The following is a 112,746-nucleotide window of genomic DNA, read 5'->3' as shown; positions in this document are numbered from 1 at the left end:
TACAAAGCTTTTGTTTTACTGTTTATAGAAAGATAGAGAGAAAAAGAAAAATCTCTTTGTAAGACTATGTTGAGCAGAATTCAGTAAAATCTTGCAGCAAACCACTGTTGAATGCATGTACTTCCTTCATCCCCCACTGTGCTCAGCCTGTTTCTGATGTTTTTATCAATAAGTTTGATTAACTGCTCCTCCGTTGCATGTTGCTCACCATGACGCCTTGCATTCCGCTCCAGCCAAATGGAGTGTATGGTGTTTTGGAAAACATAGCCGATGATTAGCTTTGTGGTCTTGTCAAGAACATCGTCACCAAGTAGAACCATAATCGCTTGCCAGTCGGTGTGATAATTCTCCAGAAGCATCTTCTTCACTAGTGAATCCCAGACATGTAACGAGTAGGGACACTGGAAAAAAAGGTGTGCAGTGGTTTCCAACGGATGATTACAAAAGACACAGCTTGAGTTAGCACCTATATTCTATCTCTGAAGTTTGTCGCCTGTTGTAAGTCTGTCCTTAGCTAGTAGCCAAGTAAGGAAAGCAAACCTTGGGGTAGCATATTTGAACCAGATCACTTTGTAAACCTCCATAGGGGGATGGGGAACTCGGATGAGAGACCATGTATCCTTAGTGCTGAATTTTTTGTGATATGAGTCGTTTTTTCCTTTCCAGAGAGCGACATCCTGCACCTCTGCAACACGTTCAAGTTTGTGTGTTCTGATCACCTCCTCTATTTGGCTTAACAGTGGCTGTCGATGTCTTCTCTGTCTGTTCATTTCCATCACCTCAGCTACCGTACTTGTGAGTGGTATGCCAAGTGATATCGTGCCTCTGTTTCCCAGCTTATCGTAAAGACACCCCAAATCCGACCAGTTATCGAACCAAAAAGAGGTGGTTTCACCGTTATATACATCCACTTTATACATCTGTGTTGCGATGGTTCTATACTTTAAAAGCTTTCTCCATATCCATGATCCCGGGGTTAATGGTTCTTGCTCAGCCCACAAAGAGCCACTTCGAACGAGATGTCTTTTTACCCAATTTTCCCATAGTGAATCTTTAGCAGAGAGAATACGCCATATCAACTTGAGAACACAGACTTTGTTTGCCTCCTCAATTGACCGTAAGCCCAAACCACCCTCGTGTTTTGGTAAACAAACATCAGACCATGGGACTTTTGCTTTCTTGGGGTTTAAGGAAGGGCCAGCCCATAAGAAAGCGGAACATAGTTTATCAATCTCTTTCACACAAGCTTTTTGGAGACGAAAAGCAGCAATCCAGAAATTAATAAGGCTGAAAGTTACGGATTGGAAGAGTTGTAATCGCCCTGCAAACGAGAGAGTTCTCGCAGTCCAAGAGGACAATTGTGATCTTACTTTTTCCAATAGAGGAAGGTAGTCTGCTGCTGACATACGTTTGGTAAGCAGAGGTAGACCAAGATATCTAACAGGGAGTGTGCCGTATTCGAAGGGAAACCGATGGAGAATCTCATTCCGTCGAAGAAACTCCAGCCATATAAAGCGTTGACTTCTCAAGACTGATGTTCAAACCCGAATGTTTTGCAAAATCTGAGAAAACATCCAAAGCACCTTCAATCGACTGCTTTCTTCCCTCCACAAACACCATCAAATCGTCCGCAAAACAGAGATGTGTCAGGTTCATTGATCGACAATGGGGGTGAAGACCAAACTGTTTGTTCTGAGCAGCTATATCCAATTTGCGAGAGAGGACATTCATGCAGATCACAAACAGGTAAGGACTCAAAGAACATCCTTGCCGGAGACCCCATTTGCTACCAAAATAGCCTGCGAGTTCCCCATTCACCTGAACAGAGAAAGAGGCTGAGGTGATGCAAGTTTGTATCCAATGAATATACGTATCCGGGAAATCAAGAGCTCGCAATGTATTAATGAGAAAACTCCACTGCACTGAGTCGAATGCCTTTGATATATCGATCTTCATAGCACACCGAGGGGACACTGAATCCTTATGATAATCTTTGACAAGTTCTGTTGCGAGGAGTAGATTTTCCATCAACAATCTATCCTTAACGAAAGCTGACTGATTAGGAGATATAAATTTTGGTAAAATGAGCTTTAGCCTGTTAGCAAGAATCTTAGAAATGATCTTGTAGAGGACATTGCAGCAGGAAATGGGTCTGTAATCCTTCATGGTCTGTGCATCCTTCTTCTTTGGAATTAAGGCCAATATAGTGGAGTTAACCCCCTTTGGTAAAAATCCATTCTGGAAAAAAGATTGGACTGCCACAACACAATCATCACCAACAATAGACCAAGACTCTTTAAAAAATTCCACATTGAAACCATCAGGTCCTGGAGACTTATTTACTGGCATTGCAAACAACACCCTCTTGATTTCCTCCCTAGTAACCTCTCGGGTAAGTAAGCTTTTATCATTCTCATCACACTTGTAATTCAGAATCTGTGCCAGCTCCTGAGTAGACCAATCAACATAATCTGCAGGAGTGAAATTGAGGAAGTTTGTAAAGTATTGTTCCGCTTCAAGTTTAATGTGTTCCTGTGTGTGGACAGATCTCACATCTTCACATTGAATTTCCTTGATATTATTCCTCACCTCCCTTAGTTTCGCCGCCGCATGAAAAGCTTTGTTATTCTGGTCGCCAATCCAAAGCCAGTGTAACTTAGCCTTTTGTTGCAGGAAACGCTCCTCAATGTTTGCTAATGTCCTCCATTGATCATATTTTGTAGCTTCCTCATGGACTGCCTGGCTTGACGGTGTGACCATTGTCCTCCTTTGTGCCTCACATAAAGCTTCATAAGCAGCTTTTGTCCTTGCAGTGATATTGCTTACCATTTGTTTTCCTAGGCGTCGAATGTGAGGCTTGAGCCCTTTAAGTGATTTTGTAAACCGATGCATTGCAGAGGTGGAATGGAACAAGGGAGGGGACCGTTTCCAAATATCTGCTAGCGTAGTCTGGTAATCCGGATGAGTTGCAACTGTGTTGACAAACTTAAACGGTTTCTGCACTTTCCTCTGCTCACCAGTTAGATAAAACCTACACCTTAATTGGTCTGAGCATCCTCCAGACTCGAAAACAGAATAAGATTGACAAAATTGTTGGAGCCAGTGCGGATTTACTAACACACGGTCCAACTTTTTGCAGATCACTCCGTCGTGGCGTTTGTTACCCCATGTGAAACGCGGTCCTTGATAGCTCATATCAACCAGTTCACAGTCCCGCGCAAGGTTTTGAAAGTCACGCATACCCAATGTAACAGAAGGCGATGAATCAGATAGAGAGTGATCATCAACATCTAAAGTTTCATTAAAATCTCCACAAATAAGCCAAGCCTTGTTTCGAAACAGAGGCGAGTGATGATGGTGTTGTAAATCACTCCAGAGTGACTTGCGTTCTGCGTAAAGATTTGAAGCATAGACAAACGACACAAAAAATTCATGGCGATCGTCAATGCAAACCGAAACTGTGATCAGCTGTGAAGTTTTGTAGATAGGTGTGACCCGTACATTGTTTCTCCAAACCAACCATAACCTACCCAACCGATGCTCCTCATAGTTTGTGAGAAGGGACCAGTCTGCAAAAACTGAGTTAAACACTCGCTCTGCTCGTCTTTCCTTTATCTTTGTTTCAATCAAACAACCGAAATCAAACCTTCCTCGAGACAACCACTCTCGAACCACTCGTTGCTTTTCCTTGTTATTAAAACCACGAATATTCCAAAAGAAACCCGACATCAGAGGTTCTTTTGAGCTTTACGTGTCTGCAGAGTACTAGGGGTTGAATCTTTGTACTCTGCTGTCCAGTTACTGAAACATACTTGTGTCCCTCCTTAGAGGCACGCGGAAGTGAAGGACGCAGCAAAACTCCTTGCTGGTCCAATATTGTATCTGTATCTTTCCGTGCTTGTTTCTCCTGGTCGGGTTCATCAGCAGTGGACTCTTTCATACGTTCCGCACCAGCTTCTGTAAGAGACGGCTCTGAAGAAATATCCTCGCCTTTCTCTCCCTTGTCACTAAGACATGAGAAAGAATTTGACAAGTTAGAAATCTCATTGTTACTTGGTGTAGTGATTTTCCCCGGACTACGAATGCCTTTGATAGGTGTACACCATTCTGCATCCGTACTCTGGTCAGAGTTAACAGCCCCATCAGCTACATTGTCCCCCACCCTCACAATCTCTGCAACATTCTCCTACGAGATCTCCTTTGCAACCATCGCCAAAGCAACTGTGCTAACAGGATTGGACTCCTACACTCCTACCGAGTTAGACTGCAAATCAGCAGCTATGGCAGGTGAAGCATCGTCTACCAGGCCTTGTGGGACCAAAGCCGGGGTAACGAGGTTCTTTTTTGATAAACAGTCAACACGAAGATGTCCCCATTTTGAACAATCAACACACCTTGGTGGCAACCAAGGATAAACAAACTTCACAACTGTGTCCCCCCCTTTTCCTGATTTAAATGACATATGCTTTGGTAAACTCTTTGTCAAATCCACCTCAACAAACACTTTTGCCTCCACAAACAATTTACACGCTTCTGTTTCCGGGTGCAAACGCTTAGGTGTTCCTAAAGGACTAGTGATCGCACTTAGTACCTTCCAAGAGAAATACCTGGGAGGAACATTCTTAACCACAACCCACATAGGAACCGTTGTAAGACCCTCCTGTGTAGTATCAATGATAGGTGTCCACTTTGTGAGAACCACCGCAACACCACAAAGATTCCACATACCTCTTCTTAATACTCGCTGTCTAGTGCGCTCATCTTTGATACGGAATCGCACAGTGGTGTTATCCACCGCATAAACATCTATTTTCATTGTTTTGTCACCCAATGTCCAAATCTTATTCACCAAAGCATGAATCCCACCCACAAACGGGGCCTTTGCTAAAAATTTACCAATCAGAAAGTCTTCCCAAAGCGGCTGAGCCTCGTCAAAAACTGCATCAGGGATCCTAACAGTAGGCATACCATCAATATCCTCAACATCCAACTCCACTTTTTCCATCACATCCGATTCTTTTACCATCGAAACCCATGTGCGTTGTTTGGATTGGCCACCCAACTTCACTGGATTCACTGTAACCTTGTGCTGATCGACAACACCGGGGACTACCTCCACTGACAGACCCTTCTCGACAGTCGCCTCTACAGTTTGCGGCGGAGAGACCACAGACTGTACAGCCAACCCCTCCCCCACTTGACAAATCTCACCCTCTTCCATCTCAACCCTGTCCTTCTCAGTAACTGGACGCGAAGAACCGACATCCCCCGGCGGCAGAGCCTCCGGTGGCATCAAACCGTGCAGGAAAAGCAAAAAACCCTAATCGTTTTTTTTTCACCCTCAGAGCTAACTCAAATTTGTATTTATAGTATTGTATAAGTTACAGTTTGACTGTCTTTAAAACATATGTACTAAAAAAATAGTATCATAACATAATTGTTTTTTTTTTGTCAACCATAACATAATTGTTTTATCTCCCCCAAGAAGTAATAGAAAACAATAGTTTCAAAATTAATTTATTGTTAATTATACTTTTTATTTTAAAATGATTAGAAATAGAGACAATTTATAGAAGAAAAAAATATGTATATTAAATATGACACACTTTTATTTTCATGAATTATTATAAAACATTAGTTAGACTTAGAGTATAAGATATATATTTTGTGATATCGTTTTAATAAATTATTTTAAAATTGACTTATCATATTATAAAATTATATGTTGTTAACTATTACTTTTAGATATGAAAATAAATTAATATATAGGACAATATAATTTATCTATCAAAGTAAGGTATTACACTTTTTTTTCTTAGAATACTTATCAGTTCTTTTTTTTCCAAAAAATTATAAATAAATTAATTTATCATAATTATTTAACGAACATACAAAAATTAATTAACTTTGCTGTAACTAATTTTCCTATTACTATAAAATGGTTTCATACATTTCAAAGTAAAAACTGAAACCAAACTAATTTATGATAGACTAATTTAATATAAAAGATTTTCTAATATATAAAAACCTCACATTATATTCAATAATCATATATATTGTATTAAAGACACAACTCAAATTTGTATTTAATAGTAATTTATAAGTTATATTTTGATCGTGTTTAAATTATATGTACTAAAAAAACATAATTGTATCATAACAGAATTGCTTTATCACCCTATGATATAACAGAATAAAATAATTTGAAAATTTAATTTATTGTTAATCATACTATTTATATTAAAATGATTAGAAGTAAAGACAATATATAGAAAATACAAAATATATTAAATTTTACACACTTTTATTTTCATGAATTTTTATAATAACTGGTTAAACTTATAGTATAAGATATTTGTTTTCTGATAATGTTTTAATAAATTATTTTAAAATTGACTTATCATATATAAAACTATTTTTTGTTAACTATTACTTTTAGATGATAACAATAAAATTAATATATAGGACAACACAAAATTATCTATCAAAAAAATTAGGTAAAATCTTACACTTTTCTTTCTAGATTACATATCAGTTTTTTATTTTCCAAAACAAAGAAAAAAATATATTTTATCTTAACTATTTAACGAAATATCATATATAGTTGACTTTGTTATAAGTAATGGTCTTATAACTATAGTACAACATACTGTTTAAATAATTTCAACAATACATTGTAATCAAAAATATTTAATAATATTTACTTTAATTTCTTCTTTTTCATGACCCTTCTATTAAATACTATATAACATATATACAGTCAATTATAAATTGTAGTTGCACCGTAGTATTATGAATATTATTTTTTAAGACATATATTAACAATTACATTTGTACATTTCATATATAATCGAATGGAAACTTCATTTTATATTCCAAATTAATAATAAATACATATACTACGGATCACGTGTGCTATTTTCTAGTTATATATATTTTAATGTTTAGAAAGACATGTAATAATTTCTTTTTTGGTATCGGAAAAATTATGCAAGCTAATTAAAGTGGTGATCGAACTCCACTACTAGATACTTTTTATGACAAGTAGTGATTTTCGAATATGGTGCGGCGACATCACATTATCATTCTCTAGTCCAGACTTAAAAGAAAAATACTACACCTTAAACAAAATACATAGACGGTTTGTCAAAAAAAAAAAAAAAAAAAAAACCAACAAAATACATAGACGACACCTAAAACAGAACCATGTATGTATATGAAAAGTTAAATCGAATAAGGAAACCTTTGAAAAATGGGATACTGAGTGCAAGTTGTGTGGTCCGTAACTCTAAGTAGGTCAACGTATTGAAGTTGACAAAGTAATTGCAAGATAGATGATAGAAACCTATAGGTTCCCCGAAAATTAATACTGTGCTGTTATATATAGTAAATTTTTCCTTCTGATTTAATTGCATTAACAAATAGGGTTAAGTTTGGTTTGCTCAGAAAATTCAACCTATATTCTGGTTTAATTATATTTTATATGCTAGTATTAATTAACATCAAACTATGTAAATCTTGAGTCTTAATATTTAGAGTTTTGTGGTCCCTCTTGATCATAATTGAAAAAAAAAAACCGAGGAAAAAAATTATACTATCGGCTAGTCATGCCGACAATCTGCTCACTATGATAGCTGTATTAGACTATCAACAAAATAGATTTTTGATAATTGATGGAATGATGGTTATATGTAAAATCACCAAATTCGGGTTTTGTTAAAATAAAGTTAATCCGAAGCAAATCGGACAACTCATCATGTGAATGTGGTATATTTAATAGATCGAATGTTAATGCACTGTGTCTTGTGAAACCCACGAATGTCTTTAATTAGCTGTATCGTTTTAATTCAAGGATAAGAGCAGAACAGACCAGACATAACATTTTCTTTAATTTATTAGGACATGTTTTCAACAAGAAAAACTTTAGCTAGGTACTTTCGTCTACCGGAAAGGAATTAATGGTTAAGTAAACATTCACCAATTAATGTCTAACAATTAGCTACGTACATACATACACTACTTATTTTTTTTTTTATTTTTTTTTTGTTAAAGTACACTACTTATTTTTATCACTGGGTAGAGACTTGGATGCATGAATACATCATGCTCAATTGTTCATGCATACATGCTACACCCGCACATATATATTCGATATACATGCACGTTTTTTTTTGTTTGTTATGTTTACAAATCAAAAGCATTTTATCTATATGATATATAATTATTTTTACGTCCTTATATTACAAACAGTACGTAACAAATTTTCGTTTTCTCCAAAGAATTCCGTTTTGGTTTTCTATTTTGTCTGTATAAGTTAAAGTTTAATTATAAGAGATTAGAAATATATTTTATCTTATTTATTTATAATCATCAAATGACTACTAATAAAAGAGACAATTTGAGGCTTCTCCTTGTGTCCATCTCAGCTTTTCAATATTTTCTCTGGAGTTGCCATGTCAGTTTCTCTAGAATCATTTGAAAACAACACAGACTAAGTTTAAGCCTAAGCGGCTAAGCCAACGACGTTTAAGCTTCTATAATTTGAGTTCCCTTTAATAATTAAGATCAGACCTCTTACTCTTCCCAAGGTTTTTCGTTATAAATTCATCTTCTCTAAATGGCTTTCAACAACCATCTATCCATTGCAACCACGATTACTCTCCCCTTGATCGTTTACCTCATGTGGTGGCGTACACAGTTTCAGTATCAATAAAACGATGTCGTCGAGATCCCTTTTTGGGTTTAAGCAAGGAGAAGGAGAGAGATAGAGTCATAGAGTACAAACAGTATCTTTAAAAAATCGTTTTTATAGAGGTTCATGTTTTGCCGTAGAAATTGCTTTGACATTTCTCATGGTTGCTTAGAAGGAGAGAGGTAGAGTCATAGAGTACAAACGGTAAATCATTACTAAAATCGTTTTTAGTTGTTATGTCCCTCGATATTCAATTACAGAAATAAATTTTCACCCAGTTACAAATATATTTGTAAATACTACTTATAACAATATATAGAGTAAAGGCAGGGGGAACTCCCCTATTGAATAAGATTATCGCTGTATGAGCAAAGTCAGCATGAACTCTTTCTTAAAAATCATTTGCTCTGTTTCTCTTCTTTAAAAAACCATTTTCTCTGTTTACATTCTTAAAACCATTTGCTCTGTTTTCTCTTTTAAGTTATCTTTTTCTTCTTTGTTAATTTTTTTTTACCTTTCTTAGTTTATTTTGACCTCACTGTTTTTTCATAATAAAAGATGGAAAGTAAAATAAATAAATAAATAAAAAGAACAGAAGTAAGAAAGAAAGGGGGAAAAATTTAGAATTAGGTTTTTTACCGTCAAGAGCTAACACTACAAGAAAACAGGCCAATGGCCACTGTGTTAATAGTCGCTAAATAGTCGTTAAATGAACATATACGACTATTTAGCGACTAATTACTGTTGTAGATAAAATTTTGTCGCTAATTCGTATAGTCGTTAAATAGTCGTTATTTAGCGACTATTTAACGACGATATAGTGTTGTCGTTATTTTGTCGTTGCATTGTCGTCACTTATTAACCAAATATGGCGACAATTTACCGACAATTTAATGATTATATTAGCATTAGTCGTGTATTAGTCGCTAAACTTAGCGACTAATCTGTGACAAAGTTACGACGTTTTTATATGAATAAAACTTGCAATACTTTAGTCTGAAATTAGTCATTTTATTATGCGACTATTTACCCTCTATTTAACGACAATTTGCCAGCTTAATGACGACTGTTTTAGAAAATAATGAAATTAACTGGTTTTTATTGTTTTGTAATCCTGATTTTAATACTGATTTATTAAATGAAAAATCTAATGAAAACACATTATAAACATAACCATCCCCTATATATTAATAGAGAAACACTTTCTTGAAAAAGCTAATGTGTCGCCGCCGGAGAGCTCGAGATACATTTAGAAAAAACCTTAAATTTTCTACTTAATTACATTAACGTGCCACTATATATATTTTTTTAAAAACAATTATCTGAATAATAATTAGATATGTCATCAATTCTCACACAAATTTAAATATCATATATTAAAACTAATAAAATAATTACATACTATTTTAAATCAAAATTTCACTAAAATTTAATTACAAATATACAAGTCAAAGTTATATTATTTTTAAGAAATCAATATAAAGTAAAATATTCTAAGAAGGCTATAAAAACATAGAAAGTTAATAAAAATAAAGAACATATAACTTATTAAACATATATCTTATTAACAAAATCATATAAAAATGTTATTTTTATATTAGTATTATTACCATAATAATTTAAATAACAAGCTTTCAATAGTTACTATAATTGATTATAAAAAGAAATATATTACCCCTGAATTATCTCCAACTCATTAAAGGAAACTTAATTCCCAATAAATATAGATTTATATATATTCATAAATAAATATAAAAATGACAACAAATTAGGGGATATCATGATATGTGATTATTTATAAATATCTAAGTATGTAAACTAATTAATCTCAACATTTAATGTGATTATTCATTAAAAAATAGAAATATTGATAACCAAATAAGAATATACGTTTTAATTGTACATTAATCAATGTGCTATTAAAAAGGAATAAGACAATAACCCTTATCATTATAAATAAACTTAGTACCCAAAAAAATCATAATATATTTAAAATAAGTGATTATTAGATTATGAAAAATTGTTATAGTTACTCGATTAGCCATAAATATAAAAATTTGATTTTTAAAGCACACAAAATATATATATATATATATATATATATATATTTCCATAAATTGTAACATTTTATAAATATTTTCTTTACCACGTTCACATAATTCACGGGTGAAATGTATTCTTACACGAATACATTGATTTTGAAATTTCATTAATTTTTTCAAAATAGTTTTTTTGGTAATAATCCGTTATTTATAGAAAATATTAAAAAACCGACTAACTCAAAATATTCAAATAGCCTAATCACAAATATTAAATTAATAAATTAGATTTATTCAGAAAATTTAGTTTAGAATCCATTTTTTACTAACATATAATAAAATTAATTAATTAAACTACCGAGTAATTTAGTATATATTGTTATGGTTACATAAGAAACATGCAAAATTGTTATGATTACAAAATAAAACATAAAAGATATGAATTTGATTTTTAAACCATACAAAAGACATGTTGCAATAAATAGTAACATTTTATCAATATTTTATCTTCCACATTTAAAGATTTCACGGGTGAAACATATTTTTTACATGAAAAACGCATGTTTGAATAAATAAATAAAAAACTTTAGTTACATATTTATGTTTGACACAAACAAATATTGATTCTAGAATAATAATTTTACATATAATAATTTTCTTTAAATTGATTTATCCAGCACATAGTGCGGATTGTTACCTAGTAATTGTATTAAAACCAGAACATACACAAGTCCAAAATAGAAATCAAACCAAAAGCATAGAAAGAAAAAGTTTATAACGCATACAAACTGAATAAAAGAACTTAGAGCAAGATTATCGGTAGGTTCATATTAGGAGGCTCTTAAACACTGTTTGTTTTTTTTTTATGAATTAATTGTGTACTGTTTAAATTCTAAGAACTCTTGATCTCTTAATTAAAATTGTATCCTCCAATGGTAGTATATAATTATGGGTCACTTATTTTGAAAATATAGTTTTTTGAAATTTTAAAAGTTTAAATAGATTAGAAGTACAGTAGAACCTCTATAAATTAATACTCGATAAATTAATAATCTCTATAAATTAATAATTTTCTCTGGTCCCAAGTTGGGACGAGTGTAATTTTGGACACTATTCGATAATATAATAAAATAATAATTTTTTTGAAACTCCTTTGTAAATATATGGTCCCATCAATAATATAAATTAATAATTATATAATATTATCTAAATATATGTATATATCTACACATTAATTTTTCTTAGAGTTAATTTTTTATATTTTTACTATATAAAAATCTTTGAGTGCTATCTTCAAAATCATGATAATTGTTATTTTCATTGTAATTGGTTTTATAAAAATATTACTTATAAAGATTAAATCTTATTTTTAATATTTTTTAACCAAATTAGGAAAGTCTCTGTACAAATTAATAATTATTAATTTATCGATAAATTAAAACCTCTATAAATTAATAAAATTTTATGGTCCCGACTTTATTAATTTATAGAGGTTTTACTGTAGTATAAATGATTAAACTGTATTTACAAAAAGCTTGCATCCTGAAGAAAAAAGACACAAAAATCTGAGTAAATCTACAATTACAGAACTAAACTGGTAAGACAAGTGTTTGAAACTGTAACGTGAACTATAATGTCAAACAAAGCAGCAGACACAATTTTTTTTTTTTTTTTTTTTTTTTTTTTTTTTTTTTTAAAGGATATCGGTATATTATATAATAAGAGAAGATAACGGTTACAAGAGTTTGGAGTCATGACTACGGATCGAGTAAATGACAGCAACACCATACAAGAAGTTTATAGATGCTGAAAGTTTTGAAACCATAAGTAAAGAAACTGATCCTGAGGAAGGGTTGTCGAGGGATCCATGTTGTCAAGCGCGATCAACTTCCTCCGAAGTGTGAGCTGGACTTCTTTCTTGAGTCTTTCTGTCGAGCGGAAATCTGTCGAGTGTATCCTTGCATTTCTCTCGGTCCAGATGAAGTAAATAAGAGCTTGAAAGAGAAGTTTGCATATCACATTAATCTTCCTATTTGTGGTAGGCTGCTTGATCCAGCATAGAAAGCCATCGAAAGAGGTTGGAAGTTGTGGCAAAAGGTGAGCGAAGAAATCATACCAAAGGACCTTAGAGTAAGAGCATTGGAAATAGAGGTGATCTCTTGATTCTGTCCCAGTTAGACAGAGGAGGCAAGAATCAGGCACCTGAATATTCCAGCATCTCATTCTATCTCTGGTAGTGAGTCTATTCAAGGTTGTTAGCCAAGTCAAAAACGCCATTTTTGGAATTCTTTCCTTGAACCAAACCTGTGAGTGCCAGGACACACTGTTAACAACAGGATGCAGATGCCGCCACGTACGCATGGAGGAGAAGACCCCGCTTGAATGATCCGGTGATAGCTTCCAGGCAAAGACATCTGCTCCTTGAGTTGAGGTAGGAGGCATAATGCCCTGGAGACAACTTCGAAGGAGTTGGGCTTGATGATTCCTTCCCCGAGGAAGGATCCACGCCCCATTTGAGGATGCTTGAGCCATAGTGCTTAGAATACCAATACCAGAGATACGAGGCCCTGTGTGACCAACGATGTCAATTAAGGGACCTAGTCCCGTCCAGTTATCCTTCCAAAAGAGGGTATTAGCACCGGAGACGATTTGAGAATGTATAAACGGTCTTGCTAGATCCCTTAGCTTAACCAGTCTCCTCCAAATCCAGCTTCCGTTTGATCTGAAATCAGCTGTCCAGAAGCAACGACCCCTTGTACACAAACCATTCACTTTCACAATCTTTCTTTCTTCTCTTCTAACCCTCACACACATTAATCTCGATGGTCTGCATCAAAGAAACAGAGATATGTAATGTCACTTATATAGAAAGAAAAAAACAAAATCGATTAAGAGAAAGAAGACTACCTGAAGATGTAGCTCAGAGAAGACAACGATCCATCAGAACCATCACCCACAGAGCAAAGCATAATTATAAGCTCAAACACTAGAAATATGTGCAGCATGAAAGATTAAGAGAAAAAGGGGAAGAGACATGGCGTTGTGTATCAGGTTACTAAAAGGGAAAGCATCAGATTACTAAAGGGGAAAGCATCAGATTACTAAAGACATGGCGTAGCTCCATCAAGTGCACCCTGATTGCAACAAATTATAATATCCATCATCAGCTTACGCTCGGACTCTGTTAAGGCGTCAGTTTGATAGAAATGTTTGTTTACTTACCTCTCTCTGAATCTGACGTTAGGTACTTGTGGAATTAGCTTCGTCTTGAGAGCATCACCTGATTTCTCTGTCACAACCCATTCTTGTACTCTTCCTGTTTCTAACAGCCCCATGACCAGAGCCTTTGTTCGAACAAGGGACATTGAATTCTCGAACAGAACCCAAAATGCCAATAGGTGGATTGATCTGTTAACATAATAAAGGATTATTAATGTGACAAGAGAGAGGAAAGACAATAAGTTACATAGAAAGAGTAAAAGAGGACACCTTAGTCTACCGACTACAATAAAGAGAGTGATCAAAGAAGGAAGATGAAACGCAGCCCATTTCGGAACTATGACTTCTGGGAACAAAACAGTTGCTGGCAAGATAACACAATAAAATATAACACGAGATTTTAAAAGCAGCTGCAATTGATTGCTCACAAACCTACCAAATACAGCAACATCCCACCAAATGAATTCAACTACACACCAAGCACTGAAAAAATAGTTGCTGCTTAGATTTGTTACCTCTTTTTCATTTTACATAGGCATTTGCACAAGAGCCACATGGTAGCTAGCACTGCCACACTCAACATCATCCTCCATAGCTTCCCATTTGTAAACCTTCTCAGGTTTTCTCTTGAAAAACTTGACATACAGAACAACAATGTCAAGTTGAAGACATGATCAAACATATAGCCATCAGGAACTTGAAGACAGGTACAACAACAACAACTCTTATTTGCTCCCACCATAGTCCAATTCGAGCAATGATAGACGGTGAGGAGAACCTCTCGAACCTCTCTTTCACATCCTTACACACCAAAACAAAAGAAATCTGATGAAGTTGACAAATTGTGGTTGGCACAACATGAACAACAACAATTCATCGAGATTCATCAATAAGTACACCATTGGAAATCAATTCAAAATCATAGAACCCTAATCATAAAACAATTTGCGATTCATACAATTCCAATTCATAAACTTACCTTGTGATTCCAATTGGTTCAATCTCTCAATGATTGAGGACAGCTCATACAATTTAAACCTATGACCAAAACAAAAAGCAAAAGCAAAAGTACTAGAAGACAAAAATTGCTTTATGGTCAAGAACAAAAACGCGGAAACAAAATGCAATCCTAACTTTATCGATCTAAAAGCAACCTTACAAGAACACGGATGAACGCGAGGATGAACAAGATGAACAGAACAAACACTAAACAACCTAGACAAACGATTAACAACACCAAACATGCACCAAATTAAACCAAATAACAAAACGGAACACGCGAAACAAGATGATGCATACTAGACTATCAAACAACCTAAACATCGAAGCTTTAGACAAAAGGGAAGAGTTTAGAATGAAACAACCTAGTAGGAGCTTTTGAAGCTCTGATACCAAGCTGATGTGACCGAGGGTCGCATATACGGAACAGACGGATGAATCGTCTTCGGACAGAACTCGGCATGAAAGACTTTCCTCGGACAAGGTTTAAGGATTCGAATCTAGGGAAGATTCAAACTAGTGAAACGAGAAATGACGAGATTCCAGCGAGCCGTTTGTGAATACAGTCGTGTAGCCTCTATCGGATCGAACGGACGGACGGATGCGGAAAACGACTAAGTGTGACTTTGGTAATATGAGAAGGTGGAAGCGATAAGAGATGGAACGATGGAAAAGAGGGTGGATCGAAAGACGACACAAGAGGTTTGGCACTCCTCTTGATACGGTCACTAACAAGGTCGAACCCGGTTTAAGGCTTGTTAGGGTTTTCTCGATGTTCAATCCCGGATTGAAGAAAGAGAAGAGTGAGACAAGATCAAGATTCGCTCTTGAGAAAGGTTTAATTTCATTCAAGTCTAAGGAGAAACAAAGAGCTAAGAGGAGTTTAAATAGCTAGGGTAAGGAAAGGGCTTAAGGACATTGCAGACTCATCTTGGTCCGCACATCGTCCTTTGACGTGTTCTGTTTGCAATGAGAACACGTCGCCTCCTTTGACTAACAAACTTAGCCACAAAACACTCTTAACGGTCCAAAAGGAATATTCCAATGTTCAATTTAAACCAAAATATAAGAGGGAAGAGAGATAACCGCCTTTGGTCTTGACGCGGGAAGCGACTTGGCCTTAGACGTTTTGCACCAAGCTCAATGCCTCGTTAAAACCTTCTCCGGTAAACCCAATGGGAAAAACCCGGAGTAAGGAAAAAGAGTACAAATCCTTGCTTAGGCGACTTTGTTGTCTTCACTCTTGGGTAAGAGTGAAGACCAATCGAACTGAGTCTTCAAGGACTTCATGGGTCGGTGGGCGTTGAATGACTGGACGAACAAGTTGAGCCGTTGCTTGGCCGCCTTTGCTGAGCTTCTTGATCGAGTGGTGGCTCCCGGGAGGATCGTTGGTCCTTGGCCGCGTCCGAAGTAGGCATCTTGGCCGCGTCCGATGCGTCTTGGTCAGGCGTCTCGGTCGTGTGCAGCGTGACTTGGTCGTCTTGGCCGAACTCCCGTCCTGCGATCATATCAATGTTCCACCGCACCTGCTCAAACTCATGAGCGAGCAAGACCCTAATAACTCGGTGGCTCTGGTCAATGTTTCTAGAGGAGAGATCCTTAATGTAACGACCAAGATCCTGAAAAAACATCCACAACTCTGGCAGCTGCATGGTGCTAGTCTCAGTCCTAGCGTAAATGGTTTTACTCACAAACTTTGCAGCAATACGAAAAACTGGATTGCGGATGCGAGACTGTCTGGCTCCGCGTGATATATAGTTCCATGCTCCCTTCAATTTCAAGACTTCAGCTCTTCTCTCAAGCTTATCAATTGTGCTTTGTGTGTTTCTAGAGAACCCAAAGATGTCACAAAGATCGAACATAGAGATGGTGTAATGCCTCTTGCTAAGGAAAAAGTAACTGAACAGTTTTCAACTAAAGGATCAAGGCCTTTTGATAATTCCACCTTTACAATAGCTAGAAACTCACGCGCAGGCTACTCATACAGATCCCATGCTTTCTCAGCAAATGTACGAAACCCCATATTTTGTATAAGCTCATCAAAATCAGCTAAAATTGTCATCCGCTCTAGCAATCCTTAAGTTGAATCTAGATTGTCATAAGGATAATGTCAAGCAAATAGCATCATAGATTCGTTCCTTCAGCATACCTAGAACTATTCTAGCCATCAATTCACAACCCAAATTCAGTGCAAAAGGGAAGGAAATTGAGAATCGAATTTTACCCTTTGAGAATCCAAAAATTGGGTCTATAAGTGGAGATTTGATGAACTTATCGTGCTCAATTGGTGCTAAGATGATGGGGGTTTGATAGATAAGGAAAAATCGAGTGGTGTACACACAAATTCAGTCACAACCATGAAGAATTGAGAGAGATAGGAGAATTTTAAGTTTGCAACAATGGGGCAGAAGGAGAGAAGGAGAAGGGGAGAATCGATTTTAAAAGTGGGAGATGGGCACGAAACCAGCGTAACCCGGTCCAATTTTAAGTCCAAAACCGAGATAAACTAAGTTTGCCTTTTGTTTTCTTCTTCCCCCCTTCCTTTTTTTTTTACTTACCTGGTACGGAGATCGATCGATCTCATATCCGGATTGGCCAACCCTGCTTGATCATGGAAGATTAAAATGTTTGCATCTTCTAGTTTGGAACCTGTTCCTGAAATACTCAATAACAAACGTGATTCTCTAGCCTAGTATTTCCTAAAGAAAACAAAAACAACAAAAGCCCTAAAAAGAAAAATAGAGAAAGGGTAAGCAAGTACAAACCCCATGGGTTGCCTCCCATGAGCGCTTATGTAAAGTCTCAAGCCTGACTATTGTAACGCTTAAGCGAGTGGAAGGTCCATAAGAAGGAGCGGAGACTCCCTTTCTAGAATGCAATCAGCAAGATATGGCTTGAGGCGTTGATAACTCTCTAATTTACATGTTTTAGGCATCCTTTTTTGTCCATATTTTGCATTATATATACCCTAACCTTAGCAATTTTAGTTTATTAACTGTAGGAATTTGCATTTAGGCCATTTAGGGTGTCGCATTCTTGCATTTGTGCATTTTGGATGAAAACATGTGCTTTAAAGCCTAAAATGGAGAGAAAGAAGGTCAAATCCGAGCATGTACCCGAAGGAGCTATTGAGCAGGAAGAACAGTCTGAACCTCAACCCGATCGAGGAGGATCCAAGAGCAGGAAGAACAACCCGAAGAACAACCTGACCTTATCCTTGTGCACCCCATCGAGCAGACCCTCGGGCAGGACTGAGCAGCTAGGTTAGAAGGGTTTCCATATATAAACCCCCCTCTTCTTCCTCTCGCCCTAGCACGCTGCAGATACTCAGAACAGAGAGCGAGAGCTTCTGAGAGAGAGACTGAGCGATTCAAACACCTTTTCCACTTTGTTAGGATTTGTTTTCATTTATTTGGCTATTCTTTTTAGTTTTCGATTCTGTACTCTTCCACTTTTATCTTATTTTCAATACAATGCAATTTTCGTTTATTTGTGTTTTTGTGTTTTCTGCAATGAGATCTGAGTAGTGAAACAAAGTTTCTAGGGATGGGATAGACAAATATGTGTTCTTGATCGGTTAGGATGTCTTACATTAAAAGAAATTAGAGTATTAATAGCATTATAATATAATGATTAATGTCTTTTTGCTATATTTGATATATCCTCTAATTTTTTATAGTGTTTGCTTGTAAACGCTATGTTTGATTAGTCAGATTTCAATTTTGGGTATACTTATTTTAACTATAGTATACATAGCATTGATAAATTTTGAAACGCTATGCATAGTTGATGCGGGAAAATTAATTCATTTGTCCGCTAAATATTTGGTGAAAAAATGAAGCGGCTTACCAAGTAACGCTGAAGCAGGTGTTGGGGAAGGCATAGATTCTAAACCCGTGGTGCTAATTACATCTAAAACAACAAGAAAAGGGTGGATTTTGGATACAGGGTGCTCTTACCATCTAACCTATAGAAAGGACCTGATGTTCGATGTGGAAGAAGTGAATGGAGGAAAGATCCTAACGGGAAATGATTCGTCCTGCAACATTACAGCTCTAGGGAAGATCAAGATCGTCAATCATGACAACACCACTGTCATATTGACAAAAGTCAGGTACTCGCCCACCGAAAAGAGAAACTTGATCTCTATGGGACAGCTAGAATCAAAAGGCTGTTGATTCCAGTCTAAAAACTTCAGACTGCAAGTGTTCCATAAGGATAAATAAGCCTTGGCTGGCAATTACAAAGACACCCTGTATATCCTTGATGGAAAGCCGGTGGTGGAGCAAGCAAACACATCAATTAAAGACGGAGATAGGACCATGCTATGGCACAGTAGGTTGGGGCATATGAGCGAGAAGGGTTTACATCTACTGGCAAAGAAAGAAATGGTAAAAACAGAAGAAATCTCAGAGCTGAAAGACTGTGAATTTTGTGTTCTTGGAAAATTTCACAAGTCATCGTTCAAAGGTGGAAACTGGAAAGCATACTTCTAAGGACCGTTTGGAGTATGTTCACTCCGACCTATGGGGATCTCCTAACGTCACCCCGAGTCTGTCAAAATGCCAATATTACATCTCATTCGTGGACGACTTCTCCAGAAAAGTTTGGGTATATTTTCTAAAAACAAAAGACAAAGCATTCAGCAAGTTTGTGGAATGGAAAACCTTGGTGGAGAATCAAAGCGGTAAGAAGCTGAAGACACTAAGGACAGATAATGGTCTTGAGTATTGCAACAAAATCTTCGATGATCATTGCAAGTCTCATGGCATAATGAGACACAAGACTTGCCCCTACACTCCACAAAAAAATGGACTGGCAGAAAGGCTCAACAAAACTATTATGGAAAAGGTGAGAAGTTTGTTGAGTGAAACAGGACTAAGAGAAGTCTTTTGGGCTGAGGCAACCTCCACAGTGGTATACATGATAAACATGTCGCCATCAACACCTCTAAATTTTGAAGTTCCAGAGGAGGTCTGGACAGGTTCGAAACCTGAGTATGGGCACATGAAGAGGTTTGGTTGTCTTGTGTATTATCATGTTGATCAAGGAAAACTGAAACCACGAGCAAAGAAGGGAGTATTCATGGGGTATCCACAAGGAGTGAAAGGATACATAATTTGGAGTTATGAAGAGAAAAATGTGTCATCAATCGGGATGTAACATTTTGGGAAGAAACTCTCTACAAAGACATTGGAAAGCTGTCGAGTGAGGCTGAAGAACAAGTCTCGGATAAAAGAAAAGTTGGTGTCACTCTCACATACAGTAATCAGGAAGGTCTGGTGATTAGAGAGCAAGGAGAAAGTTCAGTTGGAGGTGGAGCTACCTCAGAAAGAAACACTGAAGAAGGATCAGAGTTAAACTCTGAAGGAATATTTTCGCCAACGGGTCTTGATTCGTATCCTCTAGCAAGAGATAGAGAAAGGAGAACCATTAAACCGCCTAGCAGGTTTGATGACGGTGATGTAGCAGCTTATGCTTTGACCATCTCAGAGCTCTTTGAGGTTGAAGAACCGAGAACATTTCAAGAGGCAATGAACAATGAGGATAAAATGAAATGGGGTGGAGCTGTAGATGAGGAAATGGCATCACACGATAAGAATCAAACCTGGATATTAATAGAGAGACCATAAGGGCATAAGGTTATTGGCTGTAAGTGGGTATTTAAGCTTAAACCAGGGTTATCCGAAGATGAAGAACCAAGGTTTAAAGCCAGGTTAGTAGCAAAAGGCTATGCTCAGGTTGAGGGTATTGACTACAATGAAGTGTTTGCACCAGTTGTGAAACATACTACAATAAGGTTGATGTTGTCAATGGTAGTCGACCAAGAATTTGAGCTGGAACAGTTAGACATGAAGACCGCCTTTCTCCATGGTGATTTGGAAGAGAGAATACTTATGGAACAGCCAGAAGGATACATTAAAGGAAATCAAGTTTGCCTACTTCAGAAATCTCTATACGGTTTAAAACAGTCTCCAAGGCAATGGAATTTGAGATTCGACAAGTTCATGAAGTCACAAAAGTTTTCAAGAAGTCAGTTTGACACTTGTGTGTATTTCAGAGATTATGGTGAAGGAAAGAAAGTTTATCTCTACTTCTCTATGTGGACGACATGCTAATAGCAGCTAAAGATTTGCATGAGATCAGTAAGGTAAAGGCGTTACTAAGCAAGGAGTTTGAAATGAAGAATCTAGGACCAGCCAAGAGGATCCTAGGAATGGTGAGTCGGTTCATGAGCTCTCCTAACAAGACACATTGGGAAGCAGCTATCTGGATGCTCAGATATTTAAAGGGAAGCTCAAACTGCTGTCTGACATTCAGGAAATCAGACATTCGATATTGTAGGTTACTGTGATAGTGACTATGCTACTGACCTGGATCGGAGAAGATCCATTACTGGATATGTCTTTCAAGTCGGAGGAAACACCGTTAGCTGGTGTTATGGCCTGCAACAGATTGTTGCACTATCATCAACAGAGGCAGAATACATGGCCTTATCCAAAGCAATAAAGGAAGCTCTGTGGTTAAAAAGAATTACCTGTGAGCTCGAATTCAAGCAGGAGAGTGTTGAGATCTGCAGCGAATCTCAGAGTGCCATCTGCCTAGCAAAGAACAGTGTCTTCCATGAGAGGACAAAACATATCCAGATGCGATACCATTTCATCCAAGATATGATTGCAGACGGAGATGTGATCGTGTCAAAGATCGACACAGAGATCAATCCAGCAGACCTTCTTACCAAACCTCTACGGGTGAAGAAATCTGAGGATGGGAGAAGGGATCTACGTGTTTACATGCACTAGATCTAGCTCGTGAGTGAGCTAGGGTTTCGATCGAGATGATCGGGACAAAGAAGAGGATCAGACAGGGTTCTCTTGGTTGTCCGAAGAATCGAGGTGGAGAATTGTGAGTTGATTCGGTTCAACAAATTGGTTTGGGCATGGAATGAGACAAATGGGCCTTTGGGTAGGCAAAGGCCCGGTAAGCTTCTTATCTCATTCAGTGGCCAGTTACAAGTTTGGGAATACTCTATTGTTGTGTCGAGTTGTGCACGTGTCATTGTACACAAAACTCTGCTCCAAGGTTTGTTGCTCCTAAGGTTGAATGTGAGCTGTAAGGAGAGACATTCAACGTTTATAAAAGGAGAGCACAGGGTGAAGACAAAAGAGTAAGAGGAGCGTGAGTATCAATCAGAAAGATCTAGAGAGAAAGATAGAGGTTTAGAGCTTGTCTTCTTCCTTCTCATCTTGGTGTAAATCTCTCTAGGGGTTGTTCATCTTTCTGGTTTCTTGTACTCTGTTTAACGCTTGATACATAAACCTTGAGATCTGGTTTTAGCTCTCCAAGATGTACCTTGTTCACCTTGACCTTGGGAATTAATCCTCGTGTCCTCTCTCTCTCGTTCGATCTTGTTTCTACACACACAAACAAACAAGTGACTAAACGTTCTCCAACTAAATCGGTTCAAAACACAACAAAAACTTTAATGTAATGGGATCATAAGAAGCATCTCGTGCTGCTTTCAATTATAGAAAAGTTCCAAATTTTAAACCAATGAACTATTTATAGTTCAAATGGGTTCAAGGGATCACCAAATTAACAGAGTTTGCAAAATCCTGAATTCGATAGAATACCGCTATAGAAACAGCTTATAGACACACCGTTGAAAGTCAAAAAGATTCAAATAAGGCCTAGAGCCAAAAGTCGTTTACAAATGATTAGCCAAAGGTCATTTACAATATAATCGTAACCGTTTTTTAACATCAACCATATGAGTCATTCCATTCATTAGTTTGATCTCCATCATTATCGCGAATCACCGGTAAAGAAGTACCTTTCATTTGGAGTGAAGAAGTGGAAGAAGTCTTTGAGAAGTTGAAGGAAGCATTGACAACGGCACCAGTATTAGCCCTGCCAGAGCCAAATCAGCCCTATGCCGTGTACACCGACGCATCAAGAGTTGGAGTTGGATGTATTTTGATGCAAGGAGACAAGGTAATTGCCTACACCTCAAGGCAATTAAGGAAGCACAAAGAGAGTTACCCCACGCATGACCTAGAAATGGCAGCCGTGGTGTTTGCGTTAAGGATATGGAGATCATACCTGTATGGAGAAGCGGTGCAGGTATTTACGGATCATCAAACTCTTAAATACTTGTTCACGCAACCAGACCTCAATTTGCGCTAGAGAAGATGGATGGAGTTCATTGCCGATTACGACTTGAAGATCTAGTACCATCCAAGCAAGGCAAATGTGGTGGCAGATGCACTAAGCCGCCAGAAGGTAGAGGTCGATGTCGAGAGGGATGTAGAGTCTATAGCCGACGAATTGAAGAAGATAAGACTTTTAGCCTTAGAAGGAGAATCTAGTGAGCCGTTGGGTTTACAAGCCGTAACGCAAGCAAGTCTAGTTCAACGAATCCGAGAAGAGCAGCCCAAGGATGAGAACCTGAAGAAGATTGTTGAAGAATTGAGGAGTTTGGACGGACCGAACGCTAGTGGTTATTACTTAGCAGATGACGGCACCTTACTTCTTAATCAAAGAATCACCGTACCTGACCGGATGGGACTGCGACAGGAGATCCTAAGAGCAGCCCACAGCTCAGCATTGGTACTACCAGGGTGAATGCTCGAGGGTCTGCTCGATGGGGTGCACAAGGATAAGGTCGGGTTGTTCCTCGGGTAGGTCTTCGGGTTGTTCATCCTGCTCTTGGATCCTCCTCGATCGGGTTGAGGTTCAGACTGTTCTTCCTGCTCAATAGCTCCTTCGGGTACATGCTCGGATTTGACCTTGTTTCTCCCAATTTTAGGCTCTAAAGCACCTGTTTTCATCCAAAATGCACAAATGCAACACCTTAAATGGCCTAAATGCAAATTCCTACAGTTAATGACCTAAAAATGCTAAGGTTAGGGTATATATAATGCAAAATATGGACAAAAAAGGATGCCTAAAACATGTAAATTAGAGAGTTATCAACACTTCAAGCCATATCTTGCTGATTGCATTCTAGAAAGGGAGTCTCCGCTCCTGCTTATGGACCTTCCACTCGCTTAAGCGTTACAATAGTCAGGCTCGAGACTTTAAATAAAAGCTCATGGGAGGCAACCCATGGGGTTTGTACTTGCTTACCCCTTTCTCTATTTTTATTTTTAGGACTTTTGTTGTTTTTGTTTTCTTTAGGAAATACTAGGCTCGAGAATCACGTTTGGTATTGAGTATTTCAGGAACAGGTTTCAAACTAGAAGATGCAATTTTTTTAATCTTCCATGATCAAGCAGGGTCGGCCGATCCGGATATGAGATCGATCGATCTCCGTATCAGGTAAGTAAAAAAAGAGGGAGGGGGGAAAAAGAAAACAAAAGGCAAATTTAGTTTACCTCGGTTTTGGATTTAAATTGGACCGGGTTACGCTGGTTTCGTGCCCATCTCCCACTTTTAAAATCGATTCTCCCCTTCTCTTTCTCTCCTTCTGCCCCATTGTAGCAAACTTCAAATTCTCCTATCTCTCTCAATTCTTCATGGTTGTGACTGAATTTTGGGTGTACACCACTCGATTTTTCCTTATCTATCAAACCCCCATCATCTTAGCACCAATCGAGCACGATAAGTTCATCAAGTCTCCACTTATAGACCCAATTTTTGGATTCTCAAAGGGTAAAATTCAATTCTAAATTTCCTTCCCTTTTGCACTGACTTTGGGTTGTAAATTGATGGCTAGAATAGTTCTAGGTATACTGGAGGAACGAATCTATGATGCTATTTGCTTGACATTAGCTTAAGTTGAATCTCTTGATAAGTATTTAAGTAATTTCGGGTTTGTGTAGAATTAGGTTTGAGATTGCTAAATTTTATGCCAGGATGAGATTGAGAAGTGTTTGTAATGGTTTTCTTGTTGCCAATATCTCCTATGGGCTCCTCATTGGTTCACTCATTTGATTTTTGCAGACAATGCCTTAGCGAAGTCACAACGGGAAGGAACCCATGGCAGATAACAAGAGCTTGGGATGCTGAGGATACGAGATAGATGAAGGTGCTAGCCGAATGTAAGCTGGAGCCAACACGGTTTCCTGATTGAGGATTGCTAGAGCGGATGGCAATTTTAGCTGATTTTGATGAGCTTGTACAAAATATGGGGTTTCGTACATTCGTTGAGAAAGCATGGGATCTGTATGAGTAGCATGCGCGTGAGTTTCTAGCTATTGTAAAGGTGGAATTATCAAAAGGCCTTGATCCTTTAGTTGAAAACTGTTCAGTTACTTTTTCCATAGCAAGAGGCATTACACCATCTCTATGTTCGATATTTTTTACATCTTTGGGTTCTCTAGAAACACACAGAGCACAATTGATAAGCTTGAGAGCAGAGCTGAAGTCTGGAAATTGAAGGGAGCAGGGAACTATATATCACGTGGAGCCAGACAGTCTCGCATATTCACAATCCAATTTTTCGTATTGCTGCAAAGTTTGTGAGTAAAACCATTTGCGCTAGGGATGAGACTAGCACCATGCAGCTGCCAGATTTGTGAATGTTTTTTCAGGATCTTGGTCGTTTCATTAACGATCCCTCCTCCAGAAACTTTGACCAGAGCCACCGAGTTATTAGGGTCTTGCTCGCTCAGGAGTTTGAGCAGGTGCAAAGGAACATGGTCAAATCCAAAAAGAAGTTGATTCTTATTGGCAGTTTGGTGACTCCTGTTATTGAGTATTGTGGCATTACATTACCAACACCAGTTTCAAAAGGAAAAAGAAGTGATATGTCTATATTTTGTCTCTCCTTAGCATGTGTTTATCATGCGTTTAGGTAGGATAACTGATTGGTTTGAATCAGTTTCTAGTCTTTTTTATACACTTTGCATGATTAGGTAGTTCTTGCATCATCTTTGCATACATCTTGCATATTGGAGAATTTCATGTGTTTAGAAGATATCCAGACTGTAAGAACCAAATGGACTCAAGCGACGCAACCCTAGGATTAAAGTCATGCAACTCCAGACATGCAACTCGACTGACATGCGACTTGGACGCGCTCCCAGGAAGAAGCAACAACATCCTACTCGATCCACCACGCCTGGAAGAAATGTCATTCCTCTCGACCAACCACGCTAGACATCTGACTTCTTCAACCTCTTTGATCGAGTCGAGTAAAGATTTTACTTTCGGATTAAGCTTTCGACGTCTTCATCATGATTGTAGGGAATTGAGTCATCTTTCCAATGCCGTTTATTTCAAGTCAATCGGAGGCGTGGTTCAATAGTTATCACCGTTTTAGTGGATACACATACACCCAGCTCGAGTCGCATCACCTCCACTCGACCCAGCTCGAGTCGCATCATCTCCACTCGACCCAGCTCGAGTCGTATCACCTCCACTCGACCCACCTCGAGTCGTATGACCTCGACTCGATCAGTTCCACTCGACCGCACTCCAGGGAGAGACGACACGCGACTCGACCTCACATGTTTGGTTTCACACGCTTCAGGAGATTCCCGAACCGACGCTCTATCTTGTCGTTTTAAGTTTTAAGGATTCACATGTTTTTACTATATATACATTTTGTTAAGTCTTGGTTTGGGACATCTTATCTTTTATCTCGTTTTGTTCTTAAGGTTTTACCTAGCCTCCAAAAACGTTCTCAGACTTTGTATCCAGATATCTTTTAATTCATTGAGTTTTTACATTTTATTTCTTCTACAAACTTGTTCATCTCATTTTTATCTATCTTATTATGATTGATTCAATGTTTTCTGAGTTTGTAACGTTGAAGATGATTTCCAGATCTGAGTAGTGTTAAAGTTCTTGAGGATGGGATAGACTAGGTGGAGTTTCTTAGGATGTAGGGTGTTTAAGCTTTGATCTTTATGATTCCATTCTGGACTAGTGTTAGAATCACTAGTTTCTCTCTGATCAATTGGAACTAGGTTCGAGACATTTCCACACCCAAAAGATGTTTGATGAAATGTCTGACCAACTAGTGCCAGAGACTTACGTTCTTAGCCTAAGAGATTAGTTGTCTAGGATATTTGTTGACGTGAATGAACTTGTTTGTCATGCCTGCTCGACCGTGTTTCTCTAGCGAGAGCTACGTATGGAAGTGGTTGAGTCTGAGTAACTTTTTCCAAGAGATTGGATTAGCTAAGTTGTGATGTTCATTGTTTAGGGATAGTTTGCTTGTGGTATGTTAAACACTCTATAGACTAGGATACTCCACCGACATCAATTACTCCCATCCTTAGGACTTTTATCTTTTTGATTGATATTACATTCCTAAGACTGTTTCGTTTGTTCATGCTTAGAATCGTTTTCGGTCTCACTTGTTCTTTTTCGCTCCTTGTCATACATTTTCGTTTCTAGTTCTGTGTCTCATTTCCGTTTGTATTTTGACCATTCTAGGATTGTTAGAAAAACACTCTTTTTGATTTGACTTAACTTATGACTTCTTGATTGCATCTTGAGTGATAGTAAAGATTCCCAACTGGATTGACACCTTAAGTATTACAATTGCATAAGGTTAGTTGAACCTGCTAGGAGACACAAAAATCCTAGTATCAATTTGGCGCCGTTGCCATTTGGGATTCGTTTTGCTACATTTAGGATTTCAAATTTTGCAAGATTAAGTTCTATTACACTTATCATTCTGAGTACTGACTTGTTTTTGTTGTCTGCTTGTTTGTTTTGCATCTCAGGGACATGTTGATTGCAACATTGCATGCACACCAAATCAAGAGGACATCAAAACTTCCTTCCTGCTATCGACGACATTAATCGGTTACAAAGACCACGACAGGCTTGTCAACTCACTGATCATCCCGCACCAGTCACTATGGAACAACCTAACGGACCAAATCCACGACCGCGAAACATTGGTTTTTGGGATGCACCGAAGACTCATACTTAGCATGCTGGAATCGTCCCTCCCGCCGTGCAGAACAACAATTTCGAAATCAAAGGCAGTCTGATCTCCATGATCCAGGGAAACAAGTTTCACGGGTTGCCTATGGAGGATCCACTCGACCACTTGGATGATTTTGACCGTCTGTGCAGTCTCACCAAGATAAACAGAGTGAGTGAGGATGGTTACAAGTTGCGCCTTTTCCCATTCTCCCTGGGAGATAAAGCTCATCAGAGGGAGAAAAACATTCCCAAGGATCACCACTTGGGACGACTGCAAGAAAGCATTTTTGGCCAAGTTCTTCTCCAACGCCAGAACATCACGTCTCAGGAATGACATATCTGGTTTTACTCAGAAGAGCTCAGAATCATTCTGTAAAGCCTGGGAGCGTTTCAAGGGTTACCAGAGCTAGTGTCCACACCATGGTTTTAGCAACGAGTCACTGCTGAGCACTCTATACCGTGGTGTACTTCAAAAAATCCGCATGCTGCTTGACACTGCTTCTAACGGTAATTTCTTGAACAAAGACGTTGATGAAGGTTGGCAATTGGTTGAGAATCTCGCCCAGTCCGACGGGAACTACAATGAAGACTTTGACCGCATAGTTAGAGGCGACGCTGAGTCTGAGGAGTAGTACAAGAAGGACCTCAAGAATGTCAATGAAAAACTTGACCGTGTCTTGCTAAGCCAGCAGAGGAGCGTCCACTTCGTATATGAGGATGGCCCTTTCCAAGTTCCAGATGGGGAGGGTGAGCAGACTGAGGAGATCAGCTATGTCCAGAATCAGGGTGATTACAACAAGGGCTACAACTCCTATAAGATGAACCCCAATTTGTCTTATCGAGGCACCAACGTTGCAAATCCACAGGATCAGGTGTACCCTCCTCAGCAGCACCAACAAGGTCAACAAAAACCTTTTGTGCCTTACAATCAAGGATTCATACCAAAACAACAATTCCAGCAAGGTTACCAAGCTACCTCATGACCACCGCCAGGATTCCGCTCTCAACCAGTTCAGTCTACTCCAGCCCCATATCAAAAATGAAGCAAATAATGCAACAACTTCTTCAGGGTCAAGCTATACTGCTAAGAAGTTTGCTGACCTTAGTCAGAGGATGGAATGTTCCTGCAATGATCTGAACATAAAATTTGAAGCTCTGAATTCAAAGATAAGGTATATGGAAGGCCAATCTGCTTCTACTTCTACACCAAAGCCTGGCCAATTTCCAAGGAAGGATGTCTAGAACCCCAAGGACTATGCTACTATCCAGGCTATCACCAACCAAGCTGTAGATGTACGACTCACTGAAGACAATAAGAGTTTAGATGAGGAGGATTTTCTTTAAGATGAAGTTCAGATAAAGGATCCCGTCAAGGTGCTCAAGGATCCAATTGAGTCAGCCAAGCAATCTGATCTTCAAGCTACTAAAGAACCCGCTGCTCCCAAGGATAAACCTGTGAGATTCATTCCTCCACCATACAAGCCACCTTTACCATTTCTAGTGAGGTTTAAGAAACAGCTTACTGAGAAGTATAAAGTTCTGTTCGAAAAACAAGTCAAGGAGATTGAATTGAGGATGCCATTGCTGGATGCATTCACACTTGTTCTTCACTACCAGAAATTCCTCAACGACTTAGTGATGGAGAGATCAAAAGAAGTTCAAGGCATGTCGGTACTAAGTCTTGAGTGCAGTGCAATCATTCAGAAGAAGATTGTACCCAAGAAGCCCAAAGATCCTGGATCATTCACTCTACCTTGCTCCCTTGGACCTATGTCTTTTGATAGGTGTCTATGTGATCTTGGCGCTTCAGTTAATCTTATGTCACTCTCTGTGGCTAAGAGGTTGGGTTTTACAAGGTTTAAAGGTTGCGACATCTCCCTCATCCTTGCAGATAGAACAATGAGACTTCCACATGGTATTTTAGAAGATTTACCTGTCAGGATTAGAGACGTGGAAGTACCAACCGACTTTTTGGTTCTGGAAATGGATGAAGAACCAAAAGATCCTATGATATTAGGAAGACCATTCCTAGCGACTGCTGGAGCCATCATTGATGTTAGAAATGGCAAGATTGATCTTAATCTGGGGGATGACTTCACTATGAAGTTTGACATCAAGGATACCTTGAAGAAACCAACAATAGGAGGACAAGTCTTCTATATTGAAGAGATGGATCAGTTGGCTGATGAGTTGTTGGAGGAATTAGCTGAGGAGGACCATCTCAAGACCGCTTAAAAAAAGGATGGGGAAGAAGGGTTCTTGCATGAGGAGAGCAATTGTTACAAGAACCTGCTAGACTCCCATAGAGAAACGGATCGACAAGAGGAGTTTGAACAGCTATCTGACGCAGATGAAGTATGTGCAATTGAGGCAGAAACTTCAGAACGTGAGATCTCCCACTTGAACGACGTCAAGACCCGACTCGAGACACCAACGTCCCACTTGATCGAGCCGCATCTATTCCACTACCGTCACTGTCGAAGCTACTCCGGTCTCGTCACCTCACCTACCTCCGTCCACTAGACCGACACCATAGGCTCACCTCGAGTCGACACTTCCATCACCCCGTTCACGCTCCACGACTCGACTGAAACCATCTGAACATGTGCGACTCGACCAACACAGAGTTACAGATCCTCGACCGAAGCTTCAATGGTCTCCCTCTGCACCATCTCCTCACCGCGACTCGAGCAGCGACTCACATCCACTCGATCCACCATGTTGTCTCACTCTTTCAGTCCAACGTCACGACCAACAGAGTCTCTACCTCCCTTGAGCCAACACACTATGACTCGATCCTTGCTGCTTCAATACTCGAGCCGTTATTGTCCGCCCAAGGAACACGTTGTTTGATCTGACACCCCTCCGCTCAAACCGCCCTGATCGAGCCAACCTACCCCCACTCGAACCAGCGTGCCAAAACAGTTCCCGGAACCACCGTTCTTCCCCGTCGAACCCACACCTGATCCGGAGGGTTCACTCACTGCCATCCCATTCCACTCGATCGTTTTATCCTCTCTTCGCCCTTTCGAGTTTAAAATTTTGTAATTGCTCATGTTACTTGTTTACTAACATATTAACGTTTAACTTTGAGTTCATCATGTCTCAGCGAAAAAGAAAAAATTACTAAGCTCATACATGGGATGAGAGAGGTGTATGCGTGTGTGGGTGGAGAACGCTCATCACCTGAGTCCATGGCAAAGCGTTTCCTGAAAATGAAGAACATGGTTGACGAAGTTGTTGGGGGTTTAGAACAGACAACAGAGTCAAGCAGACCTGTCAAACCGCTCACCAAGAGCAAGAGTCGCGAGAAGAAACCAGTACCAGCTTCTAACTCAAGGGAGGAGGATAGTGATTACGAACAGGAGGAACCTGAGTTGCGTTTAGGACAAGCGCCCAGGAAATCTGTAAGAAGGAAGGTAAGAGACAGGCATTGAGCAGTTTCACGAAGACGTTCACGAATTTCATGCGTAAGTTCAGCTGTTCGACATCCACTACCATCGTCCCAATGTATATCCATGAGAACACCAAACCAATGCCGGGACGCGCCTTCGCGACTCTCTAGCCAACTCGTCGAAGAACACTCTCTCCGGTTCCCTCCCTAGCACGTCAATCTTCATATGTGTCACGTGAGCGTCAGCCTTCACCCGCTCCTTCGAGACACTCGTCTCATGAGTCTAGGGAGAGAAGGAGACAAGGTTTGCGTGGTTCCAGAACCTCCTCAAGTCGTCGGTCAGCGCGACGTTCTACAGCTCGAGATGAGCATGAAGTTGAGATCGAGGTTGAGCAGTGAGATGAAGCTCAGGGTGATTATCAGGACATGCACAGGGTTGAGCAGCAGGTCAAACATCAAGGTGATTATCAGCCTACCAAGGTGGTTGTGCTAGTATCGGACCATGGTTAGTCTAGAGTCGATGACATGCAGTGTGTCGAGCAGCCAAACGTGTATCTGAACACGCAAGCGGTTGAGCAGCAAGTCGACCAACCAGCTAAGGTCACTCATGCGGATCCAGAACAAGGTGAGAGACAAAGTCAATATAACGCTCCTCCTTGGGCAAGCACCGACTCCTTCTTCTACTACTGAGGTACTCCCACCTTCCCTTTGTATATACCATTTCATCCATGCATTGTTTTTGTTGTGATTCTCAAATCCTTCTGCAAATTTTTTCTTACCCAGGAGACTGTGTAATGAATCTGATGTTGTGTCTTGTAATTCTTATTTCAAATTTTTGCATCATATCATGTTTGAGTTTGCACCCATCTATTTGCATAGAAAAACCAATAAAATTTTTCTTTTTTGAAAAAAATCGACAATTTCCACAAAACCAGAGTGTTAATGTAGTTTGCACTTGCATATGAGGATTGAGTCTAGTGTTATTCATATAGGGTTGTTGCATTTAGCATAGGGGTTGATGATGATTGTAACCATGTTAGCATGCTGGATTCAATAGGATAGGATCAAGGCCCTTGTTATTAGTTCTTTGATGCTTGTTGATTGAACTTGAAATGTAAGACTGAACCAGGTTTTGAATTCTCGAAATTGCATTCTAGTCTTGATCGAAGCATGTTTTGAATTGACTTCATTCCCTATCTATCTGAACCTAATCCTGACTTGTAATTATCTTGTTATGCATTCAAGTTGAACTCATGGATACCATATACATACTTGAGTTGTCTTTCACATTTTTACCACCCTTGTCAATCCAAGTAGCTGATTCTCATTTTTGGAACAGTTCCCCCGCACCCTTAATCAACCGTTCTTTCAAGCCAATTGTATTCTTGAGTGTCAGACCTTTTCTGAGTTGAGCTTGTTAGAAAGTGTTAGGTTCTAACCGACAAGAGTAGGATCCTGTGTAGTTCTAGTTCGCGTTATCCGGACTAGTAGGACTAGGTGAGAACTTGATTTTGGGTATTGGGTATGGATTTGTGCAGAAAAGTAAAGGGTAGAAAGTCTTAAGGAGGGGGATGTGTTTTCAAAGTTTACAAGTCTAGTGAAGGATTTTGGTTGAGCAAAGTAAAAAGAGTTATTGGTTCTGGGCATAAAATGAAAAGATTAGACAAAGAAAAGAAAGTAAAAATGCTTAAGATGTCTAGAGTCCTTAGAAGAAAAGAAAAAGAACAAGGGTGATAATAAAGATTTCCCAATCCGCTAGAATGAAAATAAGTGAACTCCTCCTAAGACTAAGTGTAAAAAGTTTGAGATGATGTTTGAAACGAAGGGTAGAGATAGGACCAACTTCTGGGTTAGAATGTTATAGGTGAGTTTCCTTGGGGACCTTTGGGTAGACAGAGCACTGCTCTTGTATGTATTAGTTAGTTTCAACCTTTAGCCTTCTTTTGAGCTCAACTCCTTTTCGTGAGAGAACCTTATTATGTATTGACAAAACCACTTGAGAAGGAGACCATATTTGTCTTTGACCTTTCGCCCTAGCCAAATGAGTTCAACGACATTGCATAGCTTGATTCACGGTTCTCTATTAATAAATGTTAAAGGGAGTGATTGATAGGATTGCATGTGTAGATTAAATAAATAAAGTTCCTTCACCATGCATCACAGAACTAAAAACAAGGACCTTGATTCTAACTACTCTATTCAACATCTTTTAGGTTCTGAGACCCCATCTTCACACTTCTTCTCCATACGTTGTTCTTGATCGTTTGCTTGAGGGCAAGCAAAGAATAAGTTTGCGGGAGTTGATATGTCTATATTTTGTCTCTCCTTAGCATGTATATATCATGCGTTTAGCTACGATAACTCATTGTTTTGAATCATTTTCTAGTCTCTTTAATACACTTTACATGATTAGGTAGTTCTTGCATCATCTTTGCATACATCTTGCATATTGGAGAATTTCATGTGTTTAGAAGATATCCAGACTGTAAGAACCGAATGGACTCAAGCGACGCAACCCTAGGATTCAAGTCATGCGACTCCAGACATGCAACTCGACCGATATGCGACTTGGACGCGCTCCCAGGAAGAAGCACCAACATCCTACTCGATCCACCACGCCTGGAAGAAATGTCATTCCTCTCGACCAACCACGCTAGACATCCGACTTCTTCAACCTATTTGATCGAGTCGAGTGAAGATTTTATTTTGGGATTAAGCTTTCAACGTCTTCATCATGATTGTAGGGAATTGAGTCATCTTTCCAATGCCGTTTATTTCAAGTCAATCGGAGGCATGGTTCAAGAGTTATCACCGTTTTAGTGGATACATATACACCCAGCTCGAGTCGCATCACCTCCACGCGACCCAGCTCGAGTCGCATACTCGATCCAGCTCGAGTTGCATCACCGCCACTCGACCCAGCTCGAGTCGTATCACCTCCACTCGACCCACCTCGAGTAGTATGACCTCGACTCGATCTGTTCCACTTGACCACACTCCAGGGAGAGGCGACACGCGACTCGACCGCACATGTTTGGTTTCACATGCTTCAGGAGATTCCCAAACCGACGCTCTATCTTGTCGTTTTAAGTTTTAGGGATTCACATGTTTTTACTATATATACATTTTGTTAAGTCTTGGATTGGGACATCTTATCTTTTATCTTGTTTTGTTATTAAGGTGTTACCTAGCCTCCAAAAACGTTCTCAGACTTTGTATCCAGATATCTTTTAATTCATTGAGTTTTTGCATTTGATTTCTTCTACAAACTTGTTCATCTCATTTTTTTCTATCTTATTATGCTTGATTCAATGTTTTCTGAGTTTGTATCGTTGAAGATGATTTTCGGATCTGAGTAGTGTTAAAGTTCTTGGTGATGGGATAGACTAGGTGGAAGATCTTAGGATGTAGGGTGTTTAATCTTTGATCTGTATGATTCCCTTCTGGACTAGTGTTAGAATCACTAATTTCTCTCTGATCAATTGGAACTAGGTTTGAGACATTTCCACACCCAAAAGGTGTTTGATGAAATGTCTGACCAACTAGTGCTAGTGACTTACGTTCCTAGCCTAAGAGATTAGTTGTCTAGGATGTTTGTTGACGTGAATGAACTTGTTTGTCATGCCTGCTCGACCATGTTTCTCTAGCGAGAGCTAGGTATGGAAGTGGTTGAGTCTGAGTAGCTTTTTCCAAGAGATTGGATTAGCTAAGTTGTGAAGTTAATTGTTTAGGGATAGTTTGCTTGTGGTATGTTAAACACTCTGTAGACTAGGATACTCCACCGACATCAACTACTCCCATCCATAGTACTTTTATCTTTTTGATTGATATTACATTCCTGAGACTGTTTCATTTGTTCATGCTTAGAATCTTTTTCGGTCTCACTTATTCTTTTTCGCTCCTTGTCATAGATTTTTGTTTCTAGTTCTGTGTCTCATTTCCGTTTTGTATTTTGACCATTCTAGGATTGTTAGAAAAACACTCTTTTTGATTTGGGTTAACTTGTGACTTCTTGATTGCAACTTGAGTGATAGTAAAGATTCTCAATTGGATTGACACCTTAAGTATTACAACTGCATAAGGTTAATTGAACCTGCTAGGAGACACAAAAATCCTAGTATCAAGAAGGCGTCTTGACCTTAAGTATATGGTCTCCAATGAGATCCTTGTACGTCATAGTCTTGTCTACAGGTTTCAGGACAAAGAGGGCCACTTTTGTTACATGCTGCTCCCCCTTCTTGTATGCACTATATTACACAAGGCTGAGAACATCACATTTCAGCCTCTTGCAGAAGCATTAATTGACTGCCCAGACCACAACGCGATTACGCAACCGGCAGACCTTCACGCTCTACACAGCCAGCTGATGCTACAAGGCCGTCGCGCCCACCTTCCTCATTCTCACTATTTCCACCTTTTGACATGAGTTAATTTGTTGCTCAAGAACCTCTAGACGAGCCTTAAACAGAATTTCAAAAATGGGTTTACAAAAACTGCAAAGAAGAAAAACATGATACTCACGCGGATTGCGAGTGGCTTCAAGGAGTCACACCATCTTGTTTTGCTCCACCATAAGCCCCAAAGGATCCTGCTAATGCAAGTGTCGCAGATGACACAGCTACTGCGAGTCTTGACACTAGCGTGTCTGCGACCAGCTCCCCCTCCAACCAACCTGTAGATTAGACACTTCCACGAGCTTCTACATACCAAACGTTTGATTGTGGGTTTTTCTTATTCTATTTTTAGGGTTTTCACTTTTATTTCAATATTTTTATTGTAGGATTCATTCTTTTCTTGGCTTTTCCTTCACAACAAGACGGTATGAAGTAAGTCTGGGGGAGGGATGTCTCCAAGTTACTGATGTCATTTTCCTTGGTTGTATTCTTTTGATTTTTCTTTTCTGAGAGTCTTTTGATCAAGTTAAAAATGTTGGGAAACTATGACCATTTCTAGGAATCGTTGCTTTGAACTAACACTCTTGTGGTCACTTTAGTACTTTTCATTTTTAGAACGAAGTTTGGAACGAACATGAGCAGTATCAACATGCCCCAAAGACCCTCACCAAAAGAGAATATTAAGTTGATCCAGTGTTGTCCCCAGCTTTGACAGGACTTAACCGGATTTAATTTTCTGCCTTGGGACTTGGTATACATCGAACAAGGCTCCTCCCTTAAGCCTTACAAGACATGCATTTCCTCACAAAATTATGCTTCTCCTCTCTCTTCCCTTCAGTACTCATACAAAAAAAAAACAGAAAAAGAGAGAAGAAGAAGAGGATATAGGTAGCAAAGAAGTGAGCTGAGGGTTGTGCGCAAACCCATGCATCCTTCAAAATTCATGGAAATCTGGCCAAAGGAAAGAGCAAGAGATTGATAAAAAATATATATACAATGATACCCTAGAAAAGTAAAGAAAAATCGATCTCTTGGAAGTGAGAATAGAGAGAGGAAAGGAAGCATATGAAGGGAGTCTTGGGCATTAAAAGGTTGAAGGAGTCAATATGTTCAGTGATCGTTATTCCCTTGGCAATATCACATACTTTCATTTAACTTATGCAGAGAGACAACAATGGGGAGACTAAAAGTTCTTTAAGGTTGTGGGTTTCAGAGTAAGGAATGTTGATCCGAATCATGCGCAAAGTACATAAAGTAGTTCTTAGTTCGATGTGATGAATAGTGCAAAGAAGCGGTTCCCAAGACTATGTGAGTTTCCACTTTCAAATATTTTCTCCATTACTGAGTTTTGACTGTTCTTTCTTGAGGACAAGCAAAGATTTAAGTTTGGGAGAATTGATCTGTCTGTATTTTATAGGGTTTTAACCATAGTTTTTACATTTGTTTTGAGTGTTTTATTAAGCCAAAGTATGATTTTGGAGTCTTTTTAGTCTTTTGTTAGTCTGTAAAGGTTTTAGGTTACTTTGAAAGGAAACTGAATGTTTTGGGATGAAAACATGCGTCTAGAGCTACTTTGGTGAAGACTGATCAGTCAAGTGGGCAGATGGAGCAAACGCAGAAGAAGCACCAGGGATCAACCAGTCCTCAGTCAGGATCGACCGATCACTTAGCTTCAGCAACTTTTCTTTTTTTTGTTTTAAACCGACTCTTAGGATTTTATATTAGTATTTAAGCTAGAGGCTCAGTCTCGAGAGACAAAACGATTATTCTACACAGCCTTTGAGCACTTGTAAGCTTTGGGGGAAGATCTCTAATCCTTTTAAACACTTTCGAGAAGAATTATGAACCCTTATAATCTTTTCTTTTGCAATTCAATTATTTCTTCTTCATCACTGATATGTTGTTTCTGTTTCTCCATGTCAGAGTAGTTTCTAAATTGGGTTTCGAGTTTCAAAAGGGGTTTATGATTAACTAATGTAGGTGTGTTAGATTTGAGATTGATCTATTGTTGTTCTTAATGCTTAAACTAGACTAGCTACCTAGTTCCTGATCTTAGTTTTAAGTCATCAGGGCACCAAAAGTGTTGTTGAGTTGCGTGAAAAAAACATAGGTGAGCAAGGTGACCCTTAGCCAACAAGAGTTGAAGTTAAGTGATAACATCATTATTTTATTCATTTTAGCTATAATTTTAGTATGCATTTAGGAAGAGTTTAGTATGATTTCCATGCTTTAATGTCTATTATCAAGTATTTTAGGTTTCAAGAAGGTTTTACAGGTTTTATAGCAAAAAAGACCAAAAGGCAAGGAAAATCCGGTCCGCAAGCCCACTCGCTGCACGGTTCACGCCTTGGTCACTCTCGACCAACCATTGTACCATCACTTAGGCGACCTTGTCGCAGTTCTTTCACTTGACCACCTCAAGGCCGAGCACCACTTGGACCAGCTTACTGCCGAGCTTCCCACTCTTACACGCCGTACCACACGGACGTACCATGCTTTTCCATGGACCAGTACCTTGATCTGCAAGAAGTCATGCAAGTCGATGTCAATTAAAACTTTTTCTATGACAATCAAAAACCAATCACTTCAAGGAGCTCTTACACTGAAGACAAGCTCATGAAGATGATGGATGAACTTATATCAAGTCAAGAGGAGGCTGATAAAGTTCTAATGCTAAGTTGGATAAGATGAGTATAGAGTTTGGAGCTAAACTCGAGACTATTACCGCGGACGTTACACGCTTGGAGGAACAAATCAATGCTGTCAACAACCAAGTTTCAAACAACTTTGAGGATTTACAAGATCATGGTACGAAGCTTATTAACATGGGCTAGAGCATTGAAACCATCGAGTTCCGCCTAGAGTGGAAAGTAGAAACCCTGCTTAAATCCGGTGAGTGCAATAATTGGAGTTATGATCAAGTCTTTCAACTTACTGATGCTGAAGAAGGATATGGATCCTCACTTGAGTGTCCAACCGATCCTAACAAGTCCAAGGAGTGGACTAGAGAAATAGATTACCCAACCGATGAGGAAGAAGCTTATTTCAAGGAGAAAGCTATAGAATATGAAGATTTGCCAAGAGAGAATGATGAGTCTTATGATCTATCATCTACTAAAGAAGATGGAGAAGAAGAGCTCAAAGACTTCTACTGTTGCATGACATATCAGATCCCTAATGAAGAAGGTACCGGAAATTATAATTTTCGACAAATTCAAGACCAAGAGGAAGCTTTCTACTGAGGTAACCCTAGAACTAGACCATCTCCAGCTCCATTTGAAGTTTATGAAGATTGGGAACCTGTCCCAAGTCACAACCCAAGCCGAGAGCCTTATTTAAACCGCCCTTATCCACGCCGAGAGCCTTATTTAATTTCATTCCCTCACCAAGTCTTTGAAGACAATTTTCGTGAGTCTACACAACCAAGATCTGAAGAAGAAAAGATGCTAAACCTAATAAGTCAATTAGCTGATCTTCAAGATGAGACTATGAAGATGCTGCATGAGAAGCTTGACAAAATTGATTCTAATCTTTCAAGAAAAATCGATGACATTGCTATTAGAGTTAGAAGCATAGAGGATCAAAGATCTAAAGATGCTGCAACCATGGAGAGAAGACTCCATTGTCTTGAAGAAGAACAAGAGAGACTGTAACGCCCCCGAACCGTTTTATGACCACGAAGGCCATCGGACGGCACCGAGACGCCACTATGGGAACGTTCACCAACGATCCGGCCGGGTGCAAGAACGAATCAGGACTCTTTGGCCAGTCCATCGGTGAGGTTCCCGACCACACGCGCGGCACATCCTTCAGGCTTTGCAACCCCACAGACACGCCGTGCGTTGAGCCAACTCGGAAAAAGTCTATATCAGTACGACTCGCCCGATTAAAGGAAATCCGAATATTTCGATTAACAAAAGAGTTATTACAAAAGAGTTTTTGGACAAGGCTTAGTGCCGAGTTTGATTTGAAATAAAAGACATACTTGTATTTTACAATAGACACAAAATAAAAACTACTTCGGTTTCCTATCGTTCACCACGCCCTCTAGTTCCCTCTAGGGTCACCTGCAGCACAAAATATTATCATAAGTAATCTAAGATTACTTAGTGAGCTCAGGGTTCCTGCACCATATTAATCCCCCAACCCCAAACATCAACAACAAACAACATGCAAGCAAGCATCACAAACATCAAGCAATCAGAGATAGCATGCAGAACCTAATAAGCTAAGCAATACAATTTAGTGCGAACACAAAAACATGCAATAACATGCAACGACAATAACTTGAATAAAAACAAGAGTTTTAAACAAGTTTTAATTTCTGGGTCCGGTATGCTTCCTTTCCCTAACCTCTCATGAACAATCGTATTGTAACCACAAAGGCATGCAATCGGACATCACTCAAAGCCACACCATCGTGTAGACAGCCTCGGCCAGGGTAGCGAGCCCAGTAACCTCCGAGCTCTTCGTAACAAACCCTACAAACACACGAACATGGGTTGCATGTCACAGCTGCATGTGGTACGGATGGGAAGGATAGCAATACCAAGTCTTACTACGCTTAGCCGGAATTTCTCGTGGACTAAAATGCATTAAGACTTCACCAAAGTTGATACTTGAGTTTTTATGGTTTTTAAGCTCATAATTTTACAAGTATCTTAACTAGTTACCACCCTTGTTACTAGGACATTTCGAACTAGCAACTGGTGTAACCTCACCGCGCATGCATTTTAAACAAGAAAATCACAAAGAAATTCAAGTAAAATGCAACTAAATGCTCATGCAAACCGTGCACTAGATGGATGTCTTTAAATCCCCATCTAGTCCGGCAAAATATGTGCCTGAACTCACAGAAAACCGGCGATCTCTGGAAGGAGTGGTCGGACTTTCTTCACGGCAGCACTTGAACCTTTCACTTGTTGAAAATGAGTTCCTTCTCGATTCAACACTTAACAGCGATCGTCGATAGTCTTGTCTTGCTTCCTCTCTTCTTCTCTTCTTCTCCCTTGCGGCAGCACTTCTTCCCTTCCTCTCCTCTTCCTCTCTTCCTCTCCTCTTTCTCTCTTCCTCTCCTTTCTTTCTTTCTCTCTTCTTTACTTATGAAATTTTGGCGAAAATGAGAGAAGGTAGAGGTCCTTATAGAGGAAGAGGGCGATGACTTGGCCCAATGCATGTTTGGCGTTTGCCAAGTCTTATGGCCACAAAATTTCTTGGTTAGACACTTGTTGAGTGTGAGCAACACTTGTCCAAAGGAATCTTGCATGATTTCCCATTCACACTTTGCATGAAATGCGATTGGCTGCTTGGAAATGATGATGCTTCCCACTTCCAATTTTGTTGTAGAGATGCCATGGAATATCCTTCATGGATTCCTCTCCTAACTTGCATGCTTTCCCATTGGTTGATTTTTGAGAGAAGAACCGAGTGACGTCGAGGGATGACCGACGACCGGCTGACCCGACAAGATTTTGGAAATTCCGGAAACTCTTCTCGGTCGTCATCGAAAACTCTCGGTCCTTCTTTTCGGACGTTATCGGCAACTCTTGGCAACTCTCGGACATCCTCGGTAAATCTTCGGACATCCTCGGCAACTCTCGGCACTCTTGGACATCCTCGGATATCCTCGGCAGCTCTCGGACTTTCTCGACAATTCTCGGTCATTCTCGGATATCATCGGCAATTCTTGGTACTTTGCGGTACGCTTCGGACAACTCTCGGTCCTTCGGACATCTTCGGACAACTCGGCCATTTCTCGATCCGTCCAAATTTTCTCGGACTTTTCTTCAGCAATCTTTCTACTCTCCTTGCTGGCTTCCTCTCTTGATCTTTTGGCCTTGAGTTTTTATTTTGAAATTTACCTCTGGGTGAAGGTCACTACAGAGACATCTCAAGAGTGCCCAAGATACTGCGATCAACGTTAGAGACTTGGGCAATGAAGTTTCAAACTTAGCAAAGGACCATGAGTCCAAGTTTGGAGTTTTATTCAACAAGGAATCAGACACAAGGAGGCGTGTGCAGAAGCTTGAGGACCGAGCATATGAAGCTGAGAGGAGGATGTTTGGTCTCGACTTTGAACAAAAACGTTTTGGAGAAGTCTTATCCAAAGATTCTACATTCGCAAAGGAGAGCCACAAGTTGCCTAAGGAGTTTGAATCCGAAATAAAAGAGAAGAACCAAGATCTTGCTGCTAAGATTGAGGATCTCACCTCTTGTGTTGCTGAACACAAACCAGAAGAAGGAGCTCAGCTCGTCGAGGAAGAAGGAGAAGAAAAGGAAATCCTATTTGAAAAAGGAAAACATTGTAATTTCCTTTTAGAAAAAGGAAAATTTTCTTTTACTTCAAGACAAGAAGATTTCGTGGGGAACAAGCAACAAGGTTCCATGGAGGTCGAAACCTGCAACCTCAACCCACACGAGACCAATCAACAAGGAGAAGTAACCCTAGAAGCCAAAGAACTCGAAGAAGAAGACGAAGGAGAAAAGCTACAAGTTTCCATGGAAACCGAGGGTTTCAACCCCAACCCACTTAAGCATTCTCGAGAAGAAGGAGAAGCAAACCTTACCAAGGATTGTTTTGCTGTTACCACACTTTATGCTCCACCACCACGAGACCTAGAATGTCTAGGAAAGGGAGAAGCGGAGCTGCCAACCGCAAATAGTATTGCCGAAACAACTCGGAGGTGTAGAGAAGAAGATTATACTAAGGAGTCACCTGATGCCTACATTGAAGAAAGATCCAAGAGAGTTTGTCTAAGGACAACCAACTCTCCTCACCCTACTTGAGAAAGCAACTAACGTCGAGCCAACAACGTTAAACAAGAGCGCTTCTTGGGAGGCAACCCATGTCTAGTAAGTTTTATTTTTAGGATTTATTTTCTTTTTCTATTGATATTTTTGCATTTTAGTTTCAGGTTATAAAAAAAAAAAAATAGAAAATAGAAAAGCCAAAAAAAAAAGAGAAGGAAGAAGTCCACATGGATTGGCAACACACTATGTCTAGTGGCAAGCACCACCTACTGACCGGCCATGTTCAACCTGACCTATGCAAGCCAAAGGCGACGGATCATCACAATCCTCATGTGATCGATGCCGAGAGTCCCCACTAGCCATACCAACCGTAGCCAATGTCATGTCCTGCACCACGTACCAAGTACCATTCCTGTGTACCGCGTACTGCACCACCGTACCAGTTGCTATGTCCGCGACCGTTCACCCATGTACCGCGAGACAATTCTGAACCACCACCATCCTTACCACCTACCATCACCATTCTTTTACTTAGGTATGTTTTTATATTTTTATGATCTCATTATTATTGATGGTTTTAGGTTTTTGGTTCAAGAAGGATGCATTTAGAGATATATCAAACACAATTCGATTGGACTTAGCCTAGTTCAAACTCGATGTCAAGCAACCAAAGGAAGTACAAACGGTTAGTCACCACATTTTCATTCCACAGCCGAACTCTAGACAATTTTTGGGCAACCTGAAAACGTTTAAGAGTCGACACAACATCATTCCATCAAGGTGACATTGTTCTTAAACCCTACACTTTTCCTTATGATTTTTAATCCTCATCTATTTCTTTTTTCCCACCGAGGACTGTGTGATTTAAGTCTGGGGGAAGGATGTTCCATCCTATACTAATGCTACTTTCTATTTTGTTGACTTGAGACCTTTTTACACTTTTTACATCAATAATGTTGACGTTTTTATCGAGTCATATTTTTTTAATTGAGTCAAAACCAGTAGGGGATTATGATCTTATTCTAACGGTTTATTTGATTTGGATTAACACTCTTATGACTCTTGATTATGCTTGACAACAGAACCAAAGTTTGGAAAGACTGTGAGCCGACTCAACAATCCCCCAAGTCCCTATTCGATGGATATTCAGATAATCTAATGTTGTCTCTAACTTTTATAGGACCTAAACCGGACTTAATTATTAAGCCCTGGGAATTGGTATACATTGGACTATATCTCTACATTCAAGCTACACAAGACATTGCACTTCTTCAAAAGTATGTTCCCCTCTCTCTTCCCTTCAATACTCTAAAAAAAAAAGAGAGAACGAGAAAAAAAAGAGAATAAAAGATTAGATGATTTTGATCAGTTTAGAGGGGTAGGTAAATTACCTGTGACCTTATTATTCTACTCTTGAGTCAAATGATCACACAAAGATTGGAAGCAAGGGGTAGGTAAATTACCAATGACCCCTTTGATTTAAAAAGAAAAAAAAAGTGAGAAAAGGGAGAAGAAAGGAATCATATGAAGAAAGTCTTGGCTTGAAGAGAGTCTACAAGCCTCTGATCGATTTTCCCTTGGTAAAATTTCACTTTTTATTATTGCTTAATTTATGTAAAGAGTTGACAATGGAGATTCTGGAGACTCTAAAGAATTGTGGGATCAAGGAGCGTTGATGACTCTCATGGTGGATTTACAAATGGAAGTTCCTAATGTTAAGGCGAAGAAGAGTGCAAAGACAATATCCCCAAAGATAAGTGAATTCCCAGTATTTTCAAAACTTTTTTTCCATGATTTATTCTGATTATTTGCTTGAGTACAAACAAAGTCTAAGTCTGGGGGAGTTGATAACATCATTATTTTACTAATTTTAGCTATAGTTTTAGTATGCATTTAGGAAGAGTTTAGTTTGATTTCAATGCTTTATTGTCTATTATTAAGTATTTTAGGTTTCAAGAAGGTTTAACAGGTTTTATAGCAAAAAGGACCAAAAGGTAAGGAAAATCCGTTTTAGGAAAGATTCAGAGCTTTACAGTACGGGCAACGTTTGAAGAACTACCATTACTCACATTTCGACGTACTTGGTATCTATGGAAAGCTGGAAGAGTCATCTTTCTCCTCGGAGTGGAATCAAGTCAATCCATTCAGGCAGCCGGAAGTTATGCCCGATTTACTGAGACGTATCTTAAACCGACTTAAGGAGAACCATCAAGCCAATTGGCTTTTATTGAAGGCCTGACCAGCGACCGCCACGACAGTCCAGTCCAAGTCTTCACCACGTTATAGAACCTTTCTACGCCGCCCCTTGCCATGCACTTAACAAGAGAAGATGTTTTTACCCTTACAAAACCCTAAACGTAGACAAAACCCTATAAATACTCTTCTAAACTTAGGGTTTAGTGTGTGCCTTCAAAGTGCCTCAAAGCAGCCCCTAGGAGCCGACGACCAGAGAAGCAGCCACGACCAGAGCCCTCTATCGTTCACCTCTTGAAGCCTTGAAGTCCACCAAACTCTTTCTCATTCTCTTGTTCGTTTGTTACACTAGTTTTCATAAGGAGAAGTCTTTACATCTTGTACTTGATTTTAAGAAGTAATCTCTAAACTTTATTCTTTTACGTTTATGAATTGATTAAACCTTTCTTTGATGATTCCCTTAAACATGCTAGAGTAGTTTTCTAGTTGGGTTTAAAGGGATAATCAAAGGGGGATATGATATTAGTTTAGGTGGCATTTTTTAAGGTTTGTTAGATTTAAATTCTATTTATTCTATGATTTAATTCTAAGTATTTGCTTAATGCTTTAAGTTAGTTTCATGAACTAACTATGATCTAAAGTGTGTGTGCTTTTCCAAAAGCTTGCATGTGTGTTTGACCTACCTTAGATGTGTGGGGAGACATAGGAAGCACATACCCTTTACCTATGGAATTCCATGGATTAGAATCGAACCTGTTTTAAATGCTTTGATCTATGCGTCGTTGCCTGTGACAGTTGAGTAACGGAGTGTAGAGATCTTAGACGTTTAGCTTGTGAATTATAAGTTAACAGTTCATTAAACAAACTAACCCTAAACTTTCCTAGATAGATAGATCATCAATCTCCTGCGATTCCCCTTGATGCCCAGCACTTGTTTCATTTATTTTACTTGCTTTTATTTACGTTTATTTTCTTGCTACAACCGTGACAACAAAACTCCCATTTTTATTGAGTCCTAGCCTTACTTACTTCTGACGGATTCCATTAAACAACAATTCTCTCTCTGTGGGATCGGTCCTTAAATACTACTACCAATTAGCTGTGGACTTTCAGCCGTCGTGTGGTGTTTTTAAGGTAAAAGATAGGAAGTGAAAAACCACACACATCATTAAGACACCTTGTGAACTAATCAAAATTAAAGTTTTAATGCTTGCTTGGTTTTTTAGATTCAAACGAGAGTTTATGGTCTAGTTAATTCGTTGCATAGATAATTAACTCTACGAGAGTAGGTTAGATTTTCAAACGTGATTTGAGTTGTAGAACAGTGTCTAATGGATCCCTATCTAATCATCTAAATTCGTGATCATATTCCGAATGATTTTTCTATTAATTTAAACCACTTGTTTACTTTCCGTTTTCGATAGTTATTTTCATTCACAAACTTTTCTATTGTCTTAGCTACATTTAATCTACATATTTTCAGAGTGCAATTGTTTGATCTCTGAAGATCCGATCCTAAAGTGTTACAACGATACCATTAAATCGTGTTGAATACACATTAGGTTATTAATTAACCTTTGATCAGTTGCGTAGGTGTTGATTTGATTGTTTGTAAAAAACTACTCCGATGGTTCTTCATGTCTTGCAGAGTCTGCTAAAATGTCAATGTCCAAGTTTCCGAGTGAATTACAAATATTTTTTTAATATGCGAGGGAACATTATTCTGCTCCAATAAATATTTTTACTTTCTCAATAGTTTTTTTTTTTTTTTTGTTTTTTTGAATAAAATGTAAAGTTAATTAGAGAAAATATTTTTGAACAACAAGTGCAGCATTTAGTTGGACAGTTTCATCTTACAACAAATACTATTTCTCGTTTTCTAAATTATAAGATTCAAGAAACTCTTTTTTTTTTTTACTTATCTCACTTTTAAACATGTTACTTCATATTAGGCAACCATTGAAAGAGTAATTTTCTAAAATGATGTGTGGTTGAAAATTAAATGAATCAGATTGAATAAATCAGATGACAAACATTCATTTGGTCCCAACATATAATAGAAAATATTATAGTATCGAAACGCAAAACACGTTTGTAACAAACGTTTTGGAATTATCTTTAATAATTCAATATATACATAACTACAAGAGAGTTGGTTAAAATTTATCACAGAAACATTTGACACGTTGTAACAAACTTTTTGGATTTTTGTCTAATACGTCATCATCGTCTAGTAAATCTACATAACTACAAAAGTGTTGATTAAAAGTTAGAAAATTATTTACACAAAACATGTTTAATTTGTAACACTACTCATACGCTTCAAATCAAGCTAAGCCAACCACAATGAAAATCTGACGTTGGGTATTGTCATCCAATACCAACTAATAAAACTTACGTTTCAAATTCAAACTATTTACACGTACGAGAAGTGATACAAACTTTATACACAGAACAGGTTAGTCTTCTTTGATCAGATATCAACAAAACGATTCACCGCCTCATAAACTTAAGACTGCACGTCATTGATGGCATATTCTAAGAATTTGGCACGAACAGTAAGCATCCGAATCTTATAGTACACCAAAATAGAAGAACATACAATATATAACCAGCAAAACTAATTAACAAGGAATATAGAATTGTAAAAAGAATACTAAGCATCAAGTTCAAATATTAAGTAACACAAAGTTTTAAGGAGGTCTTTAACTACTTCCTATTTAACCCCCAAAAAAAAGAAAAAAAGAAAGAAAAGAAAGTAATTTTGCGGTCGTGAAGTTAGCCATTGAGATAAGGTGGTCCATGCAACGTGTACAGAGTCTATAGAGCATGCACGTGATGAAGGGGGATTAAATGAATTTTGTGGTTACAAACTGTAGACCAACTAGTATTTAAGCGAGCCTTGTTTCACCACCATTTCATCAATACAAGCTTAAGTCTCTCCACATACATTTTGCGTTCACACAACTAATCAATCGAAAGATGGAAGGAAAAACTTTGGTCCTAAGTGTGCTCGTGATGAGTCTGTTTATGGCACAAATTCAAGTTGACGCCAAGAGCTGCTGTCCATCCACCACTGCTAGAAATATCTATAATACTTGCCGCTTTGCAGTAGGTTCAAGGCCAGTATGTGCAAGCGCTAGTGGCTGCAAAATTATTAACAGTGGCAAATGTCCTAACGGATATACCCATGACATTCTCGAAAACACTGGTAAATTGATTAATATGTTCTTCTTTTAGGTACGTTATGTGTTACAAAACAGATCAAGATTTCATTTGTTTTTTTTATGTATTTTAATTTTTGTCGCAAGGTGATGCTGTTAATGAATACTGCAAGTTGGGGTGTGTATCCTCTGTGTGCGGTGCCTTAACCACTCTCCAGAACTCCGGTAAAACAAATTTTCCAAACTGATTATCACTATTATCATTATTTCAATCAACAAAATAATAAGCTGTTCAAATTTTGTTTCGATAATTAGATGCAAGTGAAATCGTGAATGTAGCGGTTGAAAAATGTGCCAACGCATGTTTGACAGTCTGCACCAAGGGCTCGATGATTGCAGTTGAAACCGCCTAGACAACCATGAAAATATACCACGGGTGAAGGAGGTTCACAATGTTGTTTTTCATGTTTTCAAGTTTTCAATAATTATCATGTATGTGAGAACAATGATAAGGCTCCCATGCTCGTTTGTGTATGTGTGTAGAAAGTTGTCGATCTCTAGATCACATATGCCTTCTACTCCTTATCTTTTAAATAATGAATAATGTGTTTTTATTAATCTCATGAGTCCTGACTCCTGCTCTCATCCATTTCCTTCTCTCTCTTCTTTTTTTTTTTTTTTTTTTTTTGAACGGAATGATCTTTTTATAAGTAGCTCATATCATGACAAGGAATAATACTTAATAACAACAATGTTAAGGTGATATCAAGTAGCCAACTAGACGAAGATTCTCTTGTTTCTACGTGTCCACACTCTAAAGTCTAAACTATATAATTATATAAAGAGATGCAGAGCGAGAGTAAATCGATGAATTGTGTTAATCTTCTTGAAGAGAGTCACCATTACATATATAACAAAGAGAGTTTCCTAATCTAAGAGATTGTACAATGAATATAATAAGATTGAAGGTAAGAACTCTTCTCTCTTATCTCTTCTCAAATCTTTAATACAATCTCAAACCCTACTTAATAAGCTTGGAGTTACAGTTCTCCAATCTCATCACCTAAGAACAGAGCCATACGCTCTAACAACACAATTGATCATGTAGGATAAGTCTTTACAATAGACTCTACTAACTACTTATACTCTTTAAAGTTCTTTAAAGTTTGTGCGACTTAGAGATATCTTCTTCTTCACTCAAGCTTCCTTCTCACGTGCATTCTCACTTGCACGTGTTCCCTTTAGCCTCTCATATAGCTTATCAATACCTTCCCCTTTAGACAAGCTTGTCCTCAATCTTTAAAAGAAGAACGTTATAATATACTGTGACACAAAATTTATCCCACAATCTGCAGCCAACTCTTGTAGCAACTGTTTTCTCTCGTCCATGCCTCTTGTAGCCTTGTTGTTTATACTTGAATTTCCAGCTTTTACGAAACTTCTGTTTCGTAAAATATTGAAAGACTATGGTTGTGGCTGCACTAGAGTCCTCGAAAGTCCATTGCATCTCTCTTTGTAGGACATCAAAACCATCTCCAACAACCAACGATGGTGCTGTCCTAGCTTGCAGCTCACACTCGTTCCTCCAATTAACTGATTATAAGACCTCATCTCCAAGATCAGAGTGCAGCACTAGTCTATCTTCACCAAGTGTGTCACCAAACTGTTCCAATACCTTCTGCTGTCCCTCCATATGAAGAACTGCCACTTCAACTAGAGCTTGAAAAGTTTGGTGTATGGGTAACACTCTGTTTCCATGCTCTCTTTCATGTTTCTTGTTCATGAGCTGCATATACACACTAAGAAGCTGTGGCATGCTTCTTGAGTCCCATCTCAACATCCTTTTGAACCACAACCCTAGGCTCATGTGACTTGTTCCTCCGTCCCATTCTCATATTGTGCTGCAGATTTCTTGTTTTGAACTTAAACATCCAGGTTTTGTGAGACAAACTCAGCTACCTCTGTTGGTTTAATCTTTTGCTTCTCACACACAATCTGTCGAACACATGGTGTGTACTTTGCTTGCCATTGACACAATCAAGACCATAGACGGACTGTGAATTAGTTTTCCTCGTACTAGCAGATGGCAAATCCCCAAGAACACATAGATATTCATTCTGAATCCTAAGGCTAGGTTCCAACGTATAGGTTGATACCTGAAGATGTGAAAGTGCTACAAGCTGATGAGATACTTGTGGAATCGATTCCTTGTCAGGACGTTCTCTATCTTGGGTTGGTATCAGCTCCTTACACACGTTTGTGAGCACATTTGCTTGTGGTTGTGATGTGAGACTTGATTCTGTTGTGGAACCAGGTTGTTCAAAACACGAATCTTGCTCCTTCTTCGATCCTTTCTTCTCAACAACGATTGCACCGACCTGATTCAATGATCTTTCAGATATTTCCAGATGATCATGAGCTTGCTCCATTGAAATCGGTTGGATTTTCTCAGGAGATCGTTGTGGAGACGGTCGCTTCGCCATATACGATTGTTGGAGTTTCTCCCATCGTCGTTCTCCCTCCACGACCAAGCTGATTCTCTCTGGATCATCCTCGGTACCAAAAGCACACAACAACGATTCCTTCATTTCGTTCTAACTCCAATAAGGCCTCCATGATTCAACATCACCAACAAACTCGTCTGTGTCGCCTTCGATGAAGCCATGTGCAAAGTGTAATCTCTCAAAATCTGTGTAATCTCCCAACACAAAACGATTCTCCATCCAATCAAGCCAAGGACGCAAATCAGATCTCGCACCTGTGAAAACTGAAACTGCAACAAGATCCATGGCGTTGGATTCGATCTGAGCACACAAACACACAATGTTAAGGTGATATCAAGTAGCCAACTAGACGAAGATTCTCTTGTTTCTACGTGTCTACACTCTAAAGTTAATACGATCTCCCTAGGTTGAAACTCTGATGGAGGCTGATGACTGGTGATAGGCGACGGGATTCGATGGTGGTGAGGTACGAGGGGTTGGCGAGTGATTGCAGGGGATGTTCGAGAGAGGAGAGTAATGGATCGATGGTGAGAAGTATCAGATGGTTATATGGATTCGAAAACAGAGTGAAGAGTTTCTTAATCACAAAGTATTTAGAAACTCGGAATCATGAACGCATTCACGAGTTCGGATTGAGAGAAGAAAGTATGACAATACTTGTTACATAAAACTTCTTCGCTACCAAACAAGGAGGCGTCGCTATTGGGTTTTATAATCAACCCTAAGGCTCGACGCTCCAAACAACAGGAAGTTCAAAATAAAACAACAAGGCGTGTAAAGGAAATAAGAAAACAACAAAGCGTCTAGGTGACCTGTAGTAGTACAGAAGTCACTTGTATTAGTACAGAAGTCATGGTGACTTGTACATTATTCCCCATTGGTAATGACTTCTAGATAACTCGACGTAGTGATCCATTTGCCTCATTAAAAACCATACCGAGAAAACCCATTGGGACAAAACTCAGCTATGGGAAAAAGAGTACAAACTTCACACCTAAGTTATCTAGTTATCATTACCGGGTGAAGTCTTCAAGGTGGATATGTTGAAGACTTGGATCCTCAGTAGATTGAATGACCCATCAGCTATGAGTGAATGAGCTTCCTTGGCCATCTCCTTAGCTCTTGAACGAGTGATCCTTCCCACGATCTCCGGTTTCTCTGCAGCTTCTGACTCCTTGCTGGCCACGATCATATCATCCTCCCCTTCTTCAAAAGGATTTGTGCTCAAATCGGGATCTGCATAATAAGGAAGCAAGTCAGAAACATTGAATGTTGGAGATATATTATACTTACCTTGAAGATCAATCTGGTAGGCGTTGTCGTTGATCTTCTTGATGACTTCAAATGGACCATCAGCTCGTGGTAGAAGCTTGCTTTTCCTCTCTTCTGGGAACCTATCCTTGCGTAGATGAATCCACACCAAGTCTCCTTCTTCGAAAACGAGCTCCTTTCTGCCCTTGTTCGTATGTTTCTCGTACTCCTTGGTTCTTTTCTCTATGTTCTCCTTAGCTTTAGCATGTATCCTCCTGACCTGTTCAGCCTTTTCTTTTCCATCAAAGCTACACTTCACACTTAAAGGTAAAGGAATCAAGTCTAGAGGTGATTGTGGATTAAAACCATAAATAATTTCAAAAGGAGAGAATAGAGTAGCAGAATGCTTAGCGTGATTATATGCGAACTTTATGTGTGGTAAACATTATTCCCATGACTTTAGATTGCTTTTCACTAAGGTCCTGAGGAGTGTAGATAGCGTCCTGTTCACCACTTCGGTTTGCCCATCTGTTTGCGGATGACATGTGGTTGAGAATGATAGCTTGGTTCTGAGTTTAGCCCATAGCGTTCTCCAGAAGTGTCCTAGAAACTTTCTATCTCGGTCTGAAACGATTACTTGAGGTATTCCATGCAGACGTACTACTTCCCTGAAAAACAAGTTGGCTACAATAACAGCATCATCCGTCTTGTGACTGGCAATGAAGTGAGCCATTTTACTAAACCTGTAAACCACAACGAAAATCGAGTCTCTACCATTTCTGGTTCGAGGTAAGCCAAGAACAAAATCCATAGAAATATGAGTCCAAGGTTGAGAAGGGATAGGGAGAGGAGTGTACAAGTCGTTGGGCTGTATATCTTTGAAATTGGAGAAGCTTGTGGTTACGAACCTGTGTTACCAAGTTTCGCGGTTAGGTTTTAAACACTAATGGCCAAAATCATTTCAGTGTTTTGGTTTTAAACTCGTATAAGATGAAAACGAACGAGAGACTCTTAAAAGAGTAAATTTGATGGTGTTCCTGGTCCGGGATATAATATACGAATGCATAAAACCCAAACTTATTAACACGTAAAGACTGTAAAGTCAAGTTAATGACCATATGGTTTTGACAAGTTTGCTTCATATGCCAAATTGGATACATACAGATTTGCTCATTTTCATGTGTCGATTCTTTGAAAATCAAAAGTACTTCATCTCTTCTTTTTAAACAATAAATATTCACAGCATAAGCTGCCGCTTGTGGATGTCGAATCCACATTTGGAACTTGCATCGCACGTTAGAGTAAATTGGGATCAAAGCTTTTGTGAATGAGACATTAAAAAAAAAGATTAAGGAATAAAAATGGAAAGTAAAAAATAATAAGAAAAATGCATGTGTTTGATGACTTCATTAATATGTGTTTGATAAAGGAATATGTAAAAAATATTGTGCTCTCGAAGCAAGAAGAAAAGTCAGGAAAAGTCTCTTCTCCATGAAGAAGTATTGATCTGTCTGGAGTAGTTACTGTGTAATACATGAAGTGATACAAGATTACTGGGATTGTTGCTGTTTTGTGTGTGTATGAAGTTCTTAGAAGGTTTGAAAAAAACAAGACTATAGCACATTTTGAGGATGAACTAAAGAGAAAATACTATTTCATTGGTTGATGAAATTGGAGTTTTACAAGGAAAATAAAAATAGCAAAGGAAAAAACTTTTTTCTTATGGAATTTAGAAATCTTCTCCTATGGTGATTAGGAAATTGTGTAAGTTATACAAGGAGGAGTTGGGCACGTCCTTGAGGGAAAAGAGTGCTGAGGCATAAAGGAAAAAAACCTGAGAAAACATTATGTTTGTGTGCGGCTTAGTTTCGTGTTTTGGTGCTTGTGTGATCAAACTTCTTTGTTCGTCGGTGAGATGTATGTGTGAAGGTTGTTCAAGAGACTTAGAGAATTGAAATCTAGGCTCAGGTAGAGTTTAGCCCAAGGTTAGGTTATCTTGGTTGAAAACTAGGCTTGGTGTGAGTTTAGTTTAGGATAGAGATTTATCATTAAGATTGATCAGAGTTCAATTAAAACCCAAAGCACACTCAACCACGATCAAGTGGTGTCGTCGTAGTACTTTAGGGTCAAATCCACAGAGACCAAGCAATGCACTTTGAAACTGTTTAGACAGAGTATAGCTAAAGCAATAAGAAGATTGTTTTTCAAGTAACCAAACAAAACAGAAAATAAATAAGAGTTTGTAAAATTAAGAGAAAGTATTGGGCGCAGGGAATCAATCAAGGGTTATGATCACGAAATTGGGTGATGGATTGGGATAGCTTTAGGAACCGTTCTTGAACTTAAATATCAAATATAAAACCAACCTACTGTCGCAGCATTAGTTTTCTATGCAAGGAATTGAATGAACCCTAAATCGTCGTTTGAATCTAAACAATCCTAGCAAGCAAAAGGTTCATGTTTGATTTGTTCACAAGGTGCCTTAACTTCAACCTTCGTTGGCTAAGGATCACCTTGCTCACCTATGTTCTTTCAAGTAATTCAACAACACTTTTGATGCCTAGATAAGAACACAATAGTTCAATCCCAAATCTAACAACCTAAATCACAGAATCATCAAAACCCCCTTTTGAAACCCGAAACCCAACAGAGAAACTACTCAGACATGGAAATCAAAGCACAGCAAATCAAGGATGAAGAAATCATAATTAAATTGCAAGAGAAAATAATAGGGTTCAGAATTCTTCTCCAAAGGGTTAGAAAGGATAAGAGATCTTCTCCCAAGCTTACAAGTGCTCAAAAACGGCATAGAGTAGAAGTTGTTTTTCTAGAGATCGAGCCTCATGCTTAAATAATAAAATAAAACCCTAAAAAGTTGGTTTAAAATGAAAAAGGAAAAGTTGCGTCGGGGACGGGAATGGTCGATCTCAAGAGAGGATCAGTCGACCCGGAACGTTTTTCTGCTCTCACTCCATCTGCTGACTAGCTCGATCAGTCTTCAACCAATTTAGCTCCAGATGCATATTTTCACCCCCAAAACGCTCAGATTCCTTCCAAAGTCACCTAGAACCTGTAAAGACTCACAAAGGACTAAAAGGACTCTAAAAGCACACTTGGACCTAGGAAAAGACTCAAAACAAACCTAAAAACTATGGTTAAAACCCTATAAAATGCAGACACATCAATTCCCCCGGACTTGAATCTTTGCTTGTCCTCAAGCAAGAACATACAAAAATTCAAGAACAAAGAAAAGGTTTGAAAGTGGAAACTCACAAAGTTTAGGGAACTTATGCTTTGCACTCTTCATCACATCAAATCAAGAACTACTTTCTGTACTCTGCCCATGATTAGGATCAACATTCCCTACTCTGAACTCCATGGCCTTAGAGAACCTTCAGTCTCCCCATCGTTGTCTCTCTACATCAGATTAGTACAAAGGTGTGGTCTTACCATGGGAGTATCGATCATTGAACTGTTGACTCCTTCAACCTCTTATCGCCCAAGACCTCCTCTTATGCTCTCTTTCCTCTCTCTTTTCTCACTTCCAAAAGATTGATTTCTCCCTAATTTTCTAGGGTATCATTTTTTTTTTTTATCAATCCTTTGCTCTTTTCTTGTGGACAGGTTTCCATGAGTTCCGAAAGATGCACGGGTTTACGCACAACCCTCGGTTCACTTCTTTCATTACCGATATCCTCTTTTTCTCTTTTTTTGTTTTACTGAGTACTGAAGGGAAAAAAGAGGGGAAGCATACTTTGTGAGGAGATGCATGTCTTGTAAGGCTTGAAGGTAGGAGTCTTGTCCGATATATACCAAGCCCCAAGGTAAGAAATTAAATCCGGTTAAGTCTTGTCAAAGCTAGAGACAACTTCTAGTTCAACTTAGTGTTCTCCTTGGCGAGTGTCTTTTGGGGTGTGTTGAGACTGCTCATGTTCATTCCAAGCTTCATTCCAAATCAGAGGTACAAAAGTAATCATAAAAGTGTTAGATCAAAGCAAAAGATTCCTAGAAATGATCATAGTTTCCCAATTTTTTTTTGTATAAGAGAATAACTCAAAGACTCGAAAAATCAAAAGGAAACAACCAAAGAAAACGACATTAGTAACTTGGAGACATCCCTCCCCCGGACTTACTTCACACCGTCCCAGTGTGAAAGCAAAACCAGGAAAAGAACAAATCCCACAAAGAAAATAAGAAAATTGAAAAAGAAAAAGAAAGGACAAGAAACAAAAACCGGTGATCTCGCATCTGGTGTTGGAGTGGTGTTGGCAAGGGTGGGGACCGATCGGTCTCAGGGTGGGATCGACCGATCTGCAACATTATTGAACTTGGAGATACCCGCAGCAAACCAACGGGATCGATCGATCTGTAAGGAGGATCGATCGATCCGAAGCTCCTGGAACAAAAAACTTTGCATCTTCTGCGTTTGGAACCTATTCCTGAAAACACTTAACACCGGACGTGATTTCATCATAATAAATCCTAAAAAAAAAAGAAAAACAAAACCAAAATCCTAAGACAAATAAAAAGAAAAGGGTAAGCCTAAGCCAGCACAAACCCCATGGTTGCCTCCCATAAGCGCTTGTTTAAGGTCTATAGCTTGACCGTGGTTTCAGGTGTCAAGTGATGGGAGGATGAGAACTCATATCAGAACAAGCTCTCCAATTCGTCAACTTAAGCTCCAAAGTCTTTTTCAACATACCATCCACTGCTTCTTGGCCTTTTTCTTTAAATTCCGGAGTAAGGATGGCTTTAACTTTAGAGAAAGGCCGAGATATTCCTTTGCACTTCACCTTGTACTCAATGGTGTCTCTAACATATTTTTGGGGTACCAAGTTTATGTGAAGATCTGGTATTACTCTCTCTATCTTCGGCTTGTCTCTCTTCTTAACCCTCCTAGACCTTTTCTCAGAAGAATGAGTGTCTCTATCCAGGACTTCGTTGACCTCATTCTTATCAGCACTCTCTCCCGTTATCATGACATCCACCTTCTTCTCATGTTCTACAACTAGACAAGAGTCATGGCGTATAGCTTCATTTGCAGTGACTGCGTTGTAGAAGACTTTATCATCAATGTTAGAGAAAGTGATCCTCTTATTAGGCAAGTCAACAACTGCTCCCACAGTTGCTAGGAAAGGTCTCCCAAGAATCAAAGGCATTTCAGAACCCTTGCTCATTTCCACAACATGAAAATCTGTAGCAACCAAGCAATTCCCAAATCGAAAATCTAGATTATTAATGAAGCCGTGTGGAGTCGTGGTGACAGCATTTGCAAACTTTAGAGAGACCTTAGAAGCCTTCATATCATCAATCCCCAACCTCTCTGCAACAGCCTTAGACATTACGTTCACACTAGATCCAGTGTCACAAAGGGAATCCTCAAAGTTCACTCCTAAGATGGAGCATGGAACAACAAATTTTCCTGGATCTTCTAACTTGGGTAGTCTTTTCAAAGATGAAGCATGAATGTCCTTCTCTCGAGCCAAAAACGCCTTTAACTTCCACCAAATCCTTTTCTTCAACCACGACATCATTGTAAACCTTCTTAAACAAAGAGATGTGCTTTACTGCCTCTGTAAAAGGAATGTCAGCGATGAACTCACTTATAGCTTCTTTGTACCGACCATACTTCTTTTCATCCAGAGGTTTCTTCTCATGTCTTCTTGGAAAAGGAATTTGTGGCCTATAGGGCTTTGGTTCCACAAGAAGTGATTCCTTGGAATCTGCATCAGGAACAACTGAGCTGGGTTTTCCCATGCCTGCAACAGGGACCGACTGGTCTGGACGTGGAGCGGTCGATCTGGGACTTTTTGAAACTGGTCCTGTGTCATTGACGGGATCGATCGATCTATAAGGGGGATCGGTCGATCCAACTTCTCTGGGGATCAAACTCGAATTATCAGAATGGATGGGACCGGCTGGTCTAGTCTCAGGATTGATCGATCCCGTCTCTGCGGAAGCCAAGCATGAGTTGATCACAGCACAACTCAGCCCATCTTCGATCCCACCATGGAGTGTTATAGCATTGCATGACTCTTTGTTCTTAGAGCTAGAAGAAATAGCAGAGACTCTCTTATCAATGGAATCAACACGTGAACTCAACCTCTCAAATTTCCCATTCAAATCATTGTACATGCTATCAATCTTGACATTAATCTCAGCAGAACTTTTCTTATGGCCCTCCAACAGTGCTTGCATCATCAATTCGAGTTTGTTATCTTGTGGAGTTGTAGATGGGGCGTGGTATCCTTGGACATTTGAGCTATTAAATCCAACACCTTTGTTCTGAAATCCTTGCGGGAAGTTACCTTGTTGATTATGTAGAAGATACACTTGATCTTGAGGATTCTCAACGTTGGTGCTTATGTAGGAGAGATTAGGATGATTTCTATAATTCTGATTAAACTCATGATTCTGATAGTTCCCTTGTCCTCCTACATAATTCAGCTCCTCTGTCCCCTCAAAACCTGAATTTACTCCAACTTGCTGATACGCACCCGTCTGCCCGTCGCACATGTTGACAGCTTGCTGATCTCTCTTCAAAAGAAGGTCTACCTTGGCAGTGAGATTCTTAATAACATATGTATTCACGGAGCTAACAACACGCATAGAACGATCATACTCATGGCTATGATTGCTGTTACTCGCTGCAAGGTTTTCGATCAAGAGGTTTGCTTCAGCGGCAGTGTTAGAAGAAAAATCTCCTCTGCAGGCAGTATCGAGTGCCATATGGTATTTCTGGTCAATTCCTCCATAGAAGATATTCATAAGATTCTCTTGTGAAAAGCCATGATGAGGACAGTCCCTCATATACTCCTTGAATCTCTCCCACGCTTCACAAAAAACTCTATACCACCTTGTGAGAAGGTAGTGATCTTGCTCCTTAACATAGCTGATCGTGACTTAGTGTAGAAGTGGTTTAAAACGCTGCTCTACACTGCTCCCAAGTGGTAAGTGATCCTTGGTCCAAGAGATTTAGCCATCTCAAAGCCTTATCTCCTAAAGAGAATTGGAACAAAGTCAACATGAGGTAATCATATGGAACTCCATTAGACCTTGTCGTACTAGCCAATCTCTCAAAAGCTTCAATATGGTCTAGAGGGCTCTCTGAGGCTAATCCATTAAATACACGATTCTGAACCAAATTGATAAGACTATTCTTAATCTCGTAGTCTTGTCTAACAGGAGCAGGAGGTTGAATCGCAGATCGATTCACAAATAGCCTGTTGTGAGCATCTTCATCCCTCAAAGTAGTTCGTCTTGCTGGTGGATTCAGCTGAGCTGCATTATGCTCTTGTGGTGCAGGAGGAGGAGGCGGAATAATGACCTCTTGAGGGTTAGGCTGATGACCATCTGGATTCTGTCCATCCTCCATCTTGTCAGCTTTAGCTTTCGCTTTCCTGTTTTCTCGTTCGAGTAGGGCTAACTCTTCGTTTAAATTACGCAAATAAGTAGGCTTGTGGCTTCTTGTTTGCATGCACCTGAAACACAAGAGAAAAAACACAAGAACTAATTAGTAAATAAAAAATAAATATACCTTAGACTAAATTCAATTCTAAAATTTCAAAGGCAACGTTTGGTCCCTGGCAACGGTGCCAAATTGATCAGAGTTCAATTAAAACCCAAAGCACACTCAACCACGATCAAGTGGTGTCGTCGTAGTACTTTAGGGTCGAATACACAGAGACCAAGCAATGCACTTTGAAACTATTTAGACCGAGTATAGCTAAAGCAATAAGAAGATTGTTTTTCAAGTAACCAAACAAAACAGAAAATAAATAAGAACTTGTAAAATTAAGAGAAAGTATTGGGCGCAGGGAATCAACCAAGGGTTATGATCACGAAATTGGGTGATGGATTGGGATAGCTTTAGGCACCGTTCTTGAACTCAAATCTCAAATATAAAACCAACCTACTGTCGCAGCATTAGTTTTCTATGCAAGGAATTGAATGAACCCTAAACCGTCGTTTGAATCTAAACAATCCTAGCAAGCAATAAGTTCAAGTTTGATTTGTTCACAAGGTGCCTTAACTTCAACCTTTGTTGGCTAAGGATCACCTTGCTTACCTATGTTCTTTCAAGTAATTCAACAACACTTTTGATGCCTAGATGAATTAAACCTAAGATCTTAAGCTAGGTAGCTAATCTAGTTTAAGCAATAAGAACAACAATAGATGAAGAACACAATAGATCAATCCCAAATCTAACAACCTAAATCAGAGAATCATAAAACCCCTTTTTGAAACCGGAAACCCAACAGAGAAACTACTCAGACATGGAAATCAAAGCACAGCAAATCAAGGATGAAGAAATCATAATTAAATTGCAAGAGAAAATAATAGGGTTCAGAATTCTTCACCAAAAGGTTAGAAAGGATAAGAGATCTTCTCCCAAGCTTACAAGTGCTCAAAAACGGCGTAGAGTAGAAGTTGTTTTTCTAGAGGTCGAGCCTCGTGCTTAAATAATAAAATAAAACCCTAAAAAGTCGGTTTAAAATGAAAAAGGAAAAGTTGTGTTGGGGACGGGAATGGTCGATCTCGAGAGACGATCAGTCGATCCGGAATGTTTTTCTGCTCTCACTCCATATGCTGACTAGCTCGATCAGTCTTCAACCAATTTAGCTCCAGATGCATATTTTCACCCCCAAAACGCTCAGTTTCCTTCCAAAGTCACCTAGAACCTGTAAAGACTCACAAAGGACTAAAAGGACTCTAAAAGCACACTTGGACCTAGGAAAAGACTCAAAGCAAACCTAAAAACTATGGTTAAAACCCTATAAAATGTAGACACATCAAAGATTTCATGTAATAGAACAGAGCAGTGAATTAAGTGGGTTGTGCTTGATTTATGCATTTGAGAATATATTGCATTTACTTTCTTGTTCTAGTGGAATCAAAATCTAGATGTGGTCCTGGGAGTAGGAAAAACTGAACCTCGTTAACAAACTTCTTGTGTCGTTTACTTTTTTGCACTTTATTATTGCATCATTCGCATTAACAATTCATTGTGTGGGACTTCCTCTCTCTCTCTTTCTCATTATAGCCTTCTAAATTCTATTTTTTGTATTATACATTAACTGATTGACAGGTTTTCACCCAGGGTATCAATTCCCTATGCAGTTGTAGTACAAAGGGTTATCAATCCAAATGGTTGTTATGCTAGCAGATATGATGCAATCAGAAACAAGCAAGTCAAGCCAAGCAATAATAGGGGTTTTATCTATCAACCTAAGGTGAACAAAAATAAGAAAACAGAAAGAAAAAAAATAAAGAACAACTCGAAGTACCACACGATGCAGGTGATCGAGTACCTGATCGGGTGGGTGGTCGGGTTGATATAAAAACAGTAAACAATCAAGATGCGAAAGCTCCTAAGGATGGGGGTAATCGAATCCTAAGTGTTCTAGACCAGTACGGATGCCTTACATGCCTCAAGCAATTATTTCCTAGACAATGAACCTCTAAGACCTTGTCACCACACTTTCGCACTAGCAACAATCAACCTTGAACACTTCCCTACCGTCGGAGAAACATGATCAAGCAGGCATTAAGAACGATTCATTATTGTCAGTAGACTTAAACTCATCTGATTTTGTCACTCAGAGCTAATTAAACCTCTAGCATTGGCTAAATCAAGCATTTTATCTACTCCTTTCAGCATGTAGTATTGTAAACGCCCTAGATCTAATCTCAACCTTTTGGTCTGTTGACAGCATTAAGAACACCAACCTAGAAGGAAATCTATCAATCATCACAATCAACTAAAGCATCCTAACCGATCAAGAACACAAAATCATCTATCCCATCCCTAGAAACTTTGCTACATTAGTCGGATCTCATGGCAAAGAAAATAAACCCAGAAACAAATAAAAATTGCATAATCATAAAGATGAGAAAGAGATAAACGTTTTATTAAAAAGAAGCAATAGTAAAATGTAAACAGAATTTAAGTTGAAAGAAGAACAAAAACATGAAAAGAAATGCTAAGAAAAGAGTGGAAGCGGCTCTCGCCTCTTTAGCTCCCGAAAATAGGGTTAAGAGGGGGTATTTATAAGGAAACAGGTTGACCTAGCCACAACAGCGGCCACATCAGCAGGTATCCGACCATGCTACACGAGATGGAACTCGAGCTCCCCTTCGGGTGCATGATCGGATAGGTGATCGGGTGGTTCCATTCTTCGATCTGGATGTATATACGCTTACTAAAACAGGAATAACTCTTGAACCGCACATCTGATTGGCTTCAAATCACCACCTTTGGAAAGAGAACTCGATATACTATAACTTTGATGAAGAACTCTGAAGCTGAATCCCACCGTAAAATCTTCATTCGAGTCGATATTTGAAGGTCTTGTCATGAACTCGACCAGGTGCTATGTGGCAATTATCGGGTGGTATGGTCGGGTGCCTCCTTTTTCCTTCTTGATGCTTCTGTGTAAACCCTATAAATGTAACCAGTTCCTTCCTTGTGAAAGCTGCAACATGTTAACCCTTCTTTTTGCTCTTTTTAGGCTCTAAAGTACCTGTTTTCATCCAAAATATGCAAATGCAAAAATGCAACACCCTAAATGCTCTAAAAGTTGATTCTTGCAGTAAATGACCTAAAAATGCTAAGTTAGAGGTATGAACAATGCAAAATATGGACAAAAAAGGATGCTAAAAATATGTAAATTAGAGTGTTATCATACCCCCAAACTTAAATCTTGCTAGTCCTCTAGCAAGGAAGTAAGAAGGTACGGTTTGAAAGTGGGGACTCATAACCTTAAGATGCTAACCGAAGGGTTCAAGCTATAGTCCTTAAAGATAGTTTAATGGTGCTAAGATCAATCAACATACTTACAGATATTTTTCTATGCCTATTTCCATGCATCGATCTAGCTCAACCTCCAACTAAAGATAAGGAACATCTCTTTCACATTCAATTAAGTGTTTGGCGAATTCTTGCAAATGGAAGGTGAATCGAGCTCAATCGGTTTCAAGGGTAAGACTTTTTAGTAAATGTGGTTTCAAACAAATTATTTAGGTGGTTTTCTCTCAAAAAATGGAGTGCTAGACAGTCGTGAAAACTATCTTAGATTGAGAACAATTTGGGCAAACAAAGCTTAACTCTTGATGATCAACCCTTTTCTCATTCACTCTTTTTTTTTTTTATTTAAACCCCCTAGAATTAAACTACCTACATCCTTGATTTTAACTCCTTTTTTTACTCCCTAAGGTTTAGACTTTTAGACTTTGAATTTCTAGCTCTTTCTCTTTTCTCTCTCTTTTTTTTTTCTTTTTCTTTGCTAAACTCCTAATATAAATATATATATCCTTTTCTTTCTTTCTAGGAGACTATAGCAAGAATTTTTTTTTTTTTTTTTTTTACTTAGAGACTTAGAGCTAATTAATTCTAACCTTAGGGACTTTCTTCTCTTCTTTTTTTTTTTTTATTCCACAACCCAACCCCAAATAAACATTCTAACCACCTATCTTTCAAAACCGAATCTATTAGCTAGTTCAAATCTAACTTAGCTAAATCAAGATGCAGTTCTTTATCGTTCTCAATACTCTCAAGGTTTCACAACCTATAACACAATGAAAAAGGCCTCACTCAACAATTCACAACAAGGTTTGAAAGAAAGGTTTGGGTTCAAGGGTAGGACAATATAAATCGGGTTAAACGAAAAGATTGGTAAAAAGTGGAGTGCTAACTCGAGTTTTAGAGTTACCATGAGCAAGTATTCAAGTTCCATAAGCAAAACAATTAAAGTTCAAATTAAATCCAATAATATAGAGATGTTCTAATGTTCAAGCAAGTGGAGGAAGCATTCAATCGACACAAAGGGTCTAAGCAAAGATTTTTCATTTTTTCCAAAGATTGATCTAGCAACGATGAACTGTGACTAAGGGCTATAGCTTCAATCCTAAGGTTTGATTTTAAACAAGGTAGTTTTAATCATTGTCCCCTAAGATGCATATGCAACAATCCTATATGAAACAAACTAGACTCAATCATATTATGTAAATGCAACTACATGAACACTATTTTTTTTTTTCAAAATTTTTCAAATTTTTTGGGTTTTTTAATGCACATAGATGCAGACTCAAATGAATAAAACTAGCGTACAAAAATTTGAAATAATAAAAATAAGAAAATAAAACATAATGTTAAATACATTCTAGGACCCTCCCCCAAACTTAAATTACACAGTCCCTGTGTAAATAAAAGTTGGAAAAGAATCCAAGAATCACACAAAAAGAATTAAACTAAATGCAATGATATATTCAAGGTTGGATGAAATTGGTACCTCATGGGTTGGAGAAGAAGGACGTCACAACAGCTTCCATGCTTCCCAATGTACATTGAGGCTTGTTCTCAGCGCTAGTGGTTGCTGGATTTGGCTCATCAGTGAGCTCGTTGATGTGTGAGGACCTGTTGCTCGGACCAGCATCCGAGTCATGCATCGGGTAGGGCATCGGGTACCCCATCAGGTTTGGCATCGGATAGGCTCTAGCTCATTCAAATATCCCCTTAACACTTAATGTTTTTTTTTTATTCCTAGAATTCAAAGACACTAAAGAAAAGAAATCAAAACAACAAAAAACTTAAGCCATATTTAGAAGGATATCTTTGGGACTTCCTCCCAAGTGAGCTTGTTTAAAGTCACTAAGCTTGACTTTTCATCCTTCTCATGCTTTGGAAGATTTATAGAGAGGAGATGAAGTCCTCTCTATTCCCTGAGATTTCTTTTTTCACTACAAGAAAACAATCGATTTGCGAGGGAAATATATCTAGCTAATCCCTCGCAAAACGACTATAGCAAGGGATTTGCGAGAAAAGTTACTCCCTCACAAATCGCTTCTCGCAAATTGGTCAACATTGCAAATCCGTCGCAATATTTGCTAGGGAATTTAATCCCTCGCAAAATCGTTGTAACTTGCGAGGAATAAAAATGGTAGCAAATTTCTTGCAATATCGTTTCTAGTACATCCCTCGCAGAATTCGCTACAGATTTGCGAGGAAACATTTAAAATAAAAACTATAAAGAAAAAAGTTATTTTCTTAATAATTTAATATATTTAAACTTTTCATTATATATATATTATGTATATTTATAGATTTAGCGACAGCCTCACAGGTTTTTTTTAAATTATAGATATATTGATATTTATAAACCACCCAAACCGGGAATTGGTTAAGAGTTACAGAATCAAACTGTTTACAAAATGTCGGTTGAACCGGATACTAAAATCAACAAACCAAAAAACCCTAATCACACAGCCGCAAATTCCGTTTGCCGACGAGCCCACTCGCAACACACGCCTTTTGCTTCGCCACCGTCTCCTTTAGAACCGGCACTCCAGATTTCTTTTTCCATCTTCAATTATAGTGGTGGCTAGAAGAGGAGTTCGGATTTAGGGATCTTCGGGCAACAGATCTAGATCTTGCTCTGTCTTGTTTCGTGGTGGTGGTCAAATATCCTCCGTCTGCGGCAATCTGAGATCGGAGATGAACAACCGGAGGAGCGGATAGACATGGAGAAACCAGAAGCAAACGAAACGGCGTCGTAGGCTTAGCAACCTGCTGAGAGAACTGATGAGAAGTCAATTCCCAATCGTGAAACGAAAAAAACTAGGCTATGAAAGCTACTGAGAAAACAAAATACAATTCCAACAAAATATTAATTACAAGTCAATTACTAATATACAAAGTAATCTTAGGGATGGATGAGGAGAAGTCGAGAAGAGGTGAGGCAGAGGAGAAAGAAAATAAAAACGGGAAAACAATTATGTCCGTCAGATTTAATCTAATCGACGGTGCATGATGAGTTAAAAACCAATCCATGTCTCTCTGAACTAACCAATGGGAACTCAGTATCTTTTAGTTTATTAGTTTTGTAATTTTGAGATTAATTTTGAGATTATTTTGAGATGCCCGCGGGCATAGTCCAGTAAGAAGCATAGCGGAGCGGGCATGGGCCTAATCATTAAAGCCCAAATTTTAGCGGGCATAGCGGGCCAGACCCGTTTGGTCGGCGGATTGAAGCGGGTTTACCCGTTGCGGGTTGCGGGTTTGCGGATTACCCGATAGAACATTCTCCATCTTCTTCTTCTTCCGTTTTTCGTCTTCGTCTCCCAGACTCCCACAGTCCCACTTTCGATCACGTCTTCCATGTTCTTCTACTTTCTTTCGACCACATCTTCCATCTTCTTCTAAAACTAACAAGGCAATTAGAGATTTACATCTTCTAATCGAGTAAGTGGCACTTATCATGTCCTCTCAATTTCTAAAACTAACAAGACAATTAGAGATTTAAAACTGATTTTTAGGGTCAGATGATTTCAAATTGTACTAGCTAGAGTTATAGAAATTGTGAATTTAAGTCTCAGTGGTGTTTATTTCATCTGTCAGGTTCTTGAGATATTGAGTCATGGTAACAAGAGAGTGAAGCATCAGATTGGTATGACTAAGAACATACGCAGGCCTTAGTTTTATAGCGACTCTGGCTGTAATTTATCATGCTTTCAGCAGTAGAAAGATCAGTTTATAGCGCCTCTGGCTGTAATTTATCCAGTTACGGTTTATTTATCAACCTCAAAGATCAGTTTAGTGCTGCTTCTCAATATGTGTTTGGTTCTTATGTTCAGTCTCTGGCATTTGGTCAAATTCGTCTTCTTGGGATCACTTAGATAAGCAGAAGTCGAGAGGCTGAATGAGCAAGCTTGGAGAGAGCTTATGGAGATTCTCTTTGCTATTACTATCGTTCGACATGACTTTTCTAGTGGGTTTCTTCCTTTGGTTGTTACTCTTTTGTTGATCAAGGCTTTACATTGGCTTGCTCTTTTGTTGAATTCATTGAGACTTGTGATATTATGTATCTGATGAGTAGTTTTCTGTTATAGGTATATGATCCTGGCGACAACAACTGTTGCTATTTTTATGAAAGTATGTTTTTTATGTCACTGATATGATCATGGATGGTCAATGGGAGAAGAAACCAGTTTATACTTTTTTGGCGACTAGTACCGGTACGTGAATCTATGGCACAAGGATGCTCTCTATCTCGAAATTGTGCTACTGTAAGTCTACGTTATGTTTATCTGTAGCTTCAATGGAATAGGGCGATATGCTTCTCTGCTTTTCCACGTTGATGTAGCTTATTTCTGGGATTTTTCAATTAACTGCTTTTACCCTACTGATGCATCTCTCTTTGGGCAGGTAGGGGCCTGCAAATTTTGGTGACTAGTACCGGTACGTGAATCTATGGCACAAGGATGCTCTCTATCTTGAAATTGTGCTACTGTAAGTCTTCTCCTTCGTTACGGATGCATCTCTCTTTGGGCAGGTAGGGGCCTGCAATTTATTTGATATATTGTTTTGAAACAGAGCATACTAAATTTATTTGCAACAGAGCATACAAAGATAAGAACTATTACATGTCTACATATCTGCAACAGAGCATACAAAGATAATAACAGAGCATACAGTTATTTGCTGGTTTAGAGCCTGCAAGCAATTTTTTTGAGAAAATTCCCCTCTTATATATAACTAACTCTAAAACAAAGATAAGAACTATTACATGTCTGAACGTTCGGCCTAGTTTAGAGTTAGAGACGCAAAGCTTTACATTACGTCTAGTTTACTTACCTCTGAAAATACTAAATTTGTTTCTACTCTTTCTTGAATTAACCAGAAACACAATAAGCATGTAAATCTCTTGATCGTTTGATATGCCTATTAAAAACGACCAATGAAGAGTTATATTATTCTCATTATCGTTTGAGTTATATTGTGACAGGAATCTATAGTCCACTGAAAGTAGGCACAATTTCGGATTGCTCTTTGAAATTCTCATGTCATTGGTTTTTTTTATAATATTCAGAAGTGATGCTACATGCGAAGAAACTAATATGCGGGCATCTCTTTCATGTGCATTGTCTTCGATCATGGTTGGAGCGACAGCTTGTTTTAAACTTTAGGTAACTACGTCCAGCTTGTTTTAAAGTTTAAACCGAGCCCTGTGAATACATCTAGAAGCTTTTAAAGTTAATTAAAACATTTAGTAATTATTACTTTATTAGTAAATAACTAAATACCAATTAGGTACTAGAAGATTTAGTCGTTTTAAACCACTCGTTTAGCTATTGTATAAAAGCTGAAAACCCTAAAAGTCTTAGCATAATTCATTGCTTTAGTTGACAAGAAAAGATTGACCTAACATTAACGATTTCACGAGACATACGACAAGGCCAGTCCTCAAAGTCTTAGAGATATAAGAGAGCTCTGAATTGTGAATCGTAATGGTAAGCTATATATTGATTTAAACTCGTTCTTTTGTTTGTCTACTTATCAAAACCTCTATAGTACTCTATCCTTTACACTCTTGTGATCTGAGATTCAAGTCTTTTAGCTGTTTGATTGACCGTTGTTTTTTTTTTTTTTGAAGGACTCACATGACTCTTATGATGTGAGATCAATAGACTTAGAGTCTCAAAGAGTAATTGATGCTGCAAATGCTGAAGAAGAACAACGTATGTTTGATGGAGCAGAGCCATCTAATTGTCGTAAGAGAGCACCAATTGATATTGATGACGATGATGTTGAACAGGAGAAAGGAAAGACAACATCAACACAAACGAAGAAGAGAAAGCATAATAAGTTTGATGGAGATCAATCCTCTAAATCTGGTAAAAGAGCTGCAATTGATATTGATGATGATGATGATCTACATGACAATGTTGTAGGAGATAAAGGAAAAGGGAAAGCTACAGCAACAGAACCGACAAAGAGAAAGCAGTATGCAGATTGCTGGGAGCATTTTACAGTGGTTAAGAAGACTATTAATGGAAAACTTCAAGACAGAGCCGAATGCAATCACTGCAAGAGGGATTATGCCTACAACTCACACAAGAACGGTACACATTCTTACAATCGTCATATGGAAACTTGTAAGGTTCGGCTTAGTAAAGTTGATATTAGTAAGATGATGCTCAACTCTGAAGCAAAGTTACAAGCTAGGAAGATAGATCATATGGTTTTTCGCGAAATGGTAGCTAAGTGTATCATTCAGCATGATCTCCCATTTGCCTATGTTGAATATGAGAGAGTTAGATCAGTTTGGAAGTATTTGAACGCAGATGTGAAGTTTATTAGTCGGAACACAGCTGCAGCAGATGTTTACAAGTTCTATGAGAATGAGACAGAGAATTTAAAGAGAGAATTAGCTCACCTTCCAGGGAGGATTAGCTTCACTTCTGATTTGTGGACTGCAATCACTCATGAGGGCTACATGTGTCTAACAGCACATTATGTTGACAGGAACTGGAAATTAAACAGCAAGATTCTTGCTTTCTATGCTTTCCCGCCTCCACATTCAGGTATGAACATAGCAATGGAAATTCTAGAGAAGTGGAAGGATTGGGGAATTGAGAAAAAAGTTTTTTCCATCACGTTAGACAATGCTACTAAGAATGACACATCACAAGATATTCTGAAATCTCAGCTTATGTTGCGGAATGATTTGTTGTGTGGAGGAGAGTATTTTCATGTGCGATGTGCAGCACATATTCTCAACATCATTGTTCAGATTGGCCTGAAAGATATTGGTGATACATTGGAAAAGATCAGAGAGAGTATTAGATATGTACAAGCTTCTGGAAAACGTGAGGTATTGTTTGCAAAGTGTGTTGAAGCGGTTGGTCTACAGTTGAAAGCGGGCTTGATTATGGATGTGAAAACTAGATGGAACTCAACATACAAGATGCTTGATAGGGCTCTCAAGTATCGAGCTGCCTTTGGTAATCTCAAAGTCATTGATGGGAGAAACTACAAGTTTCACCCTACAGAAGCTGAATGGCACCGATTGAAGCAGATTTGTGAGTTTTTGGAACCTTTTGATGAAATCACTAATCTGATCTCAGGTTCAACATATCCAACTTCAAACTTGTATTTCATGCAAGTTTGGAAGATCAACAATTGGTTGATATCGAATTCACAGAATCAAGATGAAGTCATCAGAAGTATGATTGTTCCAATGAGAGAAAGGTTTGATAAGTATTGGGAAGAGGTTAGTGATGTCTTTGCAATGACTACAGTGTTTGATCCAAGGTTGAAGCTAACACTGGTCAATTATTGTTTTGAAAAGACCGACAAGGGTTCTGCTGAGATAAAGATTAAACATTTGCGTGGTAAGCTTGCTACTCTTTTTGAATCTTATGAGAATAAGTCCATTTTCACATCATCTTCTACAGAGACACGTGAAACTAATCATCAAACTGATGAGAATGAAGGAAAAAAAAGGAGTTTTGGCAACTATGATGTAAGTATTCAAATTCTCACTCTCTTAGGCTATGAAAGCTTTTACGTAGGCTAGGCTATGAAAACTAATTCTTAGTTACGTAAGTACTGTTTGGTTTGTTTTAATTATGTCTTAAGTTGTTTGAGAAATGTGCAGATTTTTTTAAAATGTTCATGTCTTGTTAATTTTTTTTTGTTTGAATACTGAGATTAGTTTTATATATTTGCAGGATTTTATTAACTTCCGCAAACAAACTGTTATTACTAGTGGAAAGTCTTCTTTGGAAATGTATCTAGATGATCCGCCGATAGACATGATAGAGTATGAGAGTTTGGATATTTTAAAATATTGGAAAGATAACTCTCAACGGTATGGAGAACTAGCGTCAATGGCTTGCGACCTCCTTAGTATACCAATCACAACAGTAGCATCTGAATCTTCTTTTAGTATTGGAGCTCGAGTTTTGAACAAGTACAGAAGCCGTCTTCTCCCAAAGAATGTTCAAGCACTAATATGCTGCCGCAATTGGTTAAAAGGTTTTGAAGCCTATGAAAATGGTAAGCAAACAATTTTCACAATTTGGTATTGATTGTGTAACTTTTAAGTGATATATATTTATTTTGACCTTCTTCTATTACTTTGCCATATGTAGAGGAGGATGAAGAATTTGATGAAGATGAGACATTACCTTCTTTCCAGTCAATTGTTGATGATGAAGCTTGATTTGGTTGAAGAGACATCTTCACCTTGAGATTTCTGTTTTCAGTTTTCCATTTCAGTTTAATACTTTGGTTTAATTTTTCAGTTTAAGTACTTCCTTGATTTCAATTCCAGTTTAAACATCAATCTCTATTTCTTCTTTATCTCTACGTAATTGAACTGGTTTACCAGAAAGTTATTTTATAATATTTTTCTTTTCATAAGCCATCTCTGCACTACATATTCTAAAGTTATTTTATAATCTCTACGTAATACGGTATTAACTATGGTTTCATTACAAGAGAAGCAAGAACAAAACAAAAAAATACAGAAAGTTACAGCTTCTTTTAAAAATCAAATTTAGTCTTTGTTTCAGTTACTCCTTTGCTACTGAGGTCACACGAAGATGGCTTCAATCTCTGAAACTTTCGACAACAGTTCTAACAGCGGCGATCCAAACAAGAAACGGAAGAACTCCACAAGAACCCACTCCACAAGAACCCACGTTAGTAGAGATGTCAAAGCCCGCGGGCATGCCCGTTAGTCCGCAAAACTAGGCGGAGCGGGCATGGGCAGAGATACGTCGCCCGCCGTCCGTGGCGGACCTGTCCGCGGCGGATCGCTGAAAATACGGGACCGTCACGGTCAGCCCGTTCGGGCGCGGGCATGCCCGTATGACACCCCTAAGTAGACAAAATATCTTAGACATATTTGTAAATTTATTAATTTGCATAGCTTTTGTGTCAAACATATCTTAAACATCTTTACAAAAAATGGTTATATTTTTTTATTTTACTAGCTTTAGAGAAAAGTTTTATTTTTTTTCTTCTACGTATTGGATTTTGTGTATATGTATATTGTTTTAAATATTGGTTTTATGTATATATAATAGTTAATTTTTGGTTCTACGATTTATAATTTAATTTCTCTGATTAGGAATTTTAAAGTTTAAACTTTAAATTTTATAGTTTATGATTTAAGGTTTTGAGGTAGGTTTTAAGGGTTTTTGGTATAGAGTTTGGGGTATAGGATTTGGGGTTTATGTTTGAGATGTGAAATTAGTATTATTAAACTAACAAAACATATGAAAATGTAAAAGTTGATTTTTTTTTTTTTTGAAAAATTTAGAAATTTATCTGATTAATCTTATGAACACTCAAATTTATTCATATTAGATTAAATTTTTCAATTACTTTTTTGAGGTTTATTTTCTCGATTTGCGATGACTCTCGCAATTCCTTCGCCTATCCCTTGCAAATTTGCTATGGATGTTGTCATCGCAAAACTGTCACAAATTTGTAATGGATTTGCGAGGAATGTTAATTTATCTCGTAAATCCCTCGCAAATTTGCTATGGACTTCCGAAGACCCACTCCCTCGCAATTTTGCGAGGAATTTGCTAGGAATTTTATGTTTGTAGCAGATGTCTCGCAATTCTATCGCAAATTTGCGAGGGATAATTTCCCTCGCAAATGTTCCTAGCAAATTGATTGTTTTCTTGTAGTGTTTCTTCTTTTTCCAGGATCAATAGTAAAAGTTTTATTCCTAATCGTTATATGCAGCCCTTTCTTTCCTTTCTTGGAGGAAGAACCACTGACTTTCCCTTGAAGTTTCTTGATTTTCCCACTGATCTTCTTCACTGTAGTTGTTAACTCCCTCACAGAATCCTTGAGAATGTTAGTAGTTTGAAGTGCTGACAACCCATCAGATACGGGATTTTGTGACTCTAGCTGTTGGGGAAGCTTGAAGATTGAATCTGAGCATTCTGGGAGAGCTGGAGTGTGATTCGAACATGAACCCAAACATGGGGTCGTGTTCCCGTTGGAGCTTCCTCGTATGCTGCGAAAATCTCTGCTTTTGGCCCATTTACACCTTCAAAGACTACATAATGATTTTCACATAAATCTTCCCCATCTTGAACTTCATTGTCCCCCATGATTGTAATGTTTTCTTCATAGGCAGGTAACTCGCTTAAGGTGATAGCATGGATAGTAGCCAACTCCCTTTGATGGAGTATTGATGTCCCTGGGAGTTGTCCTGAACAAGGAGAAGCAGCCAAGCTTTCAAGGTGATGAATTCTGGATGTCAAATCTTCAATATTGAGATTATGGGCATTATTGATGTAGTCCAGTTTGTTGTTCATCTCTGTAAACAGCCTAGCTGTTTCCATAGCTTCATTAGCTTGACCTTGTAGAACTTGCCGAAGCATATTCGTCAGTTCTTGATCTTGAGCAGGGGCCTGCGTGGGATGTTGTGGAGGATAGATTGGGACCATAAACTGCACATCTTCACAGACAACAAGTACTTGCTCCTGTTGGGTTAGATGGAGTTTATCTAGCTTCTCAAGCTTCTCATTTAAGGCATTTAGTTCCTTCCTGTGCCCTTCCTCAGAATCAACACCTCCCTTTAAGCTGAAATCATATTCCTCACTGTAATTTGCATCACATTGAGCAAGATTTTCTACTAATTCCCAACCTTCAGCTACATCTCTATTCATGAAACTTCCATTGGAGGCTGTGTCTAGAAGTATTCTGATACTGGGAATAACACCTCGATACAAAGTACTCAACAAAGATGCATCGTTGAATCCATGGTGTGGGCATTGTCTCTGGTAGCCTTTGAAGCGCTCCCATGCTTCACTGAAAGACTCGCCATTTTGTTGGAGAAATCCAGAAATTTCGTTCCTCAAACGTGCAGTCCTTGAACTAGAGAAGAACTTTGCAAGGAAGACCTTCTTACAATCAATCCAAGAGGTGATTTTTCCAGAAGGTAAAGTCTTCTCCCACCGATGGGCTTTATCTCCTAGAGAAAATGGAAACAATCTCAGCTTCAAGGCATCCTCACTAACTCCATTTATATTGGTGAGACTACAGAGCCTATCAAACTCATCAAGATGTGCAAGTGGGTCTTCAGTAGGCAGTCCATGAAATCTGTTGCTCTGAACCATTGAGATCAGACTACTCTTGATTGTGAAGGTTGTGTTGTGAACAGCAGGAGGCACTATCCCATACCTCTGAGTATAAGTAGTGAGAGCATCACTATCACCAATCTTCCTTCTCCTTTGAAGTTCAGTTTGATCTTGTGGGTTTTCCATTCCCACGTCTTCTTGTTCTACTCTGATACCGTCCTTTGATGTCTTGGTTCTCCTGGCAAACGGTTGGTGTATACAAGTACCCAAGCAACTATCTGAATGGTCACACGAGCAGGTGCTTGAGTAGATAGGTTCGGGTAGGGGTTCGGGTGGGGGATCGGGTAGGGGTTTGGGTGGGGGATCGAGTAGGGGATCGTGTAGGGGTTCAGGTGGGGGATCGGGTAGGGGGTCGCGTAGGTTCACCTGAGATTCAAACTAGACAAGCAAACAGTCAGTACCGAGAAAATAATAAAAAGAACTTGATCTAGCAAGTGCTAAAATCCTAAATGTAACAAGAAACAACCAAATGGCAATGGCGCCAAATTGATAGACAGGTTTTCACCCAGGTTATCAATTCCCTATGCAGTTGTAGTACAAAGGATTATCAATCCAAATGGTTGTTATGCTAGCAGATATGATGCAATCAGAAACAAGCAAGTCAAGCCAAGCAATAATAGGGGTTTTATCTATCAACCTAAGGTGACCAAAAATAAGAAAACAGAAAGAACAAAAATAAAGAACAACTCGAAGTACCACACGATGCAGGTGATCGAGTACCTGATCGGGTTGGTGGTCGGGTTGATATAAAACAGTAAACAATCAAGATGCGAAAGCTCCTAAGGATGGGGGTAATCGAATCCTAAGTGTTCTAGACCAGTACGGATACCTTACATGCCTCAAGCAATTATTTCCTAGACAATGAACCTCTAAGACCTTGTCACCACACTTTCACACTACCAACTATCAACCTTGAACACTTCCCTACCGTCGGAGAAACATGACCAAGCAGGCATTAAGAACGATTCATTATTGACAGTAGACTTAAACTCATCTGATTTTGTCACTCAGAGCTAAGTAAACCTCTAGCATTGGCTAAATCAAGCATTTTATCTACTCCTTTCGGCCTGTAGCATTGTAAACGCCCTAGATCTAATCTCAACCTTTCGGTCTGTTGACAGCATTAAGAACACCAACCTAGAAGGAAATCTATCAATCATCACAATCAACTAAAGCATCCTAACCGATCAAGAACACAAAATCATCTATCCCATCCCTAGAAACTTTGCTACACTACTCGGATCTCATGGCAAAGAACATAAACCCAGAAACAAATAAAAATTGCATAATCATAAAGATGAGAAAGAGATAAACGTTTTATTAAAAAGAAGCAATAGCAAAATGTAAACAGAATTTAAGTTGAAAGAAGAACAAAAACCTGAAAAGAAATCCTAAGAAAAGAGTGGAAGCGGCTCTCGCCTCTTTAGCTCCCGAAAATAGGGTTAAGAGGGGGTATTTATAAGGAAACAGGTTAACCTAGCCACAACAGCGGCCATGTCAGCAGGTATTCGACCATGCTACACGAGGTGGAACTCGAGCTCCCCTTCGGGTGCATGATCGGATAGGTGATCGAGTGTTTCTATTCTTCGATCTGGATGTATATACGCTTACTAAAACAGGAAAAACTCTTGAACCGCACATCCGATTGGCTTCAAATCACCACCTTTGGAAAGAAACTCGATATACTATAACTTTTATGAAGAACTCAGAAGCTGAATCCCACCGTAAAATCTTCATTCGAGTCGATATTTGAAGGTCTCGTCATGAACTCGACCAGGTGCTATGTGGCAATTATCGGGTGGTATGGTCGGGTGCCTCCTTTTTCCTTCTTGATGCTTCTGTGTAAACCCTATAAATGTAACCAGTTCCTTCCTTATGAAAGCTGCAACATGTTAACCCTTCTTTTTCCTCTTTTTAGGTTGTAAAGTACCTGTTTTCATCTAAAATATGCAAATGCAAAAATGCAACACCCTAAATGTTCTAAAAGTTGATTCTTGCAGTAAATGACCTAAAAATGCTAAGTTAGAAGTATGAACAATACAAAATATGGACAAAAAAAGATGCTAAAAACATGTAAATTAGAGTGTTATCATTAACCTTTCTTAATTCGAGCCATTAGGTTTTCATAGATTCCATAATTAATTCACAAAGTAGTTCTAAGGTTTTATCACAAATTGATTCTAAATTAGAGCATTTGACTTATTGAGCATTTGACTTCTCTATAAATTATTATAACATGTCAAATATGTGAAGCTTCTTGGGCCTTTGATAATGTAGTTAGCCCCAGTTCTTCGAGTAAACTGATTTGCTTGGAGAATTAAAAACATCTTAGTGGCTTTATAATATGATTCGCTGCTCAGGAGCGACGTGAAGTCTCATCCTAAGTACAAGACAAGATCTCGGTTTAAAGTGCGAGATAGGCTCCGGCCTTAGGTGCCATATGGGAACTCGATCGACGACTTTTTTGTAATTTCTATTGTGAATAGACGACTTTGTTGAAATGCTTGAGACGCGAGAAGACATTGAAGTTAACTCAATGTGTAGCTAGCTGACTAACGATTTAATTAACGACATCTTCAGATTTGTAGATTTTGACCATATTTACATAATTTATGTAGTAAATTCAAATTATATATTAGTTCATGTAGTTATAAACACATTTCAAAGTTTTGGGTATGAATACGATAAATCAACTAAATTATGGGGGAATTGGTCGTTTTCTATGAAAAAAATGACTTGTTAAATGAAATAATATCATTATGATTGTTGGAACTTATATATGCATATGTCAATGGGAGAGAGTTAGATGACCATTGATTAGTCATTATATAAAGTAGATTCATGCTGGTTTTTTTTCTAAAATTTAGTCATTATGAAAGCATAGGATCAAGTGGTGATGGTAGATATGGAGAAGGCAGTGATGGATTTAGCGGAGTGGATGTGTGGTTGGTTGTGGTGAATTTGGTGATGAACCTTTCAATTGTGAAAAAAATACAAGAAGCGGGATTTCTATTTTAATGAGATGTATTTAGTTACAAGTTAGAGAGTGGTGGAGCGTAGATGACAGAGGAAAAAAAACAGAGAAAGGAGAATGAAGAAGAAGAAGGAAAGTAAAGTGAGAGAAATTGTGAAAAAATTTGTAAAGGTTGTTAATGTAACTTACATCTAGGCATGACCAAAACTAAATCATACCCGTATTTTGGACTGCAACAGGACCTTATCTAAACAGTAACTAAATCGTAATTGCATAAAAACGGTTACAAACTGTAACCGTTAACCGTAAATGTATGGTTAAATTATATTAACCATAACCTTAACCATATCCACACTGTTAGTTAGCTATTAATTAAGCCGTACATTTTTAATCGTAACCATTTTTTAACCTAATCAAATATACTAATAATTAATTATTTAATATTAACTGTATCATTTTATCAAATAATTATAACCGTATTTAACTGTAACCGCTTTAACCGTAATCATATTTAACCGTAACCAATTAAATATTTATTAAATTATTTTAGTTAAAGTTTAACGATATTTCTAACCTAACTGGTGGTTAATCAACCGTAACTAAGATATTTGTAACCGTGGTCATGCCTACTTACATCACCTTCCCCATTAGTCTATTCTGGAATGTTAGTTTCTTAATTATATATATTAGAAATATATATAATTAGAAAATTATCTTTCCATCTACGGTGTCTACTACGCATTCATCTAAACAATGTTATCATTACTTTTATTTTGGCAAATAATGGAAGGCGAGTGTAGGAAGTAATGGTAACATTAGGGGAGCCAGTGGTGTTTAAGTAATGGTAATAATAGTCACTTATGATATTATTAAACAAAAGGAATTAGTAAATTTGGACGATTACCTCATTTTCTCTCTTTTGGCTCATGAACTATGTCTTCAACATCCTAGCTGTCACAACGAAGGTGAAGTTGGCTCTCACACGTGCATCTCACATGTGCCGGCTTATCGCCATTCAAATTATTGTGACGCCGAAGTAGAATATCTAGAGGTCTCTTGACTCTGACATTTAGGATTTAGATTAAATCACTGTCGTTTTCAACCGCACACCTCTTTAACTTCGCTTGGAGTCATTGTCTGCTTGACAATAGTTAAGTGCTTTGTTCTTTACAGAGCTATGTGCCAAGAAAAGTAATGTTTTTACTCACAAAATGAGGACATACTAATTGAGTTGAACTTGTGAGATCCTCACATGCCTTATCATAATCTGAGGGACAATTGCGTTGTGTTTTCCTCCTGCCTTTACTCTATATATTGTTATAAGTAGTATTTACAAATATATTTGTAACTGGGTATGAAAATTATTTCTGTAATTGAATATCGAGGGACATAACAACTAAAAATGATTTTAGTAAAGATTTACCGTTTGTACTCTATGACTCTCTCTCTCTCCTTCTAAGCAACCATGAGAAATGTCAAAGCAATTTCTACGGCAAAACATGAACCTCTATAAAAACGATTTTGTAAAGATACTGTTTGTACTCTATGACTCTATCTCTCTCCTTCTCCTTGCTTAAACCCAAAAAGGGATCTCGACGACATTGTTTTATTGAGACTGAAACTGTGTACGCCACCACATGAGGTAAACGATCAAGGGGAGAGTAATCGTGGTTGCAATGGAGAGGTGGTTGTTGAAAGCCATTTAGAGAAGATGAATTTATAACGAAAAACCTTGGAAAGAGTAAGAGGTCTGATCTTAATTATTAAGGAGAACTCAAATTATAGAAGCTTAATCGTTGTTGGCTTACGCTTAAATTTAGGTATGTGTTGTTTTCAAATGATTCTAGAGAAGCAGACATGGCAACTCCAGAGAAAATATTAAAAAGTTGATGTGGACACAAGAAGAAGCCTCAAATTGTCTCTTTTATTAGTAGTAATATCATAATTAGCAAGTCGTATAAAGGAGAGACGTTGGCATTTCCTCTCACAGAGAGACGAAACTGACCTTCAGATCTTTTGAATATATCCAGTTAAGGCTCTTCACTAGTCCTGGGCGTTCGGGTATTCGGTTCGGTTCCGGATATATCCATTCGGTTCCGGGTAGTTCGGATATAGAGGTTTAGGATCCATTCGGTTAATTTACTATTTCGGTTCGGGTTTGGTTCGGTTTCGGTTATTTTCGGTTCGGTTCCGGATATCCAAAACAGTGTAATATATTTTTAAAAAAATATTATTTAAATAAAACTTATTATAATTTAACAAATATATCTAAAAACTTCCAAATATTTGGTTTATTTAAAATATTTTGGTATTTTGGTCTAAATATATATGATATTGGTGTGGTTTTTTAGTTTAATTTTATTACGTTATATATTTTAACATGTATTAGAATGACAAAACTTCAACGTGGTGCAGTGGCCACTTTGCACGGTCAAGTTTGCAGGGGACTCAAGTTCGATTCTTGGCTAAAACATAATTTTTATATGAGTTCGGTTTGATTCGGATAACCGAATGGATATCGGTTCGGTTCGGTTAATAACCGATATCCATGGATAATTAAAACACTATCCAATCGGTTATTATCTACTAACCATACTCGAACCGGAACCGAAATTTCGGTTCCGGTTATTTGCCCAGGACTACTCTTCACCTTCGGGTGGATGTTAACTAAATTTATTTTTATGAGTTTATCAAAAATAGTTTAAAACACAATAATAAACTTTCACATCTCAAAATTATATAATTACATCTTCTTTGGCAAAGTTAGAGGTTATTGGTTCAAGTGACAGCGCTTGGGAGGGGACTATATAAAATGCTCTGGTCCCTAGCCCGAGATAATGTACGGGCCTTGGTCCAGAACCTCTTAGTAATTTAAAAGAAAAATATATATATATATATATATATATATATAATTACAAGTAGGGGTTGAAAGAGTGAACATAAATTAACACTGAGTCATATAACTATTTGCAGGTGAGAAAGTGAAGTTAAGGTCATTTCTATAATCCGTGTTTCAAGGACTATGTTATCTTCGAAATTATATTTACAGTGTCGAAAACTCCAAATTAGATTTGTTACACATGGTGAACAACTTATGTTTACCTCTAATTAGAAATGGTGAATAGTGAATACCTAAAGCTATTTAAACAAAAAAAAAAAAAAACACGTAAAAGACCCTCCAGGTATGCAGAGCATCCATGTTGTAGTGAATTTTTTAACCATCCATACTCTAAGTCATGTATATTTTCTCTTTTTATGCTACAAAACTCATGTGCTCTATTAATATATATATATATATATATATAATAACTAATGGTCCTTTGTTTGTTGTTTCATTTTTTATCTGTATCATTAATTAAGCTTCGCCGGGAGAAGTTTCCTAACTGAACCTATAATTAAAAGGTTGTTGACAATTGTGAACCTATTAGTTTTAAGTTGATTAAATTGTGTGTTGTTTCATTGTTTGGTGGGAATCGTCTTTATGTGTATGTGGGGTTTGGAAAACTCATGATCTACGTCGTATCTTCAAAACTCTACTATATTATGTTGTCCTTTACATTTGCAGTTCTCTACCAGTTACTGTTTTAATTGATAATTATTTGATTTTATGTATGAGCACCAGAACAACATAGACTTTAACACTCTTTAAATCACAGAGCATTTGATAAAGATGATTATCATGTAGTCAAAAAACAAAAAAAAAAACAAAAAATAGGACCAACTTAATCAACTTAAAATCTCAGTAGTCAAACATACCGGGCGTAGTGTTAATCAAAATTAATAAGTTCGGCTTAAATAAGGTCCAGAATGTTAATCTGATATATCCCCTTTTATGGCTTGTGGTTATTTAGTTTTGGGCTGGTAAATTTAATGGGCCCATGAACTGTCAGATAGCCCAACACAGATGATATGGTCATAGCTACGCTGCGCCATTATATTGCAAATGTCACCAATCAAGGCAAGCAAATAAAAAATTATACTACGACCCCTCAATCTGTTGCGTTTCACTTGATGTGTCCAATGGTGTGAATCCTCTGTATTTTACTTAAACATGTACCCAAAAAAAAAGAAGGGTGGAGTGAAACTGTGGTATATCATCAGTTCATCACTATATGTATATGCTATGACGATTAATATCCAAAAAAGAAAAGAAGAAAAAAGTCTACCGACGTCCGTACACGACTTATCTAAAATACGTAACACATAAATAATAAATCATATTTATTCATAATTTGGAATTAGGAAAGGATCCATATAGCATATTCGTTAGGAGTTAGGACCATATAATAAAACTAAGCAACGTGGCCAGAGATGATGACATGATAATTCATGTTTGTACATCTTCGCACGTTCCGATCCATCAGATTGATTACTTGTTCTACTCTTTCTCGTCTTACTCACTTGTTCATTGTTAGACACGTGCCCCCATCCATTGTGGGATATATATATTCTCGCCGTTGATAACGAAACATTTGACACATTTTCAGATATTTTTCTTTTGCCTAGAATAATTTCATGAAAAATAGAAAGCTCAGTATAACTAATTAAAGCAATGCAATTAATTGGAAATGGGGAAATGGCGTTGAGTATTTTAACATATACCTGTAATAAAACTGATTTTTTTTTCTATTTTTGTTTTTAGCAAAAAAAAAACAGACTAATATTAGATACTAGTAAATGGACTTGTGGCATGGCTAGTTGAAACACGGATTTCCACCACGTTAAGATTTTAATGTCGACCAAAAAAATACATTATAGTAAAGTCTAATAGGACAACGATTTATGTAGGATGATGGTACCATATCACTCGTTTGTGGTATCTGAGGCTTCTTGCTCTATATCTCACTGAGTCACTGGCCGACGTTGAAACTGAGAATAATATATGGACCCCTTTCTTTTTTTCTTTTTTTTCTTTTGTATTTACAATTACTTTAGTAGATATTGTGTTTCATTTTATATCTTATACGCAAAGTTCTATACTGTGTTGCAAACTTAATGAACATCCCAATGTATATAATTTCTTCAAATCGGCAAAAATTATCTGCTAATTACTGTCTTAACTCTTAACGATCAGAATTATTTGGCCTATGATCAATAAAATGTTCATACACAGACATACAAATCCACGGACGACACTATATATCTTAAAACTTTCGTTTAAATCATCTCATATTTTCATTTACTTTCTTGGGTCCAGTTCTTTAAGGTTACGAAAACCGTATAACTAAAAAATCCAAGCATTGACTTTATAATTGTTCTTTGTTAAATAATACTACCAAAAAGATAAAGAAATCTGCAAGCAAAACTCACAAAAAGTATATAAGATATTTTATGAATTAAATATAAAAAGGGAAATGAAGTAACTTGACGCGATGGCTAACGGAGATGTATAAAAGTATAAACACACCTGAAAACGTCCACCGAACTCTTCAATATTAATCAACTCTTCTTCACCAAACTTTACCTCTTTCAAACATTAAAGATGAAACTTCTTGGTCTCTTTCTTTGTTTTACTCTCTTGTTCCTTTGTCCGTTCATATCTCAAGCTGATGAGCCGGAACTTAAACGCGAGCCACCTCGTCCCATCGTCTTCGTCCCTCATGACCGCTCCAAATCCGATCCACAACAGGTTCTTTGATTAAATGATCTCTTTCTCTATGTGTTTTTTTCTTTTCACAACTCACAAGTGATCCCCTGTGTTATAAATATAATTCTTCATATTTTCATCTTCCATTTGTTATGGAATATGAGATATACTGATGTAGAGTATAGTCCTTAATTAAGGACAATGTATTTGTATTCAGGTAGACTGAATGATGGATATATTCCTTATATTTCCTTGATTATGTTCTTAAATCTATCACATATTTATGTTACATTCTGTGACTAATCTACATATATATCATATATATGATAAATTAAAGGTGCACGTATCATTGGCGGGTAAGGACCACATGAGAGTAACATTCATAACGGAAGACAAGAAGGTGGATTCGGTGGTGGAATACGGTAAACAACCAGGAAAGTACGTCGGAAAAGCCACCGGAGAAAGCACTTCCTACACATACTTTTTCTACAAATCCGGAAAAATCCACCACGTCAAGATCGGACCTCTCCAATCCAACACCATTTACTGCTACCGTTGTGGTGGCAACGGTCCTGAATTTTCTTTTAAGACTCCTCCGTCAACTTTTCCGGTCGAGTTCGCAATCGTAGGTAAATTACTTCAATGACTCTAACGCACAAAACACTCAATCCATGACAAGTTGGGTTGGATCCGAATATTTTCACGCAACTATTCTATATGTTGGGTTCTGGTTCAAACGAGTTAATTAAGGACGTACCAAATTTTCATGTCAAATTAATGAAATATGTTTTTTTTTTTTAAATTGAAATATTGAAGGGGACCTAGGCCAAACCGGATGGACAGATGCAACATTATCTCAGATAAAGAAGCAAGACTACGACGTCTTTCTACTTCCTGGCGACCTCTCCTACGCTGACACTCACCAGCCACTTTGGGACTCTTTTGGTCGCTTGGTGGAGCCACTCGCGAGCAAGCGTCCTTGGATGGTTACTGAAGGAAACCACGAGATCGAATTCTTCCCAATCATTGAACACACAACCTTCAAGTCATACAATGCCCGGTGGAAAATGCCTTACACCGAGAGCCTCTCTGAGTCCAACCTGTACTACTCTTTTGACGTGGCTGGTGTCCACACGGTTATGCTCGGTTCTTACACCGACTTTGACTCTGATTCCGATCAGTATCAATGGCTCCAGGCCGATCTAGCAAAGGTTAGTTTGTAGATAATGCAACTTTAGTTGGACAAAAGCGTAACACATAATCACTTCATCCCTTTCACATTCAAAAATGATCTTCTGAAGTTAAAAAAAAAAAAACACATACGGCTTTCGAATTCTTTGTAAAAATCTTTTGTTTATTGGTAAATAAACTTGACATGAAAAAGAAAGCCGAAAGATTTTGTAACACAATAAGGGATAAACCATATTTATAATATGTTACGTAATTAATAGTTCAAAATCTCTATCAATTCTTGACAATTGGGTTGTTTCTGTTTTTGTATTGTAAAAAGGTTGACCGTAAAATGACGCCGTGGGTGGTGGTATTGCTGCACGCCCCGTGGTACAACACGAACGAGGCACATGAAGGTGAAGGAGAGAGCATGAGGGAAGCTATGGAGTCTTTGCTCTATAGTGCTCGAGTCGACGTCGTCTTTGCCGGCCATGTTCATGCCTACGAACGTTTTGTAAGTCCTCAATCTTCGTTAATCTCTTTATATTATTTTTCTATTTTGAGACTTCATTAAGTCATTGTTACTGTACCATTTAAGGGTTAATTGATGTCGAATTGTGATTAATGCAGAAACGTGTATATAACAACAAGGCCGACCCATGTGGGCCTATATACATCACCATCGGTGACGGAGGCAACCGAGAAGGCCTTGCATTATCGTAAGTCACCTCTCATTATATATCTAAATATAGTTTCATACTTCTTCACCAAGTCAAAGGTTTTTGTTTTAATAAATTTGTATCACTTTAAATGAATTTATCAATATGTTTCTTCTTTTCATATAACTTGAATTATAGGTTTAAGAAGCCTCCTTCACCTTTATCGGTATATCGCGAATCGAGTTTCGGACATGGGAGATTGAAGGTTATGGACGGGAAACGAGCACATTGGTCGTGGCATAGAAACAATGACTCAAACTCACTTCTTGCTGATGATATCTGGCTTGAGAGCCTTAGCACATCACCATCATGTTGGCCTTCGAGTGGTTCCAGTGATGAGCTCTAAATTCATCATACCCAAAAAAACGTTTTAGACTTCTTCTGTTCATTGGATCGCTTGTAGAAAAGTAAAGAACTACAAGTACTCATTTTCTTACAAATTTTATTATCTTGGACAGTATTTTTTTGTCTTGAAGGATGTATTGGGAGTTTCTCTTCAAGAACTGTGTGCTTTTGTTTTAGAATCCAACATGGTTTAGTTGTAGGATTGATGAATGTTTGTCTGATACACACTTACATATTCTATCAATAAGAATGTTCTAGTACACAAATGATTTTTTCGCAACATTGGGAAACGTCTACTAAAACATATAAAATAAAAGAACTGAGAAAGTCTAATATATCGTACAATGCATTGTGTCGGATGGTTCCAAACCACCCGTATGTGGTCTTGAGTCGTATTTACCCACTCACCAAACAGACTTGGCAATTTAAAATTGGACCCATTTCGTCTTTTCTTCTTTTTCTTTTTTTTTGTACTATATAAAAAGTTTCCATAATCTTAGGGGGTGTTATTGAACAAGGATTTTAATAGATTTCAATTATTAGTGGATTTTAGAATTCAAAACTTTTCTAATTCATTTAACGTGATATTGTTGTCATTATTAGTGGATTTGAATGACATTACTAATGGATTTGAAAGTCATTAGATTTTATTATTTTTGAAGTTAGATAAAAATAAAATAAATTACTCATAATTATATCAAATAAAACAAAAATATGTCCCGGCAATATTTTCTGGTTTTGTCGATCTGAGTTGGAGATCTGATTGGGGTTTCTTCTTGATTTATGGTGGTGGATCTCTGCTGCAGACTCTTGTTGTTTGATTCAGCTGTTAAGAGTTTTGATTTTTTGGATCTGAGATTGAAAATCAATCTTTTAGGGTTTTCTTTCTATGTGATTTCTCCCCTGTTCTTCAATCAAATGAAACAAAAACAAGAGGAACAAACATCTTCAATCAAATGAAACCAGAGATATAAGAAAAACCAGTGAAATTGTGTAAACAGTTAATTTGATAGGCAGAATCAGATCTGAGGATCTGCAAACTGTGTCAAACCCTAAAATGAAAGATCACAGTGGTCTTTTGGCCATAACTATATTTTATTTCTTAATTCTTAGATTAATCTCTTGAATCAATTTTGAAAAAAGAGAGAAAGATAAAGAGATTGAAATACTTGAAAAATATGTGGGATTGTGTTTGTTCATCTTTTTGAAGTGAAATACGTTGAAATCTAAAATAACACCAAATCCAATGGACATTGAATAACAGTGTTTTTAAAGAATTCTAAAATCCATCAAATAAATCCATAATCCAATAACAGCAGATTTTAATGTACTTTTTTAAATACCTAATTGAATAACACTGGATTCCAAAATACATCAAATTCTTTTAAAATCCATTATTCAATAACAGCCCCTTAATATTTTAACAAAAGACCCATATCTAAAGCACCTTTACCTCCTTTAAAACCATCTCTAATGTATATCTCTATTTTTTCCTCTAAAATAGAGTAACTTTATAAGGGCATCTCCAACCCCACTCTATTTTAGAGTCAAAATTCTATTATACAGCAACATTTGCTCCAACCCTACTCTATATTTTACTCTAAAATAGAGAAAATAATAGGATTGTTCTATATATAGAGTAACTCTATTCTCACCTCTATTTTTTTACACTACCTCTATTTTCAGCTCTAAAATAGAGTAATACATTGGAGGAAAACAATGCTCTATTTTAGAGTTACTCTATTTTAGAGAAAAAAAATAGAGATATACAATGGAGATGGTCTAATAGAGCAAGAATTAGTGTAAAAAAAAAGAAGTGGGATTTGGGAATAGAGTTGCTCAATATATAGAGCAATCTGAAGCAAATATTGATGTATAATAGAGTTTTGACTCTAAAATATAGTAAAGTTGGAGATGCCCTAACAATGTTAGTTTTTACTTTTTAGTTTTTGTTTCTAATATCCTATTTATTACTCTCTCTGTTTCATAAAGAATGTCACTTTGATACAATGCACACAGATTAAGAAAATTATATAAATTTCTATTTTATCCTTTAAAAATACACTAAAACAATTTGTCTTTCTAATTAATAAGCTGAAATAAGTAGGGATAAAAATAAGATTTAATAGTAAAAACTGCATTAAAAATATAAAATGACACTCTTTTTGTAACAAAAAAAATGTGTCAAAATAACACTCTTTATAAAACAGAATGAGTATTTTTGTTCTTTGACCAAACACTTATTTGTGTAAATGATATTCATCTGAACTAATTAAAAATTTAAATAGCTTCAAAAATTACAAAAACAACCTTCACACTTTTGATATAATTTGTTTTCTTATAAAACAGTCGGAAGATGAATAATCAACGTACAAGCTATTTAAACTTTTTAAAAAAAAAATAAGCAACAAACAAACTGTGTGACTTGACGAGTTGTATAAACAAACCTGAAACATCCATCGACTCTCTTCAAATATTTGATCAATCCGTCACATCTTCTTCTCCTTCAGCTTCATCAACATCTACTCGTTCAAATTAAAAAGAAGATGAAAATCTTTGGTCTTTTAATTAGCTTTACTCTCTTCTTCTTCTCTCCGTTTGTATGTCTAGCTAACTATGATTCGAACTTCACCCGCCAGCCGCCTCGTCCCCTCTTCATTGTCTCTCACGGGCGTCCAAAATTCCATCCTCAACAGGTTCATCAAATTCTCAATGTCCTCTTCATTGCATTTAGTACGAAACCATTTGAGATGTACCGGTTCTGCTGCCAATGCATGGCCTATCTCTTGTGTCCATGATAGGACATAGAATTTGCCACTAAAATTAGTTTCTCTTGTACATTGTTTAACGTTGATCATATTATAGGTGCACGTATCATTGGCGGGTAAGGACCACATGAGAGTAACATACATTACAGACGACAAGCATGTGGCATCGATAGTGGAGTATGGTAAACGTCCGAAAAAGTACGACAGAAAAACCGCCGGAGAATCTACTTCTTACAGATTCTTCTTCTACAGTTCCGGAAAGATCCACCATGTCAAGATTGGTCCTCTTCAACCTAACACCAAATACTATTACCGTTGCGGAGGCCACGGTGACGAATATTCTTTCAAAACCCCTCCATCCAAATTTCCTATAGAATTCGCTGTAGCTGGTAATAAATAGTTCCTTCTCTAACTGTGTCTACTCTGAATTCATTTTCTCACTGTTTTGTCATTGATTGGGATTCAAGATTTTTAAGACTGGTGTATAGGATGTCCCTACGGAACGTGGAAGGTCTAATTGCCTATGTGGCCGTTGACCGCTGATTGGTCCATATAGTCATATGATGGATCGGACAGGCCAAATCTGATAATAAATTGTATCATATTTTAATTAGTTCAAATGATTTAATTATCAGAGACGGACCATAGAGATTATTAGTCTATATATAGGAATAATTCAACCAATATAACCAAATATTTGAAACTTCATGCTTATTAAAATGTTAAAATTGGACTATCTTTATGCAATAGCATGCAAACCGTGCGGGAAGTAATTACATGTATTCCACTTTTTATACATGTCCACAACTTTCCCGTTGGAGTTTGTTTGTTTTTAAGTATACGCCAAATTAAATCTCAAGCTTTTATAGTTTTATACACGTCTCATCTTTTTCTTCTATCTATTGTTGATTCTCCGTGCATGTTGGTTTAACTCAAATGTTAGTAGTGGGGTTGAGTTGATGATATTTTTTTACATGAATGTGATTCATAAAGTGAACACTAATGATTACTTACGAAAAAACCGGTTATTGATGTGAAATTGAAGGTGACCTAGGCCAAACAGATTGGACAATAAGGACGTTAGATCAGATGAGGAAACGGGATTTTGATGTCTTCCTACTTCCCGGTGACCTATCTTACGCCGACACCCACCAGCCACTTTGGGACTCCTTTGGCCGCCTCTTAGAGACACTGGCTAGCACCCGCCCATGGATGGTCACAGAGGGAAACCACGAGATCGAGTCTTTCCCGATCGAAGAACATATAAGCTTCAAGTCATACAATGCGCGATGGCTCATGCCTCACGCTGAGAGCCTCTCTCGCTCCAATCTTTACTATTCTTTTGATGTAGCCGGCGTTCACACGGTTATGCTTGGTTCTTACACCCCCTTTGACTCCCACTCCGATCAGTATAAGTGGCTGCATGCTGATTTAAGAAAGGTAACTAGTTGCGATATACATTAACTTTTCGCTATTTGTTTGTAACAAATCAACATTATTGCGAAATTCACATAGCAGAAACTACCAAGAAGACGAGTCTGGATTTGTACATGAGATCATTATGTTTTAGTTCTTGAAAAAATCATAACTTGAGTTCAACTGTTTCTCTAGTTCTTGAAAAGTATATAACTTTTTTTTCTGTGTGTGAGGGAGGTTGACCGTAAAAAGACGCCGTGGTTGGTGGTGGTGATGCACGCACCATGGTACAGCACAAACAAGGCGCATTATGGTTCCGGAGAAAAAATGAGAAAGGCCCTGGAGAGTTTGCTCTATCGTGCTCAAGTAGATATCGTTTTTGCCGGCCACGTTCATACCTACGAACGTTTCGTAAGTACCTCCCATCTTCATTAACTTATTCTAAATTTTTATGGCTATAATTAAATGAAGTAAATATTGTCAATTACACATGTTTCAACTTAAAGTTAGTTTTAGGTAATGAATTTATGTATGATTCTATTTAGTTGAATAATTTTAGTGGTTTACTGTTCTAGGAATCATGTGAACTATACTTGCATGCATATATGCCGTTTCTCAAAATTATACGATTACGTATATTGTTACCAATATTATGTAGGAAAAATATTTTTGTAATTACTAATTAATATATCTTTTCTTTTTTGTTTACGTACTTTATATCTTGTGATATTCATGCTTAGTTGTTTAAAATTACAAATTTAAAATAAAACGGACTCTTTTACTTTATTAATTGCAAATAATGAACGATGCAGAAGCCGGTATACAACAAGAAGGCCGACCCATGTGGACCAATGTACATAACCATCGGCGACGGAGGCAACCTAGAAGGTCTTGCTTTACGGTATGTCACCCTCCCACTAATAATTACTAATCTAAGTTATACTCTATGTTTTTCCACCCAATTAAAAATTGTTTTGGTTAATTTAAACTAAATTGTATAAGCAAAAACTTTAAAAAAAAAAAACAGGTTCCATAAGCCACAGTCACCTTTGTCGGCATTCCGTGAATCGAGTTTTGGACATGGGAGATTAAAGATTCTAGACAATAAACGAGCACATTGGTCGTGGCATAGAAACAACGACGAGATGTCAGTAATTGCCGATGAATTATCTTTTGAAAGCCCTAGAGCATCATCTCATTGTCGTCGATCAAAATCGTTTTAGAAGGTGAGCTCTAAACATCATACCATACCATTAAACATCATATATTTGTTTTTTTGGGCTGTGAATAAAAAAACTTTGTACACGCAAAAAAGGCACACAATAAATAAAAATAAAATAAAAATGAAAAAGCCAACGCGAATAACTTTTATTTCTTTCAGAGAGAGAGAGAAAAAACAAAAAAAAGAAAAGGAGAAATTAAAATTTAAGGAAAGCGAAAGCATCTCCATCCTAAAACCACATGACACGTGTCCCTTTTGATTGATAATATTTTAAAAAATACATAAAAATCTTATACAATAATATATATATATAACCCAATCGAACGGCTGAGATCAAATCAACACCATCGGGTTATTTTTTTTGTTTTTGTCTCGGGAGGGAAGGAGGAGGGAGCGGAGGCGGAGGAGCCAATAACGCGTTTTGGGGGAAAGACCGGAGGAGGAGGAAAAGTCAACGCATCGTCTAAAACGAACGGTTCAGATCTCATCTCAAATCTTTTGAAGCTTAGCTGCTTTAACCAACGGATTCGCTTTAGCGATCTCTTCACGACCAGCCGATTTGAAATCGTAAGTGCATCCGTGTACCTCAGGGTACCTATGAGCACCACAAAACGTGGTACCGCACCGGCACTTGAATCCTGTTAACCCGACCCGTTTCCTACACGTCGTGCACCGGTTTGGAGTCGTCTGTTGTAGTTTTTTCTCCGGTATCTCTAGCTTGGGTGAAGGATTTTGGAGGAGAAGAGGAGGGATGATGATCTGAGGTGAAGAAGAAGAGACGGATGCGATCTCTTCTTCCGATGAGGATGATGATGACGGAGGTGAAACGGAGAGAGGAGAAGAATCGACGGTGGATTTGTTGACGGAGGAGGAGGATTGTTGTTGTTGTTGTTTGAGGCAGAGATCGCCGTAGCAATTGGAACAAAGATTCATGGTGGAGGAGCTGCCGAGGAAGCCACAGTTGTTAACACAGAGACGGTTGCTTTCTGGTGTTTGACATCGATGCTCTTCCGCCATTAGATCTTTCTTTAATATCGTTTCGATCAAAGCAAGCTCGTCGTTGAAATTTTTTTTAAAATATATCTGTAAAAAACGTAAAAAGATTTGATTAGTTTCTACAGAATTTAAAGAAAGACGAGAAATAAACAGAAAAAACGAACCGGGGTTCTGGTCACCGAGAAAAAGATAAAGTTTCCTCTGTTTTCTCTCGGCAACCAAAAGAAGAATAAAAACAGAAATGAAACAAAGAAAAAGATGGGGGGAAAAAGTTTTATCAAAAGAAAGAGAAGAGAGATAGAGAGAGGAGAGAAAAAGAAGGAGATGAGGAGAGAGAGATAGAGAGAGCTTTACCTGTTCTTGAGAGAAGAGAAGAGAAGATTCAGTGATCGATGATGAAACTAATTGGGAAGAGAAAAATATAAAGTTATAAACAGAGAGAGAGAGAGAGAGAGAGAGAGAGAGAGAGAGAGAGAGAGAGAGAAGGAAACTACGGCGAATAGAGAGAGACGACGACGACGACACAGACGCTGCTGCTTGCTGAAAAAGTTAAATAGCAAAAATTTATTAACGGTTTTTTTTTAATAATTTTATTTTTTTAATGTTTTCAGTTATTTTATTAACTAAATGTAAGTTTGGAACTATAAATCTAATTAGTGGTTGTAAAAAACTAATTATATACTGATATTACACGTAATGAAATTGCACTATTCGGAAACAATCATATCTTTTTATATTTTTGATTGATTTTTTAATGTCGTCATGTTGGTGTCATTTTATTATTATTTTTATTTTTTTTCGTATTACTAGTACAGTATTCTTGTTTTACCTTTACGGTTGATTTTTTTTCATTTTTCTACAAACAAAAAATAAATAAAAATAAATGCTCTTTACCCTACAAGAAAAAGAAAACTCAATTATATATGGGGTCAAACTTTCGGACCGTGTGAGAGTCATAACGTGTTTGATCTTTGTAAGAAGAAGAAGAAGAACCCACTTGAGATCTTTTCTATTTTGTCAACTTGGGATTTTTAATCTTTACCAATCGTCGTCTCTAGTAGTTTTAGATTTTTTTTTTCGGTTGGGAAACAAAATTTGGACGGTCGAGTAATATTTTTGATCATGTCTGTAAGGTTATTATTAAATCCTCTAATAATGATCAATTTGATACTATGGAAGTGGGGAAATGATGTACGCAAGCCGTTGATTGGGTTTGGTTAATTACGATTTAAAATATCACAAGATATATTGTTTTGAATGTTTATTAGTAGGGGGAACGAACAATTATTTGTGTCTTGAGACTTTATTTTTTTTTAAATATATATTTTCATTAGGTGAAAGCATCCATCCAATATGATATCGGAATGTGAAGCATAAGATGATGAGACAAGTACTGGTTTCATATACTTAATAAAAAATAATCGCATTGCAAATAACTAACAAACATTCGATTCGACAAACTTCAACAAATACAATAGTGATTAGTTATTTAAACCTTTCTAAAGATGCATGCATGTTTAAATGCAAACACTATTTTATTCTCAAATCACGTTTCCATTAACTTTTGATTCGTCCAAACTACACAAGAATGAGAGAATACACAATTTGAAACATGCATCTAAACACTAGAAGCTGTCACATCAAAATGAAAGTTTAAGTATAATTTATCTTAAGTTTAATCAACAAAAGAGGAGATGTTACTAGAAAATATGTAAATCGTAAGAAAAGTAGAATGGAAAATAATGAACATTTATAATAATCAAAAATTGCAACTATCAAAAACGAGTGATGATGATAAGTGAAGCGACGATAAAGGGGGAAGGAAACGAGTGACGGGCAAGTGGAGGCATGACACGAGGCAATACAACATGAGGAGTAAAAACGAGGCGATATTAAATACTAGTATAATCCCAACAAGTAGGCGTTTTAGGCCCTAGGTAAATTGGCCTAGTAATATCAACTACTCCCTCCGTTTCAATATATTGGATGTTTTGAATTTAGCACACAGATTAAGAAAAATATTTATTTAATTAAAACACTTGACTAAAGCAATTAGAAGCAATTAAAGTAGGCAAAACGTGCTTAATTATTTTGCCCAAAAAAGCAAAAAAAATCTCAATTAATAAAAGGAAATACTAAACGTCATTTATACAATGGAGGCAAAGTAAAATTTTGATGAATCTGAATTACTTGAAAAAAATAGAGCCAACGTTTTACATAATTGTTTTTAAACTTAAAATTCAAAATTTTTACATTGGAGCCAATGTAAATATTTTTACATAGCCTCTTCTACTTCTTTGTTGGGATCAATTGATCCTTCGTGGAAATATATCTTTTTGTTTAAATCAAAGTTTCGAGGGTTGCTTGCACTTTTTGGTTGACTGGTTTGAGCATCTTCTTCTTCTTTGATTTTTTTTCCTTCTGATTTTTTTTTTGGATCCATTTGAGTGTTTAAAAGAAATTTATTTTATTTTGATATGTAGAAGTAACAACTGTTCCGGTTTTATAGTGGAAGTAAATCTGAAAAATTAAACTTTGTCAACTGTATCGTAAGTTGTAATCTTGGAAACTAAAGACAATAAACTTTAAAGATAAAACATTTTAAAAAAAAAATAAAATAGTATTAATTTTACATAGGGATAAGAAGCATCCTATATTTTGAAACACCAAATAAACCTCAAAACATCCAATATATTGAAACGGAGGGAGTAGAAAATGTCTCAATTCTTTTTATACTCTTATATCGAATATTTTATTAATTGTAACTAGTTTCTAAAATGATGTTAATTACAGTTAATTAATAATTTTGATGTAATTAGGGAAGTAGGAAAAATGTGTGTAAAGATAAAGATTTGTAAGACCAGGCTGGAAGGAAGAGGAGCCAAAATGGAAGTCCAGCCTTTCTCTTTATCCCAATAGTACACTCTTTCTATCTTATCTTCCTCTATGTCTATTCAATTAGATTAAACTACAACATCAGATATAGTAGTACTGCCCAACGAAGCTACTTATCAACACGTGCCATACTTTTATCCTTAGAGTTAGAGCCATGGGCAACAAAATACATATTTTAGTTGGAGAAGAAAACGCAAGTTTCATATTATGATAGTAGTTGATCAGGATCGTCATATCACTACAAGAAAACATAGCTATTTTTGACCGTCAAATTCATCAGAAAACGGTTTTGAAAGGGCTATTTCCAATTATTAACTGACGACAGTTAATCGGTCGGAAATCGTTGGTCGCAAATTTATTTGGTTAGAAATCAGTCGGAAAGTTGGTTAGAATTTTGTTGGTTAAAAATCGGTCAGAAATCGGTTAGCTAAATACCGACTAAATACTGACAGCATAAAACGGTCGAGACTGTATTACCGACGGATATACAACCATTTACTTTTCCAACCGATACGATTATTTTCCAACGGATTACTGAAAATATCAGTACCAAAATATTGTCAAATTAATTTAAAATACAAAAAATGAAAATTAATTAAAAACAAAAATGCTAAATTAATTGAAAATCAGAAAATACTAAAAATGTAGAAATAAGTTATTATCAATAAAACCACATTAATAGATTCTTACATTAACTGTTATCCTTTTTTTGGGTATCTTACCACAAAAAACTAGCAAGTTAAAACACTCATCTCTAATTTTGAGTTTCATCTTCATCTTCATCTTCAGGTGGACGACAGTCCGGAAACTTGTTGAGAAGCTTCTCAGTAACATCCTTCAAATATTGGATTGTCTTGGTATTTTTCTCTTTCTCCTTAACTAACTCAGAAATCTGGGTGTAAGCTTCTTCTAACTTCTTGTCATTATCCATGCTGAGTAAGAAGAGAGCATTTAACTCTTCATGGTCTGGAAGAGATCCATATCCAAATCGGTGTCCTTTCTTTTTGGGTATTGCCTAGAATCAACATACATAATGTTAAGAATATGGAAACATCATGTTAAGAATCAAAGAGTTAAGAAGTATCAAGGATAAAAGTGTTGATCTAAGATAGTAGAAAGCATGTTAAGAATAAAAATGAAGTTCACATACCTTACCGACCAAATCGTTGATCTCAGAACAAGAGAGCTCTTTAGATTGAACCGGTCCATCTTCAAGTGTCTCTTTAGATTGGAGGTCATTCACCTATTCTTTTAAAGTTTCCACAATCCTCTTAGCCTTCTTGTAGACAATCTTGCCAGTTTTTTTTACTTTTATAAACATCCTCAATGAAAGCCAGCATATTAGGCTCCACTCCACCATTTTCAATAGTCTTATATACATAGAAAAAGAACATAGTTAATATCTATTGAAATGATAATTCTTAAGAAATATAAAGAAATTCAAATTTACCATCTCATCTTTACGCCTATAAAATTATTTAGCTCCATTGTAGTGCACTGCAATTCCTTCTCCATCTGGGTTGCTTCTCCTGTTTTGTGAGTTTGTTGCTGCCAATCCTGCAACTTTCTCATCACGCCAGAGCTGAATATACTCCTTCCATAAATCACCTGACATATGTATAGGTTTCTCTTTATTGCATTTCCATTTGTCTTTCCACTCAAACAAGTTCTTGGAGAAAGAATAGGCAGCTTGTTTCTCAAACCCCCTCTCAACTGTTTTTGTAATGTAAAGAATAGGCAGCTTGTTTCTCAAACCCCCTCTCAACTGTTTTTGTAATGTTGGGATCCCAATTAAACTCTTGTTGAACCAAAAAAAAAACACATGAAGTAAATAACAAGAGAGATACATGATGTGAATCAAACATAAATGATTGAAGGAATCTTACTGCAAAAGCTTTAAACTACCGTTCTTTAGTATCAGCCGGAAGAGAATGATATGTCAAGAAAGCATGGTTGACATCTGTTTTTTGCATTCTCAAGATAGACTTTGTAATTACACCATATGGATCACGCTTAAACCTATAGATAAAACAGTTAAGATACCTATAGATAAACCTACAGGTAAACCTATAGATAAACATATAGATTAAATTTTAAGTTACCAAATAGATTAAAACCATTTGTACTTAATCCAAGGTAGACGTTTCTGCTCTCAGATGCAAAACTCGGATAAACTGCTTGAAAGTGTTTTCGTGCCTCTGCATATGAGGGATGTGCAATATCTCCTTGGTTAGAATTCTCTGCATGCCACCTCATATTAGCTGCCGTGCGATCAGATTGGTATAACCTTTTCAGTCTTTCACTTAACGGCAAATACCACATACGCTTATATGGAACTCATACTCTCCCACCGGTTTCTTGATAACGAGGTTTGCGTCAAAATTTACATGATGACCTGTTTTCATCTACCTTCCAGAAAATCATACAGTTATCAATGCAAACATCAATCATTTGGTATGGCAAACCAAGACCAGACACCATTTTCTCCACTGCATAGTAGTTAACCAGTGATAGATTATTTTCTGGTAAATAATCTTTCACAAAATCAGCTATCGCATCAACACAATCCTCAGACAAATTAAAATCCGTCTTTATGGTCATCATCCTAGTTGCAGCTGACAAAGGGGAATGACCCTCTCTACAACCATCATATATCGACACCTTAGCTGTATCTAACATATCAAAAAATCTTCTCGCTTCTAAATTCGGTTCCTCTCCTATGTTTCTATCTTCTATAAACGAGGGAATATTTTCACAAAATGAATCATTAACCATTTGAACTATACCTATGTTTCTGCCTCTAGGTTCTTCTAATTGTTCCTCAACAGATGCACTAGTACTAGCTACATTCCCTAAATCTACTTCTCCATGATAATACCACACCTTGTAATTTGATCTAAACCCATAACTATATAAATGATTCCACACTAAACTTATATCGATAAATTTATTATTATCACAAAAAGGACATGGACAGAGCATCATACCCTTTTTCTTGCAAATATCTTGATTAGTGGCGAACTCCATATATTCGGTGAATCCGTTAGCAAACTCATCCGTCAAAAGCCCAATATTGGAATTGTACCGCGTATTATACATCCACTCTCTTTGATTTTGATTTCTTGAAGCCATATTGTAAGTGTTTGGATTTTTTTCTCACAACAAACGACATAATATATGTCCACAATTTATATACAAATTTCAGGACGTAACTGACCGATTCATGACTGATTTTGAATGTGACAACGGTAACTAACAAATCTATTGCAACAGATCTATTGTAACGTTAACATGATTTCGACCGTTTACCGATCGATTCACAAACGGTAATATGTCGGTCAGAAATTTATAGCCGTTTACTGATGATTAATCCGGTCATTTAAAACTGACCGTTTATCGACCAAGTTTTAAATCCATCGGAAATTGGTCAAAAATCAGTCGATTTTTACAAACGAATATATTCGTCGGTAATTTTGTCAGTAATTTCCGACCGATTTCCAACCATATAAATCTGTCGCTAATTGCCAACCGATTACCGACCATTATTTTCATGCGTCGTTTAACAGTTGGAATATGGTCGTTATTTAAACCGACCATTATATCGGTCGGAAAATTCGTCAGAACTGGTAATGTTTTCTTGTAGTGTATATAGAAGATTAACGAAATATTTTGAAAGAACATATAGAGCTGATATAATAAAATCTGATCACAAATAGATGATCTCATAAGATCATATTACTGTGATAGGCTCTCTTTCAAATTTAAATAAAAGAAGTTTTTGATTGTCAAAAAAAATGAAAAAAAAAAAGCTTTTATCTACTTTCTTTTTAGATAATTGTTAGGAAAATTTTGCATCTTTTAGTTTGATTGGGCTTGGCCCATGAATGGTGTTCTGTACTTCTGTTCAATATGATGGAGATTTAGTTGATTGTAAGAACCTCATGTGTTTGATCAAAAAAAAAAAAAAAAAAGTAAGAACCTCATGTGATCTTTAGCAAATATTTGATTTGAACTTTGAAGTAACATTTAAGAAAATCTTTTATAATGTGAAAAAATATATACACAATTTCTTTGTAAAGTTCGCTTAGTAAACTATTACTTTGATCTTCTATATTTAGAGCACTAAACGTTTTTGTAATTTAAATATACAATATATAAATATTAGCTGATATATAGCCGTGTTTAGTCTAGATTTAAAAATTGGATTAGGATTCACAACCATTTGGTCAACTTAATTATCTAAACTTAAAATTAGAGTATTTGTCTAGTAGTAAACTAAAGATGAATGGGAAGGATTCAAAGACAAGTCACCTAACACAAAAAGAACCTGCAACATTAACTATCAACCGTCTCAACTCCCGCCAATATTCATACCAACTCCAACAACATATAATCTTTTATAATCAAACTTAATCCATACACACATCTAATACAACATTTCTATATATCAGTCCACAAAACTCTTCTCGTATAATCATCACCAAATCTTTCTCTTAAAAGAAATCCCTAAAGAGATTTCAGAATGGGTAAGAGTTCATCCATGGTAGTAGCAGAGAAGTTCTCTTGGTACTGCGCGGTGTTTGCTGCCATGATGCTTCTGATGAACTTCTTCCACGTGACAGAGGAGGGTTCCACGGAGATCGTGAAGAAACAACAGCCGTCGATGATGATCGCCGAATATCCTGATCGACGGCCAGCATGCGATGAGATATATGAGGTGAAAGAAGGAGAGACGTTGCAGACGATAAGTGAGAAGTGTGGAGATCCTTACATCGTTGAAGGGAATCCTCATATACATGACCATGATGATCTTTTCCCGGGACTTCTCATTAGAATCACTCCTACGTTTTAATCTCAAGTGATTCTTGATGTATTTATAAATCTGTTACGAATGAGTTTTTTTTTTTTTTTTTTTTTGACGTACGTGTGATTATGAAATCTCTACTGGAAAATATTGTATTAGTAGTTGTATAACATATGATTGTAAAATAAAATAAAATAAAAACTTTGTTGGATGGCAAAATACGGATTAGATTATTCAAGTCAGATTGACGTACCAATGAACCCAAAAAAATTCATAATATTGACTTTGATTTGTTGTTGTTTAATCTGATTTGATTAATACCATTAGAAATTTAGAAGTGGTGATACTTCCAAAGCATAACTATGTTATGGGAGTATTAGTTGGAAAAATGATCTAAAATTTAAGTTAATGGAGTGGAGGAAACATATGACGACGTACCTCATTCGAGACGTCGTACACAATTCCACCCAATTTTCGATGTGATTTTTAAATATATAATTATAATTTGAAAAGTAAATAATTGGTATTAATAAGACTAATTTATAGTTGATGTATTCTTTTAATAATTTGTACAATATAATTAGTGATGTGTATATATGAAAATCTAATTATTTTAAAAAGACAGAAATTAATTGTTATATTTTGCCAAATTAAGAGAATAATAAATAATTTGAAATAAATTGGAATAAATATTGTGACATTTTAATTTCCTGACATGGCAAAAGAAAAGTAATTATCTTCTTCTCTCCAAATTAGTATTTAGTTCAAAGGCAATCTAAATGTCTTAAAAAAATATTTTTTATAAAAGGCTAGGCATTGTTTTATTAGATACTTGATAGTCTAGCAAAACACCTATCTCATGACCTTAGTTTTTGAAGACATATATAATTTATGTTTTCCAATGCATAAAGATAAAGGAGGTATATTCAAATTTACAAATTCTATGTTATTCAATTATGAATTTTAAAAAGTCTCGTGAAATTCAGTGTTATTGAACTAATGATAATGATTTAAAAATCTACTTTAAAATTCATTGTTATTGGAAACAGGTTGTGGATTTGGATTTTAATATTTTTTAGGGATTCTGGAGGATTTGAGAGGATTTATTTAGTCAAAAATACAAGGTCTGATTCATAGCCAATCCGTACTACACGGGGTAACACGACTTAGTGAAGTCAAACTCTGGTGGGATCGGTCGTAGAAGTGGTGCTGTAACCACTTGACTATAGACACTTCTTCAAATCAAATAGTTTTAGATGAGATTTAAAAGAATTTTACAATAGATCATATCAAATTCTCTAAAATCATCAAAATCATATAAAAATCCATAAAAACTCAAATCACTTAGAATATTAGATTGAATACACCTCCCTTAGATACAATAGATCATATCAACTTCTCTAAAATCATCAAAATCATATAAAAATCCATAAAAACTCAACACTTAGAATATTAGATTGAATACACCTCCCTTAGATGTCCCCCTCTCCCCAAATATAGAATCATTTACATGCAGGTTTCGAAAATGTGACAAATTCCAGTTATCTGTAATTGCTTGCACAATTTTTTTCTTAATTAATGCACATTTACAAATTACTAAGATTTTTTTTTGGGTCAAATACATTTCCTAATTTTCAAAACTTCCCAAAACTAAAAAAAGAAAAGAAAAAGGATTAGTATATAAACACCATGTCCATTCATTCTTTTTTTTTTTTTTTGTCAAAGGTCATTCTTGTTCTATTCTTCTTTCTCCATCTCTATCTCTCTCCGTCGTTAGAATGGTGAAGGTTTGGGGTTTGGTGGCGATAGTGCTTATTGTTTTGGCCGAAAATGTCTTGTCTTATGATCGGCCGGGTCCTCGCCAAAATATAGTGATCCATCCTTCTAACGAAGATGATCCTATGTTCCCCGAACAGGTAATTTACTTTCAAATCTGTATTTTCTGTTTATATTACTTATGTAAATCGTTTAAAGTAGGATTTTGACACGACAAGTCTCAAGACGTTCTGTCGTTCACTCTTTAGATATTTGTGTGTTTTTCAAACATAAGCATGGATTTTAAGAAAACCTCTGAACCTTCGGCATCTTGGATATTGTAGTTTTGTTTCTTATACCTTCATAAAATTAATATTGCTCACAAGATAAAAGTTTCACAAGAAAAATTGTAAAAACTTTGTTATAATAATAGATCTGTTAAATTTCTTAATCTTCTTAGAAAATTGTTACACGGAAGCATTTGCCATAATTAGGGGTGATTTTACACCAATATACACTGTACAAACACATGTTAATTGAATCGGACACTGTTTACGCATTTTCTAAGAAGACATGCATTTCCACTCTCCAAAAATAATTTTCTTGACAGAATTAATTACCTTAGTAACCCATATATTTTACTAAATCCCAGTCAGATAGCTAATTATAATTGTGCTTATAAGGAAACCTCCCCTCTATATGGATCCTATTTGAATTGTAAAAAGCAAAAATGATATGGGATATATATGATACACATATATCCATAACTCAAATAAGATTTTGTTTCCACAGTAGTCAATCACAGTTTAAATGCAAAATTATTCAGAGATCCTCACCTAACATGTTAACATATGTTCTGTGAAAGCACGGCAAATTCACCAACTTTGTATTGTGTCTGTTAGATCCTTTCGTCACTCATCGGTTTTGCTTGTACGCTTTGTTACTTTCCTATTTTTTACTTTTATTAGTTTTTTTTTTATCTTATGCATGTTTTTATTTACATTTTAAACTTTGGCTAAAATTTGTTTCCAAGTTACTTACTATTGAGTTCGTGATGTTTAACTATAATTACAAATTCAGGTGCATATATCTCTGGTGGGGCAAGATAAAATGAGAATATCATGGATAACAAAACACCCAATCATACCATTCCCGAGTGTTGTATATGGCACAGTCTCTGGCAAATACGAAGGCTCGGCTAATGGAACATCGTCGTCGTACCACTACTTGTTGATCTACCCATCTGGCCAAATTAATGAAGTGGTTATAGGTCCATTAAAGCCCAATACAGTTTACTATTACAAATGTGGACGCCCACATTCAACTCAAGAGTTCAGCTTCAGGACCCCTCCCTCTCAATTCCCCATCAAATTCGCCGTGTCTGGTAACACATTCCATGTTCCCTCTTCACTTCTTTCTATTATCATTTTTAAAAATAAAGATTTATGTCACTTGTAAATTTATTTGTTATCTTTTTCATAATCTTGAATTTTTTGGATTAAAAATGAAGGTGACCTTGGGACAACTGAATGGACTAGATCAACATTGGAACATATCTCGAAATGGGATCACGACGTTTTCATCTTGCCTGGTGATCTATCTTACGCTAACATGTTCCAACCCACATGGGACACTTTTGGTCGCTTGGTGCAGCCACTTGCAAGCCAAAGACCTTGGATGGTCACTCAAGGCAACCACGAAGTCGAAAAAATACCTCTGTTACACCATACTTCCTTCACCGCTTATAACAAGAGGTAAATTATTTTGATTTTAGGTTTTAAGTATATTATAAGGATTATGAGAGGAAATGAGGAAAAAAAAAACCTCAAAACATATTTATTAGAGTTTGACAAAAAAAAAAAAAAAAAAAAAACATATTTATTAGATTAAATTTGGGATCTTCAGTACATATTATTGGCTTAGTTTTAGTTATTAAATTGAACTTTGTTATTACATACTATGTTTTGGTTAGAAAAACAAATTTTTTTTTTTCTTTTTTGTGTTGATGAAAAAGGGTTTATCGCTAATTTTCGATATTTTTGTAAACACGTACCAGGTGGCGCATGCCATTTGAAGAAAGTGGCTCGACCTCGAATTTGTACTATTCCTTCAACGTTTATGGAGTCCACTTTATCATGTTGGGGTCATACACAGATTTCAAGGCTGGCTCGGAGCAGTACCTATGGTTAGAAAATGATCTCAAAAAGGTTGACCGTAAGGCCACACCTTGGTTAATGGCTGTGGTGCATGCCCCTTGGTACAACACCAACGAAGCCCACCAAGGAGAGAAAGAGAGTGTGGATATGAAAGCATCTATGGAAACACTTCTTTATAAAGCACGCGTTGATGTGGTTTTTGCTGGTCACGTCCATGCTTACGAGCGTTTCGTAAGTCTGAAATGGTTTCATTTTATTTAAGAATTATATATATTTTGGATATAGTTCTAATTGTGGATTTATTTTGACAGAATCGAGTGTACCAAGATAAGTTCGACAAATGTGGACCAGTTTATATTAACATTGGGGATGGTGGCAATTCAGAAGGCCTTGCTACCGAGTAAGATCTTCGTCAACTGAGTTTTTATTTTATTTTATTATAAAAACAATCGTGACGTTAAAAAGTTAATGATTTGATGATGTTTTATAAATGATAATTAGGTACAAAGATCCAAAACCCGAAATATCATTGTTCAGAGAAGCAAGTTTTGGGCATGGTCAATTGGTGGTCGAGAATGCGACTCATGCACATTGGGAATGGCAGAGGAACGACGATGATGTCTCGGTCAAAAAGGATTCGATTTGGTTAACCAGTCTCTTAGCCGATTCATCTTGTCATATTTAGACCGTCTCGGTTCTTGTTCTTGAATCATATTGTTAGGACTTGTGCCTCATCAATGATAACATATGTTAAAAATGTCGATGTGAATCGAAATTACTGAAAGGCATATATGAATTGTATTGAGTATTCAGGACAGATAAATTTTTAATACTTTTCAACCTTTTTAGATTCTTATATTTGTTTTAAAATTCTTAATCATATCAAACTGGATATACAGTACAGTGCTTGGTGATCATCCACATTTAAAAGACGATGACTTAAATTACCATGACCCAACATGTAAAATAAACAAGGAATTAGATAGTTACCGTGCAGTACATAACAGAAAAATGTTTGTGTAAATTTTATTGTAATTTGTTAGTTATAAAATAATAAGAAATGTTTTCTTTGTTTCACTCTATACATTTTATATAATTTTTTACATTTAATTTATTTAGTATCATACTATATTTTTAATCTGTCTTCGGTACATGATACAATGTTCAAATCCGTGAATTATATAAATTTGGTAAAATCCAGAAAATAAAACAAAACCCGTATTGAAGCGATCATGTTTAGAAATTTCTATTTAACTTTTTGATTTATTTTTTTAGTTGTATATACACTATATTAAATAAAATATAACATTTGTGATTTTTTAGATTTTAATAAAATGTCACTACATAAAATAAATTAGATATAATCTTATTATATAAACCTTGAAGACAAAATTACTATTTAACAAGATCATGACACGTGTCAATTATATCATTCAGATGTTTACATATGTCAATTCATTATTAAAAATTTTAAAAACAAAAATGTAAGAATTAAAAATCTAACCTAAATTTTTTTTATATAAAAGTAAATATATAAAATAAAACCTAATTTTATTTAAATTCTAATTATAAGATAAATTATATATATATATATATACCATAAAATTCAAAATTATAATATTGTTTACTATTTTTAATTTTTAGTTGCTATATTACAAGAAAAATATTACTTTTTATATAAGATAAAAATTAATTGTGAAAATGATACAATTAGTTACTGTTTCTAAGAAAATGTAAATACTCACCTTTACATTAAAAAAAAGATTGTTGAAGTAAAAAAAAAAATAGATCGTCTCATATTTTTTCACCAATCAAATAATTTATTTAAAAGACTGTTATATGATAGGAGTATGTAAGATTAATGTATGCGTTTTTGTAACTATAAAAATGTTAAAGTGAAGAAGCATATAATAGGTTATTTAATGTGTTCATAAAGACAATTTGTTGGTAGTAGTTAAGACTAAAAAGTATGTTTTAACAGTAAAATATATTTGTGTGTACAAATAAACTTTTACTGGTAATTTAGATAGTAGATTAGTAAATGGATATACATTAGTGTAGTATAGCAAAAACAAAACAACTATTTTCTATAACTAAAAGTTTATCTCTTTACTTTTATACATTGTCTTTACTTACGAAAAAAATTAAATATATATTCTTTATAAAATTTAATTTAATTTTAATACTTTTGAACTCATCTACAACTATTTTTTTTAACTAAAAAGGTATCTTTATTTTTCAACCAAACAATAAATTAAAAGGAATTTCCTCGGTTAGTTGCCCAAGTCAGAGGGAAGGGGTTTACAAAAGAAACTTCAGAGATAAGAGAATACGAAGCACGAGCAAGATAATCTGCCTTCGAATTTGTCGCATGCGGGATCCAAAAGATGGAGACTAGTGGCAAAAACTCCAGCGAATTAAACTCATCGAATAAGTTGAAGAAGGATGACCAATATTCAGGGAAATGCACCATAGTGGGTAACTCAGCACGTATCCGCTCCATGGCCCACAACAACGCTTCTAACTCTGAATGCAGGGGGAGGGGTTCCGTCTTAGACACTTGGCCCCCAACAACAAGGTTCGCTCCTCACCAACGCAACACCACCAGCCCAATCATGAATGTTCATTGGTTACTTTCCAAAAACCATCAATTTGACAAACCAAAAATATAATACTTTATAGTTTTTACTTTCATAGATTTTACTTACCAAAAATACTTCCTTTATATTCTTTGTTAAATTTTATTTTATTTTAAAAACTCTACATCCGCATATCAGGCGGGTCCTAATCTAGTATTTTATATTTTTAAATATAAATAATGTTATATCTTTATTTTAAAATATATACATCATTATTGAATGATTTAGAGATGCAAATATTTAATTTTAGTTTTATAAATAAAATTAAGTTTCATAATAAGTTATAAATAGTTTGTTATTCTTTCATAAGATTTCTGAAATAATAAATAGAATTTATTAAATAGTTTCAATAAATAATTTCGAAAATATTGTTTATTATTTTATAAACCAATATAAAAATTTCTTTTGTTAGTTATTAAATTAATTAAAATGTAATGACATTTTGTAATATACAACATGATAGTAGGGTTAAACTTCTAACAACATTGCTTAAATAAATATAGAGATACATTTTTTCAAAAAATACACTATATAATAACATTGATCGATTCTACAACAATTTTCCACGAAATTGTGACGACATCCACAATTATCTCTTTGGAATTTCTGACTAAAATTTTTGTCGAACTTTACTACATGAAATAACAACTTTTGTAAAATGAAGGTAATATACGTTATAACCCGTATATATATCTATATGTAGTTTTATTATTTTTGTCAAAAAAATTGCTTTTACTTTAACATTGCAAAGAAATCATATACATGAAAGTAAGGTTTTGGTCTTTTTTTATTGGTTGATTTTTATTTAATACTTTTTTTTTTGCTTTCTAATTGTTTAATTGCTTTAGACAATATTTAAGACCTAATTAACATAATACATTTAATTCACATATTAAAATAAAATTATAACTGAAAAGAAAATAAATTATGCATTAATTATATTCTACCACTCAATTTTATTCAAACACAATAAATAATATTTGTAACTCCAATAATTCTAAATGCAACTTCTATCAATTTTTATCATATAAATAAGCATTGCCTCATTCTCTCATATTGGCATATTTTTTACTTTCTCATTTTCACATTTTCACATTCTCTCATTCTCTTCTACTTCTCTCATTCTCTTCCACAATATCTCAAATCATTTTTTGTTTTTTTTGTTTTCAATTTCTTATTTTTGTTGTATGGGTTACAAAAAAACAAATGAAATATCATTGTAAAATTTTAATTTTAGAGACTACATGATATATATATATATATATATATATATATATATATATATATATATATATATATATATATATTTTACATTGTTCTTATTTTTAAAGATTCATCTTCATTATCTAATTTGGATTTATCATCTTATAAGTAATCATTCTCTCCTCCTATCTCACCAATATCAAATGTTGTTATATCTAATATGTGTTGTAAGAGTTTTGATTCTATATTTTAATTTAGAAAGTATTATATATAATTAACATTGTTTTCAATTTTTATTTTCTTTATATAAAAATAAAATATTTCTTTTATATTTCTTGTCTTTCTAATGTATTCATATTTATTTTTAAAATTTTCATTGCTAAATTTAAATTCACATATGTTAGTTTTAACAAAAAATTAAGTTTATTTGAGAATATGTTTTAAAAGGTTTATCTTCATTGTCTTTTTTAGATTAACATCTTATAAGTCATTATTTTCCATACTTTTACAATATTCACCACACAATAAGGTCATGAAGTTGAAAAAATCCATCTCTAATTATCTATTATGTACTCTGGTTATCTCACATATTCATGTATCTTTTTTAATAATTTAGAATGATCAATATAATTATCCATTTATAGAGTCTATTTTATTTTGTAAAGTCTCTTTTGTTTTGTGATCCAATAGATAAATATGTAAAGATCAATATAATATTTATATTATTTAAGATTTGAGATTTTTGAAAACAAAAAGAACTTAATTATCAAAAAATTGGTTTTCTTGATTTAAGCAAAATAAAAAAAAAATTCAAAAAAAATCATGTTTAACTGGAAGTGAAATATAGAAAATAATATAATTACTAAAATACCATTTAACTAAATCCTCTAAATATGAAACTATTTGCATGAAATCTAGCACTATAAATTAAATTGATGAGTGAAAAAAAAAAAGGATTGAAGTTATTCTTGAGGTTTTAAAAAATCTTTAGATTGAAGTTCATGTAATTTTTTAAGAAAACTAATTTAGTTTGTTACTTCAAAGGTAATATTTTCAATTTGGAATATTATGTGTGAGTGTTGAGTTTATATTAACAAAACAATTAAAAAGTGTAAGTTTAAATTTTGATTGAACCACTTGGTATTCCTTTTCTTTTTAAGTCAAAAATAAATTAAAATATTTATTTAAAATTAACCCATTTTTAAAGGCATGTTACTCCATTTAACTCTACATTAAACTCAAATGTAAATCCTACCAAATAATTTTACATTCATTCCTCCAACTAATATATTTATCTTTGAGAATTTCTTACTAATGCCCTTTCTTTGATACCCCTTTTTAATAATACCCCCTCTGATGATCATTTTTAATTATACTGTTCCTTTATTTTTTAAAGACATTTTTGCCCTTGTTTTATAATTATACCGACAATCTTATTCTACCTTCTCCGTCGTCGATTTCTCCGTCGTCGACTTTCTTCGTCTTCGTCTTCGTCTCTTCTTCTCCGGAGACATCTCTCCTTCTCCGGTCGGATCTCTCCTCCGTCGTGATCACTGTTTCTCCCATCGTCTTCGTCTTCGTCTCTTCTTCTCCGGAGACATCTCTCCTTCTCCGGTCGGATCTCTCCTCCGCCGTTATCACTGTTTCTCCCGTCGTCTTAGTTCTCTCTTTTAGTTTGTCGTCTCTTCTACCCCATTCGTGTAAGTGTTTCTCCCATCATATTGAGCAATTGAATTTTTAGGTCTTATAAAGCAAATCTCTCCTCCGCCGTTATAAATTGGATTTTTTTAGGTCTTAATCACTTGCTCTTTTAGATCTGTTCGTGATAATAAAGTCCTTTTCTCCCATCGTGTAAGCTTGTTTCTGTATTTTTGTTTTGATTTCAATTTCAATTTTGTGTTAGCTATTAGATTGTTGTTTCGATTTCAAATTTGATGTCAGAATATTTTTAGGTCTTAAGCACTTGCTCTTTTAGATCTGTTCGTGATAATAAAGTCCTTTATTAGATCTTTGGACATCTACTGTTATTCTTTGATATAGTTGTTCGGATCTCTCTTCTTTTAATGTAGTTTTATTGGTTTGTTTTCTCAGGATTTGTTTGGGTGTACAAATGATTGAATTGTATTCAATATGTGGTTTGTGGAAGTTGAAAAACAACATTCATTGGGAATTTGAGATGGATAATGAAAGGGGAGCTTCTTTGATTAACATTGATGAGAATACTAGATTTAGTGAGTTGGTAAATATTCTATTAGAAGATTTTGACATTGATATTCAGGCACAATGTTTAAAGCTTAGTTATACATTGCCTGCTAAGTCTTCTACTATAGGTAGTATTCCTATCTTTATTAGAAATGATAGGCAGCTTGAAGCTTTTAAACTCAAATATGCACAAAGTGGAGGAGTTCTTCATCTATGTGTTACTGTTGAGGATTTTTGTGAGACTGTAGAGCAGGTATTTTTAGTAAACTCATTCTCTTGTTCTTTCTAATATTGTTTTAGAAAAGTAACTGATTTGAGGAATGTTTCTTTATCAGGGTCAACCTAGCTCTACTCTTTTTATTGAGAGTGTTACTGCTGTTACTCAGGTAACTTTCTACTTTAGAATTTTAAATTATTTCTTGCTTACAAAACCTTATAAAATTCTTTGAAAACACTTGTAAAACGTTTTAAATACTTTACAAATCCTTTCAGGATCAAACAAGCTCAAATCTGTTAGTTGGGAATGCTATTGATGTTTATACTCATACTCAGGTAACTTACAATGGTATAAATGTTTTAATTGCCTTTTCAACCCATTTTAAAAACCTTTGAAAACAGTTGTAAACCTTATTAAATCCTCTGAAATCACTTGTAAAATCTTTTAAAAAACCATTGATTTGTACTTTCAGGGTCAACCAATACCAAATTCATATGTCGAGAGTGTTCCTCCTGCTGCTTCTTAAAGTCAATATACTGGCACTTCTGATGATTTTACTGCTACTCATACTCAGGTAACTTACATTTAAACACTTTAAAAAACATTTTGAAAACGGTTGTAAACCTTATTAAATCCTTTGAAATAACTTGTAAAACCTTTTAAATAACTTGTAAAACCTTTTAAAAAACCATTGATTTGTACTTTCAGGGTCAACCAATACCAAATCCATATGTCGAGGGTGTTCCTCGTTTTTATTGTTCTCCTGTTGCTTCCTCAAGTCAATATACTGGCAATTCTAATGATTTTACTTCTACTCATACTCAGATAACTTACATTTAAACACTTTAAAAAACCTTTTCAAAATGGTTGTAAACCTTATTAAATCCTTTAAAATAACTTGTAAAATCTTTTAAATAACTTGTAAAACCTTTTAAAAACCATTGATTTGTACTTTCAGGGTCAACCAATACCAAATCCATATGTCGAGGGTGTTCCTCGTAACATGACAACCTCTGTTGGGTATCCATCTGGTTCTTCACACTCAACTGGTCTAATCGATGTGGATTCACTGTTTTTTGGAAAGTTATTCAAAGACAAAACAGAAATGAGAAGTCAGATGCGGATGTATGCAGTCAAGCATAGTTTTGAGTTTCATACTTTTAAGTCAGACAACAAGAGGTATGTTCTTAAATGTATTGATGAAAAATGTAGTTGGAGGCTAAGGCTAAAGCATCAGATAGCTTTGTTGTTCGAAAGTATATTAGTCAGCACAGCTGTGACTCTGCTTTAAGGAATGTTAATCATCGCCAAGCATCTGCAAGAACTTTGGCTGGTTTGGTTAGTAGCCATTTTGCAGGAGGAAAGCTTCCTCTCAGACCCAAACAGCTCATGGAAATTTTTAGGAATGACCATGGAGTTGGTGTCTCGTACTCAAAAGCATGGAGAGCTCAAGAACATGCATCAGAACTTGCTTGGGGTATACCTGCTGATAGTTATGAGGTTTTACTGAGTTGGTTTCACATGATAGAAAACAAGAATCCATGTACTATCACTTACATCAAAGCTGATTCTGATAATAAGTTTAGATATGGTTTTCTGGCTTTTGGTGCATCAATTAGAGGTTTTAAGTTGATGAGAAAAGTTATTTCTATTGATGGCGCCCATTTGAAATCAAAATATAGAGGGACTTTGCTTGCTGCATCAGCTCAGGATGGTAATTTTCAGTTGTATCCTATTGCTTTTGCCGTTGTTGATTCTGAGAATGATGCATCATGGGATTGGTTTTTGCGGTGTTTGAAGACTATTATTCCTGATGAAAAGGATCTAGTTTTCGTGTCTGATCGGGCTTCTTCAATTGCAACTGCGCTTTCAGTCAATTATGTACATGCTCATCATGGGATCTGCACTTTCCACTTGCAAAAGAACCTGGAAACACGATTTAGAGCTTATGCTTCTCTTCTTCCAGTTGTTCATGATGCTTCAAGAGCTTACACTCAGTATGATTTTGATTATTTGTTCAGTCAAATTTCCAATGGTGATCCGGATCTTAGAGAATATCTTTGGCAAGCTGATATTAGGAAATGGTCACGTGCATATTCTCCTTCTAACCGGTACAACATTATGACATCTAATTGTGCCGAGTCCATTAACTCCAGGTTAAAAGAGACTCGTGAGTATCCAATTGTCTGCCTGTTTGATACAATCAGGTCTATTTTGACTAGGTGGTTTAATGAACGACGTGAGGAGAGCTGTCGACATCCATATGTTGTTACTCCAAAAGTTGGGAATAAGATGAATGAATCTTATAATAATACTACCCGCTGGCTTGAAGTTAGTCAAGTAAATGAAAATGTGTTCGAGGTTAAAGCAGCTTTAAAGACATATATGGTGAATTTGGACACAAGGAAATACACATGCTGTATGTTTGATATTGACAAATTCCCTTGTGCACATGGAATTGCTGCTGCCAAACATGTCAATCTCAATGAAAACATGTTTGTTGATGATTATCATTCCACTGAAAGGTTATAACTCTCTTCTTTAATAAGGTTTTTAAAAGGTTGCTAAAGTAACGGATCCGACAGGTTTTTACAATGTTTTAAAAGGTTTTAAAAGGTTTTATAAGTTATTTATAAGGTTTATAAACAGTTTAAAAAAGGTTTTACAAGGTTTTACAAGGTTTTTCAAAGGTTTATCAAAGTTCTATAAGTCTTATCTTCCTCTTTTTTATTTTACAGATGGCGTTTAGGATATTCAGAGAGCATTCACCCAGTAGGTGATATGGAGTATTGGGAGATTCCAGAGAGTGTTAGTACTTCTATTCGGCCACCTTCTACTCGTACACCTTCTACTTCCTCTTCTTGAAATGCCCTTGATTTCCACTGTGGTGTTGCAGCAGCAGTAGTGATCCCCACATGATTCTCCAGTCTCACTAATCTTTTGTGAGTAAGTTGACATGTTTTAAAATCATGTCAATTTTCCCACTAAAAGATATTCTTTTTTTTTGTTAGTTTGATTCAAGAATGGCCCTGCAGCTTCTCTCACACGCTTTTTTTTTATTTTGTTCTCCTTTTTCAACTTGAATAAATCCTTCAATCCATTCCTCCTTAGTCATCCTATAGCCTTGGATTACAAGTTTAACAACTTCATCAAAATCCTTGTCTTCATCATTCGGTGGCATAACCAAATGGCTATATTCATCGGGATTACCGACAATTGTTTTCACTTCAAACTGCAAAGATAAATCGATTCATATTATATCTCAAAAGTCTTATACAAATATTGTAAAACCTTTTAAAATCCTTTTATAACTCTCGAAATCCCTTGTAAATCCGTTGTAAAGTCTTGTAAACTAGTTTAAAACACATTGTAAATCAAAATTACGTTACTAACATTTTTTTAAAAGAGTTTACAATGTGTTTTAAAACTATTGGAAAACAAAAAAGAAAGTTCTAGAGAAGTATTAGTACCTTGCAAGACTCAAGAACAAATTTTATTTCATTGAATTTTGGGGAAGATGTCTTTCGCCATTGCAAGATCAGTGGGAGATGTTGATTTTGGCTTGAAATGCTTTCCCTAACACCAAAATGTTCCCCTAGCTAGCGAACTGAAGATAACAACCAGATTTGGATTGCATATGGAAAGCCAGCCATTCCATACTGTCTCTTTGCCAACATTCCCACAGTCATTTGTTTCACATCTCTCACTAATGATTCGTAAGCAATTTCACCCCAAGGATACTTGCAGTAATTCTCAAAACTACTGGCTCTCAGCAAATTCTTTAAGGGAATTTGAACTACTGGATTTTGAGCTATCAATATCCCCTCCACTAGTAACAAAGCACCTAATCTAATTATTTCCTCAGGTTTCATGTCTTTTCCTTTAACTTTCAAAGTATCAAGAAGACGTTTGCAGGTCATTTTATCATTCATCCACAAATCTTTTTTCGATGTAACAGTACCTGATGGAACAGTGCCTACGGGAAGGCCTGTTGTAATGACGAATTCCCTTAGCGAAAATCGCATAGGTTGATCATCAAATGCAAACCAGAGCTCGTTTTTCGCAGACAAATCCCTCCTCTGTAGTAAGTGGTGGACCAGTTGACTCGAGAAGTTGATATTTTCCCGATTAACAAATTTCATAATTGGACACAAGAAAGACTTCTCTAACTGCTGGAACTCTTTTTTTTTTAATGCATCCTTTACAGTCGCCAAAACAGCTTCCTCTGAAAAATATTTAGTAA

The 112,746-nt window shown here is 36.6% G+C and overlaps 10 protein-coding genes, 1 long non-coding RNA gene, 3 other non-coding genes and 1 pseudogene across 62 annotated transcripts; 10 read left to right on the top strand and 5 right to left on the bottom strand.

The window, feature by feature from the left end:
* Positions 1–12,528: 12,528 nt before the first annotated feature.
* Positions 12,529–13,244, bottom strand: LOC147938968 (uncharacterized). Its single transcript, XM_087465821.1, has 2 exons — positions 13,089–13,244; positions 12,529–13,035 (listed from the first exon to the last, which is right to left on the bottom strand). Exons 1-2 carry the CDS (start codon positions 13,242–13,244, stop codon positions 12,529–12,531), a joined length of 663 nt encoding a protein of 220 aa, XP_087321947.1.
* Positions 13,245–23,010: 9,766 nt separating this feature from the next.
* LOC147938967 (uncharacterized) lies at positions 23,011–23,574 on the top strand. The gene is made up of 2 exons (XM_087465820.1): positions 23,011–23,073; positions 23,182–23,574. Exons 1-2 carry the CDS (start codon positions 23,011–23,013, stop codon positions 23,572–23,574), a joined length of 456 nt encoding a protein of 151 aa, XP_087321946.1.
* Positions 23,575–28,157: 4,583 nt separating this feature from the next.
* LOC147938966 (small nucleolar RNA R71) lies at positions 28,158–28,264 on the bottom strand. The gene has a single exon (XR_015567570.1). It is a non-coding gene; the product is annotated as a small nucleolar RNA R71 (small nucleolar RNA).
* Positions 28,265–39,511: 11,247 nt separating this feature from the next.
* LOC147938965 (uncharacterized) lies at positions 39,512–40,727 on the bottom strand. The gene is made up of 2 exons (XR_015565692.1): positions 40,480–40,727; positions 39,512–39,692 (listed from the first exon to the last, which is right to left on the bottom strand). It is a non-coding gene; the product is annotated as an uncharacterized LOC147938965 (long non-coding RNA).
* A 6,771-nt stretch (positions 40,728–47,498) lies between these two features.
* LOC147938964 (putative thionin-2.4) lies at positions 47,499–48,350 on the top strand. The gene is made up of 3 exons (XM_087465076.1): positions 47,499–47,779; positions 47,880–47,957; positions 48,048–48,350. Exons 1-3 carry the CDS (start codon positions 47,551–47,553, stop codon positions 48,143–48,145), a joined length of 405 nt encoding a protein of 134 aa, XP_087321202.1. The 5' UTR covers positions 47,499–47,550; the 3' UTR covers positions 48,146–48,350.
* A 9,921-nt stretch (positions 48,351–58,271) lies between these two features.
* Positions 58,272–58,377, top strand: LOC147938963 (small nucleolar RNA R71). Its single transcript, XR_015567625.1, has one exon. It is a non-coding gene; the product is annotated as a small nucleolar RNA R71 (small nucleolar RNA).
* A 7,010-nt stretch (positions 58,378–65,387) lies between these two features.
* On the top strand, positions 65,388–70,691 carry LOC104715608 (zinc finger BED domain-containing protein RICESLEEPER 2). 46 transcript variants are annotated; one of them, XM_087465033.1, is made up of 10 exons: positions 65,533–65,726; positions 65,883–65,931; positions 66,119–66,252; positions 66,374–66,550; positions 66,690–66,773; positions 67,354–67,450; positions 67,667–67,774; positions 67,918–69,789; positions 69,998–70,325; positions 70,421–70,691. In XM_087465033.1, the coding sequence occupies exons 7-10, from the start codon at positions 67,772–67,774 to the stop codon at positions 70,489–70,491; spliced, it is 2,274 nt and encodes a 757-aa protein (XP_087321159.1). In that variant the 5' UTR covers positions 65,533–65,726; positions 65,883–65,931; positions 66,119–66,252; positions 66,374–66,550; positions 66,690–66,773; positions 67,354–67,450; positions 67,667–67,771; the 3' UTR covers positions 70,492–70,691. The 46 variants fall into 46 exon arrangements, with proteins under 46 accessions (XP_087321171.1, XP_087321159.1, XP_087321157.1 ...); XM_087465031.1 differs by having other exon boundaries at positions 66,690–66,816; XM_087465037.1 differs by having other exon boundaries at positions 65,588–65,726; positions 66,694–66,773.
* A 2,361-nt stretch (positions 70,692–73,052) lies between these two features.
* LOC147938962 (small nucleolar RNA R71) lies at positions 73,053–73,159 on the top strand. The gene has a single exon (XR_015567605.1). It is a non-coding gene; the product is annotated as a small nucleolar RNA R71 (small nucleolar RNA).
* Positions 73,160–81,663: 8,504 nt separating this feature from the next.
* On the top strand, positions 81,664–84,496 carry LOC104711834 (purple acid phosphatase 22-like). Its single transcript, XM_087465027.1, has 6 exons — positions 81,664–82,038; positions 82,334–82,625; positions 82,813–83,207; positions 83,507–83,680; positions 83,797–83,885; positions 84,024–84,496. The coding sequence occupies exons 1-6, from the start codon at positions 81,892–81,894 to the stop codon at positions 84,229–84,231; spliced, it is 1,305 nt and encodes a 434-aa protein (XP_087321153.1). The 5' UTR covers positions 81,664–81,891; the 3' UTR covers positions 84,232–84,496.
* A 2,103-nt stretch (positions 84,497–86,599) lies between these two features.
* On the top strand, positions 86,600–89,770 carry LOC104711833 (purple acid phosphatase 21). The gene is made up of 6 exons (XM_010428603.2): positions 86,600–86,926; positions 87,096–87,387; positions 88,044–88,438; positions 88,652–88,825; positions 89,227–89,315; positions 89,442–89,770. The coding sequence occupies exons 1-6, from the start codon at positions 86,777–86,779 to the stop codon at positions 89,635–89,637; spliced, it is 1,296 nt and encodes a 431-aa protein (XP_010426905.2). The 5' UTR covers positions 86,600–86,776; the 3' UTR covers positions 89,638–89,770.
* On the bottom strand, positions 89,759–91,336 carry LOC104711832 (zinc finger A20 and AN1 domain-containing stress-associated protein 6). 2 transcript variants are annotated; one of them, XM_010428600.2, is made up of 2 exons: positions 90,987–91,336; positions 89,759–90,719 (listed from the first exon to the last, which is right to left on the bottom strand). In XM_010428600.2, the coding sequence occupies exon 2, from the start codon at positions 90,651–90,653 to the stop codon at positions 90,126–90,128; it is 528 nt and encodes a 175-aa protein (XP_010426902.1). In that variant the 5' UTR covers positions 90,654–90,719; positions 90,987–91,336; the 3' UTR covers positions 89,759–90,125. The 2 variants fall into 2 exon arrangements, with proteins under 2 accessions (XP_010426902.1, XP_010426904.1); XM_010428602.2 differs by having other exon boundaries at positions 90,797–91,157.
* A 4,184-nt stretch (positions 91,337–95,520) lies between these two features.
* Positions 95,521–96,659, bottom strand: LOC147938961 (uncharacterized). Its single transcript, XM_087465819.1, has 3 exons — positions 95,923–96,659; positions 95,630–95,829; positions 95,521–95,546 (listed from the first exon to the last, which is right to left on the bottom strand). Exons 1-3 carry the CDS (start codon positions 96,657–96,659, stop codon positions 95,521–95,523), a joined length of 963 nt encoding a protein of 320 aa, XP_087321945.1.
* A 1,186-nt stretch (positions 96,660–97,845) lies between these two features.
* Positions 97,846–98,550, top strand: LOC104711831 (uncharacterized). The gene has a single exon (XM_010428599.3). The coding sequence runs from the start codon at positions 98,050–98,052 to the stop codon at positions 98,377–98,379; it is 330 nt and encodes a 109-aa protein (XP_010426901.1). The 5' UTR covers positions 97,846–98,049; the 3' UTR covers positions 98,380–98,550.
* Positions 98,551–99,119: 569 nt separating this feature from the next.
* Positions 99,120–103,084, top strand: LOC104711829 (putative purple acid phosphatase 20). 3 transcript variants are annotated; one of them, XM_087465023.1, is made up of 8 exons: positions 99,122–99,251; positions 99,381–99,455; positions 100,057–100,247; positions 101,167–101,470; positions 101,597–101,840; positions 102,143–102,473; positions 102,554–102,642; positions 102,744–103,084. In XM_087465023.1, the coding sequence occupies exons 3-8, from the start codon at positions 100,110–100,112 to the stop codon at positions 102,925–102,927; spliced, it is 1,290 nt and encodes a 429-aa protein (XP_087321149.1). In that variant the 5' UTR covers positions 99,122–99,251; positions 99,381–99,455; positions 100,057–100,109; the 3' UTR covers positions 102,928–103,084. The 3 variants fall into 3 exon arrangements, with proteins under 3 accessions (XP_019085724.2, XP_087321149.1, XP_087321150.1); XM_087465024.1 differs by having other exon boundaries at positions 99,133–99,251; positions 99,381–99,537; XM_019230179.2 differs by lacking the exon at positions 99,381–99,455 and having other exon boundaries at positions 99,120–99,251.
* A 6,422-nt stretch (positions 103,085–109,506) lies between these two features.
* Positions 109,507–111,368, top strand: LOC147938960 (uncharacterized; annotated as a pseudogene).
* Positions 111,369–112,746: the final 1,378 nt, after the last annotated feature.

The sequence above is a fragment of the Camelina sativa genome, chromosome 9 (assembly GCF_030686135.1).
Source record: "Camelina sativa cultivar CO46 ecotype springtype chromosome 9, ASM3068613v1".
Taxonomy (NCBI): Eukaryota; Viridiplantae; Streptophyta; class Magnoliopsida; order Brassicales; family Brassicaceae; genus Camelina; species Camelina sativa.
Note: the sequence above shows the minus strand (reverse complement) of the source record. Positions and strands in the feature narration are given on the sequence as shown.

What these genes read in the sequence shown, in the direction of transcription:
- LOC147938968 (XM_087465821.1), bottom strand. Translation starts at nt 13,244, where the DNA reads ATGGGGCGTGGATCCTTCCTCGGGGAAGGAATCATCAAGCCCAACTCC. An exon ending in CGGGGTCTTCTCCTCCATGC is followed by an intron (nt 13,036 to 13,088) that starts GTACGTGGCGGC and finishes TGGCACTCACAG; the next exon opens with GTTTGGTTCAAGGAAAGAAT.
- LOC147938967 (XM_087465820.1), top strand. Translation starts at nt 23,011, where the DNA reads ATGGCAGCCGTGGTGTTTGCGTTAAGGATATGGAGATCATACCTGTAT. An exon ending in TGTATGGAGAAGCGGTGCAG is followed by an intron (nt 23,074 to 23,181) that starts GTATTTACGGAT and finishes TTGAAGATCTAG; the next exon opens with TACCATCCAAGCAAGGCAAA.
- LOC147938964 (XM_087465076.1), top strand. Translation starts at nt 47,551, where the DNA reads ATGGAAGGAAAAACTTTGGTCCTAAGTGTGCTCGTGATGAGTCTGTTT. An exon ending in TGACATTCTCGAAAACACTG is followed by an intron (nt 47,780 to 47,879) that starts GTAAATTGATTA and finishes TTTTGTCGCAAG; the next exon opens with GTGATGCTGTTAATGAATAC. An exon ending in AACCACTCTCCAGAACTCCG is followed by an intron (nt 47,958 to 48,047) that starts GTAAAACAAATT and finishes TTCGATAATTAG; the next exon opens with ATGCAAGTGAAATCGTGAAT.
- LOC104715608 (XM_087465043.1), top strand. An exon ending in GGAGTTTTGGCAACTATGAT is followed by an intron (nt 69,790 to 69,997) that starts GTAAGTATTCAA and finishes ATATATTTGCAG; the next exon opens with GATTTTATTAACTTCCGCAA. An exon ending in TTTTGAAGCCTATGAAAATG is followed by an intron (nt 70,326 to 70,420) that starts GTAAGCAAACAA and finishes TGCCATATGTAG; the next exon opens with AGGAGGATGAAGAATTTGAT.
- LOC104711834 (XM_087465027.1), top strand. Translation starts at nt 81,892, where the DNA reads ATGAAACTTCTTGGTCTCTTTCTTTGTTTTACTCTCTTGTTCCTTTGT. An exon ending in GGTCGAGTTCGCAATCGTAG is followed by an intron (nt 82,626 to 82,812) that starts GTAAATTACTTC and finishes GAAATATTGAAG; the next exon opens with GGGACCTAGGCCAAACCGGA. An exon ending in CGAGAAGGCCTTGCATTATC is followed by an intron (nt 83,886 to 84,023) that starts GTAAGTCACCTC and finishes CTTGAATTATAG; the next exon opens with GTTTAAGAAGCCTCCTTCAC.
- LOC104711833 (XM_010428603.2), top strand. Translation starts at nt 86,777, where the DNA reads ATGAAAATCTTTGGTCTTTTAATTAGCTTTACTCTCTTCTTCTTCTCT. An exon ending in CAAAATTCCATCCTCAACAG is followed by an intron (nt 86,927 to 87,095) that starts GTTCATCAAATT and finishes ATCATATTATAG; the next exon opens with GTGCACGTATCATTGGCGGG. An exon ending in TTCATACCTACGAACGTTTC is followed by an intron (nt 88,826 to 89,226) that starts GTAAGTACCTCC and finishes TGAACGATGCAG; the next exon opens with AAGCCGGTATACAACAAGAA.
- LOC104711832 (XM_010428600.2), bottom strand. Translation starts at nt 90,653, where the DNA reads ATGGCGGAAGAGCATCGATGTCAAACACCAGAAAGCAACCGTCTCTGT.
- LOC147938961 (XM_087465819.1), bottom strand. Translation starts at nt 96,659, where the DNA reads ATGGCTTCAAGAAATCAAAATCAAAGAGAGTGGATGTATAATACGCGG. An exon ending in TGGAAGGTAGATGAAAACAG is followed by an intron (nt 95,830 to 95,922) that starts GTCATCATGTAA and finishes TTTGCCGTTAAG; the next exon opens with TGAAAGACTGAAAAGGTTAT. An exon ending in AAATGGTTTTAATCTATTTG is followed by an intron (nt 95,547 to 95,629) that starts GTAACTTAAAAT and finishes TTTTATCTATAG; the next exon opens with GTTTAAGCGTGATCCATATG.
- LOC104711831 (XM_010428599.3), top strand. Translation starts at nt 98,050, where the DNA reads ATGGGTAAGAGTTCATCCATGGTAGTAGCAGAGAAGTTCTCTTGGTAC.
- LOC104711829 (XM_019230179.2), top strand. Translation starts at nt 99,191, where the DNA reads ATGACCTTAGTTTTTGAAGACATATATAATTTATGTTTTCCAATGCAT. An exon ending in TTCACCGCTTATAACAAGAG is followed by an intron (nt 101,841 to 102,142) that starts GTAAATTATTTT and finishes AACACGTACCAG; the next exon opens with GTGGCGCATGCCATTTGAAG. An exon ending in TCCATGCTTACGAGCGTTTC is followed by an intron (nt 102,474 to 102,553) that starts GTAAGTCTGAAA and finishes TTATTTTGACAG; the next exon opens with AATCGAGTGTACCAAGATAA.